The sequence below is a fragment of the Catharus ustulatus genome, chromosome 3 (genome assembly GCF_009819885.2).
Source record: "Catharus ustulatus isolate bCatUst1 chromosome 3, bCatUst1.pri.v2, whole genome shotgun sequence".
NCBI classification, from domain to species: Eukaryota; Metazoa; Chordata; class Aves; order Passeriformes; family Turdidae; genus Catharus; species Catharus ustulatus.
Window position 1 is genome coordinate 103,815,197 of NC_046223.1, and position 143,629 is coordinate 103,958,825.

Below are 143,629 nucleotides of genomic sequence, written 5' to 3' on the forward strand. Positions count from 1 at the left end.
TTGACCTATGACTCAAAAAGCAGCAGTGCACTGCTTGTTTGTGTGAGCCCTGGCACATGATGAAGAGGTCTCCAAACAAAACTCTGTGCCTAAGCAGACAAGAGATACATGTCTAATTAAAACCTCTCCTACTGCCATTTTTTTTTTTTTGGTGAATTTATTTAGAATGTAGGATTACTGATTTCTCTTCACATTAATTAGATTGAAATGCAGTGGATATTTTTGGTTTTTTCCCCCAGAAGTATTATCCAAATTTAATCTAGATTATTAGGTCTGCTCAGTCCTGCTTCATATATTGGCTAGAATTTTTCACCCCCTCTGCACCATAGATTGTTGCACTCCTCAATGCCTCTTGCATTTCACTGGTTGCAACAAGTTGGAAAGCCTAAGTAAAGAAATATTTTTGCTTCATTAAGCTTGATTGCTGCGCAAACATCAACCAACCATACTGTTTGTTTTAAGACACTATTGTTAGCATGACCCCATTAACTGCAAATTTGTTTGTTATGTTCTCAGAAATCTGAAAAATCAATAGGTAAGGACCATGAACTCTGGAAAAATTCACCCTGTTCCTGTGGCATAGGATGGGAAAGCTGAAAACGGAGTAGTCCAGGTGATGTCAGAAATTAGGAAGTTCCCCCTCAAAAAAAAAAACTTTCCTGAAAATCTTCCTTATGAAATGTAAAAACTTCTTTTTCTTCTTTCCAGAAAATTTGAAACAGGAAAAAATAGCTTTTAGATTAAACATTACCTAATCAATATATCGAGAGAAGGGGGAAATGGAAGAAAACAATAAAAGAATTTGATGAAGACACCTGAAAAATGGAATATCTTAAAAGGTTAAGCATGGGGTCAGAGGTTGCAATGCTTGTGAAAATTTGGCTGTAAATGGCTAAAGGTAGGGAGAAGCAAGCTGGTTTTGTTTTGATTTGGTTTGTCTTTTTTGTACTGACAGCAGTCATAGTAAGAGTGAATTCACTGAAAAATGTAGCAACACATTGTATGAAAACTATTTCTATTGCAATTTAGTTTTCTGAAAATTCTGTTGATCTGACCTGTACAATAGGTGGGTGCTCAAAAAACAGAAAATCTCCTGGTTTGTTTTTCCCCCCTCAAATGCTATCAAGACCCCCAAATTTTCAAAAGGAAAAGAGATGGTAGTGCCAATGTGGTAACACACACCAGCCAGATGGCTCTTTCTAAAAACATTGATGCTGCATATATTACTAGCCATGGCACATATTCTCCTTCTGCTCTAGACACTTTCATTTTCTGCAGCTTCTTTTAATAACCATGTGCTACTTGGGATTCTGTTACGTGATGTGACTTGTACGTATCACACTTCACTGGTTCTTCTGTTCTTTTCTAAGGCAAGATAGAGAGTAGGAGTTTTGCATATATGTGCTGCATACAGAGCATGAGGCTGTTGGAAAGCATTTCACAGGCAGTGCAGCCTGTGGAGTTGGTTTGATAAAGGCTCCATTTTATCCTAAACGAGCCCCAGAAATTTCCCTTTCTTCAACAGAGGAGGTTGCCACCACTGAAAATGCCCTGGCGGGAAGTTCTCTGGGTTGCAGGAAGAAGTGAATACTGGTCTGGAGCCCAGAGCCTTACAGGAGGATGCTCAGATGCCCTGAAGTACCTGCAGCATGAGTGATTAGGGTTTGGTGATGGGGGGAGTTACTGTGTTTTGCTTGTTTGTTTTTTTGTTTTGTTTCACTTCCAGTGAATGTTGCAGAATTAAATTCTGTCTCAGTTGTGGCTACAACAAAAACGAGCTGAGCTGTAGACTTTGTTGAAAGCCATCCTTAGGCTGACTACTGTAAACCAGCTGAATAAACCTATCCATTTTGTAAACCTATCCATTTTGTCTACTGAGGTACTGAGCATCATCAGAGATTTGTTGTGATCCTTCAGCATCATTCCTCTTTATTTGGGTTGCCTCAACTCTTTATGATCTTGCAGCTTTCCAGTGCTGTTACATATAGCAGTATAAACTGTTACACCATGGAATGTCTGGGATGATGGTGTCATGAATAAATTGACAACATTTTCATGAAAATACACAAGGAAAGGTGTTTATGGAGAATTTGCCTTGCACCAACCAAAAATATTCTGGAGCACTGTGCTGGGAAAAAGATAGCAAGATATTAGTAGTGTAGTTAGAGCAAGCTTAGTCTAATCTGAATTTTTCTGGGATAGAGAAGGAAAGTCCTGTAGATGTAACAAGCCCTTTGGCTTGATACCAAGCATGGACATAATATGGGTCCATGCTGACCTAGAACTGTTCTAGGTAAAGGCATGTTTTACCACTGAAGTTTTGTTGAACATTGTGATTCCCAACTGCAGAATTTGTGCTTTCTTTCTATGCAGAAACAGTGTCCATCAAAACAAATGTAAATTAAGGTAAACTTCAAATTGGAAACATGATCTGTATTTTTAGAACCTACTCCCTCACTAACCTGGTAAGACAATGTTTTTCCTTTGGTCAATTATTTAAACTGTTTATCCCACATTTGACCTCAGTAAAGCACTTGTATTTACTGTACTGATTTTGTCTGCATTACTGTGAGGCCACCACACTGAATAACATCATACAGAAATTTCTAATTTTCTTTCTTGAAGACTGGCTCACAGATTATCAACACATATTAGTAGTATGGGATTAGTTGGAAATTGTTCAGCAGATAATATATCATCATCTTAGATCTCTTCAGTGGTTAAAGCTACCTTTTGGTTCTGCAGCATTTAAAGGATTTTCACAGTTCACTTCTAGGCATACCCAGTCCCTTTTCTTATCTTTGTAGAGCCATGGTTATAAATTGTGCAAGTCAGATCAATAAAAAAGGATTTTGAGAAAAGGTGAAAATAAATGTCATGCTTCGTAATTTCTTTTAAGACATCACTATCTTTATTATTGTCACACCTACACTTTGCTAAAAATAAGCACAGGTTAGAAGCCAGAGTTAAATGCATTTTCAGTTATGTCCTTTTGAGGTGTTCCCAAAGAAATATTTGAAACTGATATTATGCACCACCACTCTTCCAAGTTATATGCCTTCAAAAACCGAGAAGCAAATCTTCTCCAGGCTTCCAGCCCGAAGGATTCGTGACATTATCATTCACTGTGAAATCCCCTGAGAGCCTTTCAGGCCTTAAAGCACTCTCAGAGAAGAAGTTGCCTGTTGCTGCATTTGGGGAGTAAAGTTCCTGGTGGTTCTTTAGGTTTTCATGTTTATGAACACCTGCTGGAAGGAAGACAGAGGGGAGTAAGGAAGAGAAAGCCAGGTGCTGGCAGTGCAGGAGGCACTGGGCATGAATTAAACCACATGGAATTCCACCTGAAAACACTTTCTTCTTGTGAGGGTGGTCAGACTCTGGCACAGGTTGCCCAGAGAGGCTGTGGAATCCCTGTTGGTGGAGATACTCAAAACCTAACTGGATATAGTCCTGAGCATCCTGCTCTGAAAAGGTGAGGTTGGATGAGGTGTCCTCCAGGAGAAATCCAGGTACAAGGGGCTGAGGACCATTCCAGCCTCTTCCATTTTAGGAGTCTGAAATTTCCCACTGGCTCCGGGACCTGCATGTGTCTTGCAGATGCCTTTACACATTGAAAGGGATGGTGCAATTCAGCATCCCTTAAGAGAAATCTATCAGTGAGTCTCCTTTCCCAGCTGTGTGGAAGCCTATTTCCTTTGGAACACACAGCATACAGACTGAACACTTGCAGAGCTCATGTCTGAATGTACAAATGTAAAAGCAGGCAGGGATGAAGGAAATCTTGCTGGGCTGAAAGCTTTATTGTGAGTTATTGTCTCCTGCAGTGATCAGTGAAAGCAGAGGGAAGCCTCTCCCTGTTTGGAATTATCAGGTCAACCCCTTCATCTGTGAAGACTAAAGCTGTTGAGAGAAGCTGCAGAGGTTATATTAGAGTAATGGATTGACATCCCTTGTGTGACAGCTGGATACCTTTAGGTTTACAGAGATGTCTAATTTATAACATCAGGATTACATTCCTCTGAATATTCTTTGTGATCCAACTGCTGAGATGTAGTACAAGTGCAAAAAAAAAAAAAAAAAAAGTATGAAAGATCTCAGCTCATTTCAATGCTCTGTTGCTAGTTTTTCTGTCTTTTAAGGAAGGTAGGTTGCTGGAAGTATGTGGATACTTTTTGTTTTGAAAGGCCCTTCCTATACTTTTGGTACAGGTTTTATTGTGGTTTTGCAGATGATGGAATAAATAAAGTTTAATGAGTTTGAAAGAAAAATGAAAGCTAGAGAAAGAGCACTTACTGGTGCTTCCTTGGTGGGTTCATGCCTGCTGCTCTGGTCTGGGGCACTGCTGTGCCCAGCAGCCTCAGCAGGCTGTTCCCAGCCCAGATGCTGCTTTTATAACTCCAGGGTTGGAGGGATGTGGAAGACAGACCTGTGTGGGGGCAGGGATGTGGGGGATGATGTGGAAATGCTCTGCCTTCTTTAATTCCAGCACTCATCTTTCTTTGTCCCAGCTAATCAATAGTGTCTGTTGCATTTGCTTTACCAGGGGAAGTATTCCTCTCTGGAGTGCAGTGCAAGGAGAGGTTCACATCTCTGCTTGGCTGTTAGGATTTATTGGCTGAGGTGGCAGGGACATTTATCCCCACACCCCATTGCAATGGTGATTTCTGCATTTTCACACATGCTGCTCTCATTTGAGGTCATCTTGATACATCTGACAGGCCATCAAAACAAGCCTTCAAATGACATCATCAGACAACTTGTCAACTTGTGCAAATAATTATTTTGAGAAAATCTTATGCACAAGGACTACTAATTAGGAGAAATTGAGACAGAGATGGGAAAGGAGGCATCAGAGATCAAGAGACTGGGAGGCAAAGATGGATCCAAAGCAAACATATGCCATCCATGCTGCCAAATTGTTTGTTTTAATGGGAGTTTGGGATTTGGCATGTGTGGAAGCACAATACCCCTGTCCACCTTGATAAACAATTCTGTTGTCTCCAGTAGACAAATTTGGAGGGAATTCAGCGTGCAGCAAGCCCACAAAATTGTCTGAAAATTAAGCCTGGGTGGAAAAGCCAAGAAATCCAGGATTGATCACGACAGCCTGAGCTTAAATAAGATTGTCTGAGAGGAAATGTGATGGCTACAGGTACACAATAGGAAACAGTGAAGAGGTCAGGGATGGAGTATCACCATTAATGAGTGAGGACAGAACAAGGAATAATGGGCTCAGTGTGTGGCTGGACTCAAAGGTGACTACAAAAAAGGCACAGTACCCAAGCGGTCTCTTTGTTGTTTGTGATGTTTGAATGACTTTCTCTGCAAATAACTGCAGAGCAGGCTTTAACAGGGAGCTGATGCAGCCTCACTTTCTGCTCTGGCAGGATGTATTTGCAGCAGAGGCTCCCTTGGCAGGGGAACTTCTCAGCTTTTGCTGATAGACTGGAGCTGCAAGAAGGCACAGTGTAGTTGGGAGCCGGAACCTGGCATGGGGCAGGGAAGAGGGGGAGCCCTGTTCCCAAATCAGCACATCACAGGGTGTAGACAGAGGTGTGCTGCAGAAGCCATGGAAAGAAGTGAGGGAAATGGGCAGTGCTGTCAGAGGGAGAGAACCTGTTAGGAAGGACAGCCAAGGGAAGTGAATGGAGAGAGCTGGACAGCCCAGGAATAAGATGATTCCTGAGTAGGAATAGGATGATTCCTGTGTTTGTACACATTGCACTGACTGGGGGGCTGAACTTGCTTTACACCAGGGCTGCTGGTGCTTATAGCAAAGCTGGGTGGGCAGCACTGGAGACACAACTTAGTGCTGCTGTATCCTCCCTCCCCAGGGTCCGTGCTCCAATGGAGAGTTCAGAGATGGATAGTCAAAATGCTCCTTGAGAAGTGAGCAAGATCCCATTTTAGAAGCTTGGAATTACACTTTCTGAAAGCTGTTTCCAGCTTCAGTAGCACTGAGTTGGGCTTCTTCCTATGGCAGACAATAGTGTCTCATTATTAAATACATTGATTGCTTTATTTGGAGATGGATACTGCTTAGCTTGGCTACCCTGTCTCCAGGATTGGTAATCACTTACTCTTGTGCCACTTTCCTTCTCTTTATGCCTTGTCTTGTGATGTATTTATTTAGAAAATGCAATCATATTTCTTCTCAGTTCAGGGTGAGCAAAATGAACCATCCTTTTTCACTCTTCATGACAAATTGTAATGTCCTGCTCATACCAGTTATAGCTACCCTTTATAGCTACCCTGCTTTTCGCCCCTCTCTCCTGTGTACAGTGGGCAAAACAAAGGTGCAGATTAAAGCTAATTTTCCAGTACAGATTTCTCATCCTTGCTGTAAATGTCTGTTGGTTTCCTAACATTCAGTACGTAATTTGTTGAGGCTGGTGAGTGCAGGTAGAATAGGTGTCATTAGTTTGACTTCAACAGCCTAAAAGATTTGAAGACAGCTTTTGAAATGAAGGAGAATGGATAGGATAAGGCATAAAGTAAGGGTGGATTATGCTACCTATACCTGGTAAACAGGGCAAAGTGCCACTGCACAGTGCATACACGAAGTGGTATTGCAGGGAGCAGTGACAGACAAGCAGAGCTGCTGCTGCTTTAGCAACTGCACTGTCTGCGAGGAGCTGGCTTACGGGGAGGGAGATGCTGTGAGGATGAAAGCTTTGACAGCAGGAATTTACTAGAGGAGTTTCCCTGTGGGAAAACCTGCTATGTTTGCAATAAAGGTCTTCACACAAAGTGCAGTGTGCTAATGAACTGAGTTTTGGCATTGCCTATACGTAAGAATGGAAGACCATTTTAAGATAGATCTACAATATAAATAGGGTGAATGGATGAAAGAGGTTGTGACAAATGCTGTTTGGATCATGACCAAAAAAGGTTGTGATGTATGAACTGTGGAAATATTAATGGAAAATAGCATGGAGTCATTGAGGGTGGGGTTTCTAACTCCACAATCAGAGAATTTAAGGTAACTGGCAACTTTAAAGAGGAGTCTCAGACAGTCTCAGTGGCAGCTACCAAGTTGTGTGTGCTGCCCAGTATGTCATACAATAGTTTTTCCATGTTCCCATTAGTAGCTCTTTATCTGTGAGGAAACTGAACATTGTCCTTGCTGTGTGATCTGTGTCTGGCTGGCCTCCACAGGCTCTGAGCAGACAGGAGATCCCATTTACACATGGCCTGGCCCGGACCATGACATCTGTCACTCTGGTGTCAGCAGGTAGTGGCTGCATGGTACCTACAGCAGCCAGGAAGCAACTGCTTATCCTCGAGGAGATGGAAGACTCCAGGATGTAAAGCAATGCTTTTTCCAGGCTTGCCCATTGGTGCACTTCAGCATTGTTTTCACAAATGCATTACTTAGGTCTCCAGTTGTAGAAGTTCACTTTTCCAATATTTCCAATTATTTTAAAATAATTGTTCCCTTTTGGGAGGATATTATTTCTTGTTAATATTTCCCAGTAAGGGGGTACCTGGTCCATATTTCAAGTCATTCTCAGGAGTGCAGGATCAATCAAAATACCTTCTGCAAAGTGTGACTATGCTATGCAACTTGATGCAATTTGATTCCCACTCTAATGTCATCCTGAGCAAACCTTTAATAAAGGACAGGGCTTAAAAAAAAAAAAAAAAACAAAAAAAACCAAAACCACATTCCCATTTTGAACTTACCTCAGATTCTCTTGCACTGTACATCCACAAAAAATTCAGGGTATAGTTTTAGATGGGAGGTCTGACCAGGGAAAATATTTTCTGGCATGTGCATGTGGTTTATTTACCTGCATCCAGAGGAAGGACATGACTAAAGATTTCCATTTGTGGCTGTGCAAACAGCAAAATCTTCAGTAGATGCTTGTGTTTCCATTGGAAAGATTTAGTGGTTCTGTACTGGGCAGGTCCTTGAGTAATGACAGGCAATCTCTCCTTCTGGTGAGGGTACGAATGGAGCTGCAATGAACTTTCCTTCCAGATCAGCAGCCCATGGACATGGAGATGGTTGAGCCGCTGGTGCCTCCATCACAGCCAAGGAAATTAGAGCAGGATGGTGGCACAGCCTCCAGATGGAGCTCCCCACGAATATGGGATGAGGGCTGGAGGAGAAAGGGAGATAAAAAAACCAAGACACACTAGGGAAGAAGTTCTGGCGAATGTCCACCAAGGCTGCTGTTAGGATGAGGACTGTGATCAGATTGAAGTAAAGATCTGAGATGACTGATATACCCCTGGGAGAGGAAATACTAATTTCTGAATTACTCAGTCTGTAATATTGATGCCGATGGCTGTTTTGTTTCCTTAAACAACAGCTTGCATTTATGCAATAAATTTAAAAGAAGCTTTATGTAGAAATTATTTTAACAGCCATCAAAAGACAAAGAGGTATACCTAAAATATTTTTACAGGGTGAGTCATTTGCCTGTAAGGATGACCATAGCAACATGACCATTTGATAGCTGAAGGTGTTATTGATTCATACCCCTGTACCACATCCTGGATGTTGGCTGTACAGGGGTACAGGGGACCATGTCCAGGATCTCCAGGCCTGGAATGATGAAGGTGCTGAACTGAGAGAACACAGTCTAGGTTGGAATTGCAGTGTTATTTATATATTCTTAGTCATTGAAATTACAGCTCTACCTAAATGATGACCCTGACACTGCTAGCAGTTGCACCATCTGAAGATACACCTCCCGAAAGGAGAGGAGATTTATACTTTCCTGTGAGTTGAGAAATCTCATACAGACTCGTAAAAAGAGGAATAATATAATTTATGCAATTTTTACTCACTAATTTGCTCATTATAGACTGTCAAGTGTAACAGTATGCCAAAGGGACAGATTATAATTCTATTGTAATATAAGACATAAACCTCTCCATCTTTCTGTTAAGCAATGTGAATGCACAAAAAATAATGACTTGCAGAATCAGTGGAAGGCTGCTTCAGATTTTTCTGCTTTTTAATATATGTATCACTGAATTGCGGCAATAAATTTAAAATTGGTCTTCCTATATTAACAACAGCTTGAGTCAAACATCTTGGGAGGACAATCCCCTTGAAATTACAGAAGGGAATTAATATTTTCAGTACTTGAACTTGTGGAAATGTTGAGGCATGTCCAGGCAAAAGGCTGTTAAATGTCTTTTATCAGACAGGGTTTTAGGTGAAGCTTACTCACCACAATATTAGTTCTTCAAAGATTTTCTTCCTACTCTAAGAGCATACAAAACAACAGGGATGATGGACAGATACTTCATTCCTGAGTACTGTTAACTTTTTCACAATAACCTGAGTAGTTTCTTGTTATCACATTCAATTTAGAAAAAAACCTGAACGTATGTGCTAAAATTTGACATGAAAATTAAGTTGAATAAAGAAATATTAGAAAAGTATTCATTTAATGAGGCATATATTAGCTCTCCAATTCTGACTTCACATTTTCTTTTCAACAGTGTTCATATGTTTCAGGAATCTTTGGGTTAGAAGTGATTTGGTATTTTTATCTTCAGCTCCTGGCTGTCTCCACTTCTCAGAACTAATGGAAGTTTCTCCTCTCATTTCTTCTTGAAATTTGACAATGGAGAGACCTTTTTGCTTGTGTGTTAACAGAGTTCAACAAATTATATAAACCTGCAAAATATTGATTTTGCAAATGGAGGGTGTCAAATAATTTGAATCATCCCTTGTTAGAGCTTAGATGCTGATTAAATATATTAAGTGACATTTAAAATAATAAATTGTAGCTTTTTACAATTGCATGTATTAATATAGCTGCCTATTTTATGGTGGTAGAAAAACATGCACAGCCATAAAAATGTACACTCTCTTAAGAGGAGTGGTTCAGCATTGATTTTTTTTTAAGAGGTGTTCCTCATTCCCACCCTAGAGATTTAAAGATGCTACAGATGAATGATCCATGCAATACTTTGGTCTGGAGAGGGTTACAAAGCCCAAGTCCACACTCAGCTCTCAGCAGCAGGGATGCTGCTCTCCCTGCCTCTCCCCTGGCCCCTATTCACGAAGGTCCCCACTGCTGTGGAGGCTTGCCCATCTGGACTCCTTTGTGAGACAGGGCCCTTTCTATAAAACAGTAAGGAACAGTCCCATACCCACCACAATTTCAATTTTTGATGCAAAAAAAATCTACATTTTGATGAATAACTGCATAAAAACACCTTGAGTGGCTGAGCTGGAGTACACCCAGTCCCCCTGGATGTGACAACTGGACCTCACGGCTCCAGCACTGCAGAATCTCTGGGATGCACCTTCTGGCAGAGCTGAGCTGGAGAGCATAGCTGGCACCTTTAGGGTGAGGTCATGCTTTGCTCTCCAGGGCAAGGCTCTGTGTGCCACGCTTGAAAGCACACTGTTGGCATGTGCTGGCACTTGTCTGCATTAGCAGATGGCTGGAACTGCCCAGGGATCCACATTTCCCTGTTGGCACAGACAGTGTAGCACAAATGTGATGGGGACTCATGAGCTGGCAGGTCTCAGCAGGGCTGGCTCTGGGTGCCCCTACCTGGGCTGTGCCTGACAGATCCTAATGCTCCTCTTGTGCTCTGTGCAACAGAACCGATGCTTAGTGGGTGATGTTGCAGGATGAAAACATAGGCACAGTCAAGGGCAGGAGGAGTCTGAATTATCTTCTTGGTAGCTCTGTGATAAAGCACAGGACGAGGCATAAGCATGAGTGCTCTGTGCAGGACATTTATTCAAGCTGGTGCAGCTACATCCTCTTACTGTCTTTGTCTCTCTGATGTGCTTTTGTGCATTGTTCCTCTTTGATGCTGAGGACTTTGTGCTCTTTAAAGTTCTTGAGTGTGTCTTTTACAAGTGGAAAATACTCCCCTGATTTGGCTTGTCAGCTGCTTAATGAGTCAGGAGAAGAAGGGCTGCAAAATGTTTCTGCCAGTGGAGTTTAGCCACTGGCTTTCCTGAGTTGTGCAGAGCTGCTGGGATATCAGCCCACTGGCTGGTCTGGCAAACTGGTCTGGCAGTGATGTTCTGGTTTGAACCAAAGTGTGGTACAGAGTGTCATGTCACTATGAAGCAGAGGAAATGGGTTTCAATTATGCAGAAATCCTCACAAAAATATACCTCCTTTTTGTGTTAAATATTTTCTAGCTTTCACTTCTTTATAATTAAAATAGATTCTCCCATTTCTAGCCCTCACCTCCACCTAATCCCTGTTTTTCTGTCTATCCACTATAACATTGTTGCTTAAGTAAATAAAAATATTTAATAAAGTACCATTCAGAGTAATTTCTTTCTCTTTGGTGCCCCACTGAAAATATTATCAGGCCAAAAAATATTCTTCTGACTCCTTCACATGTGATTAAGTTGTTACAATACCAAGTTTGTGGCATGTGAGATGTCCCTTTGAGTCAGTACAGAAGTAAAGGGGGAAAATAAATTATTCAGTGTGGTTCAGATTTGCTCATGCAAGTGAGTAAGATCAGAGCTCTGAAGTGTAGTAGCAGTCAGAAGTTCTGCTGCCAACCTTCCTCTCATAAAATCACCTGGTTTTTCCTCCCTGTATTCAATGTTGCATATAATGTGTGCAGATTGGCAAGAATACATTGCCTGCAAAGCTGAAAGCAGAGTATTGTGTGCACTAAAGTGCTTACTGAGCACTTTTAGGAATATTTAGGTTCTTGACTCTTGGAAATGGTCTGTGGGAACTGAGTGTTGGATTCCCATGTGCCAGTTCCAGGGAAGGACCCTCTAAGAGATATGCTAATTCTTCCTAAAAGTGCCTTCATTCCTTTTCCAAATTTTGAGACACTTTCTAACTTTAGATTGTTAGAGAGTCTTTTGTCCATCATGGTTGAGTATTGGTATTAGACCAATACTCGTATTTTGGCAAATCACAATGACTTCACTTTGGAAGTAGGAAAAATTAAGTCTGCTGCTCTCACTAAGATGGGGACACCTGTGGTGAGTAGACACCACCTTCCTGGAGTCCAGGTTTGAAGGAAATCGAAGGGAGGGAAATAGGTTTCCTGTAGTGTGGCCAGGTGTCCGGGGAGACAATGTCAGGAATGGTGTGCAGGTGTCTGACAAGGAATGAACCATTTACCAGCCCCTAACTAGAGCTTGTACCAGGGAAAAGACTAGGGTTCTCCCATATGGATTCCAAGGAAACTGGTTTAGAAATTCTACAGGATGTGAGGGATGAAGTAGAATTGCAAAGTTAAAGTACAGACACAGTGGAAAGTGCTGTGTTTTTGCTGTATTATAATTACTTGCCTTTGCTTACTCTTGCTAAAGAGCAACTCAGTCAGAAGAGCCAGCCATTTTCAGATCCACCTACTGTGATGGATCCCTCCAAAATCATGGGCCAGAATATCTGGAGCTCAATAACTGGAGAGGGAAACAGCAGCTCCCTACTCTCAAACATAAAACCTCCATAGTGGCTTTAACTACCGCTCAATGGCAGCTCTGGAAATGCAAAACTGAGAATATTCTGAGTTGGGAAGGTCTCACAAGCATTATCAAGTCCAGCTCCTGGCCCTGCACAGTCAAAAAACACACCAAAACCAGGACAGATCAGAAAACAACATGCTCTGCCTGAGAGTATTGTGCAAGAGCTTGTTGAATTCTCTTGGGCTTGGTGCTGTGACCAGTTCTCTGGGGAACCTGTTCCAGTGCCCAACCCTTTGGATGAAGAGCCTTTTTCTGATATCCAACCTAAACCTCCCTTAACACAATTTCAGACTGTTCCCTCAGGTGCTGTCACTGCCACCCCAGAGCAGAGATCAGTGTCTGTCCCTCTCTCCCCTCTCAATGAAGCTGTAACTGCACTGAGGTCTCCCCTCAGTCTCCTCCAGGCTGGACAGACCAAGTGACCTCAGCCCCTCCTCAAAACATTGAGTAGTTCCATCTCTTCTGAAGGTGAAGGCCAAAGCTTTTATTACCTTTCTATCATCTCTTGCAGATGTCATTCTGGCTTACATCTGGTATTATTCCAACTTATGTGACAGAGAATCACAACTGACATTTACTCTTCTCTGAAGAGAAACCACATACAAGGACCTAATTCTGCCTAGAAGTTTAGTGTGAAGTTTGTCTTCCAATGAAGCCTTACAAGCTTAAAGACAAATTTGTATGTGTGTGTGAGAAAGGGTCCATTCAAATGCCTGTTCAACCATGAACCAGTGCAGGGTGAACACCTGCCTTCCAACCCCAGGTTAGCTGCTCCAAGTCATGCTGCTTTACTGAGGCTGAGAGGGCAGCTCAAGCCCCTCTGCAGAAAATAAAGTATTTTCAGTCTCCAAGGGTGGTGTCTCAATACTTTTTGTAACATTTATTTAAATCACTTTGAAAGGTCTTTAAGAATTTACAGTAAGCCCTTGAGTTTTTCCATAAGCCACAAATTAATTAGCTTGCTCCTTAAATTCCAGCAAGTTAAGTGGAAATGCTTCAGAGGTTCCTTTCCTGGAAAATGTAAAGCATCCTTTGATTAACTCCCCACTTCACGATAATGAAGGCCTGGGGTTTTTTTCAAAGAACTTGATGTGATTTTTAAATTTAAGTATCAAAGTAGGGTTTTAGTCAGTGTTTGAGATTAAACTGGTACTTTACTTGAAGTTGGAGGGGAAGAATTTATTTGGCCACCAACAAGGAGAGACTCTTCTGCCAGTGAGAGAAGGACTATCCAGCTCTGCCTGCTGGCTGAGGCAGCTTGCAAAAAAAAATGAAAAAAAGTACCAAAGCAATGTACTACTACAAGCCACAGATGGAGACAGACCAGAGGCTGGGGCTGCCAACCTTGTGGGTGCACAATGTCATAGAGACATGGAATGGTTTGGGTTGTGAGGGATCTCAAAGGTCATCCCTTCCTGACCCCCTGCCATGGTCAGGACACCTTCCTCTAGACCAGATGGTTCAGATGCCCATCCAACCTGGCCTTGAGCACTGCCAGGGGTGGGGCATCCACTGTATCAAATCCACCTGTTGGCTCAGTCCTCACATCTGTCTGTGTCTGTCATGAGTTTGGAGAATGACCCATGGCTCAGGAAGGGTGTTTGAGAGACACCTGCCCCAGAACTAGTGTCCCCATGTCCTATCAAACCCTTGCATTGCCCTGGTGACCAGTCAGCCCTCTTTCTTGCCACAGTCTGGATATTTCAGGGTCCTGATGTCTTCTCTGTGGGTTTCCTTTAGTGCACACACAATTTTCCATCTTTTTTAACTACTCTCAGTGATGGTGTTGGCTTTCCTTTCCTTCCCTTGGTTCTTGTTTCTATGTCCTGCTTGCTGGATCCTCTAGCTGGTAGATTTGAAGTCAGATCTTCTTATAGATGACAGCAAAGGGAAAATAAGCCTGCTGCCTAGGAAGCTCCTAAATGAAAGGGTCAGATCAGATCTAAAGGGATTTGAGAGACTACAGAGAGAGAATGGGCTACATACAGGTGCTGAAAAACACAAGCTGGTCCAGTTCCTGAGCAAAGAAATCATATTGTCATTTATCTGGAGATAAAATAGTGAGGGGGAGGTGTTCTTTCTTGCGGAAGGTCTAATTCTAACCATCCAGCTGAGGTAAGTTAGTTGCCAGTTCCTCAAAGTAGGTCCTGTGGGGTTTGGATCATGCATCCAGAGAAACAGAGGTTGGACATTACACCAGTCCTGATACTGAAGCCTTCTCAGACATGGCCTTGGAAGAGCTCCGTGGTGCTACAGTGCAGTAGGGATTTGTCAGCAAGTGGAGATATGACATATCTGTGCCAAAATACACAGTTTCATTGTAAAACAGGCAGTGAGAGCCATATATGGTCCTTGAACCAGGGAGTGGCTTCAGGCAAGGTCTGAAAGGGTTAGTAGAGTTTAAAAATGAAGTTTTCCCCACTACAGCCCTTGTCTCAGGTCCTCTCTGCAGTGAGACTGAGGGCTAGGGAGACATCTCCATGGCCTTCTTTATCCATGTTTACTTAATAACTGCTGTTCCAAGTCCTGGGGTCCCTGGTTCACTTTCACTAAATTCTGGACAAGAAAATTTTCCCACTGAGTTAACTGACATTTTTGCTGTGAAAATCCTGAAATCCTTCATGACTGAGCATTATTAAACCTCCAGAGTGGTGGTATTTATTTTGTGCCACTGCCAGTGAGCCCTGATTGTAGAAGATGACTCCACAGAACTAGGTGCTATACCATTATGACCAGCTAGATGAATTTGGAAAATAGCAGATACCCTACAGTTCCTGAAATGCCAAACATTTCTGCTTCCCCACAGGATCCAAATGCACGTGTGCCCCTGTGACACGAGGGCTCATTCCCACTCTGAATGGGAACTGCCTCGCAGCCCATCTCACTGCTCACCTCTCAATAGGCCCTGGGTGAGAGGTCTCCTGTCTCCTCCTTGCCCTTTTCTGCTTGATCCTCACCCCAGATATTATATTTTTCTCTTATGAAGTTGCAGGGGTGACTAGGTCTCACATTTTTGCCATCTCACTGAGATGATCAGTTTGCTTTCCTAACATTGGCAAAACCTTTCTAACAATGGGTGGATCCAATCTGTCAATAACCTTGTTTTTGTTATGTAGTTTAACTTGGACAAGGCAAATCGTGGCCTTGGTTTGTTCACTGTAAAGGAAAGCTTGCAGTGTGTGTGGAGTGCAAAAACCTCTACAAACTCTACTGGTGGTTGTATCTTTAATGCACAAGTTACCACAGTAGTGGCCAAAAAGGCTGTGTTGTTCTGCATGTCTTTGGCTACTAAACACTAAAATCTCATCCCTGGAGAGGGGCAATTTGGTTGAGTAAAGCAACTAACAACTAAATTTCAGCTAAAGATTTTTCAAATTACTTCATATGCCACAGAATTAAAAATTTGATGATTATCTGGCTTGTAAGGGATTAGACTTGCAAGACGGAAAAAATTTTATACCTGATCTTTGTTAATAGGTACACAATAGTTGATTTTGTTTTCCAGAGGAAACAAAGTAGGAAGTTGCAAAGGGTGAAAAGATCTGGGCAAAAGACAGTTGAGGGGAAAGACAAGAATGCAATAAACTAAAGCCTAATGAAAAGGCATTCTTAGAAAGCAGACAGAACAAATACTTGTGTAGTAGTTTATGAAAGCCTGGGGAAGACAATCGGCCCAGCAAAACACTGCTGCAAGGTGGTTTTTTCTGAATTACAGCTATTTAGGCACTTTCATCCATCTTCAAAGTACGAATAATGTAAACCTCTTTCATACTCTCAGGTCAAAATGTACTGCTTTATTTTTCCTTCAATGGAGACATTATGGAAGGTTATGAAGTAGAAAACATTGCCATGTTACTGGAGGAGAATTGAGTTCCTCTCCCTCTAATGATAGTTTAGTGCTGTAATACGTCTATGTTTTTATACCAACCTACTGCTTTTTTATTTAGGCTGTGACATAAGGTAAGATACAGATTGTGTATTTCAATGACTGTAGTACTATTTAAGGGGATAACAAAAGCCAAAGTAGTTGAGTGTAAAATATTCAACCTTATTTTAAAGAGAAAACTTGCAAAGCAAGCGTGCTACAAGGAAAGGCAGTTGTAGAGTCTCAGAAAGTAGGTTAGGGTACCCCAGAGACAATTTAAATGAGCTAGTGAGAAAAAACAGATCTGGGACTATTTTGAGATATTCCTTTGATAATATTGCAGAAATGAGTAAATCCAAGGGAAAAAACCATCACATTTCATATATACTGTTTCATTTTATACTGTTGTGCTGATTTCTCCAGACCTCAGTGAATTGTTTGTATGTGAACTGTGGGAGGAGAGGATGCCAGGAGGAGACTAACATCCGTGACCCGGTGTAAAAATACTAAAGCAAAACTTACAAGAAAAGACTGGATTTTGTTTCTTATGATTGAATGTAGGAGAACTTTTGGGGGTCTTTGTTTTTGCTGGGCACAGTCTGTATCCCTGCTAAACTGTTATTGTTGCTATCAAGGCGCAAGAATAAAAGCCTGCCCTGACTGCAATGTCGCAGTTTAGCAAGATACACAACAGGACTCAACACAATTTCTTGGGAGGGTGCAGGAGAGGGAGTGAATCCTGGCACAAGTGAGATGAGGAACATGACTGGTGGCTTGTGTGCTGGCAAAGGCTCTTGCTAGGGCTGCTCTGAGCACTGTACCTGCAGCTTTGGCAGCAGCGCCCGGATATAGAAACTCACACGGTGCAAATAGCAGCCAAAATGTGAAGCACTGCAAAATGCAAGCCGTCAGTTTAGGCTCTTGCTAGCCAAAGGCAAGTCTTTGTGCTTGAGGCTGCTAATGGAGGGGGCTGTAGGCAGTCCCTGCTGCAGTTCCTGTGGCTCTGGACACTTCTGGGAGTCTGGTGCTCTGGATGCTCTCATTTGGCCAGCACAGGAGGAGTTCACAGTACAGTCAAGCCTCAAATCTTTTAGCTCGGCAAGCTGGTAATCTTTTCTCTTTATGCAGAAAGGATCCTTCATTTCAAACACAATAAATTGCTGACAGAATACAGGCAGAATATCCACTGGCCCTAGAGCAGCTTTTATGCCTTTGTTCAGTTATGCTCTAGTTGTTCCATCAGCTGAGAACCTACCATAGGGGAAAACACCACTTATGCCCTGTCCTTATTCCTTTGTAATATCCCCAGGTGAACAACGCAGTTTAAAAAAGCCTTCAGTATGACCTTCCATCTTCTTATGACATGGCTCACTCACCTGAAAATAAGATTGTATCTGTTGGTAAAATTAGAAACCTTTGTGTGAAATCAAATTTATTTCTACAGCATTTTGCAACAACATTTATTTGGGATTAAATTCTGCAATTTCCAAAGCAGTAACTGTGAGTACTGCTGAACCTTATATATCAGAACTGCAATTCTAAGCCCATTACAGACTATGATAAAATTCCCAAATCAGCTGGAGCTAGGTTTACAATATAGGATCAGGAACAACATACAGATTTTCATCCAGATGTCAACAGTTTTAACCATTTGGTCATATAACTATAGCAAAAGAAAGGATATATGTATGCAGGTTCGCTTGCGAATGTTGATACTGATATAGAAAACAGAATTTTAAAAAATTTAATAAAAATCTTGAGGAAAAAGCAGAGGTTAAAAACAGAGGAAGAACTCTGTCCAACAGTATGTGAAAATCACACTGATCTTTAATCCCTCAGGATTTCCAGAATCAAGTACTAGATGATAAGAAGGAACAAGCAATTTTGTGGAAGCCTGGTTTCCTGTGTACTTGTCTGCTGGTTGCCTGCTGGCCCAGTGGATGTCTTATCCTTAGGGAACACAGGGACCTTGTAAAAAGGCTCATATAGCTGGCATTGAGTTGTGGGCTTGGACTACAGCTTTTCCATTTGCCAAGGCACTTCCAGCATGTTTTCTCTCTCCACTACTTGCTCAGCCCTTGTGCCTATGATAACTGAGGAACTGGAATATCTTTGCATTTTTTATCTTCTTCTGTCCACTTCCAGCTGGGATGAGCCAAAGGGTTCAGGTTTTTGAAGGAGACAAGAAGAAGGTGTGGAAGCATTAAGCCTTGTTCCCATAGAAACCTGTCTAAAAAGCATTTTTGTTGTCAGATGGCAGGCAGGGAGAGCCAGCTCGCTGCTCCTGAGAGCCTGGCCACAGGCAGGGGAATACGCAAGTGCTCTCAGATTTGTATCTTCATCTGCTCAATTCTGTGTGCAGCCAGCAGGGCAAAACCAGGCACTAGGAATACTCACTCAGGTTGCCTTCTTCTGGCTGCTGGTCCTGGGTGAGGTAGGGACTGTATTTTGAGAAAGGACTGCATGCCTGCACCCAGGCAGGGAAGGTGTGTTTTCAGCACAGCCTCACACAGAGCCAGGAGTGGCAAAGAGACCAGGCAACTACTGAGATAAACATGCTTCCAACTGGATTCAGAGAAGAGAGAAAGACTTTTCCTTAGGGCTCAGAGAGACTGCACAGGACTGCAAACTAAGAACCTTGCTGAGGACACCAAAGTTAGCCCAGAGGCTGGGAGAGAATCACAGAAACACAGAACGGCCTGGATTGGAAGATCACCCATTTACAACCCCCCTACAAGTGAAAGGACACCTTTCACTAGACCAGGTTGCTCTAAGCCCCATCCAGCCTGGTCTTGAACTCATCCAGGAATGGGGCATCCACAACTTTTTTGGCCAACCTGTACAAGTGCCTCATCACCCTCACAGTAAAGAATTTCTTCCCAACATCCAACCAAAATCTGCTCTCTTTCAGTGTGAAGCCATTCTCTCTTGTCCTATCAATTCATGCTCTTGTGAAAAGACCTCCTCCAATTGTCATGTAGGCCCCCTTTGGGTTCTGGAAGGCTGCAATAAGGCTACACCAGGACCTTCTCTTCAGGCTGAGCAATCACAATTCTTTCAGCCATTTTTTATAGGAGAGGTACTCCATTCCTCTGATCATCTGACCTGCAAGGTCATGGATGGCAAGGCAAATACTGGCTTACCTAAAAGTTGATTTTTGCTACCTACAATCTTATTTTGCATGTGAAACAAAGTCTCAGAGTTTACACTCTCTCATTGGTTTTGAGATCCACCTTTTAGTTCGTGCTGTTCTGTGATGAACCAGTGCTTTGCCACTGCAGGGTTTCACTCCACATGTCACTTAGCTGTAGCATAAAGATGCACAGCAGCAGAGCACAGCTGCTTTGAGCTGGCAGAAGGGAGATTTCACTCTGCCTCGGTGAAAAGGGCTCTGTTCCTAGTGTACACATTCTGCATGGGTGCCCTGTGCTCATTATGCTCTGTCACTGGGATTCTGGGGACTTTTCTCACTGTTTGTTGAGGTATACCAAGTGGAAGTTGGCCAGAATGACCAGAGTTTCTAAAAATTTGGGCCAAACTCACATATTTCATGACTGGGTCTTTTAGAAAATTATATCCCATTGTCCAAGTCTTCACATTGTACCAGGCAGCACACAGGGGCATTATGGAGAAACTTTTTCCCTTTATGTCATTACACATTATTTCTCCATGCCAAGCACAATATTCCCTGAAGTGTCTCAACTTATTCTGCACACTGAGGGTGTCCTTTGCACTCCTGACCACTTCACGTGCTGGGTCACTGAGCAGAGCAAAAAGGTTATCTATTGAAGATGCAGGTTGTCAGCTCAGGGGACAAGATTCTACTTAGGTCTGCATGAAGGGTATTTTCTGAAAAACCTGTCTAGGGTCTTCCCTGAACCATTTAATAATGAGGAAAAAATAGGGAAACAAAGCCCAGACAAAATCTCCCAGAAGAACACCACAATTTGTGTTTCCTCCATTGCTTTTGCTGAAGATTTATTTTCATGTATTACTAAAACCTTCTGGGACCACATCCTGCTCAGTAAAGCTCCTCGATTTCAGCTCTTAAATGTACTGCACTTAATATAAGTTGGCATTCTTGTACAAATCTGAGCTGACATTCCTGTATATAAGTGGTTACTGTGGTCATCTGGGCTCTTTTGAAAACTTTGTTCTTAAAGAACAGAGCAGCTGCAGTTTTGGAAATGTGAAAAAGATATGTGGAAGAATAATTAAAATGATAATTTGAAATTATAACAAGCCCAGTTCATGGCTTGAGGTCACTCCTGTTTCAATTTTGACAGTGTGATTCTCTTACAAATGTTCCTTTCTCTTTCCTAACTGGGATGATGTTACTGCCTGGTGCTGATCCAGGCTGGCAGGGTTGAAATGCTGGGCATTTCTGTCCTCCTTACTTGCAATACTGCATCAATGATAAAGTCTTGTATATGTATATGTATATGTATATGTATATGTACATGTACATGTACATGTGTATGTGTATGTGTATGTGTATGTGTATGTGTATGTGTATGTGTATGTGTATGTGTATGTGTATGGCTGTGGCTGTGGCTGAGGGGTGAGCAGTTTGCATTCTGCTAAAGGCCTGATAATGCTGAGCCAATTAAAGAAAATTCAGAATATCTAGGTTTTGATTCAACTACTGCAGGCTGACAAAAGTTTTTGCAGAAAAAGAATAAATTTTCTTCCTCAACTATTTGAAGTTGTTGGGAAATTTGAAATTATTTCTGAAACAACTTCTTTAAGCATTGATCATTTTTTCCATCCGTGTCAGTTGAATCTGATAGCTGCAGATTTATGTCAGACAAGTTCTTGCTTCTTTGCATTGAAGTTTCTGTAATATGTTCTGTTGATGTCTTTGAAATCCTGGGGTTTTTTGTAACCTGCCTAAACTTGAGAAACTGATGAAGACAACCAATTTAAATTTGCTTAGAGAAAAACTGGGTCAAAAGTTTTCACCAAAAAGTACTGTTCCTTTTAAAAGTAATTTTTCCTTTATTAAATTCTCTAAAACATTGAAATGGAAATTTTAAGACTTGCAGAATGGCATTTTAAAGGCACAATGCTTTCTTAATGTCAACAGTTGTTTGTGGGTGTAGCTTGCAGGTTTTGGAAAACCAGTTCACTCTCTTCCACGAGAAAATGTCCACATTTTCCTCATGTAATGAAATGTGAAGTGAATACTGGAGAGAAAAGTCTTGCACAAGGAGAAGTGAAGTGAATAGTTTGTGGTTGTGCTATTGGTCTGTTGCAGAGCTGGCTTGGATGCTTGGCTCTGGAGGGTCTCACTAATGCAGCTCATGCAGTTCCCAGCTTGAATTGATGGATTTAAAACATAAATTCCAGCTGGAAAGAGGTGGATGGTTGTATCCTGTTGTGCCTCTGGAGATGGTAGCAGCTTGGCAGGGCTGAGGGCTGTGTTGTCCTAATGCAAACTTTGGGGGTGTCACCCTTTGGTGTTTTACAATTGTTTTCCTGTTGAGGGGTGTGCTCTGTGATCCATGAGTGAATGTAGCCACAGAGACCCATCTCATCAGCATTTCTACCCACCAACATCTTTAGTCTCTACTCAGAAATGGGAGCTATTTTAAAAATAGCCTATGAATACAGATTCAATGATGTTGTTGTAATTAGTGTACCAGACAAGATGGCTCATTTCAGGAAGGGGAAAGTAGTTACAAATGCAGCATTTCATAAAAGAGACTTTAATTAAGTTGAAAGGCAAAATATAATAACAGTCTTCTTAATGTAGACATACTGTATCAAAGATCCTCCAACTCACAGGAAGATTAAACTGGTTAAGGTTTCTACATCAAAATAACTCTTGAATTCAGCACTTGCTAAAATAAATAGGATCATAAAATAGGCAGGTTCTTATATAACAAGTTATGGAACATTTACAGGATTTAATTTTTTATTTTTAATTTGGATGAAAAAAGTTTTATTCACAGTGAATGGTTTACTAATATGTGCATTGGTATAATGAGAAATAGAAGATCACTGAATTAATTAAAATTACCAGGTTCTACCTCACTTCTTCCCAATAGAGCTCAATCCTGGGCATATCTTTTCATATATACAGTGTTATTTATATGCTCCCTGCTCCCACTAAAGCACTGCCAGACATGGTGCCAACTTCAATGCCTTTTCCCATGTCCAGTGGGAGTTCTTCAGTGGTGGTCCTGTGATGTTCCACAGTAAAAATCTCACTGACCTTCCCAAAGTTCTCCAGCTCTTGTGCCTCCCTGGAGGTGTCTTTACATCCTACCCCAGCTTGTACATGTTGAATTCTTTCCTCTATCTGTCTTTTCATTTATTCCCCATCTTTGCAAAGTAACAGGGCTTCTCTTTGGGACTTGGGATACAAAAATAACCTCAGTGGAATAAATTTTTTTTTCCAAATTCCTATTCTCCACATAAGCAACAGATTCCTTGTATTATTTAGAAAGCCAGGCTGTGTTGGCTTGTTCCCTAGGGCTGCCTTTGGAAGGAATGGTCAGTCTGGGCCAACTCTTGGGTGTCCTTTCTGCTTCTATGACAATGTTAAAGCCCCTGGGCTTGGCTGCTCTAGCAGCAGATGGGAACATCAGGTACCAAACCTGGAGCTTCTAGCCCAGGAAGGAAAGGGAGAACTTTTCTGATCAAATAAACACCAAGCACCTCTTGTGCTGTGGACTTCTGCTGCCAAGTCTTTAAAACCTTGGGCCTAAATCAGAGACATCAGTTCCTATCTTTGACACAGACTTTTTTTTCTAAGTCAGGTAGGTCTATGTCACTAAAGATAACTTTATAAGCCCAACTCCACTTGCAATGGTAATTTCTGGTTAACTTCAGTGTGACTTAAGCATTTGGATCTAAATTTTCTCTATTTATGAGATGTGGATCCTTTGCTTCCTATTCACCAAAGCTGGCAAGTGTGTTCTTCTGTGCATGTGAAATAATCAGTATAATAAGATACTGCTACAGTAATACTATTAATTATTAGTGAAATTCTGGCACAGAATAGTAAAGGAGAATTGTGAATCTCTATTTCCTTCAAGAACTTCATTGGGGCTTTAAAGTAGGGAGCAAACCAAGGCTAGGGTGCTATGGGCTCGACTGTCATTTCATGATAATTTAAATTATAATGGCCCTTTTGAATGGAAGATATTTTGTGAATTTAAATATTATTTGCAATCATTCAATATTTTAGAGCTACCCTGCTATTGCTGACTGTCATTACTGGGAAGAAGCAGGCCTTTTGGAATTCAAATGATATACAGAGAGCATCATTCGCTGGGAAGACTCCACTTTTGTTGGCAATCTATCAAATACGCTGTCAGTGGGAGTCCAATTCTGCAAGATGAAGAACAGTCAAATCCACTGGCTCCACTGCACCCCACGCTGGTTTTCATCCTGGTTTGAAGATGGGTTCCCAAACATCCATTCTCAGCCACGGCTGGTGGCAGGGTTGATCATGGCTGCTTGAAATTCTTTCAAAGGTGGGAACGTTTCACTGGCAACAGGAAAGATGCTGAAGGCTCCCAGACAAGGGTCTTGTTGCTACAGCACCAGCATTTTCAGAAATATCCCCAGAAAAACATTTTCTCTACCTGCAATATTTTAGTTGCTTGGGGTCTTTTCTGCTCAGATTTGTTGATAATCAGGTTTTTAATAATGATGTAAATAGCATCTGTTTTCACTACAGTATGTGCACAGTGCTCTTGGGACATAAGTGATCTTTGTCTGGTTAAGGGTTTATTTGATGAATTCTGCCATCTACATTTAACTAAGAAAGTATAGGGGGCATTCTTTGGTGTGAAGCCAGGAAGCAGTTTCCCTGGGCTGGATTTATCTGTCTGCATGTTTGGGTCAGCTCTCCTGGCATAGTCCCACAGATACGGACTTTTTGGGGCCCTGGTTCCATGCAAAAGCTTCTCTGAATGACTCTTTGCTGGGTTACCTGGGAAATCCCGCCTCAATCTGGCTGCTCTGCAGCTTTCATTCAGCTGCTTGACTTCTGTTCTGGGACTGGGTATGCCATGAACATCCTTTTCCTGCTCTCCTTAGGGGATCACATACACCAGCTCAGTCACATCCCAACTGTCCCAGGGCTCCTTCCCCAAGCTGCCAGGAAAGCAAGGTCATGGCAAAGAAGGGTAGGAAACGTTTTTCTTCCCATCTGTCAACCCCCACATTATTAACATCTGAACTGTGTCCAGTGGTGGACAGTCTAGTTCATCTGAATTGATTTCAGGCAAGTGCTTCTTGTTTTTCAGACCTAAGTGCAGAGATCACTGTTCAATTGTCTGTTTCCCTGACAGCAAAACACTAATTTTAAGAGGAGGGAAACACTTGGGAAGATTTAAACTGGGAACTTTTTGGCTCTTGAAACCTGCTGGATAAAGAGTGGTTTTGCTCCTGGCAGGTGTTCTCAGCACAAGTCTTTAAGAAGGTAAGGCGTGAAGTTGGGCTGTCACCCAATGCCTGGGTGGTGCAGGGTGGTGCAATGCACTGGCAGAAAATGGGCTGGAGGAGAGGTGGCTCTGCCTCTCTACACAAAGTGCTTGAGAACCGATGAAACAAAGAGCTAAATATGAGCCTGATGATATCGTCAACATTATGAACAACATGTTGAACCAGAAAAAATTGAGACTGAGCCACTCCTGCTTGTCCCTTACCCTCTCTCTTTGCCATCTTTAGCTGGCCTCTGCTCATCATGCCCTCCTGTCACATCCAGCAAACAGCTGCAGGCTTTGGCAGCCTTCCCAGCCCTCCTCCACAGTCCAGCCACTGCAGCTGGACTGCAGCAAGGGCTGCTGCTGGCCACACTATCCCAAGAGGCTGGATGAAGACACTTCCATCAATCAAGACAATCAATTAAGGTTATAACATGCTTTAAAAATAATGAGACCTAGATAGAAAAGATCTTCTTGTGTCTCCAGCTGCACTTACACCTCTACAAATCCTTAAGTGTCCCAGTGCTTGATGTGGTAAGGTGTAGAAATAGCTCACCAATTTAAAGATGCAAACCCTTAGTAATATTGCTGGGTTGTGTTTCTATGGCTAAAAGCTCTTTTTATGTACTGTAGTCCATTTAGTTAATATTAATGCCTGGGTAGGTGAAAGGCAGTGTTGAGTTTCTGTTGTTCTAAGTTCTTTCTAAGTTGCTGTCAGTTTAGAAATTTAAATACCATATGTGGGTAGAATTCCAGTCAAGCTGCAGAGGTCCCATTTGGATGCTGAGTATCAGGGTTATTTTCTGATCTATGCAGATACTGAAATGTGCTTTGTGTGAGTGAGGCAGGCAGTGGTCAAGGATACTTGAATATTTTATTACTTATTTGATAACTGAATCTTTTCTTCCTATTGCAGCAATCAGGCTAATATATTCAGTTTTCTGATTGCTTTCTGAAACCATTCAGCAATTTCAAATGCTTAAGCACCTTCACAGACTTTGTTATCTGCAATACCAGCATTAAACATATTAAATAGAAATGAAAAGTAAACATTGCTTGCTTCTCCAATGGAAGCATTTCCTATTTAATTTCTGAGATGTCACCAGCATCTGCATGTGGCTGGTATCATACTTAGAGAATGGATTTGCCTGGTAAAACATGACAAATAATAGCACAATATAAGTTTTAGGCACAAGGAATTGCTCAAGTCCATAAACCTGCCTAGGTGATCCAGCCCTTCCCAGAAACTGGTTATTTTCAAAGTTATAGAAGAGTGAAGCAACCGGGTGAGCATGTGGTAACATGCTCACACCTTCTTTCCATCTGCACCTCCCATCTGTTGAGAGGCACAGGTGATATTTCTGCAGGTTGACACTCTTCAGTGGGCTCTTGTCCTCCTCCAGATTTGTGTAACTCTGTTTTTTGCACCCACAAGCTTTTCATAACCTGTGGCAAGGAGCTCTAGACACGTTGCGTAATCAGGTATTTTCTGCTTTCTCAAAATTTTGTCCATCTGGAGAGCATTAAATAAAACTGATAGGAGGAAATTCTCATCCTTCTTGTCTTGTCTGTCCCACCTGAACTTTGGAGCTCTCTGTGGTGCCTCTGATCTATTTTCTCACTCATCTGAACACAACCATTGTCTTGAGCCTCCACTGTCCTGTGTCCCTCCAGCTCATCAGTGCTGCTGCAGGTGGAGGGCACCTGACCCACACACTGTGACCTGGAGATGCTCTCTGAATGGCCCCAGCCCCACCAGGACAATTTCTTTACTGTTCTTTGCTTCTCTCCTTATTTTTATGATCACTAATTCTAACTGCGACTGTGCGGAATAGTTCAAAAGCTATCCCATCTATTAACCACGTGGAAAAAATAATTTAAAATTCATCTTAGGCAGGATTAGAATTTTTGCCATGTGGGCCAGTATGTATTTTTCCATTAATCACCTACCAGCTTGCTGCTCAAGTACTGCTCTGTGAGGTCCTTCTGAAATTCTTTTTTTGTTTTTTTTTTTTGTTCTCAATAACTCTGTGTCAACAGCAACATTTTTTGATATCTTTATTCAAGCTCTTTACAGCTCATTACATCTATTATAACTTCAACATCCTTTTCCTGAGTAGTAATGGATTGTTCAGAAACCACTACCATGCAAGTAAAGCAAGAGCTGTTCTTCTCTTGTGTGTTTATCCACGTTGAATTTAATTTGTCATTATAGAAAATTATGTTGCTTTAAAAAACAGAAAATATGTATTTAAACCAGATTTTTAAAAGAAGCAAGTAATGAAGTGGAAGATCTGTTTTGAGATATAAAATTATGACAAGTGTATTAGGGCAGAACTTACTATAACAGCTGAGAATTTAAGTTGATATAAATTAAATAGACTATTTAAGAATGACATTGTTTATTTTCAAAGCCAGAACAAGAAAGATCATAGAGCTCATAAAAGTCACCACACAAGCATCTAAACCAGGGTTTTTTTTGACAAAATAAGACATTTTTACAGCTATTTAATCTCAGCAGGAATTCAGTGGGGTTTTTTCAGCATGTTCATCTAGTTGAGCTCAAAGACAAATTAACTGAAAGCTGAAAAACTGTTTCAAAATAGGAAAAAAAAGCGTGTTTTTTCTGTATTCTCATAGAAGTGGGATGTGAGGAGAGCAGTTTTAATGGTTTCAGGGTCTTGACAAACCCTGTAGTTACTGATGCCCTGTTAAATTAATTTACCATAGAAAATGCCTATGTTTATAAATAAGAAACTTTTCCAATAGAAATCATATTTCATTAAGGATTTAAGGACTATACAACCCAAATAATTGCTGTTCATTTTTTATTTTTAAGTTGCTATTGTGCTTTGTAGACAAACAAACTTGATTACCTAGGAAAAAAAGTCACATGCAAAGGACAAATCTTCAACTTACATTTTGAAATAGGACATTATGAGCTACAATAAAAATTTGCAAGCCAGATAAGATACAGATAAAATTTATCCACCAATCCTCAGATAGTACCTCATGTATCTCAATCTTTTATTAAGTTTTAAAATGTTGTATCCTGGTGAATGCTAAAAAATAAGATTTTTTTTTAAAAAAGTTTAAGTAACTTATGCAAGATGTGCAAATAAAATTAATTTGTGTCAATCTGCAGTTGACGGAACCTATTGAAATTGATGAAAATTGCAAATGGTCAGAGTCCACCCTTTAGGAGAGAGCTGCCACTGTAGGTCTCCTAATCTCATAATCTTACTTCCAAGTCCATGAGCAAGATACCACTAAAACCAGAGAGTCACGCATGATATTGGTTTATGGCAATAGATTAAAGGCAAATGTCTGGGTACTTGAGTATATTCTGGCTAAATCCTGATGCAGTTTAGCAGCTATTCCAGTTAAGCTTTGTAATTGATAACAGAGGTCTCCTGATTTGGAAACCAGGGATGCCCTTCTTGGCAGTGCCTCTGTCACCCTGAACTTGGGCAAGTTTTGATGTTTAGTTTGGTAGTGACAGGCAAATGACCATCAAATGCTGCAGCTTCTGCCAGGTGGGGTCTGGCACTAAGAGCTTCCCTCATTTCCATAGGTTGCTCCTGGACTCTCTCAGCACTTATCTGATTCTCAGTCAGAATTAACTCAATCTTAAATCTACACAACTCCATTGACAATGGGGCCATGGACTGAGCCTTGTTAGTGCCCGTGTGTGTTTTACCTCTGAGATAAAAGAAATGTGGTAATTGCTCACGTTGGTAATTGTTTGTTTTGGTAATGGCTGCCTTTTTTCATCTACCCCCTCTGAGGCATGAATTAGCTTTCTTGCTTCTTCTCTGATGAGTTTAACAGGGTGGCCTTCCTGGAGGAGGATTCAATTAACATGCAAATATCAGATTGTATGGAGAATAGATGACACCTCTGTCTCAACCTTTGTGAACTTAATTCATAAAGCATTGTAAGCAAAATAATTGCTTCTTTTCTGAGTCTGTAATTGCCAAGTACACTATATTTGGTGTTCAGGAAGAAATTATCACTGTGTTATCAGATGAAAATCTGGAACTAATAGGAAACACAAAATTTCTTGTCAGGGAAATACAAAACAAGATCATGTAATTTCTGCATATAATTGTGATAATGTAAGGCCTAATTCTGCAAGACTATTGAATTTATCCACTGAACAGAAGTCTTGATCAGACAGGTAATTCTAGGAGTGGGTTCTTATTAAAATAACAATTGTGAACAACATTCCTAACAAGGTTTAAGTTGGGATAACAAGGCACTGTGGTAAGCATTCAGATAAGACACAGTAGATTCGATCAAAAGATGCACATGTAGATAATAATTTAAAAGTTTCAGGGAGTCAGCTGGCTTGTTTTTGTCACATATAGCTTTTTAAAGCAAAATATAAAAGACTGCCTGATTAGGGAGTTAGTATCTCAGCTGCTGATTTGAGGCAGAACTTAGGAGCAGATGTTCTCACCCTAAATCAGTGATGTAGTACAATCAGGCAGATTTCTTTTGACTGTGGTGTTTTTGTGGATGGACCAGATCAAGGAGATGGAGCTTCTCTTAAAAATCAGATTAAACATGTAAGAACAAAAAAATAGCAAATAAAAACAAAACAAAACAAAAAAAAAAAATCACAACCCACCCCACCTTTTAATCAAAGAAAACATGACTGGAACCGCAATGTGAAGGAAGGGTGTTAAATGCTGAAATCTCATGCACTGGACTTGCCAAAACAAAAATACCTGCAATGGTGTTACCAGCTTCAAAACAAGCCTTGTGTTGGTGGCACTGCCCCCTGAGTTAATGCAGTGCTCCTGCAATAGCTCAGGCAGCAGAACACTGACAAAGCTGGTTTCTAAAAAATATGAAATGAGGAGGAGAAAAAACTATCTCTTAATGCAGAACAGGAACAAGTAATGGCATGGGATAAAATGAGAGGTAAGGACTAGAGTTCTGCACAGGTTCTGCCAGTCTGGGTGGCTTGGAGCAGTTCAGAAAGGACCATGCCCTTCCCTGGGGGCAGCCCCCACCAGGCAGCAGGAAGGGATAATTCCAAGTGCATGAGGATGTGTAAATGACTGTGGGGACAGGTGGAATCACAGCTGTGGTGGGAGCACTGCTGGAAACACTTCCCGTGCCCAGCTCTCCCAGCCCTGGCAGCTGGTGGCAGGGCGGGGACAGCTGCTGGGAAAGGGACCGGACTGGCCACACTGCACACGGTTTGGTCCTTGGGGATCACAAGGTGGAGTGCTTTGCAAGGGTGCATAAAGAGCTCAGGTGTCTGTGTCCACACCAAAGGAGACAGTGTGCCACAGCAGCTGGGAGCCAGTAACTAAGGTAACTTGGTGCCCAGCACTGAGCTCCCCTGTCTTCGTGCAGAAATGTGCTCAGTCTTTCCATGCTTGATGCCCTGATGTGCCTTAGCTGTGTTCCTTTTGACAGGAGGCAGAAGTACCTCCTTTACTCTGCTCTAATTGCCACTTGATACAGTTCATGGAAGTGAGCAAGGTCTTGCTTTGGACTAGGTGAGGGAGTAAGGAACACAAATGCTGCCAATTGAGAGGTGAGATTATGCCATGGAGAGAGATTTTCATTGCAGTTAGATAAATCTAACTAGGTTTCCTTGTGCTTGCATTTATGAGTATGTTTGGGTGAAGAAAAGACCTGGTCCCTTTTCAGGGTTGTCCTGCTGCCTGGGCACTGTGTGTCTCTGCCTGCCCTCCCAAGTGTTGGCACCTGCTGGGAGCAGCCACAGCCTTTGCCAGCTGAAGCTGCAGCTTCCCACACCCAGGGCCCCAAGGGCATCTGGATGCTACCGCAGGGAAAACAGCAGCATGTGGGTGCAGGTGCACGACATAAAATTTGGGAAAAAGAGATGTTAACAGGGGACATCCACCGTTGCACTCATGAATTTCAGAAGCTGATACCCTCTGCATATGGACACCATTCTGTAACTGGGATTATTGACAGGACTGACAGTGCTCTCGTAGTATTGGAGTGACATTGCAGTAATTTTCATCTCTTTCATTACCAACTCCAGAAAGAAAGGATATCTGCATGATTTGTAAAATGTCCTCACTATTCATCACAATAATTTTGTTTTTTCTCCCCTTCCTCTTTGCTCCTTCTGTGTATAAATGCAGCATATTAGCTTGGTTCCATGATTTTCTTTCTCTTATTGTTTCTTAGAATTGTATTTCTCTTCCACATAAGACTGACCGTGCAGTTTGATATTGCTTCCTTTCTGAGAGTATTAGATTTCTCAACAGATGAAATATAGACACTATTAGATGGCATTGACTTTTTTAAAGCTGTAAGTAGTGGCTGATAAAATCAGTAACACAGATCATTTTAAGTGACCTTTCATCCTAATAATTCTTTGGCTTTGTCTGAAACGGAAATTAATTTTACATAATGTGAGAAGATATATGTATGGAGTCTTGAACGAGCATATTTTCTCCTGAATTACTGAAACTTGCAGCTGTATTTTCTCTTTGAAGTTCTGTCATTCTTTGTGGTAAATGACTGAAGATGCTCCCTGGCTCTCTGTGTTAAAGTGTTGTGCAGTGAAGATGTGGCTAATGTGCTGTACAGGTACTGCAGTCAGGCTGTGTGAGTTTTATAACTCCATGGGGGTCTGCAAGAGCCCATCTGCAGCTGACCCTGCTCGGCTGTTTGGAGGTGGGTGTTCACACGGGTTTATTGTCAGGGACACTAATGCCTCAACTCACCACAGTGATGTCACTAAGGATGAAATCATGAAGGTGGAGTGGCAAAGGGGTCTCTGCAGTGCTGGAGTCCTCTCCAAGGCTGTGACAGCAGCTGGAGAAAGTGTGTGTGGCTGAAATTGAGCGTGGTGAGATGAAGCCACCTGCCCTGGGTGCTGTGCAAAGACGTTCAGGGCAAACTCGGGCACATGTATTTGGGGATGGTCCAGCAACTTGTGATCTGCAAGCAGAGAGACATGCATAAAGAGCTGAAACAAGGTCCAGCAGATCCCTAACCCAGAGGTACTGGGGTTTTTTTCATTTGCCATAGAAGGACGGGTAAAGCAGATCCCCAAATCCAGAAAAGGCAGCGCCCCAGCCTCCTCTGGAAAGGAGCTGCAGGTACTCACTAAGTGGAACACAGAGCTCCCACTCTTGTTTAGAGACCATTGTCTCTGTCTGCGCATGTGAAAGAGGACTGGGTTGGGAAAAGCATCTTTTGGCATTGGGATTGGGGTGGGAATGGAGCCATAGAGTGCATCTATTGCTGCTGCTGCAGAGAGACTAATGGCACCTGCTTTACATGAACCGTGGAGATGGAAAGAGTGAGCTGGGGAAAAGCTGTGCTGCTGATAGAGCAGTGATATTGTTGATTCATATTGTTGTAACATTCAGAGGGCAACTTTTGGGTGCCTGCTCTGTTGAAGGCTGGGTAAATATGTAATTGCCATCAACAAATGAAAGCAAATGTCAGCTTTGCTTTGAGGCGAGAACCCCTCCTAACTGAGGGTAAACTAAAGACATGAAAGGCCCAAATTACTTGAAAATGTCATATTCTGCAGCATGGTGCAGAGTAATACAGAGAAACATGTTTAGTGGGTAATTGAGCATGGGATCCCATGGGATCCTGGAGCTGTAACACATGACTATGGAAGGTCTTCCATCGGCTTCTAACTCAACCTTAAACTTTTTGTCTTTCAGAAACTGTGACTGGAAATTTAGAAGGGGCTAAAGATGACTGCTGACCAAAATCTGACTTTTTTTATGACACTTGAGATAAATCTTTTTTAGTGTCTAATCTTTTTTTTTTCTTTTTTTTTCTTTTTTTTAACTAAATATGAAGATTATTACTAGTAGCTTGTATTTCATTACCTTTTCTCTGTTCTTCTGGACTCTTGGAAGAGAAGAACATTTTAATTTTCACAGCTGTGTGAATTTAGACTTACTAAACAATTTCCATTCTCAACTCCTGTTTTCAGTTGATTCTGCCTTGTCAAATGAGATTGAATCCAAATTAATTACATATTATACTACCTGTCCCAGAGGTTGGTGGCTTTGCAAGCTTCAGCAAATTTGATCCATCAAATTTGGAAAAAGTCTGACACAAACCAGTTTAATTTCCTTAAGTCAGAATTCTTGGAGCTCTTTAGCCTGAACTGCAGTGCCTTATTTTGGAGCAGGAAATGAAGCTCAGTAGGTGGGTTTGATTTGCAACTGGATCAGTTTTCATTTTCCTCTCTCCTCAAACCTGGCCAAGACATAAACCTCTGAAAAAAACTATCACTATTACACTTTAGATATATGGTGCTGCAGATAAGTTCTCAGATGATTTCATCTCCGGACTTAAGGCTCCAGCCCAACACAGTCTGGGGAACTCTTCCTCTGTAATTGGGCATTGGAGCCAAGGATGAAGGAATGCCACGCTTGCAGTTCAAGCGTATGGATGCATAAGGCAAAGCTGTGAAAATCAGGTGGAGACAGACTAGCGAGGGGAGAACAGATGTAGAGATAGACAGGGTAATCTGGATGGTAGGAATAGGAGCAGGGCAAAAAAGCACAGTAAGGACCTGGGATTTGAAACAAGAGAAGATGGTGGGGAGGCAGGTGGCTTTGTAACCAATGACCTTCAAAGATCAAATTCAAGATGAGTGACTTTTTCAGCATCTTCCCCAACAAAAGGACTAGGACTAGCATCAAGTAAAATGTGAAAGTCCTCCGACATAGAAGGTAAAGGTTTGCTGTCAGCTCCATGAGATGAGTTTGAAGGGATTCACAAATCAAAGCAGCTCAGGGGGTTAAGAACTGCTTTGGAGTGGAGCACAGAGGGGATTGGGGTGCCTCACACACAAGAGATGATGGACTAGTGCATAAGAGGGTAGCAGAAAAGCCCTGAGACATTTCAGTACAAGGTCTCCTCACTCACTGTGTGGGACAAGCCACCGCAGAGGAACACTGCTGCCACATTAAGCAGACTAGTCTCTAGTGATAGCATTTGAACAATACCATCAAAATGATGGCAGACATGTTTCAGAACACTCTAATGTCTTGTATAATATCAGCTAAGGAATGAATTGCTTTTCCAAGCTTCATCAAGAGAACTGGGACAGATTGGCAGAGCACATCATACTGCAGGATGCGTGACACTTCGAAGGAGAGAAGTACAGGAGACAGGATATACTGAGTTTAATACCTTTTGTATTAACCCTGACAGCAGAAAATAGAGCTCTGTGTGCTTCTATGCTAAACCTGAAGTGGTCCATTCACCATGTACAGTGAACCCCAGCATTTATTGCCAGCTGGGTCTGTTTTCTCCTCGAGGAAAGGACTGAGAAGGGTTGACAGCATTTGAGCAGGGTTGTTGCAGAGATATAATTAAAGGACAAGGCAGGTACCAAAATTAGTGGGTAGCTACAGGGCAGTGATCACAGGGAAATGACAGTCCTGCAGCTGGAGCACAGAGTGTGATACCTTGGCCGGGAGAAGAAGTGAAAAGCTGGCAAAGAAGTGAGGGATGAGCTGAGTCATGAAGGAAGCAGGATGGAGGGGTGTGTGGGGTGCTCTGTGCTTCCATTCAGTGCCAGGGAGATGTGAGCAGCAGTATTTCAGTTGTGAATGCCTGATGCAGGCTTGGTTGAGGAAGTAGACCTGAATCTCTGCAAAGTATTTTAACATTTCCCATATGAGATCAATGCTGTCAAATCCAGCTGAGGAGGCTTTTGTGGAAGATGATTCTCCTTGCAGAGAGTTCAGGTTCCTCTTGTTGGGAAGCAAGGGCCAGGAGAGCACCGAGTGTCAGCAGGCCCCCAGAGCACCAGTTGAGGGGCTGTTGTCTCTCAGACCTCTCCTGAGTGCAGTTATGACATTCATTCAGGGAAGGAACCTCCCCTGTGCTGCTATCCTGAGTTTGACCATGCTGGTGGGATGCAATATGAACCATCCCATGGTCAGTGAATGGTTGTTTGTAGACTGTAAAAAAAAAAAAAAAAAATTTGAAGAGTCAACTCAGTTAATTGAATTTACTCATTTGGAAATTTTTCCTGAAGGCACATTTGAGATCTGCATGCATTTAGCATAAGCATGTCTTGTAAGTGCCAGAAAAAAATTGAATATGCAGGTCATGAAACAGACCTTTGGATGGCCTCTCAGGGAAACAAAGGGATATGTCAAGCAAGAACAGCTTCCCTCCAGGGTAATGCTTTTCTGGCAGAGATGGCCTAAACTGCCCTTTTTGATCATCCTATCAATACAAAGAAGTGTGTTGGGGTCTTACTTTTTTAAACTGGGCAGGTTTCAAAACCCTCAAATAATGGATTTAGCAGAAACATATAATTTACAATTTAATGTTAACAATGTAAATTTCATATTGAGTGCTACCTCTCCTCACCTGGGCTGAGACTAAAATGAAGCAGTTCCTTGGCCCTGTCCCCTTCAGTCCCAGTCCCCAGGCTGGGACCAAGCTCAGGATTTCCTTCCTGCAGAGTGAAAGGAGAAGTTGGCATGAACCAGAGTCCTAACATGGAACTGGGCAATGTCTTGGTCCCTCTACATCCAACAGAGTGTTGCAGATATTGTGTGTATCACTATGGGCTTTTTCTTGCCTTGCAAAGGTCTGCATTAGAGAAACCACCCTCAAGACACATTTTCAGTGAAGAAATCATGTGCTTAACATACCCAGAGAACAGAGGATGCATCCCTAAGTAACCCTCTCCTGAAGACAGTTTCCATAGGACAGACTTTTCTTTGAGTACTAATGATCTACCTTGGAAATATGATTATACAGCTTTATTCATGTTCTTCATGTAAGTAAAAGAATATAAATTATGAGCTTCACAGTCTGAGTCAGGGCAGAAAGGTAACACGAGAGGGTTTGCAAACTGGTTCTCCTGGTGGCTGCATCGTATTCTATAAATGCTGGTTTCAGTGCTGATATCATCAACTTAGACCTAATGAAGCAACATTGTGTAGAGAGAAGGGAAAAAAAGAGAGAAGGGAAAAAAAGCTTCAGCTTGGAAAAGAAATTTACTTTTCTTTCTTCTTGGAGACTCATTTTTTTTGTATTGCTCATTTAATTCTGTGGTCACTTTTCAAGATCTCCTGCAGGCGATTTTGCCTCCTCCCCTTCCCTGGGAAGGTGATGCAGGAATTTTCCAGCTATGTTCAAATACTGAGAAAATATGAAATTTAAAAATGAAAAATCTGTCTTTTTAAAAGGTGAGAGTCAGATATCTTTGCAGGGAGTTGCACGAAATGATGGATGAAGTTTGGAAGGTTGTTATGAACATGAGTGGTGCTGCTGCCTGATCTATTTGTTATGTACTTAATTTGTGGCTTAGCTTTAAATGAAGCTAAATGCCAGAGCTGTCAATCTAGCTCAGAAATGGTAAAAAATCTGGGATTCTGGCCGTAAAACTCATGTTGCTCAAGGCAAGCTGCATTAATAGTCTAAGGTAGCCCATCTTGCTTTTCCCACAACACACAGTCAGCCATTTGGGTGATGTATATGCTCCTGTCTACTGTAACTGTTGGTGATACTTCCATGTAGAAAATGCTATCAGAGTGACAGATATTCACTGCCAACACATCAAAATGGAAAGCCTTCTGCAATTCAAATAGAAATATCCTGGGAGGTTCTCAGTATGTTGAATTAAGGCATGAAGAATAGATCAAATGTTTTTTTTTCTTAGCTCAGTTAACTCCATGAGAACAGGACACAGCTGTGAGTCCCTTCAAGGCAGTACACTTGTCTGCCAAGTTAGAAGGCAATTATTCTTCATAAATCTGTCTTTTTAAATCCAAGCAGATCGATTGTCTCGTCCATCCCTTGCCTATGCAAGCACCCGGAAAGGCTCTTTTAGTACCACCTCTGACTAAGCACCCCTCTTTTCAGGAGAGCCACACCATGGAGGTGATGGAAGCCCTGGCAGCCCTGCATATTCCTTTACAATGGTGGATGTAAAGGTATGTTCATTTTGCTCACATTTTTTGTGCTTTAATCAAGTCTCTGTGCTGGTTTTAAACATCATCTTGGCTTTAGATATCTGACCTGTATGTAAAGAAATAGAACACTCCTAGAAATTTATTGTCTAGCTAATAGGCAGAAAAGTGTTGCAAGGAGACAGGGTGGTTTCCTTACGTGTACTGTCATGGTTGTATCAGTGTAGAGCTTCCAGAGCTGCACTAAAATTGGCTTGGTTACAAGACAGTCATCTCCTAATAGCCCTATTTTGCTAAATCACCCAGGCTCTGAAAGTCAAAATGGTTTCTGCCCTTCCTGGTGACCTGTAATCACGGGTAGACATCCAGCAGATCCAGTGAAAGCAAAAACTGTTTGGTGCAGTTGTAAGCCAAGCCTACATAAAAATATGTGCTCATTTTGATCAGAGTAACACACCGGTGATTTTCACTTTTTTTTTTTCCTTCTTTCCGATAGGGAAAATGCTTTTCAGTATTTGCAAAGTGCATTTTGAGATTGTTCTGACTACAGCCATTACTGCTGTGGGGTGTCTTCTCTGGCTGACATTTGGCCCTAAAACCCCAGTAAATGCTAGAAGAAAGTGAGAGGAGTTGGCATAAATTGTTCTCTCCCATGCTGCAGTGGCGCAGCAATGAAAGAAAGGGTGTTCATTTTAATTTTCTTTATATTTTATTTTAAAGACCATATTGATGTATGTATCTATGCTGTTATCATGAAACAAAGCAAGGAAATGAGATGTTTGTCCTTATTAACAAGCCTCCAGACAGAATCCAGCAGAAGAAATAAGCCAAGGAGAGATGAGGGGTGGGATGTGGTGTGGAACAGATTCAGCAGCAAGCCCTTGCCACGGCAGCCTGGAGACACACTCTAACTATTGGCAATTTAGATACAGGGGAAAAGTATGCTCTAGGTATGAAATAGTATGGGAAATTCTGCTGGCACTTAGGAATTTTCTGGTTTAACTCTGTTGGCAAAATAGAGCAGTCCTCTCGGGTCTTAGTCCCACCTCTGATCACAGTATGACCAACTTAAAAATTAGGTGAGAATGTCCACACCCTCATTCCACCGGATTTTGAAACTCTAGCATGGAAAAAACATTTCTTCCCTGGGTAACATGTCCTGTGCTGGACTATTCACCCTCATGATTACAGTATCTTGCTTGACCCCTCTGCTGCATCTCTGACCACTCTCCTTTGGCTTTTGAGGTGTATCTGTGAAGAGGTGAAGCACCTTCTGAGATGCTTTGTCTTTCTCTGTAACTAACCATGCTATTACGCAGCAGGAGGCTGCTCCCCTCCAAAAAAGCAAATGAAGAAATTAAACCTGAGCCAATATATTCATAATAGCTTCTGGGAGACTAAAAGGCCACATGAATCTCAATTTGTGAATCATTTCTGCTGCAAAAGCAGAACAAATTCACAAAAGTGAGCAGCTTGGCATTGGCACTTCCAGAACAGGAATTTGAGGGGGTTTTCTTTAATCCTGACTTTGAATAGACTTAGAGATTGACAAGGAATGATGAAAGAAAGAAGAATTAAACAACCTGGAAGCTGAACAGAAACACTGCTCTTATTTTGACCCATCTGTATTTTGTTGTTTATATTTCAGCTCCACAAAACTAAAAAAAACCTAGGAGCATTACTTTCTCAGCTCCAGAGGAGACCAGAGCAAATCCTGCTGGTGACTTCATGGGGATTTTGCTCCAAAAGTTGTGAGGTGTCAAGGGGCATAGAGAAGAAGGCTTTCACTTTTTCCCAGCATCTCCTCTGTGGTGTTGGACAGTGGAACTACATTTTTAAACCATGAAAATGTGGAAAACTGCAGCTGTGAATCCTCTGATAAATTACAGAAAACCAGGGCTAGAAGGAGTCACAAGGGCTCATTTAATTTTTTCTCCAGCCTCAAGGCAGCTTGTACCACTTAATAATCTCTAACCACCTCTGTCTGACCTGCATGTTAGGATGGTGGAAATTTCAATCTCCCTAACTGCTCTCCTTACCTGCAGGATTTTTTCTCCCACGCATGCTCTGAATTTTTGCTTGCTTTAATTCAAGCTCATTACCCCTGCTTATGGTAGACATCCATTTATGACAATATTTTACGTAGATGGAGGATTATGTTTCCCTTCAGGCTTCACATATTTAGGCTAAACCCCTATTCAGTCAGCCTCTGCTCCTGAGATATTTTCCACCTCTGCTTGGCAGCTGGGCTTTCTACAAGCTCCACTCCTCGAGACACAGCACATCACTCTGTCTGGTATGGAAGGGTAATTTCCCATTGTATGGGCTCTTCTCCTACTATATCCACACTAGAACATCTATGTTCTGCACAGCAACATGAAATTGTTAAATCATGTTCACTCTGCAATCCATAACCACCCTCTCATCTCTTTTTTTGGCAGCTGAACCCAGGCTGTGTTTGCACAGCTGATTGTTCCTGCCTGCCTCACACGCGTCTCTACTGAACCGCATCCTTTTCCCAGGCCTTTTCCCCATCTTTTCATCATTGTTTTGAGTTGTCATTCTGCCCTTTTCCTGCCCACAGTTCCCACCTGCTTTGCTTTATCCATAAGCTGACAGGCATACTCTCCGTTTCTCCATCATCTGAATGCTCAGCAGATGCTCTTCCCTTTAATTGACCCTAATGTTTTTGGACACAAAGGAAAAATATGTGATGCTTTACCTGCCACCCACTTTAGAGCTGTAAAAAGCTGAGTTTCAGAGAAACGGATTTAGTTCCCTTTGGAGCAGGAACCCCACAGCAGAGCTGGATGCCTTTTTGAATGATACAGTAATTCCTTCTTCCTCTCTCCAGTTGCTTCATGTCATGTCAAATAACTCCCGCACTTGCAAATGAAGGAGAGGATATCTGCTTATAATGCACACCCCTCTTGTGCACATGGAATGGCAATGGCATATAGGAGAGCCTTTTGCTTTGGAAGATGTCAACGCTCTTAGTAAACAAATTCTCTAGAAAATCATAGTTCACCACTGTGACAAGAGTCCTTGTTTGATAGTGTGCCATGGCAGTGCCCAATAACTTTGGATTGGTAATGAATAATGCCATAGCAGGGATCTTGTGGAAACAGGAGCTGGCACTGGACAGACCCCTCTCCCAATTCACATATGTCTTCAGTCAGGAGGTATGACTGGAAGGGCCTGGTCCTGTGCCAAACAGGACACTGGACATTAAAACAGCTCCTCTGAAGTTGTGATAATCTCCTTCTTGGTCTGTGAGTAGCCTGACAATTTTGGCTCTCATAGAACTGAATTCTCAGGTGATCTGCTGCTGTTACTAAGAAAAAGCAATAAACTCCTGCCTGTCTGTGGGTATGCTCTTTTACCAGAAAACAAGTAAAGGCAGAGTTGGTCTGGGGGATCCTGTGCAGAGTCTTGTGGAGCCCCCTGAGATGCTGAGCTCTCCGGGATTGCATGATGTCTGCCATAAACTAATCACCCAACACTGGCTCCTCCAGCAGTCAATTAAAACATGCCCAGTACACAGCCTGAGTACATGTGCTAGCACATAAACTATAAAAATCCCACATCTCCCTACCTGAGAGGGAGTCCCAAAGATTCAACATCTAACTGGGCACAGTAATGACTGGCTTTAAACTTAGGAAAATTAAAGGAAACTTCTGTGTTCGCTTGGTAGTGACTCAGGGCTCAGGGTTAATGTTTTCAAACTTGCCATGAAAAACATGGATTAGAAATATAACTGGTTAGGAGATTGAGGGTCTGTGTCTGCAAGCAACACATGAATCCCAGCACATGTGATATGGTCCACAAACAAACTGGGATTTTATGAACCAGTGGTAACACAGTAGACATGGTAATGGAAGCACTGTAGAAGGGGAACAGGTAAAACTAGCATATAACAAAATATTTCAGAAAAAGTCACTCCCTAGTTACACCTGGGGCATGAATGCTAACCTGAAACAATTGTACTCCTTTCTTTTATGCCTTCCCTACTAAGAGGTGTGATTTTAGATTTCAACTCACTTCATCAAATTATCTGTAGGGGCTGCTTTCTCTGCCTGGGCTGAATCCACCCCAGGAGGAGCTGTCTATAAGACCATGCAGCTCTGCCAAGTCTGAATTTGATCCACTATGCTCAGTTGTCCTACTAATGCATCTGTCTTGGGTCCAAGTGCTCTCCTGGTTTGAACTATAATTATCGTAAAACTAGATTTTTCTAAATTTCATTCCCTTGTAGCTTTTTATAGTTCTGTGAATTAATTATTCAGAGCTGTAGAAGTTCTCAGCAGTGCTTTTCCATAGCTTTTATGGACATGGATGCATTTCACTCATATAGAGCAGAGCATGCACTAGAACTTAAGTTGGGGACAAGGGAAAGACTTTGTCCAAATGTTAAACACGCTGAGTTCAGCACGTCCTCCTCTGACACCATCTTCTTGAATCTTTTGAGACATAGACAGTCTCTGAGGCTAAAAGTGTCTGTATTCCCCCCCTGGCTTTTTTAGGCTTTAAACTCTCCCTTTTTCTGTTACAGGTTGGTGCTACCTGTAGCACTGTGGGGCAGGTGGGGCTGTTGTAAGCTTGAGGATCAGTGTGGCTGCAGAGCTGAGCACTGCCAAAAATACTCCACATTTTGGCTGGGATAGGGGTGAGGTGCAGCTGGGGTGCAGTGGAGACTGGAGGACACAGACCTCTAGCCTGGAACCAGAAGCTGGGGAGAAGTCAGCAATCTTATTTTGCTGCTGAGATGAGTGGATGTGTGTTTGGGGATGGCTGGGCTCTTGGGGACATCTGAGAGGGGTGTCTCCAGGATGCAGGCTGGGGGAGATGTGTCCAAATAAAGCACAAAGCTTTGTTTGAATTTCACTCGAGCAGGAAGTTAGTAGGAATATTTGAAGGTCGTGGAGACATCAAATCACAGACCTATGGGACTGCTACTGGCACAGTTCTGGCTTGCTCTGGCCTGAGCAGCCCCTAAAGAAGGAGTGTGGACATGTGCCCACGCTGTGGTGTGGCTCACCCCATCTTCCCAGGGAGTCACAGCCCCTTCTTTCACTGGACCCTTTCCCCTGGAAAGGCCACTCCCACTGTGAGGATTTCCATCACGCAGAGCAGTGCAGGGAAAGGTCTGTGCTGCTACTGCCAGGCTCTGAGCAGGACTCTGGTTTCTCTGCATTTGGCTCTGCAGAGGCAATACAGCAGCACCAGCACTGAGATTGAGCCTCTTCTGCCTCCCACATCCTCCTTTGGGTAAATGCAGAGTGTGTACTTTAATTAGTGATGATACATGGGGGAGACAGGAGATCAAGCAACATTCAAATTAAGTATCTGCAGAGCTGGTAAGAAGGTAAATATGAGCTCCCAGACTTAGGGGATTTTTTTAGTTGCTTCTTTTGCCACAACAGTTTGAGTTTTGATTCAGAAAGCAAACAAATCCTTGTTGCAACATTTTTTTCCCACCAAAATGCACCTTTGAGGTCCACCTTCACAGGCCTCTGAGGTTTGTGGCACTGCAAAGCCCAGGGGGGGTTAGTGGGGTCCCCACTGCAGCTGGGACCAGGCCATTCTCAAGCACAGCATCCCCCATCCATGCTGCTTCCAAGCTGCAAACCCACAGTGAGGGTGTGGACTGCACGACAGCACCAGCCCTTCTGCAGCAGATCACCCCAGGACAGAGGAAACCACAGCAGTTTGGAGTTTTTCCTCAGGAGCAGAGGCTTCAGTGACCTGGTGGCTAGCCTGACTCCTCTCTGCCATCCCTTTGTCCCGTCAGGGGGGTGTGAGGGCACCTCTGCCCCCACCTCTGCACGAGTTTCTGTTCCCATGGTCAGGAATCACTGCTTGCAGCTCTGTACTTTGCACCACTGCTCATCTGGGACACCTGAACAGCTCACACTTCACACTGAGCATCCTCTTTCCTGCTGTCATGGACAGGCTTTCAGACTGAAAGTGGGTGGGAAGCTGAGCACAAATATTACACAGGTGCCAGAAGGATAAATGAAGGTTTATTGAAGAATAAATTAACCTTACATTAAAAATTTATTTTCATAAGTGCTAAACTTCATCTGTTTCTATATGACATTTATATGATTTTGTTTGCTTTTGTAAGTAATATGGTATTTAATTATTGGACAAAGCACGTTTCATAGCAAGATATGTTTTTTTAAGGCATTTTGAACTGATAAACACCAAGTATTCACACCCCCTTTGCTATGATTTCACTTCAATAATGATTTTGGTGTTTCAGTATGAGTCAGGCAACAACAGAGGAATTGCTGAAGAAATTTTGCTAAAAAACCTCTCTGAAAAAACAGTTATGAGTCAGAGGAAACACAACTGAATTTTACTGGCTCAGGGCTTACTTGGTTGGATCTGTAATTTCAGAAACCAAATTCCACATCTGGAGTTGTCTACAGTTTAGCTAATAATAGGATGTCTGTGTTTTTATTTCAATGCCACCACTGGGAGATAGGACCTGCCCTGAGGAAGGTGGCCACCGATGCCAGGCACAGAGAACCCCACTACAAGAAGAGATTTTCTGCAGTGATGACTCAAAAGAAGCAGCCTTTTTTTCCAATGGAAAAATGCATTGTCAGTGTGAAAGAAAAACATAATTAGCAGAGGTCAGAAAAGGAAGACACTGGAAGACCCCAAAAGCTCCAGATCCCTACTATTGCTTTCTGCTCCTGCCAGTGTAATTTATTAACCTATCTTTTTGTTACCAAAAATTAAATTTTATGTGCCATTAAAGGCTGATTGTTTCTGACAGGATTCCAAAGAAAAGCAGCAGTTGTGTCATTCTTGGGAGTTCATGTGTAGAAGGGCAGATACAAGCTCTTTGCCTAGCTGAAGCCAAACTGTACTTTAATTAATCAGTGCTGAAACTGTTATAGGAAAGGTGACCCAGTCCAACACTTTTAGGAATAGATCTGGTTTAGGAACTTATTGGGTGTTCTTCATTATTTCTCAGTCACTGTCAGCATAAAGGCATGCCTCTAAAACCTCTGTCAGAATAAATTTTGCACAGATACCACCAGCATGGAGTAAATAACTGAATTTCTCATACTTATCTGGATATAATTTGATATTAAACAGGACACCTGGTGTCATGATAATATAAAAAATTGGGTGGTGTTTGCATGGCAATTGGAGCTCAGAGGAGCTGCTGTGGCTCCAACAAGCTGTGCCTTTGAATGCTGTCAGGAGGATCAGCTGAGAGTGGCTGTACCTTGCCAGAACACCAGTGGGATGCTGATAATAACACAGTGTCACTCATTGTCCAGGATCCTGCCAGTGGGCTCTTTTATTGGATTATTGTCTGTTTGGAGAAGGCAAAAACTGTGAGCCTTTTTAGTTGCAAAGTTTCTGCCTCTCTCTGTTGGTTTTGTGAAAAAAGTGCATGTTTTGGTAGGGCTGTGGCAAAGCTAGAGCAGGATGCTTGGCAAGGCTAGAAAGCAGCCTGCCCTGGGGAGCAGTCCTGCCATTCCAGCTGGAATCCTCTAGGCTTGGCTGTCATGGGGTGAGCAGCCCAGCCAGGGCTCTGCTCCCTGTGTGCCTGCCACAAACCAGCCACTGTGGCTCTGTGGGATCTCAGAGTGGGTGCTCCAGATGGTGGGAAACACACATGAACTTTTCAGGCCAGTGAGTGAACGTGGTTGCATGTTTGGAATTAAGTGTCTTTTTCACTACTCGAAGTCAAAGCTTGAGGCAGGAGAATGGGGACATGCCTGCAAGAGCATGGAGGATCTGGTGATTATCTAAATGTGTAATCAATACCTCCATTTACTTACTAGTGTGCATTTGTCAAATGTCCAACAGTGTGATTACCCTATTTAAGTATTTTCTCCAGGCATAAAGCAACCTTTCTAAAATTACTAACTTTTTCTCATTGAAAGTGTTGTTAATTAATACTTTTAGTGTCCTCCCCTGTGATTTGCTTTCTCTTAATTACCAACAGGAGCAATACAAGAGTGCTCCACTGCCAGTGCCAAAATTAAAATGACTTTTTCCAAATTGCACTGAATGATCCACATGGTTGTGCCTTCAGGTACTAAGCAGAAGAGCTCAATCCCATGGGAAGTGCTACTCTATGAGGCACTCTGTTTTCACAGAATCACAGATTGATTTGGTTGGAAGGGACCTTTAAAAGTCATCTAGTCAAACCCCCTGAAACAAGCAGGGACATCTTCAACTAGATCAGGTTGCTCAGAGCCCCAGTCAACCTGGCCTTGAAAGTTTACAGGGATGGGGCATCCACCACCTCTCTGGTGGATGGGCCAGCTTCTCACCATCCTTATAAAACAGGTTTCTTTGTATCTAGTCTGAACACACCTTATTTTAGTTTAAAACCATTACCCCACGTTTTACTGCAACAGGCCCTGCCAAAAGTCTGTCCCCATCTTTCTATAAGACCATCTTACGTATGGAAATTTATTTAATTGCAAGGATTTCAGGGTGGTTTCATGCAGATGGGAGCAGCATGAGGACATGGGTGTCCCAGCAGTAAGGGTTGAGCCCTGGATGAGACGTGCAAACATGGAAAGAGCAAAGTCCCTTAACCCCAGGGTGCCAGGGAAGCAGCATCCTGATTCCAGGAGAATGCCCTGGCTTCTGCAGGGCTCTGGAAGGCATCCCAGAGCATGCAGGCTGGAAGGTCACTACAGTATCATCTTGTTGGCTCCAGCATCCCAGGAAGCACTGTCAGATTTCTTTATCTTTCTCTTTTGTTCAGCCATACAAAAAAAAGTGGTCTCAGCAAAACTGAAAGTTGCTGTGGGGAAACACCAGGCTTAGAATATTATTTTTCATTGCCCTGATAGAACAAAAATACTTGGCATTACAGAAGCATTGCAAGGCAAAAACTAATTTTCATTTAGATACACCAGTATATTTTTCATACTTATTTTCTGACTCTTGCATTCTCCTGTTATGTTTCAGAATAGAAACAAGTAACAGCATTGATACTCTCTGCTGCACTGAAACACTTGAGTCTTCTTATTCTACTCCCCCTTTCTCAGCATAAATTTGCCATGTTGAATGACAAAACCAGAGTTCACTCTGTTACATCTCACAGAAACGAGTTTTTCAATGGCTACTTCTCTCTGTGGGAACTCATCCATTTCAACGGCTCTCTGCTATTTTCTGCTGAGAGAAATTAGACATGTCATTTTCTGTTTTGAAATTGCTGCTGCTGCCAGCATGAGGAAATAGCCTGGGTGGGAATGCCAAGCCCAGGTGGGAATGCCAGGGGATCACAGGCAGAGACCCAAGGCCCTGCTGCTCTGCCCTGATGGTGGATATATCCTTGTGCAGAGACCCTGTGGGACAACAGGGCTGTTGGTAGATGCAACTGGAAATAATCATGAGCAAGCTATGGAGTATAGGAAATTCCAATTTTTTTTTTGCTAATAGATATAATTAAAATACCCCTGGTCCCAAATTTTGTTTGATGATGAATGCCAGCAAATACTGTGGCAAACATCAGAGTGAAAAAATCTAGCAAAACACCATAGCAAGAAATGAGGCTTTTAAATTTTTCCTTATTTAGCAAAGTCTTTCTCTTTTTGCATAAGGAACTTTAATATAAAAATCTTATCTAAAACACCTAACTTTAGTGTCTGACATAGCAACTGCAGCCTGGGAGGCAAAATCAGGTCCTTTTTAGGTTTCCACGTAATAAATGGGTAGACAACAGTAAATTAAAGGAAAACGTGTCAGTTTAATTCATAAATTCTTCACCTCTGTCAAGCCTAATTTTTTTTAATATCTCCACCCTCAGTCTTTCTATTATGGGAGAGAAAAACCACGCAGCCAATTTTCCTTTATGCTGGTTTAATTGTTGCTCTCTTTGACTTTGAAAAGGATACCAAGTGTTCTCATATATGTAAATGTGCCTGATGGCTTTGGCTGTGCAAATACTAAGGCCCCCGTAGGCACTGGGGTATCCCTGGGGCAACCTTAATACAAATGTAGGTAGAAAGTGTATTTTTGTATTTGTCCAGCTGTGCAGGCTCACATCTGCTGTTCTCAGGCTTGCTGCCAATCATTGCAGCTCTTACCATTTATTTTTCCTCGCAGGGGAAGAAAGAACCCAAGACAATCCTGCTAAGAGAAAGAAGAGCAGTCATGCAAAGGTGGACTATTGACACTATCTTTGTTACTTTCTTTTTTCATCTATCTGATGTTACTGACACAGTGGTAGGCATAGCAAGTGGGTTGCAAATAAAAAAGTATGCAAAAATTACATTAAATATTGTGTTGTAGATGCATTCTCTGAACACTCATTTTGCCTTGCTCTATGTCATATTATTCAAACTAGATAAAGAGCCTTCAGAGGAAACCAGTAGATTCCCTTCTCCTACCTCTCCCCATCCCACAAGGTCATCTGAAATAGGCCAGGGAAGTCCACTAGAAAATACTGCAGGGAACAACCTTGCTTTGACAGGAAAATGCATTGTAAAAGTCTATCTGCTCTTTTTCATTTCCAGTTTCTGTGATCCAGATCACTGGCAAAACCCCTTGGCATATTTGTTTCGGTAGTACATTAAACACTAGGTCTGCCTGTTCAGGTGATGCTGCTTGCCTGTACAGGAGGTAAGAACCATGGATGCAGCTAAGTTATGTTTGCTCCCTAAGTTATGTTTGCCTGGTTAGTCTGACTTGGAAATGCAAAGGAACACAAAGGGGGGTTACACCTGTTCAACAAAGAGGGAGCAAAGATTCGAGCCCCAGCATCTGGTAGCAAAAATGGGAGGCGTTATAGATGAGCATCCACAGGTTTATCACTGGAATTCAAAATTTATCAAAGAAAATAACAATTTTTCCCTCTTATTTCCCCAAGAACCTACCAACCAGCTTGGTTTTATCACAAATAACACTGGCTCATGTCTCCATTACTGCTCCCATTTGAATTTTTCAAAGTGATCCCTCATTGAGGGATTTCTAAAAACAAGATTAAAAGAGGATTTAAAAAAAATTACATTCATTTTTGAAATGTTGCTTTCTTCTTCATCAAACATACATTGTGAGGAAGCTCAGTCATGGAAGGGGTCTCAGGGCTGCTCCTCCGACCCCTCCTGCAAGGTTGTTCTGCAGATGGCAGGAGGTCCTTCCCAGGCAAAACTGCTGGCCAGAAGCTTCCCTTGGGAAAGTGCCATGTGCTTCCAGGACCAGGAGGGGGATGACCAGGATGATCATGTCCCCAGCTCAAAGCCAGAAGACTTGCTTTTGCTGTCACTGTTTCCAGAGGAGGCTCCTCTGGGAGAGGCAGATCAGAGCCAGCCTGACCCACAACAATCTTCCTTGCCAGATGCCTGGCAGCATCTGGAGCAATTTGTCACCTTCAAGGACACTGCCTGCACTTTCCATCCCAACAAACACGCCAGATATCAGAAGACCAATGGGAAAAGAGGACCTCAATCTTTAATCCTTGCCAGCATTTTCTTCCTTTGCTTTTTGGTTCTGGGCTGGCCAGGTCAAGTTGATAAACTGCTCATAAAAGGCAAATACCATTTTAATCTCTTCCTCCAGTTAATCATGGCAAACCACAGGAAGGCAGATAGTAATTCAAGATTAGCAATAGCCTTATGAAGCTCACATTATTACCAAAGAAATTTTAAAAGCCACACACCTCAAATACCTCAGTTTCCATCTAATCCCTTGATAATTAAACCCCAGATAGCAAAAAAACCCTCCACACATTATCTTCAAATTCAGCATAATTGGAATGATGGAAACGAATCTAATTTAATCCCCCTTTGTTTCTCACTCCTGACTGTGGAAACAGAATGAAAAGCAGAAAGAAAAATAAAACAAAAGGTGAGATGCCAGAACAGTTGTGGATTTAAGTTTGTGAAGGTCCATGCTGGAACATCATGAGATTATTACAGATAGGTTTAACAAATACACACCATCAAAAGAAGGACTTCAAATAAGCCAAATGTACCCAGTGGGACCAATTTTGCAAAATTTCACAGAATCAGAGAATCATTTAGGTTAGAAAAGACCTTTAAGATCATCAAGTCCAATAATTAACCTAACAGTGCCAAGTCCACCACTAAACCATGTCCCTAAGTGCTACATCTATGCATCCTTTAAATTCCTCCAGGAATGGTGACTATACCACTCCAACCAGGGCAGCCCATTCCAATGCTTGACAATGCTTTCTGTGAAGAAATTTTTCCTGACATACAAACCAAACCTTGCCTAGCACAGTTTGAGGCCTTTACCTCTTACTCTACCACTTATAATCCTGGAGAAGAGATTGACCTCCACCTGGCTACAACCTCCTTCCAGGTAGTTGCAGGAAGTGGTAAGAGCCCTCCTTTTCTCCAGACTAAACACCTCAGCTCCCTCAGAAATAAGAAATATTTTCTGATTTCTAGAAAGTAAGATGTATTTTCTAGATCCTTCACCAGCTCCATTGCTCTTCTGGGAAGGGAGAAGCAGCCCTCACAAATTCATTGCAGGAGTGGATGTGCATCTTTTTATCTCTGTGAACAGTTGTCAGCTTTCTATGGCCATTTTCCTTCATTTTCCCAGTGATTTCTGTAACTCAGGAACTGATCATTAGCAAGCATTAGGACTCTAAATCAACTGACATCTTGGTGGTATTTCTCTGGCTGTCTATCTGGATTGAACCATCTTGCATGCTGGAAAGCTGCAATTCTCGGTGAAAGAAGTTGGACATAAATGAGCAACACCTCATTTGGATCTTCTTGTGTGTTCCCCAATCGTTGTTGAATACAGATATATTTTCAGTGTTTATACATTTTTTTGTGGGATAATACACAGAACTTTAGAGGGCTCAAAGAGAGCAGCAGCTGCAGGCCCTTCTCAAGTACCCAGTGACCACAGAATGTCCCTGAGCCTCCCAACACAGGCAGCTGTGGAGACGCGTTCAGAGCTGTGCTGAGCCGGGTGCAGGGCAGCACAGAGACCCATCTGAGGATGTCCCCAAACAGAACACAGCTCTCACACTGCCCTGAACACTGCTGAACCCGGGCAGCCTGGAGAGGAGCCACTGCAGCCTCAGAAATGGCAGCAGGTCTTGTCTCCAAACCTGTCCACCACAGGACACAGGGCAGTGCCACAGTGGGAACCCTGCTGCTGCTGGGGCCACGTTAATAATGAAAGTGGGGCTGAGCACCATTAACTATTTTCTCTCGCCAGACCTGAGCCCTGAGGGCTGTAAATCTCGGAGGAGGCCTCAAGTAGGTGCTTGCTGTGTTGCCACCTATTCCTGGGCGGGGTGGTGTCGTCACCTGCGGCTGGCAGAGCAGCAGGAGAGGCAGGGCGGGAGCCACAGCGCCAGCCTGGAGTCCGGCCGGCAGTGCTGGCACAGGGAAGGGCTCGCTGGAAATCCTGGGGGTACTCACACATCTCCTGCCAGAGAATCCAGCTTCAAGCACGTGAAGTTGGCACCGACAGTCAGAGTTTTCCATTATGTGCTCCTGGTTGATTTGCTTCTAGTTTAAACTCTTCAGTTTCCAAGTTTGTTCTTTTCCTTGGGCTGACATTTTTAGTGTTTTCTTTTGAAACTGGCAGAATGGTTCAACTATTTTCCGAGGGCCTTGGAGAAAGTGCTTATTGCTTAGTAACATTTTAATCTCTGTAGCATTTTCTTCTCTTTGCATCAATGTATCCAGTTTCAAGGTATTCTAGCTTTTGAGTATGTGTGAAAGGTTTTGTTTCTTCGTGTATTTTTTGTTTGTTTGGAATTTGCTGGTTCATTTTTTTCTAATATTCCCCTGTCCCTATGAAAATCTGTTGGACTTAATGCAAAGATAAGCTTTGAAAAACTGCTTTGATGGTGGTGACATTTCTCTGTTTGTTTCTCCCCCCACCACCCCCGTTTTGTCGCTTAGATCTTTTAGTATCTTTTTCCTGGTGTGGCCTTGATTTCAGCTCTATTCAGTTCTTATCTCAAGACAGCACTGAATGTGCTCATGGAGTCTCCTACAAGGGGAGGCAGAGTGAAAGCTACTGATAAGGCACAGTGACAACTACATTAAATTCTCCATATATTTTTGACTTGAAAATGTGCTGGGCAGGAGCTGGGAGGGGGCGGGTGGGGAGGAATATCCTAACAGGAAGATTCACTTCTTTGTGCTACATGCCATATTTCTGAGCAATGTTTCCAATACCTCCCTCAGGAAGCAGATTAGCATCAATCCCTAAATCCCCTCCATTTTGTGATGGGGTACGCGGAGAGGCTCTGCAAGTTCATGTCTTGCACAGAGCAGTGAGGGAAGGGTGGGCGCCCGTCTCCAGCGAGGGGCACGGCAGCCGCCCAGACTCAGCCGACGGCACCAAGCGCGCCTGTGCCGCTCGCCACCCTGCTGGGGCCACTGCCGGCACGGGATGGGGCCACGGTGGTGGCAGGGGCTTGTCCCCTCGTCCCACTGCCCTGCTCAGAGGGAAGCGTGGGGTCCATGCGCTGGGAGGGCTGCGCTCGCTTCCAGCGATCACTGCTGCCGCCGTCCTCCGTCCGTGCCCGTGCCCGTGCACCCAGCACTGGGCACCTTCAGCCGCGCTACCTGCAGGGCAAGGGACCGGTCCCTGTCCGGCGTTCCCTTATTTGTTTAGGGGGTAGAAACCACAATAAACCCCTCCAAAAGAGCAGGAAAAAAAAAGCGAGGGGGGGAGCCCTCCAACATCAAAATCAGAACTTTTCTCTCCCCGCTGCCCGCGCCCGCGGTGCCGGTGGCAGCGAGCCCCAGCGCGGCGGGCGCAGCTCCCGCGGGCGCGCAGCCCCCGGAGCCCCCTGTCCGCGCTGCCCCCCCGGCCCCGCACTTCCTGCCCGCGGCGGCGGCCCCGGCGGGGCCGGGCAGGGCGATACCAAGTGTCCGGTGCGGCGGGAGCGGCGGCGGCGGCGGCGGCCCCTGCGCGGGGCTGGGCGCTGCGCACGCCGCGGGGCGGCCGCGGAGCGGCGGTACGGAGCGCTCCGCCCCCCGGCGCGCCCGCTGCCCCGCCGGGGAAGTTGCGCTCCGTCCCTCGCTCTCCCTGGTCCCTCGGCGACGGCTCCTTCCTCCCCCTCCCTCCCTCCAATGCGCCTCCCGCTCATTTCCTCTTTTCCTCCCCGCTCGCCGCCGCTCCGCAGGCGCGCGGCTCGCCCGGGCGCCGCCGCGGAGTTGTAGCTCCCAGGAAGCCGCCGCGCCCCCGCGCCGCCGCCGCCGCCGCCAGGCCGCCCCGGGACCCCGCTCCGCCAGCCGGGTAAGTGCCGGGGCTGCTCCGCCGCCGCCCGCGGAGCGGCGCGGAAACTTCGGCAGGGCTGCGGGAGGTCTGCGCGCTCTCCCCCGCCGCGGGGACTGTGGAGAGCGAAGCTGAAAGGAGAGGGGAGATTTCTGGCTTTTGGCGGGTGTATTTTCGGGGATAGAGGGCTCAAAACGTCCTGTTCGGACTGCGGGCGCGGGGCGCTCCGCGCATCTCTTCCATGCCCGAGGGGCGCGGAGCGGCGCGGCTGCTCCCTTCGCCGCCGGGAGATGCGGAGCGGATCCAGGCGCCCTCTGCGCGTCCGGGGGATGCGAGCGGGTCCCCCTCTACCGCCGCGGGCTGCGGTGTCAGCGCTCGCCTCGCCCCGAGCCCGGGGAATTGCCAGCGTTTCCCCTGCCCTCAAAAAAAGCCCCAAGCCGTGTGTATCCGTGTCCTTGTGTGTCTGTAGGTGTGTGGATAGCTGTACATCTGTCTGCGCATATCCCCGTGCAGCCGCGTGTGTGTTCGGCTGTGTGTGAGCCTCCCCGATGGTGAGGGGCATTTCGCAGCTCTGCTTTATGGTGGTTAATGGTTTACTCGGACAAGTTCCCGACGCATGAATGTTGCAGGGCCCTTTGAGTCAACTCCTACAGATCCGGACTTCCTATTGCCAACCTCCCCAAACGGCCTTTAAAAAATACTGGCGTTTGCTTCTGGTGAGTTGGCTATTTTGTGTGTCTGCTCGCCTGGGAGATGCGTGGGGCTGTGCTGGAGGCCGGATGGCTGTGGCCAAGGTCACCCCAGTTCCCTGAAAGCCGGGCAAAGGGGGACACCCTACTCCCGTGAGGTTGTGGTAGCAAAGGCATCTGCCAGCCGGGATTTGTGTCAGGCTGCTGGGGGACCTGCTGGAGCACATAGCTCCACACACACTAGCTGCTGAAGTAGGGAAAATGACAAGAAATAAGAAATAAAACAAGGCAAGTGTATTTACAAGTAAGTTTCTATGTAAATAAGTTCCTGCTCGGTTTGGGAAAAGGTCATCTAATACATTGTCAGGAATGAAAGTTTGCGGAGAAAAACAGCTGAGTGCTCAGTAGGTCTGTGTCTCCTGCTCATAGCTGGGTGATTTATACCTATGTGATAAAATCCTGAGCTTTTTCACAGGAATGCTTGTAGGCAAGCACTATAGCTGAGCATTGTCCTGTAATCCCATTCGCAAGTGAAAATCTGGTAGGAAGATCAAATTTTCTCTGTGGGAGGAAGAAAGGAGGAAATAATCACTCCCTCCCCAAAATATTTTCCATTTTTCCTAATGGAAGCCATTTGTCGTAATTTCAGGTTCAAAAGCTCTTCTTGCCCGAGATGAAATTTGAGTAAAGACTGGGGGTCTGTTTCAGCAGCCACTGATATCCACTGATATCATGCTGTCTTGCATGGGGTCCTCCAGCATTGCTGGGTACTTTTGGCCAGGGAGCAGAGCCAGGAGGAGACTCGCTGCTTGTTCCAGGGCTGAGTATCTACGTTGCTCCTGACCCCTCGACTCTTCTCAGGTGCTTGGATTGGGAGCCCTTTGATTCAGGTGAATGGATCTGAGTGTGTTTGACTTCATGTGGTGTGGTGGGGCTTGGGAAAGAAGGCAGATCATCTCACATTTTCCTTAGGCTCGGTGAGGAGATGCTGGCCCAACCAGCAGGACGCGCACCATCTCGTTCTCACACCTCTTTTCTGCATTTCTTTGTTTCTTGCCTTTCTCTGTGTAGAGGTGGAAATGTAGGAAACTGAAAGGGGAAAAAAATGGGTGCCACTATAGAGTGGCTGTTGCAACACTGTCCGAAGCTCTGCTGAGGAGTCAGCTCTGCTGGCAAAAAAAGTGCTTTTGTTGGCAGAGCTTAGTCTGTTCAGGGAATTGCTACGGTGCTGGAGTGGGGCTGCTCTTGCAGCTGGCTGCTTGCACCGGCAGGAACTTGTGTAGACAAACCTTTCTAGCTCTCAGCTGGGGCTGCCGCTCTGCCGATGCAGGCGATGCTTTGCTCGCTGCCGGTCGCAGCTGGCGCTGTGGTGCCCCCATTCTACCACCCGAGCTCATGGGCATGGAAGTAACCTGGGCCAGTTGTTGGGAGCTGGGGATAGAGATTAATTTGGAGCCTAAGCAACATTAAACTTGGATTATGCCTCCCCTCCAAAAAAAAAAAAAAAAAAAAAGAATGTAATCTGGGTTTAGAAATGTTGCTATTAAGAATACAACTAGAATACAACTAGAATACGACTGCAACGTGACTGTGATTTTATATTTTTTTTACAAACAAGGCAGCATTCTTTTGCTTGTTGATTATTTTGAATGCGGAACACAAGAATGCTGTAGACCAAGGGAACAGTGTGAATTATATCATTGAGCTTTTAACTTCTTTTTAGTGATGTGAAACTGTAAGCAGTGATGTTGCACTGTTTGCATGTGCAAGATGCAGTGATACTCATGGGAAGAGGATCTCACACATTTCCAGAGAACTGCTGGAATTTCCTTCAAGCATGACTTTTAGGTCAGATTCAGGAACAAATGCAATGTGTTTTCCAGTTAATGGAAGAAATACAGACCATTTTTGAATTTTTTTTTTGAATGTGTTTTCCATCATGTTCCTAGGGTGCTTTCCATAATGTCTATATGTGGGATCAGTTTCTTTGTTCATTATTTGTATTAGAAAATTGTGTCCAACATCTGCATCTTCATTGAGCTTAACTTGGACAGAAGTTAAATTTCTTTTGGCAAGAGGTTTATCTTATATTGTGTTAACTGTGTTACTGTATTGTGTGGGATCCTACCCATGGATCATGAAAGGATTTGCTTTTGCAAAATTGTTGAAGTTTGGCTTTAATGAACATAACTTGTTTTCAATCCATGCCTTAAAATTCTGTTGTTCCAATAATCCTCTACCAGCGGGAGAGTATAACAAATGCAAACAGCTATCTTCATTTTATCAGTCTTTTGCTGTATAAAAGGTTCCACAAGTCGGTTTTGTTTTGCTAACCTGCTAATTAGCCCATTGATTTCTGCATTTCTTGACTTACCCAGATAAATATCCTCTGCCTGTTGTCATGCTCTGCTAGCAAAATAATTGTGAATCCTTGAACAGTGGGGGCAAATACTCCATGAGGAGCTCCTTATTTTACCTCTCAGAGTCTGGAAGTGGATAGGAGAGAATTTTCAGCTGAGTCTCCTGGAAATGTGACCTTTCTGAAAGTCTGGTGTTACTTAATGACTGGGAGACCCACGATGACAGGGCTGACCGCAGGATGAATTATGCATTCTCCTGCTCTGATTGTGCTAGAATTAGAAGGCAGGGGCTGGGGAGGGAGAGCAGATCAGTCTTGTAATCTAAGAAATATTGGAATTCTTCTGGATTGCACTGCATGAAAGATGCCTTTATTATTATTTTTTAAAAACGCTGCTTATCTTTTGCACAGTAGGTTTGTAGATAGCTGTGAGTAACCAGTGTTGAAGAAATGGCAATGGTACTTGTGTTGTTTCAGTGTTTCTTGTCCTGTAGGTGTGTATCTTTTTAAAATAAAAGAAAGCAGCAAGTAGTTTAAGGAATTCTTCCTGGTGATCAATGATAGTTGAGATACTTGGAAACCCATGCCAAGCAGCATTCCATTCAAAAGATGCCAGCTACAACCTGGCCAGCCTTTTTCTTCCCTTGAGTGCAATGTATTTCCCAAGATTGAGCTGCCTGTATAAAGTGGCACAATCTACTGAAAAAACAGCAAGAAAACTTAGACATAGCTGTAGTTGCATACACTTCAGGCATCAGCCTTTGAGTCCTTCTGACAGTTTTTTTTGTTTCTTTTTCTGCCCCCTTTTTTTAAAGGAAACCAGGCTGCCTGATGGGGAAGAGTGCAGCTGCATAATTGCGTGTTTAACAGCTGGCGGGGAGAAAAAAGGTTGCTTGCTAGTATTTCAGTTGCTGTAATCGTAATGTACTCAGGTGTTAGGCTGATGGTATCTCTTTAAATATCCCCTTGGGTTGGAAAACACTGGATTGGTGACACGGGGACACTCAGAGACTTCAAGGGTGGAAGGCATGGCTTGCACCTTGCTGAAAAACAGGCATACTGAGATCCTGATGCGTGTGCCAAGAGCAACAGCTAAACTTGGGCAGCTGGTTTAGCAATTAAATAATGTTTTTGTTTTGGACAATGAGTTTATCATAAGGAATTAGCCGGTGGACTAGTCAGAGTGGCAAAGGGGATTGTTTTTGATTCCCCAACCATGCAGCATACCAGCATCGGGCACGGACTTGGCAGCAGTGGAAGTGCAAGAAGCATTTCACACAACTGGTTGGGAGTGGGAGCATGTACACTTGTGTGTCCCTCGTGTGTAAACCCCAGATTCTGGTAATCTATTGAAAATAAAAACCTGATGGATGGTATATCTTGGGCATGGAATAAGGAAATACACGGTGCCTTGTGCTTAGAAGTTGGCGTGTAGCTCATGCAAAGTCATTTTAGAATAGTCGGGGGCGGCGGTGGGAGGAGGGAGGAAAAGAAATGCCTTCAGGGGGCTGGGAGGCAGCGGGGGTGTGCTGCGAGCCGTCCTCGCCAGCCTCTCATCCACCTCTGCTCCGCACCCGGCCTGCCTGTGCACAAAGGAACTCTTCCTTGCTCCGAGGTAGCAGGAGCTTTTTTCAGGTTTCTTTCTTTCTTTCAAAAGGGCATTATGCGCAGGATGCTCTGTGCTTGGCAGCTCGCCCACTGTGTGAGGGGAGAAAGCTCGCTGGTTTGGTCACAATGCAGATAGCCGCTGTCAAAGCCAGCTAGCATCTGCAGGGCATCCTTTCCTTTTTCTCTTAAATAAAGCTTTTTTATTTAGCAGGCAAATTTTGTTTTTCCAAACACAATCACTTTCTTAAAACTTGTCTGGGGAGAAGCAGACTTTTCTTTGTAGAGCAATTTAGGGCTGCTGGATGAAGGCTGCTTGTGTGTGAGAGGAGAGTGGGAGTTACATGGGAAGATGTTGTGGATGCATAACCATTACCACCAACTTTGATTATGAAATGTGTGTTCAAAAAATAAAAGCAACCACACTTCACAGTGCTTTGGAAAGGGCCTAGAAGCAACATCTGTTCAATGTGTTAGAAGATGCTGGAAAGCCCAGTATCTCCCTCACCAGGGCTGAAGGAAAGGCAGCAGCTTGTGACCTAGGCTTGGAGCGGGGGCCTGACCTGTGGGTGTCACAGGCAGCTGCCTTTCATCGTCCTCTGCAGAGTGATCAGAGCACTGTCCTGGAACAAGCTGGGGTTTCTGCTTTTCCTTCTAGTTTCCAATTCAAAATTCTTTTTCAACAGTCAGCACTCCTGTGTGTCACCTCTCTGATCTCCCCTCCCTGGTGTCCACCCTCCTAAAGCTCTTGTACTGAGAGAGCTGGAGTTACTGTACAGGGCAGGGGGGAGATCAAGTGGGGTCAGCTTATAAGGCCCTCCATGGTTAGTCACCACAATTTTTGCTGGGCTGAATTTTATCGCTCTTGAGCTCATGTATGTCAGCTTTGCTTCAGAGGGGTTCTGGGAGGCTTTCCAGAAAATGGGTGCTCCTGTGTGTAAGAGTTTATTAAAGGAGGCGCTTATGTCAAATAAAATGTGGGTTGGAAACACAGGCAGTCATATGTTTCTGAAAGTCAGAGCCGTTAAAATGGGAATAATGCTTGTGTCCAGCCTCTCTAGTGGCCTTGTGCAATGAATGCAATGAACTCTGGATGGTTGCATCCAGGTGGAGGATTGGCAGACCAAGCCCACCCCTGATGTGAGAAGCCTGATTTCCCCAAATCCCATGGCAAATGATTTCCCTTGTCTTAGGCGTGATGTGAAGCAAACTGGCTGAAATCAGTTGTGGCAGACCTTTTCATTTCAAGTGGTTCTCTGGCTCATCAGCTGGGGATAGTTCACTGGGTGGTGCACTCTCAGTGATGGCTGAAGCCCCTTCTCTGGATGTCAAGAGTTTGGTCACTACACGTGCCTGTCGCCCCAGGGAACACAGTGTGAGCCTGAGGGCTGTGCTCCTCCATGCCAGGCTCATCCCAGGCAGCAGCTCTGCCAGGACCAGTCAGGGTTTCTTCTAGGGTTATCACATGATGTATCAAAAGATAATTTTTTTAAAATGGAAATTAGATTTCATTCCAGCTGAGGGTAATTGAAGTGGTGGTAATGGTCTGAAAGTAAATGAGATTCAGCTCTGTAGACTGTGGCCACAACTTTCTGTTCTCCTCATGTTACGCTTCTTAAAATGGCATTCATTCCTAAATCTGGCCCTAAAGCTCTGTTACAAAGAGCTGCATTTGTCTCAGGAGATAGGAAAAGATCATGCTTTAATTTTAGTTCGTTCTCCAGCCCTCATCTCCCATCTTCTTAAGGATTCCCTGAACCTGCAGGCTGAATTTCCCAACCAGATTTGTCTCCATGGGAAGCCTTCTGACCCTGGTGGGATTTACAAGGGAGCAAAGAGTTCGTCTCATGCTGTTCAGCCTGTTCAGATGAACAGCCCTCCAAAGCAGCTTGCAGTTTCAGGCTGAATAATCTGTGACTCCAGCAATGCCTCTTTACCAGTCACAAAGAAGAGAGGAATCTTTTCAGGGGAAGATTCCATTGCTGGCACCTGCTGAGGTACCACTGGACTGCCCAGAGTGGAGGAGGGATGCAATTGCTGAGGCTGCCACAGAAGGGGATTTCCCTGTCTCTCTTCTGACAGAATGTCTTGGTATACATGGGGTTTGCCATGATCTGATCTGCTCAGTCACACCAACTGTGATTTCTCTTCCCTCAGATCTCCTGGTGTTTGGCTCTGTCTTTCATGGCTCCTGCTGGGGGCTGTTGGCAGGCTGTTCACATGGTGCGTGCTGTAGCTTCACAGAAGTCCTGCCCCTTGAGTGAGGCAAGCTGTTCTGAACTGATAGCACCAGAAACAGCTGAATTTGCTGAGTGCTTGCTTTTATGGGTGTAATTGAAAAGGTACAGTTTGGAAATGAAGGTGTACTTGATGGTCATTTCCAGAGCCCTGATTTGTTGCAGAACAAAGATCAAGGATGATCTTCCTCAACATTTGGCTGAGTCATCACCTTCTGGGCACCAGTGGCTTCACAGCCAGGTGTTGGTTAGTCCCATTTGTGTTGGGGCATTTTGAATTTGCTGTGCTGAGCCTTGTTTTCAGATGCTTGATGCCCACTGCTGGTGCTGGGGTCTTCTGTGTATCACTAAGGGGTTTGATGGCTTAGTGGGGAGATATGTTTCTAACAAAAATACTCTGCACTGCTTGCTCAGTTCCAGGAAAGCATTGCAAAAACATTTTGGTGGAAGTTTTGATATTCTTAAACTGTATGCATGCAAAAGTCCAGGCTGACTGTTGAATATTAATTGCTCCTCAGGAGTTTGTGAGAAGTGTGCCTTGAGGTGGAGTAGGCTTAGAAAGATGAACTGTGAGTGGCATGTGAGTACCACGAGGGGTTTGATGCTGTGCCTGCTGCTTTCCATGCGAGCACTCTTCCTGTGTTGTGCCCATGCTTGAATGCAGCAGGGTCTGAGGAACATGTGCAGGTGCTGGGGCTGAGCAGTGCCACAGGCTGAGCTACTCGAGGCCAGCCAGCACTGCCATCTCTCTCTGTGACAGTGACATCCCTGTGCCAGGGTCTGTCTCTGGCCACAACCTGTGGCTGGCATGCCGTGGGGCTTGCAAGGTACCAGTTTGTCACTGTTTGTCTCCTCTCCTCCCCATCTCACCCTGTGCCACATCAAGCCATGGAAATGCCAGGCTCCTGCTCATGATATCAGACTCCACTTAAACCCATTTCTTAACTGAAGTAGGTGACGTTGTCAGAAGTGGGTGAAAGGAGAGGGAAAAATCCCTGACTGGAGTAGCAGCGGTGACAGGTCACAAAGACATCAAGGTGGCCACAGTCAGATGCCTCCAGGAGCTTGGCTTCTCACAGGTCATGGCTCCCACTGAGTAAAAAGACAAGGGAACTTGCAGCATTGTCACCCAGGTGTCCCTGTGGCTCCTGAGGAGGCGTTTGCCCAGCTGTGTTCCTGCTGCTGGCTGAACCCACCTGCGCGCGCCCTGGTTGTGCCAGGACAGACTGTGCCAAGGTAAGCTGGGGGCTGCAGCAGGGCTGCCTGTCCTGGCACAGCTGGGAAGACCCCTCAGCTTAGAAAAATCCTGGTCACGTGAGGTTGATATTTTACAGCCTCTAAAACTGTGATTGATGTGTGCTGGAAGTTTTGCACTTAACGGTGCTTTTCCAGCTCTCTGGAGGTTAACAAGACACTGGTGCATCTGGTTTTTGCTTTGCTTCCAAGGTGGTTTTCCCCTCATAAAGATGAGAGTGAGTAGATTTTTTTAAATGAATAAATGATCTGCCCAGGAGCACTAGTTTGTGATAAACTTAAATGCAGCTGCATATTCTGCAGCTGGAGTGTGGTTTTATGTAGCATAAGAGAGCCTCAATATGCAGAGAGGATTAAGGTTATGTGAGGCACCTTGGCTCTGCCATAACAGCTTATATCACTATAATTTGGGTTTTGAATTAATGCAGGCTTCATTCAGTCCTTGGAAAATTTTTGAACTATTTCAACTATTGATCTCTTATGTCCCTCCATCTGGTATCTTAGCCAATATAAATTACAGTCTCCTGTAATAAAAGGCAGTTGACACTAGGTCCTGTGTAGCTACTTAGCAAATCTTATTTTAGCAGATACCTCCCTTCCCGTGACCTTCCTCATTCATTCTATCACTCCCAAATCTTTATTGTGTAACTTGAATGCAATGTTTAGTTTGGAGTATCCTGTGAAGCAGGGAAGTGCCACTGAAAAGGAGGCTAAAAAGGGGAAGACAGAAACTTCCTGGCCAATGAATGTGTAATTGCACAATTTAGTTAATTGTATTGGAAAAAAGTTTAAGAGGAAATAGGGTAAATAACTGGCGCTGTTCTGTCCCCAGCTACCTGCACCCTGTTTAGCTGTAGGCTGATTGCTAGTGTGCAAGTCAAATCAGGCAGTATGTGGCATTTGCCAATAGTCTTCTTGGAAAAAAAAACAAACCAACATCTAAATAGCTCAGTGATTCAGTAAGGGAAGCCAGGAGGGACAGGAGCTTAAACTGACATATAATGCAGAAATGCAGTCTGGAAATTTGGGTTGGGGTAATTGCTTCTGCCTCCACCAAGATGAATCTGTGGCGGAGTGACCCATGATGAATTTCATGAAAGGCCTGGTTAGCATGCAGGTTTCTCCTTTGCACAAGCTTCTGGCTTCTGTTGATTTCCCTGCTCTTTCACTGAATCTGGCAGCGATCTCTGCTTGTTATGATAGCATCAGTCAGAGATAAGGTTCTTGTACAGAAGGCTTCAGGCTATCAATGGTTTAACTACCACATTGCAGCTGTGTTCAATAAATAAACATTTGGGAATTCTCAGAATGGGGTTGCTGGAGGTGTGGAACAGTTAGTCACTGCAGACCTAAGCTAGCGTAGGTCTAACTTTTATGGAGTCTGCTCCAAGTGCTTCTGTGCTACAAGGAGAGCTCCAGCACAGCAGATATGCAATGAGCATGAATAGGGCAGCATGGAGCATTTTCTAAAATCCCACAGGAAAAATCTAAGGCAATAGATGTGTTCATTTGGTAGAATTTGGTGGCTTCTGTGAGTCCAACTCTGATGTCTCACAATTAAGGCATGATGTTCCTGCTTGGGCAGGAGCATAAGTCACAGCCTTCCAGACAAAGATGTTGGTCTCTTACTCACTTGAAGAGTTTAATTTAAGCTCCCAGGTGAATATCTTGTTGTGCTCTCAAGGACTTGTTGACTTACCTGATAGACTGATTGGCAAGGGAAACTGAAGGAAAACAGGGCAGAGCTTATACCACCATTCCTGCAGCACCCAGCAGACCCACTCTCCTTTGTTTTAAGCTGGTGTTTGTTTTTGTTTTGGTTTGTTTCTATTTTCTTTTTTAATTAGATTGTTTTGTTGTTTGTTTGGTTTTTTTACTGGTACAATACGAGGTAATGGTTTTAATCTGAAGGAAGGTTGCTGTAGACTTGATGCAAGGAACAAGTTTTTTACTGTGGGAGTGGTGAATCACGGACACAGGTTGCTCAGAGAGGTCATAGATGCCCCATCTATGGGAGCATTCAAGGTGAGGTTGGAAGGCATTCTGAGCAGCCTGATCTAGGCTGAAGATGTCCCTGCTCATTGCAGGGGTGTTGGACTGTATCACCTTAAAAGTGCCTTCCAACCCAAACTATTCTATGATTCTACATCCATGATTCTTTGTTCTTTCTTCTGTGCTGAGGAGTGGACCTGGCTTTGGATTTCACTCCACTGTTACAGGTTAAATTCACCAAGCAGTGTCAGGGTGGCTTTGTGAACAGATGTAAGTACCAGCAAAAGCTTCAGGTTGCAAAAATTTATGTTGGAAGGTTGTCTAAGTAAACTGTAGAAGGGAAACCCTAGAGGCAGAGAGCTGGCAGGAGTTGGACACCTGCTAAAAATGCAGGCTGCTTTACAGCATGTGAAATCAAAGCAGCCTGGGAGCCTGTTGATACTGTTCAGTCAATAGGTGTAGAAGGTGTTCTAAATAAGCAATACATGGCCTCCAAGGAATTTTTTGAACTCTTCCCTGTTGCTGTTTCCTGATACCGTCAGTGCTTGAAGTTTCCTCCATGCTCTGGCATTATTACTGTTATTGTAGTTACTGGAGGTGTTGCAAGCACATTGCTTAGGTGAAATGGTAATGGGGGAGGTGCCACTAGAGGAATATGAGGCAGGAAAAGGAGGGCAGCAGTTTATGCTGTGGACACAGCATCAATCTCTCTCAGCAGTACCAGCCTCTCAGGTGATGAACAGTCTGAGGTGTTTCTGCACTGCAGCCACAGCGGGGTATCGAGAAGAACACTTGAATTAGCTTTTACATTAATCAATGTCTAATTCCCTAATTGTAGCACCCAGGAGGACAGGAAGGGCTGGAAAACCTGTCCAGGAGCCTGTGCTGGGCTGAGGTGGCAGCTGGGCTCTCTTGAGTGAGGCTGGCAGTGCCCTTGGGTGAATGTACTTTGATGTGGAGTGAACTGACCAGCAGTTCTGCTGGAATGCAGGGACCTAGAGGCCTCTGCTTCTGCTAGGCAGTTGGTTTCCTGGCACTGTGGGCTGAATCTTATGTCAAGGAAGGCTCTAGGCATGGTGGCTTATGGGCCTGGTGTGAAATATGGGGGGGAAGAGGGGGTGAGATGTGAGTGGGAAGAGACTGTGCATTAGAGGAAGGGGTGAGTGGACACCAGAGCAGTTGGTCAGCCAGCACAAGTGCTGGCATGGCCTCATGTGCTGTCTGCATGCACCCACAAGCATGTGCAGAAGTGAACAGTCAAAGCTGAGGTGTGGTAGTGGGTGATGAGTGAGTTGGCTGGGGGGAACTGGAGGAAAGGTAGAGTAGAGTAGAACAGTTGAGTTGTAAAGATCCTACAATCATTGAGCCCAGCTGCAAGGCAACAGGACAATTAGTTCTTGGCTGTCCATGGAGTATTGCTATCCCTACATGAAGGGGATGGCAAAACTGTGTGTCCTAAAAGCCTTCATCAGTTTGCATTTGCAAGAAAAAGATAACCCCCCCCCACCCGTTATTTATAAAATAGCAGAGTCTACTTGACAAAGAAATTGCAAATAAGGGAGTGCAGAGACTTCACGTGGTCCTGGGAATGTCTCTACTGCCGCAGGCGGCGTTTTCAGGCAGGTCACGCCATCCACAAACGTGGCAATGTTAATAACAGTATTGATTTGTCTTAATGCAGTTATGAAAGCTGAACCTCAGAGGTATGGGAGGGCCTTATTGGTAATTGGCATCAAGATTGATGAAGGATAGTATCAGCCAAAGGGGAGCAGATGGAGGCTAGAACAGGGCAGGGTAAAATAGTGACCAATACAGGAAGAAAAGTGGCCACAGCACTTGAGGCTTCTCCACTGAGTAGAATGAAATCTGCTTAAAATGTAATGCCTGTGACTCAAAGTAAAGGAATGGGGTTAAAATCACTTTGAAAAGCAAGACAAAAGAAAAGTCAAGGTGTCTGCAGTGTCTTTGGTGCAAGCCAAGGCCTGTCTGAAGATTCTGCAGGACGTGGCAGAGCTGCACCCCTCAGAGGGAGTTTTACCCCTGTCAGATCAAAATGTGTTCTGAAAAAATACTTTGTCGCCTTGGTTTCTCAGGTCTCTCAAATAAGCTCTTCCTGTAAGGAGGATCTTTACACATGGTTATTTGGAGCAGTCTTCTTAAGCTTTTTGCTAGCACTTCTGAAAATGGTAGACTGATGCACTCACCTCTTCCTGCCCAGCCTCCAAAAGTTTCTGACATCTCTTCCTTTAATTCTGCTTTGTAATTGAATTTCTGCCATGAGTTTCTTCTGCTAATTCATTTATAGCATACTTTTAATTGTCAGTGAATATGAATACTGCATGGACTGTAAACATAGAAATTAATGTGTGCTATCCAGTTGCCCTCTACTCCTGCAGGTTGGAACAAAGGTTTTGTATGATTTCAGACATCCCTGAAAGTCTTTTGGGTTGCCAAAATCCAGCATCTGGACTGTGAAATTCCATTTACTTTGAGCATATAAATATGGCCAAATAATATTGCACTATTTGGCTTGCTGGATGTGGAAAGTACTACAGTTTTGTAGCAGCAACACAGAAGAGAAATTAAAAGAGTTTATGGGTTGTGTTTCCTATTTTGCCATTGACCAAGTTACTCTTTATCTTGTTGTTCCATTGGGGTTCATTTGTTCTGCAGCTAGAGAAATAACATCCATCACTCTATAAGATAAGGATACTAAGTTTTAATCATAAAAAGATGTTGAATCTGAAATGATTAGCTTAAAAGTTTTTGTTGCTCTCAGGCTGCAACATTTATGAGTGCCTGCCCAGGGATCTCAAGAGTAACAGAAAATTTCATAGTAAAAGGAAATTTATTGGAAGTTACTTCCTGGGAGCAGAAGACTGGTATAATTAAAACGTGCAGTGATGTGGGATGCTTCCAGGATAAAATAAGAACACAGTCATTTAGGGGGCACACCCTTAAGGGGTTTTCTGTTTCTTCCAGGCTCTTTGGGCCTTAGGGAAATTTGTTTGAAACTGCTCCCCAGGTGATGGGAAGGTGCATGTGGGAAGGTTGATATTCAGTACAAGCCATCCAACCAGCATCACTCACCAGGGTCAGGGGAGAGGGCACCTTCAGGGATGACTGGGGACCCCATGTCAGGGCAGGATACCCTGGCCTCACTTCTGTGACACTTGTTTTGTTCTTGTGATTTGTAGAAGGAGCTGGCTGTTTGACTTCTTTTCAATTTCTTCTTGGTGTTTATTTCTGAAAACCTGTGGAGAATTTATGAGGTTACCATAACAATCAAAAAGCAAAATATAATGTGCTAAATTTTTTAAGAGGAGGAGATAGAATTGCAGTGCAGTCACTTTGACTTTTATTACAGTGTTTTTCTGGAAGTTAATAAATTATTTCCCATCCAGTCATCTTCTGGGTACTTATGAGTAACAGTCAGCATGGGTTAGTTTGGAACAAATAATGTCAGATCATCCTAATTGCTCCCTGGAGCAGTCTAACAAGTCCTGTAGATAGAAAAAGAGCAGATGATATGATTTACTCCAATTCTAGTTAAGTTTTTGGTGGTGTTTTGATATTAATAGAAAAAAACCCCCCAACAACTAAGGAAAATAAATTTTGTTGAAACTTATCAAGCTCAGAAGTAGTGTTGGGTGAGGATTTCCAGAAGTGGACCGTATGGCATGGGTCATTGTTATTGATGCAACTGATAAAATGCTGGTTCAGACCCAAGTAAGGGATGTTACAAGTACCTAGGTGGAGAAAGTTGATTTTCAAGCTTTGGACAGAACCAGAAGATGACTTTGAAGGGTCCATCATTCTCAGCAAAAGTGTGGGCTTGCATTTATCTCTGGTGAATTGATTGACTTTACAGAATGCTCAGGGGTGGTTGGAGGGCCTCCACTGAAAACTGTTGTGTGGTCCTGGTGGGTCATACATCACTTTTCCAGTGTCATCCTGCCCCAAAAGCAGCAGACACATGCTTCCCTAAACAGGGGGATGGACTTCGTGTCCAGTGTTGGGATCTCCTGGTGCTTTGGCATTGCAGGAGTACTAAAGCCTGCATGGGGAACTGCACCTGATGGAAGATGTTAAAAAAAAAGAAAAAGGCTAGTGAGGATCTGAATACCAGGATTCAAGGGGTAAGATGGGAAGGAATAAGGGTGTTTGGTCTGAAGAGAAGGTGTAGGATTGGCACAAGGAGTTTACAGTGTCAAAAAACAGCAGGAGCATGCTGTAAGGGGAGAAATGTGAAACCCTGTATCTGTAGGGATTAGGGCCAGTGGAAATGAATATGAGTGCTATCAGGGAAAGCAGGAACTCCTGCTTGTAGGGATGGTGAAGTGACAAAGGAGACTGTTGGGGAGCTTTGTCATGTCTGTCATCATTTTTCTGTCATCATTTGTCTGTCATTGGCACTGGGCAGACCACATGTGTGTGTCAGGTGTGGGCTGGAGGCACCTGGGAGCTAAACACAGTGGGATTTTGCTTGCAGAAGTTACAGGGTTACTGGGTCCAACAGGGATCTGGCAGAAAAGAAGCTTGTGCATTGGATTGGAGAAGATGAATTCTTCACAGCTGAGGTTGGCCCTGATGGTGGAGGAGAATCATGGTCAGCTCTGTGAGAGAGGGAACCAGAGCAAGTCACTTGCTTTCGATTTTCTAATCCACAGATTTTGAGAGATTAGTAATCATGGGAGAAGGTGAACCTTGCTCCTGGTGCGCTTATCTGTGACTCCTTAAAGGCTGATGAACCCTCAGCATTCAGAGCTGACAGATGCTGATGGGATGCAAATTATTATATTCTTTTTCCTGAGAAACGTGCTCAGTAAAAGAGAAATGATTTCTAACCTTTCAGAGCAATGCTTAGGGGCTGCAGTAAACTTGGAACTCTCATATTTTTCATTTATTTTGTCCCAGTTTTTACATCTTGGTGTAGTAATAGTCTGTGGTATGAACCAAGGAAACCTTCTGAGTCTGAACTTGATTCTTACTTGTTTTGAAAGATGACATTTTACAAAAAAATTTAAAGTAAGAAGAGTGGTTTCAACAGATTATTGAACATCAGAAGAGTTTGCTGTCTGAATTCAAGACAAATCTGTGCATTTTTCAACATGGAAATATTTCTTATTTCAGGACAAATAATAAAATGCAAATGCACAACAAACCTGTTTCCCATTGTAGGGTAAGAACTGGAAGAGGGTTTTTGTGTATTTAGACTATTTCTGGTTTTTCTTGAACTGGGAACAGTAACTTTTACAGGAGAGGCCAAAAGTGTGAAGATTGTCACTTTGAGAAAAGCTGTGATGTAAAGTATGTTTGCTTTGTGTATTTTCTTCCAGATAATCAAGCCCCGTGGACTTTCTCTGAAGAGATTCCAAAATAGGTGGTGAGTACTTTGCAGAGTCTGCTTCTTTCAAGGCACTCTTTAATTTAGTAATATAAAACTAAATGAGAAATTGAAAACGCAAGCTTTGTTTTTTGTTTTGCATTGAGTGCAGAAGTTTGCCTTTGCTGAGTTAATGGCATGTTTTAATTTTAAAGCTGGCAGGGCTAATCTTTGAGCAGAGCTTTGTTGTCAAAATGTTAAGCTTTGCACATAATAATAACCTTTGCACTAAAAATAATTTCCTGAGATTAGATAAGTGAACTGTTATATTTTAAAAAATATTGAGTTTAGGGGAAATCTGTACAAATTACCTCGTATTTTTTACTGAAAACCTACACATCCCACTGGGGTGGTATTTTCTGTGTCAGAAAGCAACTATGGGATTTTTTTTCCCCTTCTGTTCTGGCCAAGGTGTTAATCTAAAGGAATGCAACTTTCAGAGTTAAATGAGCTGCATAACCCATGCTAATCTCTGCCCCATGTGACTGATTTTGTTCAGCCTGCACCCAAGGCTTCCATGTATTTCATTTATATGCACTTCATTAGGTTCTTATTTGTGAGTAAGTGAAACATTAAATCAGTTGAGCTGCAGAAGGATGAGGTGGCTAAGAACTGCCACTGTGGTGCCATTGCAGGTGCAAAGCCTCCTCCAATGCTGATGTCAATCAGTGCAATTTCTTTTCCTCTGCTGGAGCTGGTCTCTCCGATGGTGCCAGCCGAGACTCTGCTCTGCAACACCCTTTGCTGTTTGTTTTTGTTGTTTCTAGAGAAATACATACTCTGTTTCCTTTTTCAATTCTAGATTTCTTTCCCATGAGATTAACCAAATTATGTAATTACCCATTAATTCCTCAGGAAGTTCATTCCTTCGTTGCAGCTCCCTAGTGCACAGGATACAAGCTATTAGAGCTCTTGTGTGTTCAGACTGACTAATGAACTGTGGTGGAATGCCCCAAACCTCTAATGGACTTCTCTGCTTTCCAAATCCGTGTATTTCCCATAGATCAGATGCCTTTTGATACATATGGTCCCTGGTTCAATTGAAGTGTCCATACAGGGGAAATGTAGCCATCCTCACTGGGAATTTCTCAGGGCAGGGGAGGATGATGGAGTCTGGTGTCTGTCAACCTAAATATGTGTTCATTGTGCTAGAAAATGGTTACTTTGTATTTATAAGGGGCTTACTTAACACCCCTTAAATGTATATGTTATTAACTACATCTTTCATCAATTAAAACATCCCTTAGTAAGCTGTTTTATCCTTATTCTCTATATTGGGGCTTATGTTCCTAAAACTTGAGTTTTACAAACCAAATTACAAATCCCATGTGCCTTTGACCAAAATGCTCTTGTGAGCAGTAGCTTATGACCCGCTCCTCTTCCCAGCCCTGCAGCTAGGATGGGATCTGTATTGTAAACCTGCATGGTTTGTACTGCTAATTTCTGTACTGGGAGCTGAATATTCAGTGGATCTTTTTTGAGAGGTTGGAAAATGAAACAAAACTCTTCTTCTGAGGACAGAGAGGAGTATGAGATGGATGACAGTAATACCATGTGTGTAAAATCCAGGTATTTAAATATTTAAATTAAATTTTAAACTGTCTCTTTAAATTGTACTTAAATTTGGATTTTCTTGTTGTCTTGTTTCAGATAACACCTGAACAGGGTATGAGTAAAAAAAAAACCATTTGTTGATACTCCAGACCGTTTGTTAAAATGTCTTTCTTCTGTGTAGTCTCTCTGGGTAGTGCTTTGAAAAACTCCTGTGGTCTTTTGGCAGAACTTGGGCTCCTGATGCACTTCTGCTAACAGATTAGAGTTGTTGGATGCTTGTACATCACATTTTTTGATGCTTTAATGGTCTATATTCCTCACCTTTTCAAGCTCAGGTGTGTCCTGATTTCAGTTTGGGAATTTATGTGATCCATACCAGAAGGTGGTACATCTCCAGAGCATAACTACTCCTCTATGGAGCCTTACAGTAGTCTGGCTGCATCGGTTCATGTTTAACATGTAGTTAGAGACAGACCTGAAGGCAGTGCTGAGCCTGGTGGCCATTTCCCAAAATGTAATGTGTGGCCAGTGGCACATGGAAGGCTTCAGAACAAAGTATGAGACTAAAATGTGTATGAACATGCCTTGAATTTTACCCCAGCTAAGCACATCTACAGGTGAGGATGCTGGCCATGGAAAGGAGGAATTGGCATTTGGATGCTCTCCTGCTGGGATACCACAGGGTCTGATGCAGCAAGCTGCTTACCTGTGTTTCTGCCTGTAAGCACATAAGCAGCTCTGGGCAGGGAGGGCCAGGGAGCCAGACACATGATGGGAGATGCACCCATCGAGGCCACCCTGTTCGGGACAGCTGGGTCAGGGCCCCATGCCCTGGCATGTTTCAGGGGGCTGCTGGGTGACTGTGCTGGGAGGCTGGAGCTGCTCAGCAGGGCTGTCTCTGTCCCGGGTGCAGTGCTGGGGAGCAGTGGTGGTGGCATTGCTGTAACCTCCTTGCTGTTCTGGAGGAGCACACAAGTGGCTGTGCCCATGGCCAGGGAAGGCAGAGGATGGGACATGAGATGGTGTGAATATTGTTTCAGAAGCTGCCTGTTGCTTGCATGGATGTGGAACTCTGAGTCTGGTACAGGGCTCCTCGCTTCTCTGGTCCAGAGCTGGTGTGTTTGATGCAACGTGAAAGTGAAACTTTTGCAGCCAGACTGACAGATCTGTCCAACAAACTGGCTTTGAGAAACTTTCTATTTTTAAAAGAAAGCTGAGTTGAAATCTCTGCAGCCTTTGTGTTTGTGGGAAATGGGGTCCCCTTGAATGGCAGCTTGCAAGAAGTACTGGAGGGCTGAGCTTCTGAACATATCTCAGGATCACCTTTGGCAAGACTGCAAGTCAGGGAATGTTCTTGCCATTGGAGTTGGGAAATTTGCTGGAACTGTGCTGTATGTTCTGTGCACAGAGCAAGGCCATCTCCCCATGACCTGGCTCTGGCCATCACTAGAGCATTCCCCCTCACCAGGATCTCCTCATCCTTGAGTCCTGGTGCCTTTCAGCTTGGCTGTGCCTCTACTGCCCTTGTCAGCATTTCCCTGCCTTCTCCATAGCCCACCTGTGTCCCCATATCCACAGTCCCATGGGATCACACTTCCTGTGAACATTCAGGCTCTGCAGGAATTAAAAATCCCAGCAGCAGTGCCAGGCTGAGCACCAGGGCAGAGAAGAAGAGTGCAGGCAAGACAAGTGGGAATTTGAGGCTGTTTTCTCCTTCCCCTGGGCATCATGTGCACTACAGCCTTGAAAATCTGCCTTGTTTCAGAGCTCAAACTCAAGTCCTCTTGGGGAAGGAACCTTTCAGTTCTTTTAACTTGTCCTGTTACCTTTCCCTGCTGTCTGGAGGGAGCTGTGAGAGCCACATATCTGCCATGCATAAAACTATACCGTGGGTACAGGGAGGGGAAACAGAAGTGCAATTAACTGGAAAATGTGTCTTAAAAAAGAAGAAATGGGGAGCACAATAGCAAATTAAGTATCTTTTGTGAGTAGCTTATGTAACAAAGTAACTGAAAATAATTCATTATGGTTTAATGTGTCTTTCATCAAAGCTTCAATTTTTTTTCTTAACCACCTTTAAAAATTGCTATTTGAGTCTTTAGCTTTTACATTCCTATTATAGATAGGTTTTACTGATATCTCTTCAGTTGAGACTTTTCTATGTTGTACTGTATGTTTGCTTTCCATATTCACTGTTTGCTCATTCAAGGATGTTAAGAAAAAAACCCCAGAATGACTCTGCAACACTGCTGTTCTGCTGTGTTTGTTTTCATGAATGAACCTTCTGCATGAGTGCTCACAGGCTTTGGGATTGCTCACTTCTCAAAAACTTCTAAAACTCAAACTTTTTCCTTACTTCTTTACTGTAATGGGGAAAAACTAAAGCAGGCTTTCCTTTTAAAAAAAATAAAATAAACTCTTAGCCAAGATTTCCAAGCTGGAAGGTAGTGGGGCTCTATAATTGCCCTTTTTTCCCCATTGTGCACTGTACCTTCTCCATTTTGTAGAGATGTTGCTATATAGCATGAAAAAGGACTGGCTCCTAACGCAAGTATCTCGTGTTGATTCACTGCTATACAACTGTTCATCCCATAAGAGTGTGGGATTACAAAGCATTATCATGCTCAGATTGACTCAGGTAGTACTATTTTTATTTAAGCTGTATTAAGGTATCGTTGTGAATCTTTGGTCTTGCAGCATGGGTGTAATACGATTTACTATTTTTATAAAAAAATCAACATGTCTGTACAAATCCTGCCCATGGCAAGAGCTGCAAAGATTAGTCATGAACTCGACACTTTTCTTCCCCCTCTCCTCTACAATGAGTTGTTACATTTTTAATTTTCCTGTGACTTCCATAATGTTGGCCAGGTTTGGAATAAAATAATGCCTTGGTTTATGGTGTCAGGGACTTGGTACTTAGTGGGAGAAGGTTTGGTGTAAGTGGGGGGGCTTTGGTGCAAGAGGAAGCAAGATTTGGGGATGCTCAGTGGAGTTACCTGGGCAGTCACCAAGGGAGTGCAGTGGGTTTCACCCTCCTGGAGCCTTGAGGACCCTTCTAATTCAAGCAAATGTGACCAGCAGTTGTGTCCATCCACCTTGCTGGCCTTTATATCAGGCCCCACCAGTTTTAATTTTTAAAAATGGTAATTTGGAGTGGATCCTTACCTTACTCAGCTCCTTATCATTACCCTGCAGCAGCTTAGTACCCTGGTAATGCAAAGATAAGCATGCATCCCAGGGTTGAGGTTGGCTAAGGGATGCAGTCAGAAATATCTACAGACAGCATGCCTGCAGGTTAGACTGCCAACCACTGTGTTTCCAGAGGGGAAGGAAAAAAAATCATGGCCTTTATTAAAAAGGGAATGCAATGAGATGAGGTGTGATTTTCCTCAACTGGGACAAATATGAAGGTGATCTAAATAAGTTCCTTTACAATGGGTCTGACTGGAGTTACTATTAAAAGTCAGCATAGTTTGCAAAGATGGTGGGTGCAAAAACTGCTTCAACACATTGCTTTGGTGATCTAGGAATTGCATAGCAGAGTTACAGCAGCCCAGGGAATATTTCCTGTAAGCTGCTTGGATGCAGCTCCCATTCTGGGGAACTCAGTAGAATGGACATTGCCACTCCTAGACTTCCCACCTCCAGGATTCACTGGAATAGGAGGTTGCTCCAGGGCAGGGAATGCAGCACTGTGTCCTGAGGGAGAATTTCTAGGAGTGTTTCGGGCCTTCATCAGCATGAAGGAAAGATGATGGAGAGAGAGGCTGAATGTGGGCATGCTCCTGGGCTGTATCCTGGGACAGCCTGGCTGGTGAGCAGCTGAATTGCTGTAACTGGCTCGTGGCACCCAGAGGCAGCAGGAAGCAGCCATGGTTGTCTTGAGTGTGGTCTGCAGTTGTGTGAGTATGAACATACAGAGGGACAGAAGGAGCATTTCTGTCCCCATCAAGCCTTCATCTGAAATTAAGGAGGCATTTAATATGGGTGTTTTTGCAGCCTTCTCCTTAATTACCAGGAATGCAGACTAACATTCAATAACTGCTTGACTACTACCTTAAACAGAAAAAGCCCCAGTGGTAGTGGCTGGATGCTCCATGGTTCAGTCCATGGTTCAGTGTGGGCAGCACAGCATGTCCAGTGAATGGGGAGAAGATGCTGTGGGTTTGCTGGGGTTCTTGCACAGTCCTGTTCCCTGCTGACCATGAGTGTTGCAGTAGGAATGGAAATCAGCTGGTGAAGTCCGGTCTCCATTTCACCCTTTAGGGCAGAGGAACATAAAGTGCCAATTTTATCATTACAAAATATATGGATAATTTTGACATAGGATGCACATTGCTTTGTTAATGGTTTTGTTTGGCAGGCTTTGTTTGGGACTTTTTGGGAGGGGGAAGTTCCCCCAGCACCGCCAAGGGTTGCACGTACATCTGCTGCCATGTCCAGACATTGCCCTCCTCCTCCTCCATGGTGGTGTGATGTTCCAGCAGAGCATCAATGGCCTTGGTGGGGGTGCAAACTTTCTTGTGTGAACAAAGAGAGTCTTGGCTAAGCCAGGCAGTTTTGTGTTCTTCAACCTATGCATTTGGTATTTATAAATGTCACCCTTTATCATAAAATCATAAAATAATTATGATTATGGCTATCATAAAATCTGTTCTCTTAGCAGTCAAAGTCCCAGTTGTTCCTTTCCAGAGAGCTGACATGAATTCCCAGAAAAAGCAGACATGGCCCTTGTCCCTTGTCTAGATTTTGTTTTCTGGAAGGAAGCACTGGGATCTGTTGCACTGGATGATCACTCCAGGTCTTTCTCCAACTAAACTGCTTTGTTCTATTCAAGTGCAGACAGGATTGGAGAGCTGGAAGAAGACTGGGCTGTAGATCCCAGCTGTAGCTGTGTTCCTGCTTTCGTGCAGGAGTGGTGGGAGAGATTTTCTATGCTAGGTGCTTGCTGGCTGGCTATCTTACACCCTAAAGCCCAATAATTCATTGTCTCAATATTGAATTCATTAGAAAATTGAGTATAGTAAATCTGTTACAGTAAAAATGAAGTGGATTAAACTACAGAATTTTTTTCATTACACCAAAAAAATCATATTTGGCCTTCATTGAATTTCAAAGGGAATATAATTTGTAATTTTATTGAATGAAATGCCACAGGCAAAATAATTTAGGAAAAATGTTGCTTTTTGTAATTTGGGGAGGAAATTTAATTTACTATCAAGAAATTATTTTGTGGCACATCAGTATTAAAGACATATATCCTTATCGGTGTATATAATGTCTGTCTCATTGCTTGTTATTTACAATTACTGTATACTTGTCAGAATAGTTAATTATCTCATTCTGATAATTTATATTGGAATCACTAGGGCCTTTCTAGGTTTCTAAGCCCTTTTTTTTCTAGGTAAAAATACCTTCACTCTGAATAATAATGAAATATTTTAACACTGCCACATGGAACATGATAGATTTATTAATACAAATGCCTAAAAATACAAACTTGAGAATGTAAAACTGTGCTCACTGGTTTCAGATTATATAGTACAATACCTTCCTTGGGTTTTCATGTGTTTTCTAACTGGTTTGAATCTGAGGAAAAGATTTTTTTATTTTGTTTTGGTTGGTTATTTGTTTTGAGTTTGACCAAGTAGAGTCCATAAACTCTGGTCCTCAGTCGCAGAGTGAGGTAAGAAGAGTGAATGGTCCCTGTTCTCCATTATAAAAACAGTGGGAAGTGAATTTACCTGCAAAGTGGCAGCTGAGTGGAGGACTGATAGAAGATAGAAGGTGCAAAAGGAATTTCACAGCAGGCAGGTACTAAATTATGTATTTTGTGTGGTACCTGGGGAATGACTTCAGAGTGTCCTCCCGAATTGGTGTGTTTTAAAGATCATAGCATGGGACTCTGGGAAAAAGGGTTTGGTTTTGCAGGTTATCTGGTTTTTCAGTTGTTTACAGATGTTTAACAACTTTGTGGTAGTGCTCCCCTCCAGACACGTTTTCTCTGCACCCTGGATGAAGTGTGACTTAGTATGCAATGGGCCTTATCATGCTTTCCACCCCTTCTGAATCCTTCCCATGATGATAAAGAATATCTAAACAAATGTGAAAGTTTTATTTTATTTCTCATTGCATCTCAAGCACCCTTCTCCCAAGCTCTGCAAGATGCCCCAGCTGGGGATGAGGATGTCTCTGCCTGGGCAGCCAGGCATCCTGGGGGAATTGAGCAGCATCCACCTCCATGACAGCACCCACACAGAAAACAGGATTTGTTATGCCTAAACACAAGTCAAAACTTGTAAGAAGTGGTTTAATAATGGGAATATCAGCAGACCCCTGAGTATAATGCTGCTGCTGTATGCTTTCATAAATCTAAGGTTTAGGGATGACAGTTATGATGCATGGCATTGGGAGTATGTGAAACAGCAGTCATTAAACAAAAATGGGCTTTTAAACTAATGACAGCTACCTAAATGGCTTTGCAGTGAAGCAGATTCCCTGAGGCTACCATTCTTCAAATCCTATTGACTTTAAAAAAAGCAGGAAAATATTTTGTTTTCATGCTGTAGTACTGCTTTTACATTCATGCCAAAGGTCAAGCTGTGAAGCATTCACTAGGCTTTAAACTGGAGGTGTTAGAAAATAATGAATGACAATATTTCCAGTAATTCATTCACTGTGATTGCCCTGAATTAAGCCATGTGCCATACCAGGGATTCACACCTGTTCCAGGATGGGTTTAGAAGTGAGTATGGGGACACTTTTCTCCATCTAAATTCAACTTAATGTTTAACCCAGTAGGTAGTTCTGCACAATATTTCTGTTATACAAAATTGTATCCAAATGTCTTTATCAAAACCTCTTCTAACTCCTGCTGGTTTAAAATTGCACACAATAAAGCAGCATGTTCCTTTGTCTCCTTTGAGGACATCATTCCCAGCCTAAAGCCAAAGGTTTAAGGATGCACGTTTTGTCTTTTCCTTCATGCCAGATGTCCTGATGGACAATGGCTACCCATATCTGAAATGCATTGGCCATGTGAAGACACATTTTAAGCAGGTTGATGGTTGCAGAAGACCAACCTATTCTCAGTCAACCACTTCCACATCTTTTTAACTTTTGCTTTTCCCCTGCCCAAGTTTGGTTTCGTCCTGACAGTGCTTGTTTGGCTTCTGTCTTCCTGTCCCCCTCATACTTTGTCAGAACTCATAGGTATTTTGTTCTCCTTTTATTACTAGGAACAGAGGAGAGGAGAGGACAGAATAACCCAGACTGTGAAAGGATGTCAAACGGCAGAATTTGGATTTTTTGCATCATATCTCTTCATACCATACACAACTTGGAGCCCACTTCTTACTCTAAAAACCCAGCTTCAGCCTGGGACTGACCTTGCTTGCTGGATAACTCCAGATATATAGCAAGCAGTTCCACTACAAATGTATGTGAAATCTGTTGAGAGCAGTCATATTTCACTTTCTCCCTGTCATGAGACGTCAGTTTAAAGTTGAATGTTGAAGTGCTCTCTGATGTTTCTTGGAACCCTGCAAGACTGAGCAGAGGTTAGGAAGGATGGGATGGAGGGTGGGCCAGAGGTCCAGAGATCTCCTGACAAGCCAGGGATGTTGAGTGCAGCTTTCAGAACTTGACAAATTCTCTTGCAAACATCACCAGAAATGCTGGCTTTCTGCAGGCTTTGGTGCTCCTGGGAGACATGGGTAATACACGGTTCTTTCCTTTTCTTGTTTGCCTCTGTAGCCTGTCCTACAGACTGCTTTCTGTGGGCAGTTCTTCATGGAAGAGGAGGGCTGCCTAGCTGTGGTGACTTCAGCCATATTCTCCTCTTCCTAGGGAGTCTTACTCTCTTCTTTCTGGGAGTATGCTTGAGTCAGGAGAGAAGAGTGGAAGAAGAGTCGTATTAACTAAAACATGAACATTGGAACAGATGGCTGACCTCTGTAACACCAAGAACAGTTTAATTTTAGAAATTTGCAGGCTGTTTCAAATTTGTCATGCTCCTTACAACCATCTGAGCATAGATACACAACGATTTACTAGCTTGCTGCAAAGCTTTGTTGTTTAATTTCTCTGCTGTTTGAAACACTGAGCTTTAGGTTGAATAAGCAAGATCCTGGATTGTCAACGGGATTGCTTCCCTTTGTGACAACTTCCTTTGAACCACTGAAGGCTGAGGGAGAAGAGATGCTCCCAGTCATGGTGGAAGGAGCTCAGCTCCTCTGTTTTTCTCACTTCCCCAGCATGCTCAGTCCCAGCACAGACAGGGGCCATGGAACAGTTAATTGTGGGCAGGGAGGACACAGATGATCATCCTGCCCCAAATCACTTAAACGCCTTAGGAGTCCACCTTGCCTGTCTGAATGAGCCAACTAATCTTCCAGTGAGCTGCACAAGTGAGCACTGGGTTATATATGGTACAAAGAGGGAGATGACACAAAGTTATCAAATTCCTCTATCCTACTTCTACCACAGCAAAAATTGTGAATCCTTTGCTTGCTTAATAGTAGAAGAACATCACTGCTTGAAGAAAATTGTTTCTGGCTGTGGGGGGTTCTCATCCTCTGGAAGCTGTTAGGTCAGAGCTGCATATCTTTTGAAAATAGGTGTATAGGCCAAATGGGTGGTGGCGGGGTGCCAAAATTCTTGGAGAAATTATTAGAATGAAAAGGTGTTGGACTAGATCAGTGATTCTCAATGCTTTTTGTGAGATCACAGTGAATTCCCAAGAACTATGCTTCAGGCACTCGTGTGGCAATTTGAAAGAGCAGAATCTGCGTGGTGCCCACATGAAGTCTTTGGTGCTATCCTGGAGACCTGCTGGGATGAGTGATGCCAAGGGTCCCATCTGGGATTCAGTGAGTCAACATTGGAGGAATAAATGTAAAGGACTTGAAAAATGTCTTTATAAGGAATCTACCATGTTAGTCCACCTAAAAGTGAAAGAAAAATTAAAGCTGTATCAGTGCAGCATGTATTTATTTTATAGACATCTGGCTTATCACTACGGTTGGCTCTTCTTAATTACTGCTAATGCTTCTGAAGGCTGTACAGTTGGAGATGGAATGTGGCTGGCCCAGAGTCAGGGCACAGCAGCTTTTATCAGGGCCACTCAGAGACAGACCATCTGCAAAATGTATTTATTTTTTTCCTTGGTTGTCTTCTCTAAATAAAAATGTGACACTGTGAGAATGTTCATTCCATCCTATTCCTTCACTCCACCAAAGTTGCCATTTTCTGACAAATTGTTTTTAAAAGTTGCATTTGGCAAGTATCTATTTACTTAATTCCTCTTCCTGCTGCTTGTCCGTGAAACCCAAATCTCTTTGCCTGCAAGCTCAGCTGCAGCTCAGTTCAGAGTATTCTTTAAATTGTAGTTGCTTTAGGCTTATTTGGTTTGTTTTTCACTCCCTTCCTTCAGCCATGGAGACACTGCAGGTACTTCACATCTGCTGGGGGCAGACCTGCAGAGCCAGGGGCTGTCAGAGAAGGTGAGACAGGTGTGTGGCCAGGGTTCCTTGCTCACCCCAGAGGGGGGCTTCAGCGCCCTTGGCACTCCATAGATCCAACACAGGGTTAATGGGGTAAGCTTTGCAGGAGTGAAAGGAGATGTCATTATTACCTTCAACAAAATTGTCAGGAGAAGACTTGAAAGAAGTAGCTCTTTTTTCTTTTTTCCTTTTTTTCTCTTTTTTCTTCTTTCTTTTTCCAAAAAGTTACTTCCCTGGTCTTGTTGCCCTCTCTGAAGTGAACTTACTTGGGTTTTGTTTTAGAAATAAAACAGTCTTTCATCACAGAGCTCTATTCAGTACTGTGCTGTTCAAATCAGTGGGGAAGAAGGGATAGTCCCTCTGTGACACTGCTTTTATAGCACTTTTAAAACTGATAAACTTAAGGCTTTCCCAGAAAAAAAGTGAGGTTAAGCAAATCATAACATGTTTTCCCCATAGTTACAGTGATGTAATCTAGCTTTGGCCATCCTTGTCTAGCAGTGGGTGTTTCTGGAGGAAGGTAGAGAATAGGGACTGTAGTTAGAAAGGCAAATGTAATTACAAGAGCAAACAGTTGTTTATATTCTATAAAATTGGTACTCATTGCTCTCAGGTTCACCTTCCTTGCCTTAAGGTTTTCTCATTAGAAGCAGTTTCTGTAAATACCTTCTCTTCCTTTCCCCTTGGAGAGATCTCAAAAAGCTGGGCTGGAATTAGTGCCTGGGTAATCAATAAATGCTAATCTACATGATGGGCTTTTTTTTTTTTTTCCTTAAGTTGGTTCTTTCTGTACTGGGAAGACATGTCTAAAGCAAATGTAAAATGAAGAAGGGTTAATTTGACTTGATTCACTGTTACTATATGCACTTACAGTTTTGCAATATGAATGTCTTCCAAAACAGTTAAAGTTATTTCAAGGTTGACAACTAAGTGATTAATCTACTACTAGACAGCCAGTGCAGTAGTGTATTAGAAACAATTTTTGAGCCTCTTCCCTGCTGTTCTTTCCCTGCAAGTCTGCTTTAAAGATAAGATACTGGCCATAACATAAATCGTGATGTGTGGCCTGCTTAGTTTTCAGTCTCCTCCTTTACTTCAGCACTGTGCTTCTGTCTTGCATTGAAAAGTGTGTAATGAGAGGATCTGAAGTCTGCCCTGAGCCAGAACATCCAGTGTTACATTTAGTTTGAGGCATATGCTTAAAATATCTTGGGGTTGGCGGGATTTATTTGTGCACGTAAATGCAAGTGCGTGCTTAATCCAGGTGAATAATGATACTTGAAAGATTTTGGTGATAGGAGGTCACAAGTGTTTTGGTTTGTGTTAGTGGTGTAGGTGCACAGCATGTGAAAATATTCATTGGTCATCTCATTGTCTGGAGCAGTCCTTGTAATGGGAATACCTGCTTATATTCTGATTTTCTTCTCAGAAGGTCTCTCCTTTTGGCTACGTAGTGGAGAGGGAGAACTTTCCATGGTTAGTTAAGGAGTTGAATCGCAGCTGAATTTAGGGAGGTGACTTAACACTGTAAAATCCCATAGTTTGTGAGAGAAAAGGCAAGACCACAGAAAAGATTACAGTTTGGTTCTTCATGCATTCTACAAACTTGTACATTTTTAACATTTTTACAGCTGCAAGTCCTAACACTGTGTGCTATGCTGCATTGAGACAGCTGACTCGGAGGAGCCCTCCAACACTGTTGATGCTGTGGACCTGCCTGTGTGCTAGTTCGGGTTTTAACTGTCCTTCTGTTTAAAGGGATGTCCCCATATGTGGCCTGAGGTTAGAGGTGAAGCAGTTCCTCATTGCTCTGAATAACAATGATACATTTGTTTGTTTGCCCCACTGAGCCAGCTTGGAGCCGATGAGCAGCAGTGGAGCTGGGTGTAAATCATGGAGTTACTCACAGCTTCTTAACCTTTTCCTTAAGTTGTTTTGGCTGATAATACAATGTAATAATAATTCTGGACAATAATAGGTTTGCTTCTCTGGCTTGTGTGATGTCAGTTCTGTTGTTGCAGAGGTTTTGTGTTTAGCTCTCAATAAATATCAGGCACAAAGCCAGTTGCTGTGTGCATGGTCAACCATGACTTGCTGAAGCTATAGCACATTTTGTCTGCACTTGGAAATATTTTCTTCTCCCTTAAAGGCAACTCTGTGCTCTGAAAGTGACACTTTCATTGGAGAATGAGAAAACATTGACACTGGCTCCTACTGCCCACTTTTATAGCCCCAGCTTTCTCAGGTACATTAATCACCTTTCTTAATTCCATGCAGTGGAAAAAACAGTCCTGTAGTGCTTATAAATTATGTAGTTTCAATTGCTCAGTATGCTGAAGTTTGGGAGTGAGCTCCAGGGAGGTATCTGTGCTCTGTTAAGGTTATTCAGAGCAAAGCTTGGTTTTGGCCTTAATGCTTTGCTACCAAATTTTAGCAGGTAAAAGTGAGACAGACTGCTCCAACCCAGCAACAGGTTATTGTTGTTTTGGTGGGGCAGCTTTGGTGCCTCTTCAGAGGTGACTCAAATGACCAGTGCTTAAAAATATGCAGTCTCCCTTCCTCTCAACCTCCAAGTGTGGGGGACCTGTGCTGAAATGAGAAAAGGGATGCAAGAGCACCCGTGCCTTTGGGTGCTGTGGGATGAGGCTACAAATGGCAATTTATCTCATTTAATTTTATTTTTAAGATATTTTTCTACACACTCATCATCACATATCATCACACTCTTATCATCCTCTTGTTTAGGTTTCCCTGAGAGCTGGTTGTGGTCAGCATGTTTCAAAATAGCAGATTTCATGAGGCTGTGTTGATTGCAAAGCCCAGTCTCGTGTTGTTGCAGGGAGTAGACTCCAGCCAAAACAAATTGCTCCCCTCTTGGATGCTTTGCCCTGGGGATGGGCTGTTCACCTCAACCCTGACTAGAAACACTTCCAGTTTCAACTTGGTCATGGGCTGTTTAATAGTTTGAAGGGGCTTTTTGTCGCTACTGTGGGTTTGTATTTTCCCATCTGCTGTTCCCCATCCCGATGCAGTAACAACAAAAGCTCCTCTCCCTTCTTGTGCTTTTGAGATATGTCAGCCAATTGCTGCTAGTTTCCACTTTCTGTACTTTAAAAAAAAAAAAAAAGTTCTATAATTGAAGAACATTTTGATCTCTGTTCTTTATTTTCATTTGAATGACCAAATTCAGCTTGACTTTGGCAATTTCTCTTTCCCCCTTTCTTTCCTGACCTCTGACATAGATGTCTTTGGTGAGCAGCCCTTCTTTTCCATTCCTCACATACACTCTGCTTAGTCCTAAAAATCCCTTTTTTGGTGATTTTTTTTCCTTCATTTAGATCAGGACTCATTCCCTAGATATTCCCCCTACTTTGTTTGGGGTTACTTAGTAAAAAAAATTTTTTTTCATCTTTGCCATACAGATATTCTAAGCTTCTTAGAAGTATGTTTTTGAGCACTTCCATCCAGTTGACTTCCATGCCGAGTTCCTTAGATTCCTCAAAGCTTATAGGAAATTGAAAAGATGAATTTTTGTGTTTCCCTAAATCGCCTCTCCATGATTACAATTGCCTCCAGAGTTGCTTTCATTGAGGACTTTCAGCTACTTACAGAGTCTAAATTAGAACTGCGCTTTTCTAGTTCAGCAGCTGGAGGATTACAATTGTTGTCTTCTGCTTCCAGGAATATCTGTGGTCAGCTCTTTACGTTAAAAGTGGGTTCTTCAGTTGAGTATTTTGGGAAGTTGCAGTCCCACAGTATGATAAGCCCTGTTGGCACTTCTGTCTTGCTGTGAACTTTGCAACCTTCACTGCCCTGCCACGCAGACTCTGTAGGGTGTAGGATAATCTGTGGTGTGGCCCCTCCTTCTTCCAAGCAGGGTTGACCCCATACCACTGCAGTCCTTTGGAGTTTCTTATTCTGCTAGCTCAGTTTTCTCTTGCAGTGCCCTTTCTCTTGGTATCAGTATGTTAATCCGTGTTCTTGTTTCTTACTCATCATCTGTGATTTCTGGCTAATTATCTAACATCCTATCTGACTGCTGCTATTAATGTTCATATGCTCTTGGCTCTCCTAAGTTTGGATATTATGTGCTTTTTTGTCCATGTTTACCAATCCCCCCATCTGTTTATTGAAACCAGATGTGGGAATTAACTGATTTTCCTGATTATCCTGTCTCTAGAGGTGTTTTTTTCTGTAGTTTAAAAGTCCTGGCTGTGCCTGCTGTGATTACAGAAGGACTTATACACAGAGAAACATCCTCTTTTTCCATTAATGCCTTCTGCTGGTGGAACACCCTAGAACTTCCCTTCCAGTGTCAGCTCTTGAACATATGGATGACATTAACTTGTAGCAGCTTTTCTTTCCTTTTGTAGCATCAAAAGGTCCTCAGGGATGATGCTCAGAGTCCTAGGCTGGTCTCCCCAGACACTCTGTATAGCCTAGAGGGAGGCAGACACCACCAGAGAGCATCTAAAATAGGCTCCTGCTCTAAATTGCCTTCCTGGCCTACCGGCAGAAAGACTATCCTCTTCTGGGCTAAATTTAGTCCTGAGCCTGGTTCATGTCTGTGGTTGAGTTCTCCATCTGCACACTGAGACCAAGAGCCCTTCTCCTACTGGAAGGCCAGAGATAAACCTCTGGGGGAAAAAGGAACTAGAATACTCCTAGTAAGAAGAATGAAGTGAAGTGGTATAAATAAACAGAGAGCTGAGGACAGCCAGGGGACACAGAATGGAAAAGGAGATGGGGAAGCACAATATGATGGAGAAGAGTCTGGCTTCCAACATGTGAGCTGTGGCCTTACAACCAGAAGCAGCTGAAAGACGTTCCTGGTGCAAAAATGTCTTGCATCATCTCTCCAAGCAGGAGAAATGAGCCCAGATTGCTGTGTCTAAAGAATTATTGTTTTATTTCCCATTAAGAGGGTAGACACAAAATCAGATTTCCACTCCGAGTTGTCTTATATTTTTAGCCTGTGATTGGATTGCAAATGCACACTGGATATTTACATTTCTGCAAGCAGATTCTGGTGCTGTTGTCTTAACCAGGATCCAAGTTAATTTGCTGAGCTTCCAGATGGGAGCCATTTGTTTCTCTATTACACATTTGCAGGAATGCTTGATTTAATCTAGATTTTCTAGCTCAGTAGTTTGCCTATTTTAGCATTCAAGCATTTTCCCCACCTCCCCCTCTGCTTTTCTTTCGGCCCCTTATCCTCAAGCTGAATTATCCACTGTGCAGAATAAAGAAAATGGGTTTTACAAAAGGATCCACCAGTCCATCTTCCATCCAGTATGGAAGCTCTTGGGGAGCTGATTGTCCTTCCACTTCCCTCAAAAAATTTCCTAAGAGGTACCTAAGTGCAAGACATAGCTCTTAGCCCTGTTTCATTTGGTTTGTTGAGGCTCATTACATTTTGCTGTCTTCTTTGTTTTAAACTATTTAATGGTCACCTTATTCTGGTCTACTCCTTGTGCTGAATATAGATGTTGCTACACTATTGGCTCTTTCCCTGTTGTGGGTAGATAAGGATATTTGTAGGAGAAGGTTCATAATTTTCCTTAGCAACATTCAGCCTCCAGTGCATTGAGTGGCTTGTGATTGTATTATAGCCATTTCTTTAATGAAATTTTGAACTACATGTCTCTCTTGCAATCACTTCTGCCTGGGGTCCTTAGCCAGGCAAGCACTATGTGTAACATTGCTGTGGTGTACTGAGCATACTGGAGGAGCAGATGAGGTGCAGACAGGTAATGTTAAATCACGAGCCAGCTCTTTTCTTCATTGCTGCATTTTCCATAACAGCTAAGGCTGTGGTAGGAAAAAATGATGCACCATGTTCTAGCTACTTTAGTTTCAGAATGACTGTATTGAACCAGCTTGAGGTCAACTTTATTATTTCTTCTTCTTGTATTACAAATTCCCAGTGCTCCAAATAACCAAATGTCATTCCAGAAAAACACAGAAGTGCTGCACAGAGAGTTTGCATCCCTAAGCCCTGGTGACACAGCATGCCCAGGGCAACAGGCACGATTGAGAGCTCTGCTTGAGCAGGTTGGGTCAGCACAGTGCAGTATTTAGCATGTAGATGGATGTATACAATTACCCCGTGTGGTTTCTGTGCTGCTTGTGGTGATGGAGCAGCTGAAGGAAGCTGGGGCTGGCAGGGAATATGCAATAGGCAGCTATCCTACATCACTGCTTGCTGAGGTAAGTTGTCTGTGAGGCAGTGATGAGGGGAGTGACATGAAGTACCAGAGAATATACTTTTATTCTTCATCTGTACAACATAAAGTCTTGCTGCCTGCTGGTCTCGGACTCAGGCCCCAAGATGCTGGATGATGATTTCAGCCAGTGGTGCCCAACCCTTGCAACTACGGTTCAAAGTGGGGTAGCTGGCTATGCAGTTGGGTACTTACAGTACTTGTACCTTTTTGGGCATGAGCAGACAGGTTTTGGAGTACTTTATCAGGTGGAGGAAGAGATGAGGCAGGGCAGGTGAAGCAATAGTGTGGCTGTACCTGGGAAGGGAACACAGGCTCAGCAGCGTGGCTCATCCTCAGGACAAGGGCAGGGGATACATCTTGTACATGCTCAAAGGGTCAAGACAAAACTTGGACATGATTCCCAGCACCACTGGCAGGCTGTTAAACACCACAGAGGCAAAGGTGATGTAGTGGAAATGTCACAGTAAAAGATTATTTGGTTACCAGTTCTCAGGTCAGCCTATCAGGTTAACAGACAGTAACTCAAACAGGGTGGGATTTCATTAGAAGGAATAAAGTACTATAAGAGATGTTCAAATTCTTGTCCTGCATATTTGAAGACAATAATGAGCCCATTAGTGAGAGAACTGGTTTAATTTACTTACAGGAACTAAAATGACCTTATATATTTCAATAGGAAAAAAATATATTATTTGATACAAAAATATATTATGTATTTTATTACAGCATTGTTTCTTTTCTTTCTCTACCACTGAAAAAAAGATGCATATAAAGAAGAAAAATATTGTATTTGTAGTAAGTTCTGATATGTAGCTGGGAGATAATAAGCTTGTTGCATCGAAACGGCCATCCTGGAAGTTTTCTCCCTATTAAGCTGTGCATGCAAACTCATTATGACCCTCTAGGAGTTTTCTCAGAGTGTTTTCCTGCTTTAGTGTGATCAGAACACTGAAAACATGGGATTATCCCCTGTGCTCCCCACAGTCACAGCAGTATGCATGCGTTGTGAAAATGGCTCAGCAAGGCTGCTCTGCAGCAGCCCGAGCTGGTTCAGGCTACCTAGGAAATCCTATTAAGTCAGAAGTGTCAATACAGTATGCACAACTTTGGTGCAGAGGGGGCTATTTATAGCTTCAGTAAGAGTATTGTGTGCACAGGGCTTTTCTTTCACACCTAATCAGGCACCTTGACAGATTCGCCGTCCCTTTTACCTGCTCAGCAGCTGGGGTGCCAGACCGCTGAGAGCACCAGTGTTTTAGCTGGAAATCCTCATCATCTTCTAGAGCAGCTGAGGGCTATTGTGGAGGAGGAGGCCCTGATTTTCCACCTGCCTCTCTGCACATCATCTCCTCCTCTCCTGACTCACTGGGTTCAGCTCTTTGGCTCCTGGGGCATGCAGTGCCCTGCTGTCACCATGAGCCTTGCTGTGGGAAGAGGAGGGGTGCCATATCCATGTCAGTGATGCCATTTTATCTCTGAAACTCAGTGATGAGTGAGCTTTGTGGGGTACAGTGTGTCGGATCAGGAGGTTGAAGGTACAGGATGTGGCAGAGCTGCAGGGTTGGTAACAAGGCTAGGTCCCTGGCCTTCATGGGAAAGATGATTTTCACACCCCACTGGCAATGTCAGTTCATGGTTTTTTTCAGGTCTGCCTGGAGAGATAGGAAGGACTCACCTATAAGGAGTTTCCAGGCTGGGATAATCCAGTGGCGGAGCAAGAACCTTCTTTGTGAGTGTGTGTTCACACTCCAGTTTTAAGCTTTGGCATTTGGCAAGAACACTAATGGTATGTCAAGGAATTACCATGAATTAGATTCAAAATAACATAGCATTGAGTGGAGCACAAAGAGGAAAAGGTTCCTTCCAGCAGATGGCCTGGGCTGGGGTCCCCCCAGTGCTGCCAGCCCTCTGAGATCCTGCCACAAAGTGCAATCCAATGTGTTAACACAGTGTGGGAGCTTTCTGCAGACTTACTGCATCAAGTGAGTTGATTACAGAGACTCTTGATTTTACTGGGTTTTTATGTTCTTGTTGGCAGCCATTTGTCAGTCTGCACAGAAATCTGATTATCTGAGAATTGCTGGTTCTCTGGTATATGTTGACCTATAAAGTGAAGGATGCAGCAATAAACATAGTTAGCTGGGCTGCTGGAGGAATCTGTAGGATTTTTGGGAGGCTGGGAAGGAGAGTTCTTGACACTTGAATGTTTTTCCTTTGGGAACTTGATGGTGTTTGACCTGGAGGCTCTGTGCCAGCATTCCCTGAGGGGGCTGACAGCATGTTTCAGCCCTCTGGTGCTGCTCTGTGGGGTGGAGACAAGAGGGAACTGCCTTGTTATGGGTGGTCTTGTGTGAGAGGGGAGCAGGAGGCTGGTGTTACTGCAGTTTCAAATCTACCCCGTTGGCAAAGAGGCGAGAAAGAGCCCCAGGCAGTGGCAAAGGGAATATGCTGCTTCTGCAGAGCAAGGTGTAGCTGACTGTGGTGTTTCTGCCATGCTTCCTAACAATAAGCACACTGCTCCTAGCACAGTGTGGTTAGTTAGTTAAGTAGGTTTAAATTCAAGTCTCCTTCAGGAAATGGGGCACAGGTTTTCCCTTCGCCCAGCAAATACACCTCTCCATTGCTCTGTGTAAAATAACTTACCTTCCTTAAGCAAGGGGATAATTAAACCTGGCACCAGGCACCTTGGTGCATTTTCAGAGGCTGCTGGTTGGACACTGGCAATAATTGGATAAAGCATGGACAAGCTAATGACACCTGCAAGAACCAGCAATGAGCTGTTTTGAAAACCCAGTTTGGCTGGTTGAGATGGGCCAAGAGGGCTGAGAAAGAGTGAAGCAAGGCAGGGTTGTTAGCTAACATAGTCTGCTGTCCTAAAGCCAACATTGTACCATGTGTTTGTTAGGATGGACTGGGAGATGTTCCACATCAGCTCTGCTTCCTAAAATATACAAAAATGGTTGCCAGCTTTTCCAACAGATTTTTGACTTAATTAAGGTATCTGTAGGGCTGAATTGAATCTACTTTTTATCCTAGTGTAGAGGAACGCAGTGGTTGGAGTGACTTAACTATCTTAGCTTCCACCTTTTTATATTCACAAACATCTTATTATTGTTGAGGTTGTGGGGCAAAGCTTATGTCTTCAGGTCTTATAATGCTTGAAGTTGTCCAGTCCATCCTTGAGCCACTGTGCATGCAAACTCACCAAATTCTTCTTGTCTTGGAGGTGAAAGTCAGTAGGGAGATATTAAAATTGAGGCAGATGCCTTCTTATGTTTTCAAGTGCCTTGTTTTATCCCCCAAGTTTGCATTCATCAAAACTGATGGCTTACACTTGCTGCCCAAGCAGTATGGTATTCAGCAAGTAGTGAGGACATTTTTCTGCTTGGGATGAGGCATTGCCGGCAATCTCAGGGTGGTGCAGAACATGGTGTTTGCAAATGATCACTCATAAAGCCAGTGCTGTGATTAATTAGTGTTTTCAGAGCTCTGAAGCAGGCATTTCTGTATTAACAATGTTCATTCTAAGTGGCACTCTGCTGGTATGGAGTTTCTCTTTGAGCATAAGTTGAAAACAGGTAATTTTGCCATTAGAGCCTGAATGTAGCCACATCAGACTGTGGGCACAAACTGGGTCTTGTGTTAATGTATTTGCTCCTTGAAAGTTTTTCTGGCTTTGACTCAGAAGTCTTGCTGCTCAAGGTGTAGGTATGTGTGTGCTGACCTAGCACCCCCCTTCCTTTTAAAGAAGGTAAAGTTTTAATAGACATTTTGGAAAAAACAGGGCATCTTTCAACTTTTTATTTGAACTTTGAGGGAAGCTAAGTTCTGTGCCAAAAGTTCCCATGGTGAATGGTTGGTCTCCTACTAGCTCCAAAAATTCAACCTGTTGACTGCAAAACTATCTGCTGCTGGGAAACCCTTTAACTCTTTCCACCTGCCTGCTCCTCTGAAACTAAAGTTTGAGGAGTCACTTGAGGTCCTCTAACTTGTTTACTTGAAACACTCAAAGAAGTTACGAGTAATGACATCTGAGGAGCTGCAGAAGAGAAGCAAGAGCCAGCTTCTGGTTAGTAGGGATTCAAAGCTGTGGTTGAACTCATGGGAAAGGACTCATAATCCCACACTAGCTCTTCTTTCCCTGAAGAGTCTGCAGTGAAGTTTTGGAAGTGTGAGCTGCAACTTCTGCCAGTGCTCCAGGATGTCCTGCATGGATTTTGGGACGGAGGGAAAGGGGGAGACAAGCTGAGAGCACAGTCACTCTCGCTGACCTCTGTCTTCAGGCTTTGCTTGCTGCATGGAGAGACTTAATTCAGTGTTTGAGAGACTCTTATTTTGCCAGTATAGAAGCAGGGATACTGAGGGGCATAATGGAAATCTGTGGGGTGATGTCTGCTCTACATCACTGCCTAGGAATTTTTGAGTGTTGGAAGGATGCAAAATGAAAAACCCGTCCCTGGGTGGAGTGAGCGCGAACATGTGGTTTATGCATGTGGTTTTGCTTTTTATTTAAGGGAGGAAAAAAAAAAAGTTAAAAATAAACTGCTGGCTTGCCTCCACTTCCTGGTTCACACAGGGCTGTGAAGGAGCAGCCAAAGGGATGGGGTGGCCAGTCCAGCCTGGAGACTCTCGTGCCTGAGCCCAGGGCATCTGGAGCGGCTGAGGTGAGGGGGTGAGTACAGGGCAGCCAGGGAGGAGTGGGGCTGTTCCTTCTCTGGGTGCCAGGGAGTCACACTGCAGTCAGTTGTTGTCAGTCCCACTTGGCATGGCTGCATGAAGTTCTTCTACATCCATAAATATTTGTTGTGGGATGTTAGGTCCTCTATCAGTCCCAAGTGTACATTTTGGCAGAGGGGGAAGGGGTTGGCTTTAAACCTTAAATCCCAGAGAGTACTTTAGATATCTGGAATGGCTTAGAGGTCTAGGTGAAATGTGTGAGCAAACAGAGAAATGGTGAAGCCATCAAAAATGTGTAATGTAATGGCAGCCCCTTGTGCCAAGGCAGCAGTGTGGTGGCAGGGTGGTGTAACTGGTGTCAACACTAGGCCTGAGAGCCACTGGGCACCGTGTGACACCAGCCACGCCAGCTGCAGAGGGCTTTGCTCTCCAGCCAGGGAGGAGCAGTGGGTGCTGGGGGGTTTGCTGAGCCGCTTCTGGGAGAGCTGCAGGGAAGGGAGAAAGACATCTTCTGGCTGAAGGGATGGTGCAGCTGTGTTTGTCAAGAGGTGCCCTGGGAGATTATTTTTGCATGAAGGATACAACATTTTTTTATTTGTTTGTTTTGAAACAAAACCTAATAACACTGTGTAGGCAATGCACAGGTGATTAAAATGTTCATAATAGTATGATGTTAATGAATAAGTTGACAAAAGCAATTGGAAGTTGCATTGTGTTCTCTGCTCTTTACAAGCAGGATTGAAATTTCCCAAGGTTGTCATCAGTTAGGTGTTGTGGAGTCTGGTTCTGGCCCAAGCTGCCAGCAGAGTCATTTATGTTATCCATGTGAGCTAAATCTGTTTTACTCCACCTTGTTTGAACCTCCATGAACCTGCCTCATTTGTCCTAAATCCAGAAGCTAATGATTTGGAAAGATTTGTCTGAAAATCCTCCTAAATTTCATCAGTGATTTCATGTCATTAGTCCTACCAGCGTCTCTGCATTTACATTGTGTATTTATACTTCAGTGCTTTGTAGTTCACAGAGGTTTAGAAATCTCCTGGAAAATTTTGTGTCACACAGTGAAGCAACTTGATGGGGTAATCAGTGGCTTTGGTCCTTTGTGATCTCAGTTTTCTGGCCTGTATGAATGTATTTTTCCCACAGCTTGGAGGAGATGGTGCTGGCAGGTTCAGCTGTGGGCTGGTGGAGTGGCACCAGGAAGGTGTGGGCTTGCTGAGCGGTGGGTTGCACATCTGGGGTGCCTAATGAGAAGCCTTTTAAAAGTATTAGAGGATAATGGATATTACATCTGTACGTAAAAGGTACTTTGAATAATGTCTGGAGGGGTTGCAGGTTGCCCATCTAGCTGGCAAAGCATTTGAATGTCAGAGCTGCATGGAGAAGCATCTTGCCATACTTGGGGCTTTCCTGAAAAAGAATAAAATTGATGGATGTAACTTGGTGAAAAGAGAAATGTGGCTGGTATGGTGCAATTAGGCAGTCTGGGTTTCTTTCCACCTGTTTTTTTATCTAAAGCAAGTCCCAGGCCTGGTGGCTCCATCTCTGTTGCATGGCCCCGTGGGGATGCTCTGGGCTGTGGCCACTGAGCACCAAAGCACCCAGGGAAGAGATGCTCCAAGGGAAGAGGTGCTCCAAGGGAAGAGGTGCTCCTGCATTGACTGGAGTGGTGGCACAAGGGCTGGGAGTTTGTTTGGCAGAGGCTGCCATCACCTCGTCCTTGCTGCTGTTGCAGCCCGGGGGTGGCTTTTTATGAGCTGCAGGTTGTGTATCTGCTTGGCTTGCCTCTGTGGGGGAAGAATTGATTCTAGCACAGGGATGCTCCTGCTGTATCTGACAGTTTCAGCTTGCCTTGAATTTTGTGACTAATTGCTGCAGCAATTGAATTTGGTGTCTGAAGGCAGCACTGCAGTCATGCATGATGGGAGGGGACAAAACTAATTTTTCTGTTTAGCTTCTTTGAACACTTCTTTTAATTCAGCCAGTTTGGCCAGTTTAGTTGTTGGATGTTTGGTTGGGTTTTGTTATTTTGAGGTGTGTATGTGTTTGTGGTTTTTTTGTTCTTAAGAAAAAATAATAGTCTCTTGCCTCTTTAATGTAAGGAAATTAGATGGCAGAGCAAACTATGAATGGCTCTGGCTAAAGCTGTGAAAAAAGTATTTTTAACTTCATGCTGTTGTATGAAGGGTTTTCCTTTTTCTGCCTTTATGATGCTGACTGCCCTTTTACATTTTAGCATCTGTTCCTGTAAGAATGTGGAAGGAAATGAGCTGGCTCAGCAGAAACTGAAACCCAAACTAATCTCACGCTGTAGTAAATACTCAATAGTCTCATTGTCTGTGGGCACTTCAACAGTGAATCCAGGGGGGGAAAAGCAAAACCAGCATTAAAACCTGCAATGGATGGCAGAGAAAGCACCAAAGCCCTTGTTGTTTTCCCCAGCACCCTGCAGGCTCCACTCCGTGGTCCATGAGCACAAAGCCGGCAGCAGAGCACCTGTGTCTGTGGCTCGGGGTGCTGGGTTGGCGGCTGTCACCTGCCCCAGCGGCGGGGCCGCCGGCTCCTGCCAAAGCTCCTTATGAGCTTTCCGAGGCTGGCTGCCATGTCCCACTGAGTCCTCCTGTCCTTTCACCCCGTGCTTCCCTGCTTACATAACTGGCTTAGGCATTACACTCCCTGCCCTCCCTGCCCTGCCTTCAGCACTCCTGCATCACTCAGCCTCCTTGTTCCAATAAATAGCTTACCAGCCAAGTCACTCCTTAGGTGAGGCTGGAAGTGTTTTGAGGCAGAGACACCAAGTTTACATTCTTGCCTATTTTGTTTTGCAGATCTGTTTCATACCTAAATTATTTACTGAAAGTATATGGAGAATAACATTTCTCATTTAAAAAAAATCCTTGTAGCTTGTGAACCCATAGTGCTTTCTCTGGTCAGAAACTGAAAGTGAAATGGATTGTTTTTAATTACTTTATCAGACTGAGAGAAGTGTAGAGATTACTAGAGCATACACAGAAGGAAGTAAAGCATCTCTCGGGTGTTTTAATGATCTGAGTGGCTAATTTATTTAGTATGAGTTGTCACTGAACCCTCAGTTTGGCACTTAGGGTTGTAGTTTGTTAAATACAAATAAATAAAGCATGGAAATGGAGTCTCTAACTATTGCTGTCTAGTTTAGCTGTGCATATATTCTTCGGTCTGTTAGATGGGTTTGTTGATATTCCCCAGCTGGGCTGTTCCATGTGAAGTGTTGACAGTATGAGGGAGGTGCTCCTGACCCTCTGCTCTGGTGAGACCTCACCTGGAGCACCAGGGACATGGACTTGGTGCAGGGAGTCCAGAGGAGGGTCGTGAAGATCATCAGGGGGATGGAGGTCCTGTGAGGAAAGGCTGAGAGTTGGAGTTGTTCAGCCTGGCGGAGGCTCCAAGGAGACTTCACTGCAGTCTTTTAATATGAAGGGACTTATAAAAAAAGATGGAGAAAGGTGGGGTATTTTCAGGGGGCTGTAGTGACAAGGACCAATGGTTATAGACTGAAAGAGGGTAAGTTTATATTGGACATAAGGAACAAATTTACTGTGAGGGTGGTGAGAACCTGGAACAGGTTGCCCAGAGTTATGGATGCCCCATGTCTTGAAGTGCTCTAGGCCAGGTTGGCTGGAGCTTTGAGCAACTTAGTCTGGTGTGAGGTGTCCCTGACCATGGCAGGGGGTTGAACTGGATGATCTTTAAAGGTCTCTTCTGACTCAAACCATTCTGTGATTATGTGATTATTTCAGACTGATCTGGTGCCAAAATTTGCATTTGTTTACTGGCAAGGGCTAATATTTATACTGTACTATAACAACTGTTGGCACTACTGCTTGATGAAGGTAAGCAAAATTCCTCTGTCTGAGTGGAAAAAATGTTCTTCAAGTTTAAGACAGGAGACCTCTAATATTTTCAGTCATGGTAAATTTAATGATATTTAAGAGACTGGGAGGCAGCAGTAGGAAAAAGGACCATAACCTTTTGAAGAGAGGAAGCCTTTTATTTTGTTTTTTTTTTTTGCTTGTCAAGCATTGCCATTTATCAGGCAGCTCCTCTATCTCTAGCCTATCTTTAGACCTGCTAAGGACTGACTTGAAAGAACTCTCCACCTCATCAGTGCAGGGCGACGTTTGCTGCTGCAAAATGTGTTTCTGCAGCCAGCTGCCTGGCAAAGCAGGGAAGTCCCATCATCTGCCTTTCAGCTTCAATTACTCACTTTTTGGCACAGCAGCAGGCTCTTTTTGGCCCAGTATATGGTGCCTGGCACAGCAGAAGCAAGATCTCAGCTGCCACTTCTTTGCATCGCAGCAGGAGCCCTTCAGCATCTTGCTTTTGTGTTGGGGCAGCCACTGGCAGGTGTTCCCCCTTGCAGAGCTGGAGCATTAGGCTTTGCCACTGGTTAACTTTAACTTGTACTAGCCTAAGATGTGCTCATAGTGAAAAAATGGGAACTCCCACTGCTTGTATGGATGCTTGAAATGAGGCTACTCGTATCAAATGCAGCACGATCTGGAGTGCGTCCATGCCATGGATTTCTCCTGGAAAGCTGCAGCCTTGAAAATCCTGGCAGTAACAGCAACATCAAGAAATTGGATGTGTTTTGGTGGGCAGAGAGTGGTGCTGTGTTTGAGGAGCTCTGTGAGCTTTGCCTGAGGTGCTTCCAGCAGCCCCTGTGAGCTCATGGTGCAGCCTCGAGGAATGTGCTCCTGCAGCTTCCTCCCTGCTGAAAAGAGCAGTGCCAGTGGAGAAGCCTTCACTTCCCATAGGAAAAGTCAATATGGGGGGTTTTATGCACACACAGATTTTATTCAGTGGCATGTCGAGACATCTTTAATGACTCACACATCAGCAGTGATGGGCCACCAGAGTGAGTGCCCAGCTAAGCAGAGCTGTGCCTGGACAAAGATGCCTGCATGCCCCAGTACACACCCAAATGCCATTATGGCATAGCCCAAAGTTCTGGCAAACTTGGGGTATTTTTGCACAGCTTCTCCCCATTCACTGGCTTGCACAGTGATCCAGTCCAGAGGGATTTTTTGGTTTGCAGAAGGCCATGTTGTGTTGCTCTGCTGCAAATGCTGCTTGGAGCAAGCAGAAGAGTTGTGCAAGATCCCGTGGGTCCACCCATGGGTTAGAGCAACAGACATACTTCTTTTAATGTAAAATTTCTTCAAAAAGGGAAAAAAAGTGCTTTTGTCAGCATCAAATCTCTCACTGACTACAAGCACCATGGATCTGTAAGTGTGCATGAATATTTGCTGAACTGCTTCTGCTGCCCCTACAGTGGATCCTGAGGATCCTCACACTCCAAGGGGGCTACAGCCTGCTTGGAGCATTCAGGGATATTTTCAGTCACCTTTTTCACTGCTTAGTAAGGGGGGATTTTTTTACTCTGTTTTCAGAGCAAACTGATGTTTATGTTTGTTTCAGCTGTTCCTCTGATGCGCCAGATCTGAATTTCACCCTTTATGAGGAACAAAAAATACCCTTTTTTGAATAAAATAGAAATAAATATGTGTGTGTAGTACACAGATGCTACTGAATAGGAAATAGAGAGTGATTGTGGTCTCCCCTACTTGAGGGTGTGGTTACATTTGGTTGGTTGGTTGGCTTTGTACAACTCCAGTGTTTTGTTTTTAAAACAAATAGGCTACTATTCCCTGTTCATGCACTGAATGAGTGATAAAAGTGGTCCTCCTCATTCACCTGACACTGAGAGCTAGAGAAGAAACTGGAAAAATCCTTGTGTGACTCACACTACTAGGTTTTACATGTGGAGATATTCCAGTAATGTGCTAGATCACTTCTTGGCATTATTTTTCCTTTGAGCTTTACATTTCATCCATTAGACCTATTCACTAGATGGGTTTTGAATCTCCACATTCATGGGTTGCACAGGTCACGTATCTGATGCCCTGACACTGCCATTTGCCATCAGCTTGGAAAAAGATCAGGATGTCATTATGAGAGAGCAGGGTACCCCTTTGGATGGCAGGAACAGAAAAGGCATGAAACACAGGGTGGTCTGTCCCTGAACAGGGGAGAAGCTGCTCCCTGGAAGTGCAGAGGAGAGCCCAGGCAGAGCTGAACACAGATTGACCCAAGACACTGAGGTCAAAAGGCAAATCCCCTCTTGGAAGAGTGCCCAGTGCAGATAAGGAAACTTGGTGTTGAGGTGGTGCGTGCGGTGGCAGGGGTCAGGAGGCTGTTGCTGCCCTAAGTGCAGGGGAGGATTTCTGTGACACAGGGAAAGGACACTGTGTGTCTGAGGGGAGGCAAGAAGAACCTGGTCAGTCAAACCAGGAAAGCCAAGGCTGATGTGGGAGTGATGGCTCTCTATCCCCTCTGTGTAGCAGAGGGGAAGTTACAGAGAAGATGGTGTTGGGACCAGACCAAATGTGGTTAGCAGCACTGAATACATTTGAGCTCAAATTAGAAGATGATTTTTGGGCCAGTGGAGGATTGACTTGACTGGGGTGGTGGGAGCAAAACCTGGCTGGCTTTTGGGATAAAGCTCATGAAGAAAGCCAGTGACTGATACTACACCTGCCATATCAGGGCCTGAACATAGTTTCACTGAGAATAGCAGCTTGTCTTCAGGAATATTGAAAATAATGAGTATTGACTGCATTAAAGTACAAGTATATTAAGATACATCCACTCTGACATAGCTCTGTACTGAAACCATTAAGACAAAGCTGAGTAACAAAAGCTAATAGGACATTAGGACAGCTTGCAAACAACAAGAAATACGGAAATAACCTGTAATAGCCATGTTGAATTTACAGGAACAGTGGCATTCAGCATCTTTGCTTCTGTGCATGCCAGTGGTGGATATGCCTTTCATGGGCTGGCACTTAAGCAGGTCTGCCCTTCTCACCCTTGGCTGCAAATTTGGTGTTGGCATGGGCTGCTTCTTACTGCACTTTGCCTTATTTCGGCCCAACAGAGCCACCTCCCCAGTGGAGTGCTAACCAGATTGCTATAAGGTATGAATTAGTAGAGAAAACCCAGGAATTTTATAAGAACAGTACATTTATTGATAGCAGTTTGCTGTCCAGCAGATAATTGCTATAAGAAGTAGTTTTGACTCTTTTGCTCTTTTGTAAAGCAGGACAGGAGTTCAGAACTTTCTCTCCCAAATTTAAACCAAGTGCAGTATCAATGGCTGTCTTGGCAGATCAATATCACAGATGTCTGTTCCAAACTGGTGGGTAATTGTTTTGTGCAAAGCTATTCATTAAATATTTTTTTCCTTCAGGAATGTGTAATTTGCTTATTCAGTCCCATCGCAGAGCAAAGCCATTTCTTACTATAGCAGAAATGTATGCACTACTCAGCCCTTTCTGACCTGCTTACAGCTTTGTTTTTGTTGTGAGAATATAATTTGGAGTATATTTTTTCCACATTGCCTCTTAATCTGTCTAGCCTGATATTTTCCAAACCCATGGTTTCCTTCCTTCTCTCTTTTCTTTTCTGTTATTAAGTCTTCCAGACCACTGAAAATATCTGAGATGTAAATTTTAGTAATTTTGGCACAGCACAAGTCTTCTTTTGGGTTGTAAGCAGTGGGTGCTATAGCAGACTAAGGACAGGTTGTGAAACAACAAACAGGCTTCTTGTTGTGGTGCTCAGGGTGGAGAACAGGGAAGATGGGGATTATTACAACTGAATATGTACTCTAAAATGGGTATAATTGATGTGGTACTGTACAGAGGAAAGATCAGGATGGCTTGCAAGTCTGTATTATTGTGTTTAGGGTCTGATTCTGTTACATCCAAGCAAAGTAAATACTCCATTGGTATTTGTTTGGAAGGAGATCGTTTTTTATCAGTGCCAGTCATATTCTCATCAGTATTGTTGCCTAACCCTGGCTCCCATGTCCATGGTCTGTGTGTGGGACCATGTGGGGGGAAGGAGGGAGGCAAGGGGGGAAGATCCCATGGGGCTGCAGAGGTGGAGAGGGTGGAAAAGAGGTGGAGCAGATTGAGTGTCTCTGTCCATCAGAATAAACATGCTGCTGCAGCTTCATAGGCCATACAAGGAAGGGCTAAAAGGTAAATGGGTCTGAGAAATGGCATGATGTTGAAATGGCATTGCAAAGTGTAAACATACACTTCGATTTACCTTTTTCATCAAAAGGTATGCTTGACAGACAAGTCTGACTCTGCACCTTTGGTGGCTGAGCTGAAGAACTGTCTTGAGGTTTTATAGGCTTTTTTATCTAGTTGATGCCAGTCACAATGGAACTGTGGGCAGCCCAGCCCTCCCCCACTTCCCACCAGCATGTTGGAAACTGCAGCAGAGCAGCAGAATTCCTTAGGAGAGCCCCATCAGCCTTCAGCTGGGTCCCAGTCACACAGGACTTTCTTCCACCAGCAACCCTTTCAGTCTTCAGCAAAGTTCAGGAGGAGGTTTATTTAAAGCCCCAGTCCTTTCTGTGAAGGAAGTAGGAAGCGCTTCCTCCCTGTAGATCTCTATCCAAGGCTTTTGTCCACTTTCTTACAGTCCCACCCTGCTTGGAGTCGCTCCAAAACCCAGCACGCCAGGGCTGTGCTATTGTTCAGCAGGGTCATCCTTAGATGCAGCTCCTCTCCTTTTCTAAACACAGAGTTTGGGCACCAAGATGCTGAAGAGCTCTGTCCTGGGTTATGAGATATGTATAAATGCCTATCTGTCTACCCTACCTCACCATCCTCCTGCAGCTGGAAGTTCAGTTGCAGAGGAAATACAAGGGTCAACCTTCCTTTGGAAGCTATTTGATTCTTGCCACTGAGTTTCACTTGGGAAGCTTAAAGGAGGTCTCAAAATAGGTCTGACAAGTCATGATCTCTGCAATAGAGGCTCAAGAAGCTAAAAATATAGTGTTAACCACAAAAATGTGAGGGCCTAAAATGATTTTAAGGTACTACAGCTTACTCTCTTCAGAGCAGGGGAGGGGAAATGGGGGATTATTTCTGTTATGATGCATTTGTCTCAGAGAAGTCCAGCAGCAGATCATGCCTGTGTTTGCAGGAGGGATAAGAAGAGTCTGAATGACAGGCTCAGTCGGGGGGAGTGTCATTTGGAGGATTTACCTGGTTCTTCCATGGTCCGGCTTGGAAGCTTTATTTGCTTCAGCTGAGCAAATAAAATTTCACCTTCCTCTAGCAGGAGCCTTTTCCCCAATGCCAGTGTGACTCCAAACATCTATATCCGTTGTGGAACTGACTCTGACCCTGAGGGTGGTACATTTGCTGGCCTTCCCTTTTCAATGTATGTAGTGCCAACAAAGAGCTGTTAGCAGGCTTGAAGGCAGAGGGAAGCAGCCTTGCTGTTGTGTGCTGAAAGATGATGTGTGCACACCCCAGGAGAAGGCATCACTTCTGAAACTTTTGATTCCTGCACCATCCTCCACCATCAGAGCCCTCCTTTTAACCACTGCCGCAGCCTTTAAACACTTTTTTCCTGTTCCTTTCAAAGGAAAAAATAAATGATAAATTATTGTGTTGATCTTACGCAAATGTTGCATTTACGGAAAGATCTTGTTGACATGGTTTCTCACACAGGATACCTTCTCCTCCTGCAGAAAAGTTGCTGAAAGCTTCCAGGGAAATAAATAATGTTATCCTTGGGAAGGGAAATTAAAAAAAAAAAAAAAAGACAAACAAAAAACCCCCGAAGTGCCAGCCTAGTGTGGATGTACTGTGGATCTTGGTTTGCAGAAGATGGAGAATTTGGTTTAGTAGGATTTTTTTAGTCCTGTTAGAATTGAAGCAGACTAGTAGCTGATACCAGGTGTGCTTAGGGTCTTTTCAGAGACCAGAGTGGTAAATGAAGAGGTTACAAATGGCTGAGGTCAGTATCCTGACCACCTGCTGTGGCCATACCCAGGAAAGCTTATCTGTCCATGGCCTGATATGTTAAAACCTTACGGATTAGGTGCACTTTTTGCATTTGCTAAAATAAAGTTCATTAAGATCTTTCCACCTGAGAGAGCACTTTTAAGGGGGTATCAGTAGTAGATTTTCTCCCTCCCCTTTTCCCCATGTGAACACGAAAGTCCATCTCCCACATCTCTGCTGAGAGAAGGCACATTTCCTGTTTTTGCAGTCGAGACCTTCACCGATGCGGCACCAAGGCGGTGGGACAGGATGTGCCCCATGTGTGGTCTCAGGTGGAGGTCAGCTCTTCTCACCCTGTTGGGATGCTTCCTGCTTCAAAACCATCTCATCTTCCTGTTACTATACCCAGTTAGGGAAAAAAATACACCCATTTGGCCACTACGGGCATCAAATAGATACAAATATAAAATTCAGCATGATTTGATTTTCCATTTGTTTCCTACCCAGCCTGCTAACTGAGGCTCAGCTCCAGCCCTCACGCACAGTGCTCAGAAAAACACATTTGGTGTGGGTATTGCTGGGGATGGAGCCCTGTGGTGGAGGTTAATGAGAAAAGTGATGTCTGGAGTGCAGATTGCATGATTTGCTTCCAAGATGATTTGCATTGGAGTGTTAAATGCTACAGAGAAATGCCAGAAGAGAGAAAGGATTTTCATAGGGTTATTCTTGGTGCCCCTAAAATTACCACTGTCTCTTCTTTCTTCTCTGATATGGAGCACTCCCTTTCTTGGAGACAGACAGTCATATTGTTCTTCTGCATAATTTATAGTGAATGCACTTAAGAACAAATCAAACTCTTGAGTTCAGGATTAATGGAAGTTGCAACTACTGAATGTGTGGGCTGGCCTGGAGGTGTCCTGCTGTGCTGCTGCACCAGCTTCCTCTTGCCTTGGCCTTGACTGCTTGGAGAGTCCAGTCAGTGCTGTCTCTGACAGCTCTGTGAAGGGGTGGTGCCCATTTTTGTAGGGATTTTAGAGGAACTAGTCACAAAATCATATGTTTTGCTGTTTTCTGGAGATAACTCTCCCATTTTAAATGATGGAAGCTGAAGTGAGAGGTGAGAGAAGGCATTACTGTATCCCTGAGCATCGTGCGTGGCCAGAGAGATGCTCTGTCATATCACTGCTGGCCCATTGTGTTCAGGATCCACCTAACAGGAGCACCAGTGCTCTGCTCATCCCCGTGATCATTTGGTCTGGAGTTCACACCACCAAGGCACTGCCTTGGGCAAACACCCACTAGTGCCCCTGCAGGGGAGCCACCAGCCTGGGTGTGCCTTGGCATGGGCAGCCCTTGGCACCAGGGAGGACAGCAGGGCGTTGCAGGACAGCTGGGTGTCCACACCCCAGCATTAATGTTGCTACAGTCCAGCACAAGGTGCTTGCCATTGTGTTCTTGAGGCACGAGGGCTGCCCTGATAATAACCTGAACACAAACCTTGCATCATGTTCCTGGTGTGACACTTCGTCCAGGATGCGTCCTGGGTCCATGGCTTTCCTGCATGGGATAGTAGTTGCTGCCATTTTGGCTCTTTAATTCTAAAAATGAATTTAAAAAAAAACCCTGTGAGATCAGTACACAGCTTGAGGAATATCCTTAGCTATTTTAGAGCTTGGGCTGATTCCTACCAGCAGATTTGGTCTTCTCTTCCTTGAATTGCTGCATCCAGCAGAACCAGGTTCCTTCCTTATGGGTAGGATGCTGTTCTCATGCAGTTATTTCACTCTCAGTTTTTAATTCACACCTCTGTAAGGAAAAAAAATCCAGGAAAGTTAAAGTCTAGGTTTGCTATTAGATTTGAAACTTCAGGGTTTTTTATTAATTCAGCGATCAGGAAAATAAAAGTGTGAAACGGTTTGATTACTGTTATTAGTGTTATTAGTGAAAGAGAAATAGAACACTGTTTTGAGAAAAATTTTTGTTTAGTGGAGTGTATTTTTACAAGGAATTTACCTTGTGGCTTTTGTGCTATTTGAAGTGATGATCAATTTTTTTTAAAAGGTACTTTGGAAATCTAGATTAATAAAATAAATGGGTGGATATATATTAAACTTAATAGTTTTGGAACAAAACCAGCCCCTGTATTAGTAGTAGAAATTGTTAGTGATAGCTGTGTATTTGGAGGTTGAATGTGTTGGTGACAAAGAACCTTTCTCTTCTGGTTGAATTGTTTTTTCCCCAGTATATCTTACTACTTTTAGTTAATGTTGAATTTTTGTTAGAGATAGCTGGTTGGCATATCTCCAAAGCCACATTTTTTAGTGTATTTTGGATGCCTTAAGTTTTAGCTTTCATATTTTCTAGATTCTGTACTGTACATAACTCTGAACTTCATATAAAGTGTTAGCAAGTGCTCCTCACCGGTTAGTCAGATGAAACAATCCTTTTCCAGCCTGAGAACCAAGGACACCATTGCAGCTTCAGGCCCCAAAAGTGCAAAGAACAGTGAATTGAGGAGAGCAATCTGGGAGGATGTGACTTCATAACCTGAAGCTGTAATTTGAAATTAACCCCAATATGTAAATTGACCAAAACTTATGAAAGTGTGAAAACTCATGACCAGTCATCCCTCTTGGGTGTAGCCATGGCCAGGCTCTTGTACTGCCCAAGGTGTATCCTTTGAAGGCCTTTTTAGTAAATACTTTATTCCTTTAACACTGTCTAGCCTCTGTTCTAGGCAGCCTCTCAAGGCATCATTTTCACTAAGGATACACCTGCTAAAGAATGCTTTTTTAGTTAAATAAAAAGGTTTCTTTCCACTCTTTGAAAGCAAACCCAACTCTCTTCCCCAAAGTAGCTACCCTGAAATCCTCCAAGCCCCATATCACAGCACAGTACCTGCAGGTGAGGAAGGGAAGGATGTCAGAGCTTTTCCTTGTTTTTTTCTTTAGGTATCATTAGCAGTGAGGGTGGTTTTGCAGACCATGCCTGAGGGCTGGGTATCATCTGTCATTGTCTGGTTAGCTAGTGTCATTGTGCCCAAAATCTCCATCTTCTCCACAGGAGTGCCTCTGATGCTGCAGAATTTGCTCGAGTGCCATTGGCTGGCTCTTGTTACAGCCAGAGTTTGACTAATTCTTCTGAAATTTAATCTGGATTCCTTTCTCCTAGGGCTGTGATTATTCTGTAGAGAATTTTTTTTGTGATTTACCTTCATCAATTAAATAAATACATCATAGGAGACTTCTAAAATCTAATGACTAAACAGCCCAACTGTGCTACTTCTGTGGTTTTAATTATATTTACAACACAGTGCCTCATGCTAATTTTTGTCAGTTTTCTTCCTTTTTTCTAAAAATGTTCTCTGTGATTTCCCAGTTCCCATCAGGAACTTTCCCCTGTCCTGCAGGCCATCACTCACTGAGTTTTATTAAAAATTATGTGTTACAATACTATTTCAGTGAGCATGACGTTGGTTTTTCCTCATACAACCCAGCCTTCTCAGAAAAAGACCTTGTGCACTAAGACATTGTGCAGACATATTTTCCTTGATCTGCAATATTATGTAAACAAACTGTAATTTTTTAAAGCCTTGCCAACTTTGCAAAGTGTCTGAAAAAAATAGGACTGACTGCTTCTCCCTTGGTTTTGTTTAAAAAAAAAGGACAAAGGGAGGAGATGAGGAAAATCCACTCATGATTTTCTTTTCCTGTCTGCAATCACAAGCTGCATTGCTGCCTAAACTGCTCCCACCCAAATTAACCCAATTTCCTAATTTACTTGAAATATTTCTGTGCTTTTCTTACTGCATTGGGAATATTTGCCCTTTACAGTAATAAGCTCTCCTCTCTGAGCTGGAGAGCATCATGGAGAGTTCCCCAAAGAATTGCCACATTTCTGGTCCCAACATGAGTCTCATTTATCACTCATTAACAACAATTCATGAATGCTTGGGGGTATTTTGTGTTGCTTTTGCTTCTTTGCAGTAGTTTGTAACCACACCATCCATGGCAAATTCTCCTCTGCTGGGGGGGGTGTCACTGTTGGTGGGCACAGTGGGTAGCAATGGGTGCAGCAGGTGTCAGCATCCCCTGGCTCCTCACTGTAGCTCCAGCACCTGGGAAGATCCTGCCTGATCTGCAAACACCTCTTCACCACACTCGTGATCCGAATGTAAAATGGTTCTCAGGGTAATGTACTGATGCTCAAGATCAGTGATTAACTGATTTTTTCCTGTAAATCAGGAATATAATCCTGAATAAAGTGACTTCAATAAATGGAAGCAACCCAGACACCTGTAAGTGAATTTTTCTGTTTCAGCCTTTGCAGCCGACTCCAGTAAATGGATGTGGCAGCCTGGAAATATCTGTCTCACATAGCCATTTGCAGGGTTGGAGTATTTGTAATTATATTCCTCTTTGGCAAGGTGGGGGGTAGGTGGTTATGAATAGTGGATTTCATCCCGGACATGGAATCAGTTTTTCAAGACCACACAGTTCCTGGGTATGTGTTCATGGATAAACTTACACAGTCAGGTGGCTCGAGGTCTCTTTACCAATTCACTCCACCTTTCGAAGGACATTCAGTGAGCTTATGTGAATTGTTACTGAGTTTTCTGAAACTGAAATGTGGGTGGTATGTGGAGTGGGCCTTCCCCTTCACCCACTGTTTTTAATAAACTTCTGAAAAGGATTGAACTTAAAAGCAAGTTGCAAATAAGCAATGTTTCTTATATAAATAGGAGCAGAATTAGTCACTGAAAATGAAAAATTTTAAAAGACCATCTAATTATTTAGAGTGGTCGTTTCTTTACTTGTCAGTTTTCTTTTTTGTTTCCCCAAAGGCAGCAGCACAAGCAGCTTCAGCCCCTCTTGACACGAGCTTTTCGCGTCTCGGTCCCTCCAAGGTTTGAATTTTTTCCGGCATTATTGACTAAGGTTTTTCTTTTATCTCACTGCTTGTATTATTAGCTTTTCAAAAGGTAAAGATACTCCTTGTTGCAATTCAGACTTTATCAAAAGGTGTTACTTTTGGCCCCGTGTCTGCAGCCTGGGAAAATGAGACAGGTGCTGCAGTGGCTGCTGTGCGGGTGTCAGCTTTTGCCGCAGGGCAGGAAAGAAGTTCACATGAGTTTACCAGGCAGGACCAGATATCTATAGCAACGTGTTTGTATATCCTGTGCCTTGTCTGTTGCAACGCTCGTTGCTTAGGATACTGACATTAAAACATGTAACAAAATCTGCTCTTCACTCTGGAGTTCATTATCTGTCCCAGCCCATGTAGCTGCGCATTTCCCCCCAGCTCAGATCAGAGCCACTGACCAGCCCTCTGCAGAGCACGGTCCAGAGGGTGTTGTTATAATCCTGTTTTACAGCCTGTTGCTGCATGATCATTTTTTACCTAGACATTTGGCACTAGCTGGGGTGTCTGGGAACCCATGTCCCTCTTGCAGCCTGGCCCACGGGAGCTGGAGGCTTCCTGAACACATCTGTGTTGGCCGAGCTGCTGTGAGCTGGTGCTCCCCATGCACAAAGTGTATTCTCAAGGGTGTGTTCCAGAGCTGTGGCAACACAGATGTTTGGTGGCTGAGGCTTGCATTTGGATTACCTGTGAGGAGTTTTTGTGGGGTTTTGTTGGGTTGGTTGGTGTTTGTTTGTGGGGGGTTTGTTTGCTTTTTGTTTGTTTGTTTTTAATACAAGGATCAAACTTTTAAAACTAGAGCCTCAGTGGCATATCTGATGCTTTAGGTATTTTAATAAAAGAAATCTTCCATCCCTGTTGACATGGTTCTTGCATTTCAGACCAGCCCAGAGCAGTGTTTGCTGCCTGGCTTATGCTGTTCTTTTCCTTGGGCTCTTGCAGTCCTGGAGGCACTGTGCTACAGCTTCATGACTAACAGATTTGACACACTTATTCTGCTTTATAAGTGAGCACTGCAAGAGAAATGGTGCTACGCTTCTTCCCCACAAAGCAGATAGCTCAGATAATATGAAGGGTATTTGTTCTGTTTCTCTGTGCACTGACTTTCTCAGCTGGAGAGCCCCTCTGTCCTACAGACAGGCATTTCATCAATTTTCCTCTTTTTATTAGCAGTAAATTAGTATCCGGGGGGGTTTCACAAGGAAATAAATCCCTAAGGAGTTATTCCTCCTTTTGCAGCCGTAACTGATTCACTGAGAGGATTCCATCACAAGCTCCTTTCAAGGCAGTTTTGCTCTCACGAGCTTTGCAGTAAAAAGTTGGTTTGGTCTCTGGCTTTCTGGGTTACACGGTCAGAGCCCACTTCTACCGGCTGGAACTGGTGGTTGAGGGAGAGTTCTTGTGAAAGTGGGATGCACTCAGCTTTCTTACAAGTATTTCAAATACTTGAGTGTGTGGATGCTGACAGCCAGTCCATCTGTTGGTAAAAACACAGAATTGCTACTTTAGCTGTTCCAGACTTTGCTACAGTTACTCACCCAGAGCTGCATAACCCAAGGTTGTGGTTTAGCCCCAGTTTATGTGGGACGAGGAGAATTGAGGGGGAAAAAGGTAAATCCATGTGTTGAGATAAGAACAGTTTAATAACTGAAATAAAAGAAAATATTATTATAATAATGATGATAACAATTGTAATGAAGAGGGAGATAATAAAAAGAGAGAGGTTACATCCCAGAGAAACAAGGGATGCAGAGTACAATTGCTCATCATCTGCTGACCAAGACATCCCCGAGCAATGATCAGCCCCCTGCTCCAACAATCCCCCCCAATTTATATTCTGACCATTACAGAATGGAGTATCCCTTTGTTCAGATCAGGTCCCCTGTCCTGGCTGTGCTCCCTCCAAATTTCTTGTGCACCTCCTCACTGGTAGAGCATGGGAAACTGAAAAGTCTTTGACTTGGGGTGAGCACAGCTCAGCAACAACTGAAACTTGAGTGTGTTATCAACATTCTTCTCATTCTCAAATCCAAAACACTGACCTGTGCCAGCTACTAGGAAGAAAACGAGCTCTGTCCCAGCTGAAACCAGGATACCAGTGTGTGTCTTGGCCTCAGTAAAATACCTTTTTGCTCATTGCTGGACGTTTACTATGAGATTATTGCTGATTTTTGTAAGCCTGGAAGGACAGAGGTAACATTCTGCTGATTTTTGTAAGCCTAGAAGGACAGAGGTAACATTCAGGTGGGAGTTCTCTGACAGCTTGGTTTTGAGCCTGGCTAGAATTAATTAGAATTAGAACAGGCGACAGCACCACATAATTTTAACAAAAATTTTGGTGTGAAACTGGAACAAAAGTGCATCTGGATTTCCCCCATTTAAGCCTTACATGGCCCAGCTCTCTTTCATGAGCAGTGATTGACTTGCTAAGCCCTCAGCTCTGCATTTAGACTACCAAGCTGTTCCTTGTCTGATCACCTCAAGGGCATTCCTGCGATTGTTTTTCTTACTGCTGTGATAGTGCCAGATGCTCTGAGCGCTTTTGCTCATCAAGGTGAGTAGGGACAGACCTCACTGCAGTGTATGTGGCATCATTTCCCTGGATTTCATCTGGTGTGATGGGAAATAAGGGAAAAGCAGGCTGTGCTGGAGTTAGGTCTCTGCTAACTGCCCAGGGCAATGTTGGGTGTTGCACCCACTGCAACAAGCGATTTAGCTGGTAAAGGCTCCTTAAAAAAAGCAACAAAACACAGCCCTAATCACAGTACTGACCAGAGCATGCCAGCCCTGCTCCCTGTGATTTCCATTAGCAGCCATCCTCTGAGTGGTCTTGTGGCTAAATCAGCTTCTGAGCCTCTGGAAGGTGATTTGATGAAAGCATTTTATAGCAATCGAATGAAATGTCAGTTGGATGCCAGCAGCGGGGGTTGCTGTCATGATTAATGAGATATTTAGGCATTTCATTTTGAAGGAGCTACCTGCAACACAATTTACATCAAAGCTGGTTTTTTTAGATGGGCTTTAATAAATTAATGTTAATGTTGGTTATTTAATTATTCACATCAAATTGGTTACAACTGCAGGATTGCATTTGGGCTGAACACATTATGAAGCCTTTCAGAAAGCTCATATGCAAAAAAAGGTTGTTCAGAACATTGCACATCTTCTGATATAAAGCAATGTGAAAGAGGAGAAAGGCTTAAAAAGGCCTGTAATCTTTTGAATGCAAAGATTGTGTGAATATCAAGCTTTTGAAGCTGATATTTAATGAGCATCTCTTCAAATAACAGGATTTATCTAGCACTAGGAGAAGTAGTGAAATCTAGTAAGTGTAGTTATTACCTTACCTCTCTGTTGTCTAGGGGTCTCTGTTTTTAAGGGTACTGGAATAATAAAGGTATTATAGGAAAAGAGAGAAATTACGTTAAACCTTTCCAAACCTCTTTTAACTACCAGTTGAAAGTTTTGCAGTCCTTAACCCTGCGAGTCAATAAAGCTGAGGCAATTTCTGCTTAAAGCTCAGCTCCTCCATTAAGTGGACTCTGCTGTTCCTCCTGCCCTTCTCCCAGGGAATTCTGAGGCAGTGGTTGGTGAGGCAGGGACTGCTTTTCCACCCAGACCCTAATTCTTACAATCATGAAGTGAAGGGGCCCACTGAAGGCTGGAAACTGCAGGCACCTCCTCACCCAAGGACAGGAACATACTGTTACAATTTGTGCTCTTTAATAAAAAGGACCACATCTGATCCATTATTTGCTCCAAGCTGCACTTTTCTGCAATTTGACTTCAGCAGACTAGAATATTGTGTTTTCTGCCCTGGGCACTGCAAGGATGACTATCTGGAGCAGAGAAGATTCAAAGATGGAAAGACAGTGACAGCAGCTGAGAGTTAGTGGTTTAACTGGAGGGCAGCCTGATGCTCTGCTAGGGGTGATGCTGGCAAGAACCAGGAGCTGTAGCATCCCTGCACGCTGGGAGCAAGCAGAGGTATGTCAGGTATGTCAAGAAACCTCTGCTATATAATGGACATAAATAAAGCTTTGGAGCTGAAATATTGGCAGCTTTTCTGGAAAACAGAAGCGCTAATGATAACACAGTTGTCAGTTAAGCTCGATGCATGGAACTGCCAAGCAGCTGGCTGGTTCTGTCTCTGAGCACTAAGCCACAGAGCAGGATGTGGATTTTTTGCATTGCTGAGGCAGTGCACAGACTAAGTGGAATACAAATAAAACAAGCTTACATTTTGCTGTAGAGCAACTTATTTTTTGCTGACCTTTAGCATTTTAAATTTTTTTGGGTTCTTATGCATGCTTGGAATTTTTACTCTCTGGGAAGTGCTTAGCCCCTGTTTTTCCTGGTCTCTGCATGCTTTGCAGCTCAGCTCTTGCAGTTTCCAGGTAGTCTGCAGTGTTGGCCTATTACTAACCTGTCTTCTGCATTGGCTCTGAGCAAACCCAATAGGCACAACACCCTGTGAAGAGAAATTTCATTTATGCAAACCAGTCACAGGGGTTTGGATGTGACTTTGCGCACACTTGTGAATAAACTTCATGAATCTGGCAAAGGACATGCAGCTCAACCTCCAGCTTGGCAGCAGTTTGACATTGCTAGGTAGCCATGAAATACTGCAAGAGATAAAAGGCAGAAATTATCAGGGTTTTGTTTTTTCCTGTTGTTGCATAAGTGCAGATTGACCATCTTTCATTCTGTTGAAAAAGCTCTTCTATTGCAAAGTCTCACTTTGTGTGGCACAACCTGGACATTGTCAAGAGAGAAGACAGACCCAGTCCTCTCCTGATATCCGGATGAAATCCGGAATTCAAATGAGCTTTGGCCTTGTGGGAGAATATTGAACCTACTGAATAAGCTTCTCTAAAAGTGTAAACCCCAGTAAACATGAAAAGAGTTGCTTTGCCAAACATTTTGCTTTAAAAAGCCTTATTCTCAGATTCTCTGGGAGGGTTGGAAAGGATGAAATCCCTTGTGCTGGTGCTGCTATCGAAGTGATCTATCTGCTCATGCTGCCTCCACGGCTGAGAAAAGGAGAGAGAAGTCTTTTGGGGTGCTGCTATTGAGCATGGTCTGTGCTGAGCTTACCCTTGCTGCACCCTCCTGTGACCCTCAGGTGCCATGAGGAGCACCAACCAAGCCCCACCACACATGGGCAAGCCCCCACTACTGTGGGACAAGGGATGTGGAGAGGGAGGAGAAGCTGTGTAAGCCAAAGATTTTCAAAGAGCATGTGGACAATGCAAACATGACTGGCACAGAGCCACCTGTCCTTCCTGCTTCTTGTTCAGCTGCATTTACTTTCACTTTTAAATAGATGAATTTTTCAGCTCATCACTGCTGCTGTCCCTGCCCGCTCCCGCTCAGTCATTGCAGCAGATCAGCCTGTACAGTAGGAATCCAGAGCTGGGCATTGCCAGCTGTGTGATGGAGGAGCGGGATTGCAGCAGAGAACTGAAACACTGAGCTTTATTATTTCCCATGTAATAAGGATTATTAATAAGAATTATTATTTCCCAAATACTTCCTTCCAAACTACCTACCCTTCCACAGCATATTAGTCACTGGGAGAGCCTAGGGGAGAGGAAAGGAAGCCAAATTAAATGAGGTCTTTTCCTGGTGATTTAAAGCATCCTTTTTCTCCTCTTTCCCCCATGCTCCAAGGGGACCCTCTGTTTCCTGCAGGGTTCTACCTCTTCCCCAGTTCCTCTCTGCCTAGTGTTGCTGGAGCTCAGGCAGATTTTCTCTTGCTTTGCAGCTGCTGAACCCGGACCCAGAAGAGGATGGGGAAGCAGAACAGCAAGCTGCGCCCCGAGGTGCTCCAGGACCTGCGTGAGAACACTGAGTTCACAGACCATGAGCTTCAGGAGTGGTACAAGGGCTTCCTAAAAGATTGCCCCACGGGCCATTTGACTGTAGAAGAGTTTAAAAAAATATATGCAAATTTTTTTCCATATGGCGACGCGTCGAAGTTTGCGGAGCATGTTTTCCGCACCTTTGACACTAACGGCGACGGGACGATTGACTTTAGGGAATTCATCATCGCCCTGAGCGTCACCTCCCGGGGCAAGCTGGAACAGAAGCTGAAGTGGGCGTTTAGTATGTATGACCTGGATGGCAACGGGTACATCAGCCGTGGGGAAATGCTAGAAATAGTGCAGGTGAGGCATTATCTCTATGGGACATCTTATTTGCGTTGCTGTAACCTCTTCACCCTCAGACAGCTGGAGCTGGAGATGAGGGATGTGCTGATCTCGGTCACTCCTGCCCCAGGGAGGTTCCTGAGCCCATGGTCCCCGAAGGGACCCGTGGTGGGACCTACAAGATACAGATGAGGAAAGGGCCTCATATGAGAGATATCTCACATGAGATATGAACAAGGAACTTGTGCCACTGGCCTGCAGCCAGAATTCTGCAGCTCTCCCTAGGGGTTTCTTTGTGTGATGTTCATGGGATCAAAAAACCCTAAATGCAAATTCTATTGACCTGATTAATCTCAGAATTAATGCTTTGAGTCTTCAAATCTGAGTCAATGTGAACTCTGGAAGAAAGGCTGTAGCATTCCTTTGTCTCCCAAAGGCAGAGGACATGAGGCCATAGGCTGTAGTGGGGGCAGGCAGTACAGTCCCCTGTGCCCCTACCCCACATGCTGGCAGAGGCTTGGCCTCAACAGAGGCTGCTTGTCACCCACTGTGCAGCTGAGATGTGTGTCCTGTGCAGTGCAAGGGAGTCATGCCTCAGCCAGTGCCCGGACTCTTGGTCCTCGTGGCTGAGATGGGATAATTTAGGTGGAAGGCTAGGACTGCAGACACTCTAAAAGAGGCCTTATCGTTATTCATGTTCTTGTAAGTCTGAAGGTGCATTTCCTTGCCCATCCACAAAGAAAAACAACCCCTATTGCTGTATATTCATATTCACCATAATCCATGTAGACCCCACATGCACACATGTAACTGGATGGAGGGTGAAAGCCAGACAAAGAGGCGATGGCTTAGCCTGGCTGCAGCAGAGAGGATTGCACACCTTTGTCTGCTGTATTTTAGCTCAGTCCTGCTCATACATTAATCTAGACTGACTTTCAGTTAAACTGACCGCACTTCTTTTGAAGCACGAATGAATGCAGGAAAAAAAAAAAAAAAGCTGCAGTCAGAAATTCCCATTCATTTTGGTTTATACAGTCCTGCAGCTGCTTGCCAGGGTCAGCTGTCTTTTTTTGTTGCTACAGGCTTAAATTCTTTTTCTCTGTCCTGTGCTTTATCATTTGGGTTGTGTTTTTCTTATATCTCTTTTTTTTTATACTCAGGCAATTTACAAAATGGTTTCATCAGTAATGAAAATGCCAGAGGATGAATCCACTCCTGAGAAGCGAACAGACAAGATCTTCAGACAGATGGACACAAACAATGATGGTAGGATTGCCACTGGTACCCCTTCCTAAGCTTTAGAAATAGAGGTTTTCTAGACCAGCCATGGTAGATGGCAGAATTTGGGGAGAGGGACGAGAGGGTAGGGATGTCCCCACTGGTGCCTCTGATCTCTGCCTGGCCTCATTGAGCATCTCTGGTCCATGATAAACAGGGTGAATAAGTGAGCAGTGAACAGAGGGTGAATTCTTAGGCTGCGGGGGTGGTAGGGGAGCAGTCCCTCCCCGACATTTCACGGGTGAATCCCCTTCTGCAAAGGCTTCTCTGAAATTCCCATGTCCATTGTCTTTGAGTTATTTTCTCTGTGCATAGCACAAATTTGACACAAGGTTTTGCTTCCACTGCCCTTGATAGGGTTGCACTCCTGGGCTTGTAATCAGTAACATGAGTCCTGAACGTGGTTGGGCACCTGAAAGCAAAAATTCCCCTGGGTCTATAACATTTATTTTCTGTGCGTGTTTATGGCACATATGCATACATGGTCATGCACCTCTGTTGCACTATGAGCATCAGGGAGATGTAGCAGCTCCCAAACCAGGCTGTGGAGCTCCTTGATAAATTATCTGACAGTGTACCCACCACAGCCCTTCCACCTGTGCTGGCTCATTTCCTTGGGCTTGAAAAATACAGGCAAAAATGGTCAATTTCCTCTTCTTTCTCATCAGCCTGATGACACGTTTCCTCTAGTCCCAACTGAGGTGGAGCTACCCTGCCAGAGGCTGAGGTGGCAATTGCCCACATCAAAGTCAGGAATTGTGTTCTACTGATGTGCTCAGTGGGAACAAAGATTTGATTCTAGCACTGAGATATGGAGACCTGAAAAAATGCCATCTTAAGTACAGAAAGGAGGTCTAACCTCGGCAGTTTTATTTAAGAGTATTTTATGGCTGCATTTTGATGTCTGCTGTTGCAGTCCCCAGGGCAAATTCCTGGCCTTGCCGAAGTCCTCAAGTATTTTGCTTTTGACATCTAAACTAGCACTTCATCCCCTGGCTTGATGTGTGGAAGGCCCTAAAATAACATGATTAAAATATTTTTGGACTGTGGAAAGTAGCAGTGCATGCAGATGTGTAACAGAGTAGGGGTCCCAAAATGTGCTCTATATATGCGTCCTCCATCTGTTGCACTTTGTTGCTGAAATAAAATCATCCTATTCCCAGTAAAATGTCAGCCTTGCAAGCCATGCAGTGCCAAGGAATAACATCTGCATGTGTGTGTCTGGTGGCTGAAAATGTTCCTTCCCCATCTGACTGTTGGGCATTGCAAATAGATTTTGATTTGGGCTTTGCTTTTAAGTAATATAAGGCAAGGGGCAAACTAATAATTATCCTGATAATTAGGAGGCCTCTGCTTTTGTTAAAAAACGTTTGATTTGGGAACATTAGCTTAAATGCCAAAAATCAGTGTGCCACATGTTTTTGAACTTCTGTGATTTCTACAAGAGGAACGCTTGCTCATTATGGAATCATAGAACTATGTCCATTAGTGCCACATCTACGCATCTTGTAAATGCCCTGGGCAGTCTGTTCCAATGCTTGGCAACCCTTTTGGGGAAGAATGTTTCCTCCTTGCTGTACCGTGCTGTGCCATGCCATTCCACAGAACTGTTGGAGCCAGGGGATGCTGGGGTGGTTTCTCCTTCAGAGATCAATTTTCAGACCCTCAGACTGTTACAAGGTCCATCCAAGTGAGTTCCTCTGGCTTAAACTAAAGATGTGTAAACCAGAAGTGCTCAGGAGCAACACACAGCAGTAGGTGTGCCCCAGAGCTGGCTTTGTTTGTAAAGAAAGGAAAAACAAATCCCATCCTGTTCCTGTACACCCAGCAGGGCACAGCAAGTGACTTGCAGAGTCATGAAATCATGGAATAGTTTGGGTTGGAAGGGACCTGTAAAGGTCATCTAGCCCAACACCCCTGCAATGAGCAGGGACATCTTGAACTAGATCAGGTTTCTCAAACCCCGGTCCAACCTTGTAGGTGCCAGAGAAGCCATGACTGAGTCCTATGTGTCACAAGAAACATGAGGACCAAATGGGGATACTTGGAATATTTAGGTTTAAAATGTTGCAGTAATACAAGCATCATTTCAAACCATACGTGTGTTCGGGTACCATGCTTGTGTCATGTTATTCATATAGTCTAGTTCTGAGCAAAAATCTGCCAAATGGTATTAGGACAGTTGTTTATAGATTTGGAACTGTCTTTTTAAATAAAAAAATAGCAATTATTATGCTGGATTGTTTTGCAGAAGAAAAATGCATTTGGGCTTAAAGGCTTGAGTAGGATTTAGCTGCTGTGCGTTGCACTAAATTCCCCTCGATGCCTTTGCAATAGATTAAATAGATTTTATGTTGCCTCGGTGAGGAGGGATTTTTGCTACAGCAATGGTGACAGGAACAACTGACTTTTAAAAATGATTTCCATTTTGGTTTTCCTCCCTGCCAGGTAAACTGTCGCTGGAAGAGTTCATCAAAGGTGCCAAGAGCGACCCCTCCATCGTGCGGTTGTTACAGTGCGACCCCAGTAGCGCGAGTCAATTCTGATAAAAGCGGACAGTGTGCTCAGAGAATCTCGGCTTGTGTCCTTCAAGCTTTGCTCGCAAACGGATGCCTTCTCAACCATCCCTCACACTTTGCGGATAAGACCCCGTTGCCAGATCGTGTGTGTGTGTGTGTGTGTCCGAGCGAACCAGCCCTCGCTCCCCCACTAACACCAGTGCAGTTCTCCTGCGGCAGCTCCGTTCCTGCTTCCCCGTAATGTTACCATTCACTCTGCACATTTTAAACATTAATCGAAAGGTATGTTTACATGCAGCTACAAGAGAGCTCAATGGCTGGTGAGATACCACTTCACTTAGTCCGTGAGAAAGGTGATGTTTCCATAGTTCCCGAGAAGATGCTAGGTAGGACTTTTACCCAAAATAGCAGATGGTAGATAATTTATTTTGCTTCAGAAATTACTATGGTAAAAAAAAAAAAAATTAAAAAGTGGACTGGAGTAGAACGTTAAAAAAAAAAAAAAAGAAAAAGAAAAAAAGAAAATAATAAAAAAAAAAGCAGCTTTCCTGGGCATGGTTCCAATTTTCTTTTTGAGGAAAATTGCTTGCACTTATCTAATGGTCTTTACTTTCTTTTAATATATATATAAATTATATATATATGGTGAAGTAAAATTTTAAATATTTAGGTCATCTATTTAAGGCATAAAATAGAATTCAAGCTTTGTTTCTTCTAGTTGTCTGTGATTTATTCAAATCTTGGAGATTGTTTTTTTGTGATATTTATGCATTAGCAAATTGCTGTTCCAAAAGAAATGCATGACTAGCAGTTTGTGGGTATTTCACTCTGTTTAATTCCTGAATGCAAATATTTGTTCATTTTTACTGTCAGTCATTCCAGCATTACTGTATTAACAAAAGACCTGAAAGGAGTTCATCCTCATTTTGTATTTCTCAGTGGAGTCCTACTTTCTGGTGGTTGCTGCGTTAAATGGCTTTTGAGTGCCCTGAGGTGACGTGACTGGCACTGCTGTTCTCGACTTGGCTACACCTCCTCCCTTTTGCTGTCAATATGTTAATAGTCTTGTGCATTTCAGTGTTATTTAATATCTGCCTAATGCCAAGAAATATTAATTGAAATAAAAGACTACTTTTCTTGTCTCTGCCTGTCTTGGTCTAAGCCATGCACCAAGTTCCTAGCATCAGGTATTTGGGGAAGGGCAAGGATGACTCCTTGCACAACATCTCCCAGTTGCCTTTTAAATACATAGGAATTTTGGGAGCTGGCTGTTGTGGCTGAGTTAACACAGTGGTGTTGGTGCCTGTGGGATCCAGCTCCAAACCAGCTGAATCCAGGATAAAGATTGCATGAAGGTGACAACTCAATTTCTGCTGGATGCAGGGCAGCTCAAGGCAATGAAGGAAAAGCTGCTGGCCCTGATGGCTGGACTACCGTGGCCACAGCTCTCCAAAATAAAACTCCTGTCATGTACCGGGTACTTGCTGTTGGACTAACATTTGACAATGGCAGCATGGGAAGAGTTTTCTCCACATTCATCAGGTCTGCAAATAGCTGCATAAGCCTGCCCTCTCTGCAGAATAGAAGTATGAACAATTATTTGGCCTGAAGTTAATGCTGAGCATATAATGAAGGGATTTTGGCTGTGTAGAATGTTCTAGCAGTGGTTACATGATAACACAATAATACTAAAAGAAAGAGAGAAAATGTTTGCAATATCCAAGTGGAAGTACATTTAGTCAGACTTGGTCTACAATACAATCTTGTGTCAGTGCTGCCAAGCAAAAGAGTGTGTTCATTTTTCCCCTTGGAAATTCAAGTTTGAGCAATTAAACCGACAATCCTTTCAACCACAACACCCTGCTGATGAGGCAACCCTGAAAGGGATGTTAATCAGAAGCCTGCCTGCTTTCCCAGGGTGAGCCCAGCAAAAAAACCGAACTACTGAAAAAAGTGTAATTCCATGGTTTCTGATAGCCTGTCTCCAGCCTGCTTGTGTTCATGCTGTCAGTCTGTCTGCCAGAAGATGCTGGGGTGTCAGATATGCTACAGATATTTTTACACTAATGACTCTTCCTGCATGGGCTGGGTCCAAAAGCAGCTGTGAAAAAAAAGTCTTTGACCTTGTCCTAAGATGGTACTTCTTGAGGTGGATCTGAACATTTGAATCTTGTTTTGTGCATTCTTAAAATGAGTCAGGTATATCTTCAGTCAAGCATTGCATGATATCTTGGGTACCAAAGATATAAAGAGATAAAAGCTGTTTTGCTGTAGCATTTATAGATGCAGCAGTTCTTCTTTCATTTGCTCCTTTAAGTGGAAACATTACTGTCTTTTCCTGGCATCTCACTTCTGGTTTGCTTTGCTGTCTGTAGTGAATAGCAAGTTTAAGTAGCTGTTTAACAAAGCCCAAACTCTTCTCATTTGGGGAAAAAAAATCTCCTTACAGAAGCTTATTTTGATAAATAAGCTTAACTTGTTTTTGCAGAAAGAAAGTGAAAGAATCTAAATTTTAGAGGTTAGAAAGTTCCTATTTCTTTGATGTTACAATTTTTTCTCTGAAATGAGTCAAGGTATCCATGATGGAGCTTGCTGCCTACCACAGTTGACAAGCCCCTGCACAGCCCTATGCAGACACTGGGATTGTGTCCTGCTTCATTGGACCCAATTTCTTCTGTCTTCCCCTTTGCCTCTTTAAACTTTCCAATCCCAGATTTGGGGTTTTTTTCAGTTGTCCCTCACTATTTTCATAGCTTTAAAGAAGTTTCTTCTTTTCAGGGCAAGATGATTTCTTTTCAGACTGGGACTGACACAAGTTACATGAGTAAGATGCTCCCAGCTTGCCTTTCAGGAAGAAGTGAAGGAAGATGCCCAGGAAAGTTGGATGTGCATGGCATCCCAGGGAAAATGAGAGATGATCTGAAGCCAAACCAGGGTGAGCTTTTCAAAGGTGGCTTCTGATATGGGGAACCCTTTAATTAAAAGGCCAGCTAAGTACTGGAAAGGGTTTTATCTGCTGCTGCCAAGCAGCTCTCTTAAAATCAGACCTGTCAGAGGCTGAGATTGTGCATCCACAGTCACTGGGTAACTTTGATCATCTTGGCTGTGCTTGAGCAGTGCCTCGGAGGATGGCTCTGCTTTCCTGACTGGTAACGAGGACTCAGAGGGGAGAACAATTTGCAGGATGTCATTTGCATGTTGATACAGGCCAAGTTCAAAACTCATGGAGAAATCAATGGAATGATAAGAGAGCTTGTTGGGCTGCCAGGAATGTCTTTCATAGAGGGAGTATTGTGTAGAGGGGTTAATCATTTGGGAAATGAAGTCCAGGTGATTAATTGAAAACTGCAGCTTGTTAAGTGGTGTCAGTGTTTTTTGTGAATTGTATTTTTAGTCAGAAATGGAGTCAAACTTACCAAAAGTAGTTTAGCACAAAAAATCTCACCACTGTGTCCAATTTTACCTCACTTTAATAACCTATGTGATTATTTTCTCACCATGGAGATATCTAACACTCTGAAAACTCTGGCTAATTACTACATATATTCAGGCTTTTCTGTATGAATTGCAGGTCTTGTTAAGCTAATTCAGAATTATGTCATTGCCTTTCAGATAAAGTCTGTCTGGTTGCCCCCTAACTCCAGTGTGGTTGACGAAGGTGCTTGGGTTCAGTCTTGGGTGTCTCCATTGCCAAGCTTGAATTGGCCCTTTGTTTTTAAATCAGGTCCTTTGCAATGTATTTTTAGCATTAGCCTCTGAGTAATAAACTCCTGTGAAGAACAACGTGAACGTTTCTGCAAGCACGGGGCAGATGGTCTCCATGGATAGTCCTCGATCCATTATGCAGGGCTCTTCATATTTAAAGGTTAGGAACAGCCATCGACTTTAATGGTCCAGTGGGCAGACTGGCATTTTGAGCTCCCTGTGCTGCACTGTGGCAGGATACAGTGCTGATGAACCTGATAATTGCTGTTATCTCTTTTGGGAGGAGAGAAGCCTTATTGAAAAGAAGGAAAAGGGTGGGAGAGGAGAGCAGAGCATCTCTCTGTAGGAGCTTTGGAGATGTGCCTGCATTGCTGGGAGCAGTGTGCCTGCATGCAGACCGTACGTGTTGCTCACGTGTGTCCAGTGTGATGGTTTGGATGCAGACACACTTCTGAACACTCTCATGTTCGCTGTGGCTAAAGGACAGCCAGTGCATCACCAGAATCAGGTTAATCCCAAGCTTTCAGCCATGTCACACGAGTCAGAAACCACTGCCAGAAGGAGGCAAGGAACTGTCATGGCAGCTGCCTGGTGTCTTTGGGGACAGACAGGCAAGGTCATTACCACCAGTTGGGTGAGTTATTTTAAGAGCTAGCTGGCTCTTCCTGATGGAGGAACAATTTATCACAAACAAAATCTATATTGATTGGGCTGTCACTAGAGGGAATTGTCTCTCACATGAAGGTGAGAAGCAGGATCCCCTCCTTGCTCCTCTCCACACACATTCCCACACCTTGGTGTTTGGTGTTGCTGAGGCTTGGGTGGGTCATACTCATCTCCATCAACCCCCTCCTGCCTGTGGACTGTAGCTTTGAACACATATTTAGTGTCTTCTCTATCCTGTACCTGGCACTGGGAGCTGCATCACTAAACCTCTGGGCACTGCCAGCTCACAGCTGTGCTCCCAGGACACCCACCCCAACATTTTTACCTTTCCAAAACAATGCAACTCTTTTGCCTAGGACTTTGCCAGTTTCCTTCACCTTAATTTTTTTTTCCTTTGCATAACCTATTCCATGCAGAGTATGGGAACTTAGTGCAGAAGGTGGGTCATGCTCTAAAATCCAAGTTGGTCACAGATATATTACAGCAGATATGACAAATTACATGCTAGGTGAAATTTCCCTCTGCAGTGTCATCCAGGCCATTCTGCAGGAAATGAGGTGGAGGCAAGGGAGCCTGTTTTTCCCTGGCACTTGGCTGTGCCTTCTGTTTCCCAGCACTGGGATGGGGTTGCACTGCAGCAGAGAACAGGAGCAGGGACAAGTCCTGCCTAAGGGTCCCATTGTGTCAAAGTCACCCACAACATACTCACTGTTTTTCCCAGGTCAGGACACAGACACTTTTCCAGTCACTATTTGCGTTTTGCTTTTTAGTTTCTGGATAAGTACTATCCTTAAAGCCTAATGTGGGTATATATACATTGAGACAGGATTGAATCCAGATTTTCTTCTGCAACATGTGGAGAAAAGTAGCCTGAGAATAGACCTTATTGCTTTCTGCAACTATCTGAAAGGGGATGACTAACAAGTAACAGGATGAGAGGAAATGGCCTGAAGTTGCACCAGGGGAGGCTTAGGAATATTAGGAAAAATTTCTTCACTGAAAAGGTAATCAAGCATTCGAACAGGCTGCCCAGGGAAGTGAATGAGTCATCATCCCTGGAGGTCTTTAAAAGATGTGTAGATGTGGCCGTGGTTTAGTGGTGTACTCTATGACCTTACAGGTCATCTCCAGCCTAAATGATTGCATAATTCTGTGACTGCGCTGTGGCTGTGCGCGGTTCCACTCCAGTTTTTCCTCACTCACAAGAGCAGCCATGTTATTTCTTCTATGTATTAAAGCAGCTCTAATCCTTCCTCGACTTGTTTGCTCAAGAAAAAGATGCAAACTGCTATGTCTCTGGTGTCTCCACTGTGGGTACATGCAAGAAGAAACACCTTGTTCCTCCCATTTGGGGTTTGGGTTGTAACCAGTGCTGTGCTGAGCCTGCACCAGTGGTTGTGAGCTTCAAATGAGGTATCTGGCAGGCAGCCTCTCCTTTTCATCTCTGTAAGACCCTTGTTCTTGCTTCTAAGAATGATTCTACTGCATCTTTGAACTTTCCACTGTATCTTTGCCATGGCAGTGGCTGCAGGGACAGCCCATCCCATGCTTTCTGCACGTAGCCATGAGCCTCTGTGCTGGAGATCTGTGGAGCAGGGCTGGGATGTTCCTCATCCAAGTCTTAAACTAAACATGAATAATGGGCAATGAGAGAGATCAGGCTTTTTTGAAGAAACACTGAGATGCCCAGGGTCAGAGGAAAGTGCCAGCTAACTCACTAGGATATTGGCCCATCGTCTCTTATGGAGAAACAGAACTAGGTTAGGGAGAAACAGAGCTGGTGCAGATAATCCTCTGCCTGAAGCTGGAATTTTTCTTCCATTTGGGTTGTTTGGAAGCAAGATGTCTTTGTGAATGGTTTTTAAAGTGTTTTAGGAGCAGCCAGGGGAAATGCCATGTGCTGAGCATCACAGCATGGAGCTGGGAGCATCATCCTCTTAGGGACACTGAGCCCTCATTTGCTGCAGCTTGTAAGAGCAGCAGGCTTCCCATCTCCAGCTCCCTCCTCCAGTGCAATGGTTCAGTCGCAAAGCGGAGGTGAGGGAAGAGACCCCTCCTCCCACCAGACCCAGCTGGTGAGAGTGAACACCCTGCTCCTAGGGCTGCAGCAATGACTGAACACGTGGTTTTCCTCTTCATTCTTTTCTTTGATATTTTCCTGGACCCTTTTCAGGGCAAATTCCACTGCTGAGCGGATGCCACGGGCAGCAGGCGCAGTGCTGGCAGCTGGTTCCTCAGGGAAAAGGTGAGTGCACTGACTGTGCCTTAATTAATGATCAGGAAAAAAATACAAATATTACAGACACTTTCCTTGGAGAAAATAAAATAAACTCAGCTAATTTAGATGTTAATGTTGCACAGCCATGGTTATTCCTTTGCTGCTTTCCTCATGAATTATTAATACATGTGAGATTCATGACAAGCAGGTTTTATGTCTGCTAAAGGCAGTGCCATTGCATGTGTGTGCTGACACAGAGGAGCAGGGCTGCCTGCACACTGTGGACAGTGCTGGTGCTTGAAATGGGTTTCAGGTGCCAGGGTTTCCCCCACACTGCGCCATCCTACATCTCACCAGCATAGTGTGCAGTGATGCCTGAGGGAGCTGCTGCTGCCAGACACCCTGACCACTCTGGAGAAAGGTGATCTTTGGGGAAACTGGCTTTTGTAGCCTTGCTCTGCCCCACCTGGGTAGCCCTAGGGGTTAAAGATAATAGTTTGTAAAAGAACTTCACTTTTAAGCAGGAGTGGCTTAAGTCAGCTTTAAAAGCAGCTGTTGAACCCTTCTGAATTGCTCATCAGGGAATTCCACATCCACTTTTCATTGAGCTGCTGGTGCTTCAGGCATGTCACCAGCAGTCCCCTGTGGGACCTGCTGGCAGCTGCAGCATTAGAGCAGGGCTCCTCAGGCAGCCCCCCGTGGGACTCCAACTGTCCCATGAGGATCCCAATGTCTTTTGGGACCAAGGCATCATGGACCACATTGGTCTTGATGAAACTTGACCAACACGAAGTCTCCTCAGACCTTTAATAACTGCCAGCACTGCTGCTAGAAACTGTGGGGGAAAAAACAAAAAGAAAAGCAAGAAAAAAGTCTTTTCCCTTTTTCCCTTTGAGTGTGATGCTTTCCTGGGGTGCCTGTAAGGGAGATGCTGGCCACCCCGGCTGCACCTCCATGTGGCCCCTCCTGTGCCCACCACATGGTATCCAGAGGATGGTCTCCACACAGCAGAGGCCAGGGCCCCCTCAGTTGCTATGACAACACAAGAAAAAGAGCCAGGAGTTTAATTTGGTTTTTTCTTTCAAAGCAAAGCAATTTTCTTGAAATCCCACTTTCTATTTTGGGTGATTTTGCAGCCCTCCATGTTCACCCTCTCTACATGGTTCACAAGATCCATACTGGGCAGGATGCTTGAAAAGAACATAACATCCCTGCCCAGCTGCATGAGTGCAACCATGCATGGGATGGTCTGGTGACCAAGGCAATGGAAGGGACCCAAGCCTTCTCTTTCTCTTCTCCCTTCTAGCAATTGTCTGGCAACATTACTCTCAAGGCATTTGTGCTTTGCACTCCCCTGAATTTTTGGGTGGAATTTGGCAGCACCTAGAATACAAGGAGAGGGACAAAGAGGACTGTGAAGGACAATTATGATGAATTTCCATATTCTGGTAGCTAATTCTCAAAACCTCACAGTACCAAGCCTGACAGAGCTCAAGAACTGTTGAACAATGCTGTCGAGCACATGGTGGGAGTCTCAGGAATAGTCCTGTGCAAGGCTGGGAGTTGGACTTGAGGATCCTTGTGAGTCCCTTCCAAACCAGGATATTGTGTGGTTCTACCATCAACCAGCAAGGTTTGTGCTGTTTCTTGCATTTACATCATCATTTTTCTAATTTTAGTTTCTTCTGCCTTTGTTAGGCTTCTTCCACACAGCTACAAGTTTCAGTGTTCTTACGTAGCATGTGTATCTAAACTTCCTTTTCATGCTTGAGCCAGCACCAATTGTCAGTAACTCCCCCAGGAACCCATGCTTGATTGCTTTGGGTGTCCCACAAATCCCAGCAAGCCACCTTGCAGCTGAACTTGCAGGCAAGCAGCAGGCGTTGGTGGCAAGGGGACTTTGTTGAGAATGTCCATCTCTTGGCTGATGCCACCAGCAATGCACAAAGCTGATGGCACTAACAGTGTGGTTCCTTATTGCCCTGCTTTGTACTCAGAAGCACTTTCCTAAGGATGAAGCTAAATGTCCTACTTCTGGAGTTGCCCTGTTCTTCCCTAGAATGAGCAATTCCCACCTTTGTCCTGAAGTCTGAGTCACTTCAAAATTTTCACTTCCATCAGCAGCATAGCTCTGTCTTAAAGGCTTTTTCTGAAGCTAGAATGCTGCAGCTGATTCCTTCCTCAGTAATGTGATTTAAATCGCCCTTCAATCACTAGTCATTTCCTCACCTTGTGGCAATAAGGACAAATTAGCACCTTAAATAAGAGAAACATGCTTCTAGGAAATGGGTTCAATTTGGAGTGGGTTTTTGAGAAGCAGCTGCCAAGCTCGGAGCAGTTGATTTCTCTGCTGTGGTGTGTGAAGGAAAAGGGCCCAAGCAAGAAAAAGGGCCCATTCCCATGTCGTGCATGACAATGATACAGAAGGAAAGGGTTTTTGAGCACTGTAGGAGGGGGCTACCAGAGCACTGTAGTCATCCCTGCCTGCACCCTCTCTGCACCTGCACCAGAAGCTCATGGCCACAGTGGGTAGATTTTTCTGGATGGCCCAACACCCTCTGAAAGTCAGAGATTTCAGTGCTTAATCAAGTCCTAAGAGATGAGGGAATCTGTCCCACTCTAGGTATGTAGCCACCCACAGCGTTGAACAGCAATGAGATTTACCTTCCAGCTTGCCTCCGGGTCATGTTTTTTTAATAAAACTAGGGGGAAATTATTTTTAATATGAAAAAGAGTGATGCTGAGAGGTGTTAAGACCCAGCTGCAGAGGTTGGCATGGTGGGCTTTCCTCTGGAAACAAAGCTCAAAGTTCACTTGCTCTGCCCATGGGATTGAGAGGATTATTGATACTTCAGAGAATTGACCACAGCCTTACCAGGCTGGCTGTCTTGGATGACTAATTAGTGATTTACAACGAATTGGAGCCCACAGACATGCTCTGTTTTGTCCTGGAAGAGAGGATGGAGTTGCACAGTGAGTTTCATACATGTGAGAAGACCTGAAGTGAATGTATTTGACCCAGGCAGGTTGTTAACTTTATCCATACATCTTAAAGTAACAAGGCTTTTTTTTTTCTTTTTTCTTTATCCCAGAATATTTTACCCTTTATGCCACCAGTGTGGCAGTGAGAAGCCAAGCTATTTAATTTATTTTCCTTAACCAAAGTTGCAACCACTGCTATAGGTGACAGCAACCCAGGCTGAGGAGCTGCTTCCACCTGAAATGCCTCAGGAAAGGCTTTCCAGCAGCCTGCTAAAATGAACAGGAAGAAATTGCTTGTATCAGGTAGTAGCCACTTAAGTGCACCCAAAGAACAGAAGGATGAGAGTGCAACCTCTTCCTTAAATCAGCCTCCAGCAAACACAATACTGAATTATTAGCTGAGGTTTCTTTTAATCATTCCAAGGCATGGTCTAAGGAACTCCAAATCGGTAAGTCTCATGTCTGGACTAGAAAAAAGCAGTAGAAACAATAGCAATGTACAGATATTGCAGATGCTAGATAAATGTGATGTATAAAGAGAAGAGATAAAATGAGCTCTTACAAACGGAAGTTGTGCCTGGTAAATCTTGATCTCTGCAGGAATTAAGAGGTAACACATTCTTAAATGGTCTGAAAAGGGATGGATGGATGGATGGATGGATGGATGTTTACTGGTGATACAAGATTGTTTAGGATCATTAGAAATTAGGCAAAATATTGCAGAGGTTTTTCTCCATATCTATTTTGAGGCAGCAAAGCTACTACCCATTAACTAAAGCTTAGTTATCTAATATAAAATATAAAAAAAAAGAACTCTAAAAAACAGTCGTTCTAACCATTCACATATTTTGAGGTGAAAATTTAAATGGTATTGGGATCACTTTGGGTAGAGGTCTAAAAATAACAAGTCAGTGCTCACCTTAGAAGACAAAGAAGCTTTTGGAGAGCCTAGCAGTCTAGGATGTTACTGGCCTGGGTAAAATGATTCCCTGGGCATTGCGCTCATCATATGGGGTTCCACTGCCCTCCAGGACCTGCCATCCCTGATCTGGCACAGCATGTGCAGGCTGCATGTCCATGTTTCTGTGCCCTTAGCTCTTTGCTTCACAATTTAAACCTTAAAATCTCTACATGGCAGCTGGTACCTGGCTAAATCACGTACAGTGCAGAGCAGTGGCAAGAGGCTTCCCAGCTGCCTAATGCAGGCAGGGAACATTTTGATCAGCCCCTCTTGACCCCAGAGCTAATGCAGGCCAGTGAATCTGCCTTGGTAATTTGTGTACCAGACTTGTACCTTTGGCCTGAGGCTGGAGACGATGTTAAACATCTGCTGCTGGACTCCTGAGAGTGACGTCAATACTCTTTTGTCCTAAGTCTAGTACCGGCTCAGCTGCATCCATCTCCCCCAAAGATAAATTGTACTTTGTGTGGTATTGCTCAGGACAGAAGAAAACTCATTAGGTATCAGAAATTCAGCACTTTACACTCATAGCAATAAATAATGAATAATGACCAGGGTAGCTTTTTCCCCCCTTTTCACTTTTTCTTTCCTTTATTCCTCCCTGCTGGTGCACAGGCTCTCAGGAAGAATAGAGGGGCTAGCAGGATGGCAGAGGATGGTTGCAGAGTGTCCCTGTGCATTACTGGGGACAGTATCAATAAGCCAGGGCAGCAGAGATGTGCTCTGCCTTGCTGCAGTCCCACCGGTATCCTCTGCCCAAGCAGGGTGGTTTTCTGCAGGAGACATCAGCAGTGGGAGAAGCTCAGGGTCTCTCCCAGGGCATGTCTTGGGGTGATCCAGGGACACACCCAGATTAAGCTGTCCAGGCCTGGGTAAGGAGTGGCCTCCACCTCCCGCATGCATTCCTTGAGCCATGGGATGCTCGTCTGGTCAGGAGTGCAAGGAGCTGGGCACAGCTGGACTCACCTCCTGCAGAGGTGACCCTCACTCTAGCAGCCTGCCCTTATCTCTCATCGGCTGCAGACACTCCAGGGAGTCTCTTGTGTCCCACAGACCCCTGGACCTGGTGCATTGGGCAGAAGAACACTGGGAGCTGCTGCCAACCTCCCCGGAGGGCTGCACCCCGGGCAGGCCCCCTCTGCTCGGACCTCTTCCCTCCCCACCATGTTTTCTCGAGCTCAAAAGCCAAAGATTTAAGGAGTTACGTATTCCCTAACAGCCCCGTTACCCTCTCAGCTTGCCTCAGTGCCAGTCAATTTATTTGCTGGTAATAAAGAAATTTCTTCTCTTCCCCCAAAAAGGTAGTGTGCGGGCAGTAACCACAGCCTTGGGAAGGTCCGGGAGCTGAAGGCTGTGTGCTAGCTATCAGCAGCTCGGGATGGATGCGGCAGGGCGCGGGAGGAGCGGCCCCAGCGCGGGCTGCTGCTGCCATCTAGCCACGGTACAGCCCAGCCCTCAGCCGCGGCGCCTCCTTCGCCTGTGTCCTGCCCACAGCGCTGCTTTCCTGCAGCTTCCCTCAGCTGGGCCGCCACGAGAGCCTACCTTTTAAAGTCTCTCCTTTAGCCCACCCTTTCCAAGGGCGCTAGGCCGTGCTGCAGCTCAGCGGTCACAGACGTTCCGGTGGCCCTGCCCTGATCCCCACGGGCTCTGCCCTGATCCCCACAGCTCTGCAATGCTCCCCATAGCCCTGCCCTGCTCCCCACGGCTCTGCAATGCTCCCCATAGCCCTGCTCTGCTCCCCACGGGCCCTGCAATACTCCTCATAGCCCTGCCCTGATCCCCACGGCCTTGCAATGCTCCTCATAGCCCTGCCCTGATCCCCACGGCCCTGCAATGCTCCCCACGGGCCCTGCAATGCTCCTTCATAGCCCTGCCCTGATCCCCACGGGCCTTGCAATGCTCCCCATAGCCCTGCCCTGATCCCCACGGCCCTGCAATGCTCCTCATAGCCCTGCCCTGATCCCCACGGGCCCTGCCCTGCTCCCCACGGGCCCTGCAATGCTCCTTCATAGCCCTGTTCTGCTCCCCACGGGCCCTGTGCCCCGCATCCTCCTCCCTGTGATTCACCTTTCCTGGGGCTGGCACAGTATTGGATCCCAATACCCTGTCCTAAAGACAACACCAGTGTTCTAAACCTGTGGCTGGGAATGAAGCTATTTGCTCCCTCCAATGTTTGCAGCTTTCCCAGGAGGAGAAGCAAACAGTGATCAGCACATTCAGCTGGGGACACAGGAAAACTGCTTTAGGAAGGTGAGAGGCTGCCTTATAAGGGTCAGGGCTCCTGGGTGAGGAATCTTCTTCACTCCACGGAGCAGGATGAGACTCTTCCCTTTGATCCAATATCAACACCGCGTCTTTGGTTTAAATCCGTTACCAGTTCTTCTCTTAAAAAAAAAAAATAGGCTGCTGCCCACTTTAGATCCATTTTAGCACCAGAGCACAAGCCCTCACCAAGCAGAGCCCCGTGGAGGGGCAGGCAGCCAAGGAGCTGCTGGTGCTGGCAAACCCCATTGCTGAACTGAGGGAACTGTGCTGCAGGACCCAGCCCCATGGCACTGCCACACCCTCGAGGGAGCAGGGGATGACAAGCACACTAGGCCTGGAAGGGACTTCAGGAGGTCTCTAGCCCAGGCTCCTGCTCCAAGCAAGATCAGCTCAGGGCTGCTCAAGACCTTGATGTGTCAGGTCTCAAAAGCCTCCCGAGATGGAGGCTGGCCAAGTCCACTAGTGCTGTCTGTCCCCATGAAGCAAGTTTCTCCTTGCACCCAGCCTGACTCCCAGGTTTTCAGCTTGTGTCCACTGGCACTTGACATCAGCAGTCCTGCAAAGCTGCTCTACAGAAGGTGGCATAAATCAGTTCTATGCACTTACTCAAAAAAACCCCCAAACCTCTGACAACAGCAAACCTAAATTAACCCCAGCAAGAGAGAAGAATAAAAAACATCACAGAAATAGCTACTGAAAGAACCAAGCCTCAGACTGGGCTCCAAGCAGGAAACTGGAAGCTAACAGGACATTTGAGGTAACAGCCTTAATAAATAATATTAAAGAAACCCTAGCTCTTTATGGAGTTTTCTTTGTATTAAAACCCTCACATCCTCCGTTTCCCATCTCTGTGAATGGATGGGATGAGAGCTTTGGTTGGGGTTTTTTTGAGCCGTGCAATGGCTTAATTATTACTTTGTACATATTTTTTCCTTGTACTTTCTTATTTGCATTGGTTCGCTCTAATAACATCTTGCTCATGCTGTGGTCTAACATCGGGAATGTGGTAATCATTTGAAAGCTTTCTGTTTCACTCCTTTCCTACCCCTTCCCTGGCTCTGACCGACAGTTTCTTGGATGCATTTTTTTTGAGCTGAGCTCCATCTTGTGGGCTTTTTCGTGGCTAATTAGTCTGCACATCCTTATCTCTGGGAGGATCTCCTTTGGCTCGGTCAGAGGAACGCCTCCCTCCCTGCTCTGCTTGCAGTCAGGTATAATCATAGAATCAATCACAGAGTTAGAAAATGGCTTGGGTTGGAAGGGACCCTTAAAAACCAACTAGTTCCAACATCCTGTCCCTGGAAGGGACACCTTTCCACTGGACCAGACTGCCCAAATACCCCACAGGGGAGTGAAACCCAGATGGCAGAAGGAAGTGAGTCCCATAGTGCCTGACTTGTGAGGAGTTTGGGAGCCTCCCCTCAATAGCAGTCACTGGCAAGTTGGATTTTCTTTTGCTTTTCACTTCAGCCAGGTCCTTTAATTGTTTAATGCATACTTTGACTGCAGAAAAGTGAGACAACCATTGCTAAGAAATATTTATTGACCTGTTAGAGTGAAATGTTGTTGCTATTGATGAACTATAGTTAACAGTAAGGAAATGGAGTTCTTAAGCAGGATTTTTTCAAATGTAACAATGCAATAGATTATTTTCTTCTTATCTTCACAGTAAGGGCAGCAGCACTTCTGTTCTTACTGAACTGTGCATCCATGTTATCCTGTTCAACCATTGAAACCCTGTGCTTGGCAAGATTGCCAGTATCTTCTTTTTTTCCAGCTAGTGAGCTTAGTTGCCAAATATTAAAGGTGATGCTTAAGCCAACTGAATGTCCAATTCCTGATCTCACAGGGTAGGGAACTGCTATCTCAGGGTAGGTTAAATAATACCTGTAAAAGTATTATTTATGTAAAGTATAAAATAAAGTATTTTGGGAATTCTTTGTACTCAGCTGCTACAGTTGCCCTTTCTCATCTCCTTGCTGAGAAGCTCAGTGCTTGCTGAGTTCTCAAGGCACTCTGAGCGTCCTCATCCCTAGCAATAAGGTGTTGTTAGTAATCCAACTGGGAGCATTGGTCTCTGCATCACTGCCCTGAAAGTATCTCTGCCTTTCTCTCCCTCCCTGAATTGCTACACAGTCTTGCTGTCTTCTGGCTGCTCTCTGGACTGGAACATGGCAGCTGGGATCCGTACCACAAAAGCAGGGTGAACCAATTAGTCCTTTGCAAAGCACTTTGAGAGCTTGAACTGAAGAGACTATAACTGGAAGGCACTTCTTTTTTGTGGGAATACTGTGGGTAGGACTGGGACCAGCTCCCTAAAATGAATGAGAAAGGGCAGGGTTGGAATCAGCATGTTAATGCTTTTGTCTTCAGGCAAAGACTAAATAGAGGAAAATTGTTACTGCAGTGTAAGCATCAAGAAACACATGCAAATAAGGGTCTAATATTTACTGGACTGTAGCAATACTTACAAGACTACATGGACACACAAGACTGCAGTGTGCTCCCTTGAGGGAGCTCCTTTCATTTGCCAGTGATTTCCCTGTAATGCTTCTGGCATCTCTGGGCTGAAGTGGAGGGCACTCAAGGGGCCAGTGTTGTTCATGCCTGAAGTGCTCACCTTCACCCTCTGACTCATCCTGCAAAGGGCAACATCATCTTGGTGGCTGCGCCCCTCTGCTCATCATCAGCTTTCCAGAAGTGGTACCACAGTGGCCAAGTTGCTCTAAACACCTCCTGTACTGAGGACTACAAAACCAACTGAAGAGCAAGAGCAAAGCTTGCCAAAACCTAAGTCCCAGCCCCAATATATGCTCCCTACTCTCAGTGTATTTTTAGGGTGGTCAAATATAGTGCTTTAATGAGCTCAAGACAAATTTGAATTGCAGGCAATTGTGACACGGGTACTGAAACCACTCCATGGCCATGGAGACACCAACTGCCTTCAAATTGTAAAGAAAATCAGATGATGCAATCAAAACCAGGGACACTCTCCAAAGCAAGTCACTCTCACTTGTTTTGGTACTGATCAGTGCTTCTTTCAAGAGAAAATGAAAGATAATTATTATTTCAATGATTGGTGATATTTTTGTTTTTGTCAACTAAATAGTAATCATCTAAGCTCCTCTTGCTATACTTGTGGATAATGATATGTTTACTTTTTTTTTTGTGGAAGAGGTATGGTTTTGATCTGGAAATCTTACTGCAAACTGATGGTGTGTTTAGCTATAAAACAACTGTTTAAAGGATAGTAGTTTATGGGAACGAGGTCTGTGGCAGAAGAGCTCCCTCCAGCTCCAGGTTTGTTCCTGCTCCTGCAGGTGGAGTCATGGGGTCCCTGCTCAGTGCTGCTCCCAGCTCTGGGTTTCTCTGCTGGTGAAAGCGAGGCAGCAGAATTGACTGCCATGGCAAATGGTGCACTAACACTTTGTCTGCAAGGCCTATGTGGTAGCCTAGACGACAGCAGCTTAAAAAGCAAAACATGAGTTAAATGGCCATGCAGTAAAACAAGGGATATCTGACCCATGGTACACTGCCAGCAGCAAATTTCCCTTGTCCCTTACTTCCTCTCACTTTGTGTCAGTATTCTCCAATCTCTCCTAAAACATTTCCACTTTTGATTTTTCCATCTGGTATAATTCCAAAGGACAAGGAATTTTCTGTTTCTCAGCTTTTTTTAGTATATGAAACTACCTTTGCACTGAAGAATGTGCAGTACAGGGCATGTATGGCTACATGGGGACTAAATGTAAGGGGTCTCAGCCAGACCTCAAGATCTCAAGTGGCTTCACTATTCAGAAAAGAGAAATGAGGAGCCATCTCAGGCAGATGTCTTGGTATTTTCCTCAGATATTACTTTGTTTTTACATGTGTGATCCCAAGGGAATTGACATCACCATCAATGGTGCCATCAAGTGGAGTAAGCACCGGAGGGCATTTGGAGCAGGGATGCCACAGCCCCTGCTAATGTGCCAGCAAAACCCATAATGAGACAGAGCACCATACAGAGCAAGGCTAGCAAGGAGCAAGCTGAAAGGCAGAGGCTATTCTTGGCTCCAACTTTAATATTTGTTGAGCTAATCACATCAGACAGATGCAGCTGATCTCAATTTTTCTGGCATGCAGCTCCTCCCTTCCTCCTGTATCAGACAAGCCTGCCCCAGGGAGGAATAATTAAGATGTGCAGTTAGAACAACTGGATTTGATCAATAAACACAGCAAAACAGAGCAAAGGCTTAATGTCCCAAAAGGCCATCAAGGGGAGGTCAAACTAAACCATATGAGCACACTGCTTACTTTGTTACAATCTTTGCTGTCCTACATGCCCTCACTCCAGCTACCAGTAACAAACAGATTTCCCTACTGTGGATTGTAGGGAATACCCACAGTCACCCTAAGCCCAAATACTGTCACTTGGGCTACTTTAAAATCAATTAACAAATGGGCAGCTAAGATGCTGTGGAAGCCAGGAGCCAGCCAGCAGTGAGATGAAGTATCCCAAAGCCCAGAACATCTGTTCAGCATAACCTGAGACAGTTAAGTCTTGCTTAAAGACACACCAGCATTCCTATAAACACTTATTACTCCCAGAAAGTACTAAAAGTCCCTTGGTAAAATCCATTGGTGTTTTTTTACACAGATGCTTCAGATTAGCCATTTTTAAATACCTGACACACTTGTTAAGATGTAGCTTAGAGAGCATCAGACAAGTCTATGACATACCTGCCATAGGAGAGAAAGGTAAAGAACTACAATCAGCTACATCTCTTTTGGGGAGCATCATATTCATCAAAATGCTGGTTAGCATGTTTCCACAGTCCTGGTTTCCAGCAGAGATGTAAATTTTGGATTTTTGAGACAAAGCCCAGTGAAAAAGCTAAAATAATCAAGTTAAATGAAGATATTACCTGGCAACCTGCCAATTTCCTCTGAGTGAAGCTCACTAATTAGTTTCCATAAGCGATTGCCTTCAAACTACCTGCTGGAGATGGTCTCCACTGGTTTTGAGTAGAGGAAGGCAGACTGTGCCACTTACCTGCAGGAGTACCTAGTGTCCTGCTGGGTATCACCTAAGGTCTCACTACACTGAACTCCCTTCTGACACAAACAGCCCCAGCCTTCAAAGAGGCACCTTGAAAAAGTAGCTACAACTCCTTTAGACAACTGCAGCTTCTCAGAGTATATTTTCTGCATACCAAATGCACTTAGCTCTTGCTGAGCAAGATTTAGATGTGGAATTGTTTCAGCATTAATTTTTGGTTACCATTTACTACCTCTGTTTACATATAAGAGTCATTAAGGTTGCAGTTGAATTTGGAGAAGCTAAAGGAAATCCTAGTTTGGATGCAATGAGTTTTTATGACATTAAAGCTATGGCTCCAGTTTGTACAGGTACTGAAGTTTGTCATGTACATAAGAATAAAGGCAAATGCTATTTCAATCACAAGCTTAAAGCTGGGAATAAAGGAAATTTAAAAAGTCACTTGGGATGCTTCAAGAGACTCAGGAATGAGGTACCATCACTCTTGTTTACCCTGCTCATTCAGCTAATAGAATTTCTGCTGGAAGCACAGAATGAAGGTTAAACATTGCCTTTTAGAGCTGCTTGTACAAAAACAGCTTTATTTCTCATCTTGTTAGTCACTGTTTCTATCAGCAATGCCAACCTTTGGACAGCCCTTCAAATTTTAACACTTACTCCTAGGCAGCTTAAGCTTTACCTATTTACTTGATACATAAGATCTTTCTCTTTATACACCAGGCATTTCTTATAGCATGCCTGCAGCCCAGGACCTTCTGGCAAACAGATCTAATCCAGCTCTAGGACCAATTAGTTAATCAAAATATTTTCTAATTTTTGTGCAAAAAGTGGCAGCAAAATAACGTAGGTTAAACCTAAGTCAGAATGCTTTGCTTCAATAAGCAGACTATTTTATCACCAGCACCCCTGTATTAGCTCCTAGTATTTACTACTTACTGTCATCTATCACATATAATCCAAAGTCAGAAGGGTAGCATGTCTTCTCATAACATTAAATTAGAGCTTCTAATTGCATTGCATATACAGAAGATGTCAGGCCCTGTTTCTTATCTCTTTTATACTAAAGCCGTAGGCAACACAGGTCAGAGAACCTGTCAGCCACACAATTTCAGCTTCCTGGGTTTTCCTGTAACATATTTTAGTTCTTGCACATGTAACAAGCAGTGTGCCTGTGCTGTATTCTCTCAATGATATGTTCATTAACAGCCACCAGTGCTGGCCACAGCACTTGTAGATTAACTCGCAGAAAACCAGCACTGTACTGAGCTTGCAATATGCAACTTGTTACACATGTGTTCAGTAGTGAAAAAAAAAGCGAATTCACAAGAATTCACACAGTATTCCATTTGTTGACAGCCAACCTTCTTCTAATCACATATGAAAAAAGAAAATTCATTTCCCTATCAATTGAGGGTTTCCTTCAGTTGGGAGGACAAAGGTAGGGGAGATCCATTTATTGGTAAATTCTGGGCTAGCAGCATCTGGTCTGCCCTCAGATATGCTATAAGAGCCATCCATGACACATCAATTTTCTACAGATTGAAAAAACACAGGACCAGTTATTTCAATATACTTTATTTTAAAACAGGTAGGTCACAAAGCACTAAGCTTAGCCCGTTCTGCCATACACAAGCTACAAATACTTGTTTGACAGTTGAGGGTCAGTCTTTAGTAGCATACATGAAAAGTGAATAAAAATCCATATAAAACAATATTCAAATAGTTTCCATAGGAACACAGATAATTGTGACCCATCTCCTAGTCATTTTTCTTGCATTTATGCCAAACCTAAATGTTAAAAAAACCACTTAAAAATTCTACCAAGAATTAAGTTAACAGTCCCCCAAATGCCCTAAATTCAGTGACTAACCTTGCACTTAGTTACTAAATATTACCTATACATTAATACTAGCTGAAGCACAAGTTGCTGGATATTCAATTCCACTTTCCCAGGCACAAGAGACTGGCAGACTAACATCCTGCTCCTCCACCTCAGCTAGGAAGCCTTGCTCCTTGATCTGCTGCATTAGTTGCCTAGAAAGAAAAAAAAGTGTGAGTCAAAAACTGTTTCACTGCAATCTATCAAAAAAATGTGCAGTACCATTCTTTTTAATTGCCAGTGAGTATGAAATGAACTCTCTATGTATCACATGCAATCCAGACATTACTATCATAGGGGCAAAAATAAAAATAATAAAAGCAGAATCCATGCAGGTGGCTGGTTAGGCTTTAGGGTAAGTGCCAATACTAAGCTTATTTTACCATTTCTGTGTAGGATTTAGATCTGCAAAGATGCATCTTCATATAAAGTAGCTACATCTGTATACCTCATGCTATTCAGATTTACTGACTTTGTGCTCAATAGTTCAGAATTTCAGATGTGAAAATCCCTAACAACCGTGACTGTCACTTATCCCACACGCTCACAACTACTGGGTAACTTGAATCAAGAAAAAGCATGGATAACAGTCTAGGAATATAAAGGAGCTGACCAGACCAGTAAGAACCATGCAACTCCTTCCTTACTCAGACAAGAATTGTACTAAAACACAACCTCAGAGTAACTTCAGTTGACTGAGTTTTTGGACTCAGTTCACAGATTCATAGAATGGTTTAGGTTGGAAGGGGACCTTGAAGTTTTAGTTCTAACCCTCCCTGACATGGGTAGGGACATCTTCAACTAGACCATCCAGCCTGGCCTGAACACTTCCAGGGATGGGACATCTCTTTCAGCTGGAAGCCATTATCCCTTTTCCCATCACTATGTGCTTTTGCAAACAGTCTTGCCCAATCTTTCCTGTAAGCTCCTCTCAGGTATGGGAACACTGCAATAAGGTCACTCCAAGACCTTCTCCAGACTGAACAAATCCAGTTCTCTCAGTCTTTCCTCACAGCAGAAGCGCTCCATCCCTCTGATCAACTTAGTGTCCTTCTTCAGACTTGCTCCAACAGCTCCATGTCCTTCCTGTGCTGGGGATCCCAGAGCTGGATGCAGCCCTGCAGGTGGGGTCTCAGCAGAGCAGAGCAGAGGGGCAGAATCCCCTCCCTCCCCTGCTGCCCACGCTGCTTTGGATACAGCCCAGGGCACTTTTGGCTTTCTGAACTGCAAGGACACATGGCTGGGTCATGTCCAGCCTCTCACCCACAGGACTCCCAAGTCCTTTTGGGCAAGGCTGCTCTGGATCTGTTCATCCCCCAGCCTGGATTCATACCAGGACTTGCCCCCATCCAGGTGCAGCACCTTGCACTTGGTCTTGTTAAACCTCATGACATTGCCACAGTCCCACTTCTCAACCCTATCCTCAAGTGTTGGGTGGCATCCCACCCCTCAGGTGTGTCAACAGAGCACTCAGCTTGGTGCCACCTTACAGTTCTAATTATCTTAGGTATGCAAGGCAAACAGTTCTGCCACTGCATGGGTCCTCATGTATTACTAGTTTTAACTTAGACACATGTAATCATTTTGTCCTTTATCTTCCACAGTTTCTAGCACAAATTTAGTAGTACACCTTTACAATAATGCAGATGACATTCTAAAAGACTTCTGCCCATCCTAGAAAGATCTGCACCATAATCTCATTGATACATGCCTCTCAGTTAAGGACCAGCTCATCACAATTCTCTAGCCAAAACAGAAAACACACATAAGGCTGAAAGATGGCTGTGCTATGGCCTTGGATGAGAGTTATGTTTGCATAATTAAGCTCAGCATGCCTCAGACCAATTATTAAATTTTAACAGCAACCTAGTGATACAGTGAAAAAGCTAATTATTCTCCTGCAGACCCATTTTTAGTTCAATTAGACACAGTTTTGGAGTGTTAAGGGAAGTCTAAAAGCTTCATGTGTTTTGAAAAATGGTTCGATCGACCAGAGGTTTCACTAAGGGAAAGAAACAATACAAGCCCTGCTTATACCAGCAGGGTTAGCAGAAGAATAGAGGAAGCTTCCTCTTAGCTTTATGTCAGGCATTCCCCTGAACCTAAAGATTTTCAATAAATTAGAAAACAACCTAATAGCAGAGCTAATCATGCTTTAAGGTAACACTTCTGCCCAAAAGCCCTCTGCCAGTTCAGCAGGCAGATACCAGGAGAGGTAAGGATTTCCTCTTAAGGAAACCCACTTTTATAGAAGGTGCAATCCATTAACTTGTGTTGCACTGCAGAGCATCCAGGTTACTTTAAACTGCTGTTTAAGTTGCAGTTTCACAGTGTCCTTGCACTTAAAAGGTAGTCTGGCTTTCTTTGCTTACCTGTTTAATAACTTCCCAAGGAGATCTAGCACTCTACACTGAGTACTGAGCCAGAGCTGAACCTAAACCAAGGAATAGCTCTCAAACGGATCATACTGTGAAGCAACACTATTGAATGTCCCTGTATCCTGCAGTCAGGATTTAGTAAGCTACTAATTTAGACAACAACATATTATAACTGTGATTGACTGATGTCTGATTACATTCAGCTTCTGTGACTAGTAAAGAATTCGTAATGATTCTGTATGTTGTGCAATAGTAAAAACACTAGCTAGAATCCAGATTAATGAAGTCTCCTAACATTACCCCTTTAAAATCATCTCTGCTGTAAGTGTGTACAATAGAGAAGAGTAATTAGTGGCATCAGCATTTTTCTAAGCACATATCAAAGACCTTCAGAGACATTGCCTTATTCCACACCAGGAGGTTTTAAAAGACTGTGGGACCAAAACTACACCCTTGCTTATTAAGGGGCAGCCAACTGATATGAGCTATTTATTACAGTGATCTCAGAAGTACTGATGGATCAAGATATTTAGTTACTAACCACGCCGGTCTTGACATCACATAGTGTATTGTTGGCCTCTGGAATCCATTGAAAGTAGAAGCTGCTGCAACAGTATAGGCACCCATGTTTTCAAACAGGATCCAGTCACCAACTTGCAGCTCTGGCATATTAAACCTCTCAACAATCCGATCTAAGCCATCACAGGTTGGTCCCCAAATGCTGCAGGAGTAGCAGTTGTCATCTGGCTTAGGCCGCTAAAGGAGAGAGTGAAGTTTCATTATTTGACTATGAAAACAGAGCTTCCAGAACTAATATAGTTAGTGTTAACATTCCACCTCTGAAGAAAAGAACTGCTTGCAGGTTCTTCATTACTTCTGGCTTTGAGTTAATTCCACTGCATGCTTCATAAGTTAAATGCCAAAGTCTGGCAACATGAAGGGAGCAGTGAAGTGAGAAGTGATGGCTGAGACAAGGATTCTCCTACATACATGATATGTGACTAGTATGTGATACTTTTGAACAGGCATACCTTTTGCAGGACTGGCTTAACATGTGCATGATCATACAAGATGCAGTTGAATGATCCATAGACCCCATCATTCACATAGTACATAAGGGTTCTGTCATTTGCATCATCTTCATCTGGAAGAAGTTGAGATATCAATGAGAACAAGTCTTGGAAAGAAACACACAGTTGGCTAGATCTAAGACTAGATCTCAATTTACATACCATCAGAACCTGTTTGCTCCTTTAACACAATTTTCTTTGCAATGATGTTGACTGCCAGTGTGAATGCTGATGCAACATAGTATCTTCCTGGCTCTGCAATAATTTTTATTCCAGAATCTGAAGGGAAGTATTTATCCAGTGCTGGGTTGATTACATTTGTGATCTAGGGAAAAAACAGATGCCAGTATTAAAATTTCAGCAGCTACTCAAGAGCTACTTCAGAAGTCTGAGATGAAGTAAGACCCTGAAATTCAAAATCATATACTAGTGAAACATGTAACATCTATTAACATCTATTGTAATTTCTATTGACTGCTTTTGCTATTTTCTCATTCAATATCTTGTTTGGAATTAAATTTATACAAATCATAAAAAGCAGACATCACTTGCAGCTTAAAGTTTAAGTAACAAAACAGGCCATGTTTGAGGATGAAGGAAATCACCCTTCCTAGGGTCACTAAATTATCAATGTCCTGCAAGTCTCCACACTTCAAATTTGATTTGTAGTCCACTTGTAGTGCTGCTACTCATGCACTATTCCCCAGCTTACTAAATCCTAAAGATGTCATCTCATGGGATCATAAGCATTCAAAGGGCCTTACTATCATACTCGATTCAGCTGCCTTCATGAACAGTTATTTCCAGGTTCTGAAGTGATCATGAAGCTGCCTCCAACTGCAACATGGCTGTATCATGCCATGGAGCCCAATGACATAATTTGCTTTTGATGCCTCATGTATGCCCATAGTGCACTGTGAGAAGCTGGACTTCACTAGGAGGTGTCAGAATGCTACAATGTTAGCTCCAAGTATTATAAGAAAACTTTTTATGTAACTTACTATATCCTTGTGTTAATATAATACAATGTTTAACACCTCCTTGGGTTAGAAGGCAAGGTGCTCTAACAACACTGCTTTAAGTGGAAGTCCTATTAATATTCAGCCCCCTTGTCTCTTCTGAAAGCAGAACTATTGCTGAGGTAAAGTAGACTGGAAAACACTGAATTTAAAAAGTATCTAAAAGCTAGTCCTAAATCAAATCGGACACTGACCTTACTGCTGCCACCCCTAAGGACAGTATGGGTTCAGGACTATCCTTTCACCCTGTTTGGGAGCAGTGCCAATCTATTCAGTCTGAAGTACAGCAGCAACTGGAAGAAGTCTAGGCCAGTAAGAATCAATCCCATTGTTAAAACCAGCTTTACTTTTTTGAGACTTCCGCACATTTGTGCAGTCATTTAGCTATGTATCTAAAAAGCTCATCTAATTTTTAGTTACATTATTTCCTCTTTTCCTCTTCATTAGATTTCTGACCAAGCAGACACGTTTTTGCAAATCAACACCCAAACAGACTCCACAATCTGAGAACTTCTTACCTCTTCAAATTTAAGCTTGACATCTTCAGAGCCAGGGAAGCCACCACCAATATCAAGCAGGTACATATTGAAGCCAAGCTCAGCCTAAAATGAGATTAACAGCAACACTGTCAAAAAATGTTCATAATTTATCATTTTAGCTTAAAAAGTAATGTGAAGTCATTTCATTAACAATTGAAACAGAGCTAACACATGTTCAAGGAACAGTTTTTTGAGTCTGAGCTGCCAATTTTAGTGCATCTGTATGCGAGTTTTGCCAAGCTGGTCAAAGTAAGCTACCAGAACCTAAAAAACTGAAGCCAGTAACTTAGCTCGCTTTTAACCCCATAATAGTTGTACACTTCATTCAGTTTTGCCACAACAGTAGAGCAGTAGCTCCAGAGAAAGTAGAACTAGACTTACTCCCATATCAAACACACAGCGGGCATCAGAAATGGCTTGAACAAAGGTCTCTGGGTCTGTACATCCACTTCCAACATGGAAACTACAAAAAGATACAAAATATCAGTTGATATTTGGCAAATTAGTCAAGAAGCTTTGTATAAACTCATGTCATCACATGCAAAAGCATCTCTATTGTCAGCTAGACCATTAAAGAAAATTTATTTAATACAACTGTGTTTTGGTACTGTCAGCTCACCTAACTCCAACAATGGCAAGGTCAAGTTCTTTTGCACGCTCCAGAAGAAGCCTGCTAGTCTTAAGTGTAGCTCCAAATTTAACACTCAGACGACAGACTGCTTTGGAGTCATCGGTGGTAATGCGCAAGACTAACCTAGAAACAGGAAAAAATGAGGAGTTAATTTTCAGTATAACAAACATCATCATCAGACAGGTATGATCTGAGAATGAGACTGAGCTTAAAGACACAAGCTGCTCCATGTATCTCTTCCTAAAGTGCCAGTAAACCCTGCAAGACTAGATTTCACTGGTTAGAAGTATGTTTGATGTTGGAACCCTGAAAACAGGGAGTTTTGAACTTTCTGTGCTATCAAGCACTAATCCCCAGAGGAACACTGCTTTTCATTTAAGGCCTTGGAGAAAGTTTGCAAAACTGAATAATAAAACTAAAATCACTAGTGTGTAGTGTAAATAAAAGTGTGTAATATCACATAGTGAAAAATTTGGAATTGAAGACTTTAAAATACAGTATAAATTAAGTATAAAACAAAATAGAAGCTTTAAAGTGAAAGTTTTCTTCCTTCTTATGTTTATTCTTAGGTTTAAGTAGTATTTTGCAATTAAATAAAAATGCCACACAGCAAGTCACAAGTATGTAATCATTGAGTCAAAAGTATAAATAATATAAATGTTAGTTTTTAATTAGACAGTTAGGCCTTAAACCTTGTAATGAACAAAATACATCACCATTTCATTTTTAACTAGTTAACTAGAAGTGCTGTAGCACTCACTGTACTATAAATAAGAATAAACAACTGAGTCGACTCTAACTAAAAAAGACAAAAGATAAAAAAAAGAAGATAAAAACTAATAGTTTATTACTTCACAGTTCTGCAGACTATCTTAAACTAATGAATAACAAGTTTCAGATAAAGCAGATATTTCTGTATCTTGGTAACCCAAGGAAGAATTATAGAACAATTAGCACTACTTACTTGGCTTTTGGATGGGCCCTTGCAACTTTCATTAGTTCTACTTCACTATCAAACGTCATCATCTGCACACCACTGCTGGCAGCATGTTTGATTTGAGATACTTGTTTGCAGGGATTTGCGTATATTATTCTCTCAGGAGGCACACCAATGCTCTGTACCAGCTGTATTTCCGTCTGAAGAAAGAACAGATTACATTGAAGATATTTCTAGATGGATGATTAATGTAATCAGAACAACAAAAGCAACACCACTTGTTATGCTCAATTTAATGTTTTGTACAGATACTACTGCCACAGATCAGAAAATAGTTGTGATCTCACCTTACTGGCACAGTCAAACCCTGCCCCAAGAACAGCAAGGGTCTTCACAACAGCTTTGCTGTCGTTACACTTTACAGCATAGAAGGGCGTCACCCGAGGAAGGGCCTTATGCCACCGCATGTGCTTCTTCACAATGTCCCCGAGGTCAGCAACATAGAAGGCATCTTTATCATCCTAGGGCAAACACAGATCTTAACATTACAAACAGACAACATGATAAGCCTAGAGGTCAGCATTTGAGGGGACTGTCTTGCAGATTATTTGCAAGGACGACCTGTTCTATTAGTTTATAAGTTTGTAGCATAATCAAATTCAGTGGTTTTCCCATCATACTTACAGAGGATGACACTTCATTTATTTTTTGGTCAAGGATATCCTTGGCAGTAAAGCCTTCATCAAGGAAGGTCAACTCAAATTCTTCTTTGCTGAAGCTGCTCATGACTTCAAAGACTTCAGGTTTATGTGAAACGACTTGGGTATGAATTGCTGGAAAAAAAAAAGTTAATTACTTAATTTGAATTCATCGTTTACATTCAGTACTTCACTTAGATTCATACAGTTATTATATTACCACTACTTTGTGCTCGTATCATTCACAATTATACAGCTCCTACAGTGATCCCTAATAGCTGCATAGATTAGACATTGGCATAATGACAGAAGAGATGTAATCAGAACCAAGGAGGCAGGCCAAAATAATCTTGCTAGCTGGAAGGCAAGTTCTCCTCTGTTCAACAACTCTGTGATATTCTGAAACTACTCAAAGAAAAAACCAATCAAATAAATACTGTCAGATATTATTAGTCTCCCTGGAAGTATCTGCTGTCTTTTCCTTCACCTCCAAATCACAGCTATTAATATTATGGCTAGTGCCTACTTACAACTTCTTTTAAAAGAACTCATAAGCACTATTTTGCTCACCAGTTTCAGAAGAAAGGGTTTACTTGTTATGGCAAACAGAATCCAAGACTGTTACTGACTTCTGAGTAGTAAAATCTTTCATTAGGTCCAAGCCAGGTAAATATCTGGATTCTCAATACAGTTCAGACTATGCATAAAGCAGACATGAGAACAGGGCTTTCCTTGAAGTTGCTTTGTTCCTAGTTAGAGCTTCCCTGTTCTGCTATGACCTCCAAGCTACAAAAAAACCTCAGCTGTCATGTGTCAGATACACACTTTGAGAATGTTCATAACTGACCTGCAGACAAAGTCTTAACAGTGATCCCAATTAGCACTTTAGAACAGGATTTCACAGCAGTCCATTACAAATCTTCACTGCTAACAGAAATCTACCTGCCAAGTAGAAGGTCCCTTGAGAACTAGAACTAAAGTGCAAAAGCACACTCCTCTGCCATCCATGACCTATAAAGTCCATGGACCACCCTTTTACTGGGTAGTCCAAATACAGAACAACAGCATTTTCCATCAAGCTGTTAGGCAGAGTATGTGCTACCTTTCAAAGACCTCAGCATTACAAGTCACTCATAGGGAAGATATGGTTTCATGTACCGGGGTTCAGCCCTCTTCCTTCTCTCAGCAATTTTTACACTCAAACTAATAATGCAGACTAGGACTGAAAATTATGCAAACTCTGAATTATTCACTAATTTTAAGTTATGCTACTGTTTCCTCTATTTTCAAAAAGTCTCGCTATAAACCAACTGGAAAAGGATGTTTTATAGCTGTTACAGATTAACAAGGTTCTAAAACCAACAGAATCATTCATTCCATGTATGTGTATAACAAAATCCACTAAGTTTCATTGAATAACTTTGAAAGAGCAATTATACTTCATTTCAACCTTCAGAAACATATGGCAACAAGAATTACTTCACATCTTTTGATCACTTCTCACTTACCAAAGACAAATCAAATTTGAGATTCAAACTAGATTAAGCTTTGATTCTAATAAACCCAACAATCCATTGAACCTCATTCTCCCTCTGCTCTCATTCACGTGCAGAGATAATTCTACCACAAGCTGGATTAAAGTCTTCTCTTAAAAGCCTCTTTCAAAGGACCATAAGAAACAGCAAATTAAACGCTTCTCATGAAGGTGCTCATTACTGAGAAGTTGCATCTCATCACAGACTTGCAGCTTTGCAGAAAGCAGCTTAGGAACTTCAGCTGTGGTTAAGAGAAGTGAACACCATCAAGGAAGAATTTAGTTTAACCTCCCCTCTGCAGAGCACTGCATAAAAAGCACTTTTCCTTCTAACATGTAAAGGGGAAATTACTCTTACTGGCCGCAACAGATTTTGTTAAAAAGTTCTTGCAAGCTTTCCATCTCCGCCTCATTGCACAATTTTAACTGCAGCACAATTACACAGCACATACACAGAACACGATCGTGTAGGTGCGAACTGCAGCCTCCCAAAGTATGTTTCTATTTGGACTGTGTGCAAAGTGTCTGCAGTTCCCCAGAAGAAAGGCAATTTATGCTCATTTAGAATTTGTTCTCCAGAACATTCCCCTATTCAGCAGCTGTATTTAGAGCTGAGTCATGCCTGCAGGCTCCGTAGTCATACAGCCAAGCTGCGTCTAGAAAAGGTGCCCGAGGCGCCGTGCCTCCGGAGCCTGCAGAGCGCTGGGTGGGCACGGACGGGCCGGCTGCCCTGCGCTCGCCCATCCCTTCTCCCGGCACAGCCGCACGGTCCCGCAGCAGAGCCCGGCCCTGCACGCCCAGCCTGACACGGCGGCTCCCCGAGGAGGCGCCTGCAAGCCCCGGGTGCACCTTCACTACAGCTCACATCACCGTGCGGCTGGGCCCCCACCCGAGAGCGTAAACTCCGCGGGACTCCGGGTATCCGAGGCCAGGCTGGACGGGGCCCTGAGCAGCCGTGTCTAGTGGAAGGTGTCCCCCCCGTAGGCAGAGTTGGAACCAGATGGTCTTTAAGGTCGCTTCCAACACAAACTACTCT

General features: G+C 43.6%; 2 protein-coding genes across 6 annotated transcripts in view; one reads left to right on the plus strand and one right to left on the minus strand.

The window, feature by feature from the left end:
- Nucleotides 1-36,654: 36,654 nt before the first annotated feature.
- Nucleotides 36,655-115,212, plus strand: HPCAL1 (hippocalcin like 1). 2 transcript variants are annotated; one of them, XM_033055781.1, is made up of 5 exons: nt 36,655-36,678; nt 67,340-67,386; nt 109,889-110,291; nt 111,434-111,539; nt 114,000-115,212. In XM_033055781.1, the coding sequence occupies exons 3-5, from the start codon at nt 109,914-109,916 to the stop codon at nt 114,095-114,097; spliced, it is 582 nt and encodes a 193-aa protein (XP_032911672.1). In that variant the 5' UTR covers nt 36,655-36,678; nt 67,340-67,386; nt 109,889-109,913; the 3' UTR covers nt 114,098-115,212. The 2 variants fall into 2 exon arrangements, with proteins under 2 accessions (XP_032911672.1, XP_032911671.1); XM_033055780.1 differs by lacking the exon at nt 36,655-36,678 and adding an exon at nt 51,836-51,885.
- Nucleotides 115,213-133,467: 18,255 nt separating this feature from the next.
- The window catches only part of ODC1 (ornithine decarboxylase 1), a 10,772-nt gene continuing 610 nt past the window's right edge, over nt 133,468-143,629 (minus strand). For 2 of the 4 annotated variants that reach the window (XM_033056204.2, XM_033056206.1), the window contains exons 2-11: nt 141,046-141,194; nt 140,709-140,882; nt 140,389-140,561; nt 139,413-139,547; nt 139,175-139,256; nt 138,773-138,856; nt 137,398-137,560; nt 137,197-137,309; nt 136,707-136,921; nt 133,468-133,942 (exon numbers count right to left, since the gene is read on the minus strand). In XM_033056204.2, coding sequence (XP_032912095.1) covers nt 133,804-133,942; nt 136,707-136,921; nt 137,197-137,309; nt 137,398-137,560; nt 138,773-138,856; nt 139,175-139,256; nt 139,413-139,547; nt 140,389-140,561; nt 140,709-140,882; nt 141,046-141,147 — 1,380 coding nt within the window. In that variant the 5' untranslated portion in view covers nt 141,148-141,194 and the 3' untranslated portion in view covers nt 133,468-133,803. Of the gene's footprint in view, nt 133,943-136,706; nt 136,922-137,196; nt 137,310-137,397; nt 137,561-138,772; nt 138,857-139,174; nt 139,257-139,412; nt 139,548-140,388; nt 140,562-140,708; nt 140,883-141,045; nt 141,197-143,629 lie in introns of all 4 variants that reach the window. The other 2 variants (XM_033056205.1, XM_033056207.1) reach the window with 2 other exon arrangements.

Bases quoted from the DNA above. Each gene is read 5' to 3' on its own strand.
- HPCAL1 (XM_033055781.1), top strand. From the start codon at position 109,914: ATGGGGAAGCAGAACAGCAAGCTGCGCCCCGAGGTGCTCCAGGACCTG. The intron at 110,292-111,433 runs GTGAGGCATTAT...TTTTATACTCAG, and splicing joins AAATGCTAGAAATAGTGCAG to GCAATTTACAAAATGGTTTC. The intron at 111,540-113,999 runs GTAGGATTGCCA...CCTCCCTGCCAG, and splicing joins GATGGACACAAACAATGATG to GTAAACTGTCGCTGGAAGAG.